The following is a 144,179-nucleotide window of genomic DNA, read 5'->3' as shown; positions in this document are numbered from 1 at the left end:
CCAAGCTGTATTGACTCCGTCTTTCCCTTGGACCCTTCAGCTGCGAAGAGAGGGGGGGTCTGCTGCATGGGCAACAGCAGACCGTCCATATCACCCTGCCCAGGCTCTGTAGCTTCAGCTTCACTGGAGAGGACACTCCAGCGTCATCGCAAGATGTCGATTCAACATGGGAGGAGACAGATACCGTGTCACTCCCGAGTCGGACTGCACAGCCATTCTCGGCGGTGCAGATAGACTCTTAAGAAGCTACACCATCGTCTCTCGAGACGGACGGCTGCCGACGACGGCTACCACTTACTTGCTATGCAAATTTGGGACAATTACTTAAACTGTGTAAGCCTCCCTTTCCTAAAGCCGTTAGAGTTGCTGGAGGGATCAAATAAAATAACTACATGCAAAGCACTGAGTGTAGTGCCCGGCTCTTAATAAGCAAACCCTGAATGGCTGTTGTTATTATTTGTACTTTTCCTCTGGATTAACATTTTGCTCAACTGGTCCATCTTATTTATCTTATAAGAAGCTGGGAAGGAGTACAAGGGTTTCTGAACCTGGTAGTCTTTGTTTTGTTTTGTTTTTGAATTTCATTTGTGATGGTATCATTCCTCCTTTTCTTCCTTCTCTGTCATTTGAATCATCTTCATCTCTCTGCTTGAAGTGCTAACAACTTTTGGTATTGAGCATAAAGAAAAAAAATATGCATGAGTGTATTATCCATGTCTTTTATTTTCTGTATTCCGATGCTTTGGCATCAAGGTCCTTACTGACTCTGGAGATACTGCCCCTCCCAGATTCCTAGAGATAATCAACAACTCGTCCAAGAGCCCGCTTTTCCAATGCACACCAACCATCCAGAGCCCACACTCTTCAGGAAGCTCTCACATTCTCTGGGCCACTATGCACTTGCCTTTGTCACCTCAGGACCAGGTACCGGACAGCCAGGGACAGCCCCTCTGCCCGAGAGCCCACGAAAATCATTCACACTATCCAATATTAAACACACTCCCTCTGCCTCTCCCATTCCTTCCCTTGAAAACCACTAGTAAGGGTCTTGTTCGAATTTCTCCCTTCTCCCTCTGCCTCCTGACCTACCCCACATAGTGCTTCCCTATGTGGCCCCCTGTGGTGTGACATTTTCACTCTCATGGGACCTTTGAATATAGCAAAATACATGCTCTCAACAGCCATGATCTGACCGTACCTAACTAACACTAAACCCTGTGTTTTAAAACAATGAATAACTCCAGTCAAGCAATCACTGTAGCTGGCTCTTCCATTTGACTGTTGGGACCATGCGCATGGGGATCATGCTCAGTAACTATTTTTTGGGTGAATGAATTTATTGCATATCTAAAATGCACTGACATGTATCTTTCTTTGGAGGCAATCTCTGCATTTTTTAAGTTGAATAAATATATACTTTCATGTTGTATGTCTCCTAGCTTGTTCCTTAACAGGCATTTATTTGGCTATCTAAATGTATATAAACATGGTAATTAGATATACCAATGGGGACAACGTGTCCCAGAATACAAGGACAATCCTGGAACTCTGGAAAAATGCTAACGTAGGCTGAAGAAAGAGTTCAAGGTTAGGTGACCTTAACTGTTATTTTTTTTTTCCATGACCTTAACTTTTTGATGGAGGACAGAAAGTACATCATATTCTATCAGCCACCTAATGCTGTTGTCATGCTTCCTGAGGCTTCTTTTGACTAAGGTATAATTGTTTTCTTTCTCTAACAATTTGCATGCTATTAGACAGCCTCTTTGGCAAGAGGCAAGTATTCCAGATGAATCCTCTGCTCAAGCAGTACCGAGGATTTGAAGAAAGGGTAGAGCTTGTGCTTTTGAAGTAGCAAACAATATGGAAATAGCCTTTGTACTGGTTTTTGAGAATCATCACAAGGGACCCTTTGAAATAGTAGAGACTAAATCCAATATGTCTTCCTCTTTATCTGCATCTGCACTTACAGGCTGAGAGATAATACTAAACAAACGTACTTTGCCCAGGCTAATTCTGTTTCTTCTTTGAAGAAACTTGTACTCAATAAATATATATGTTAACACATGAATCTATCTTTGGATGTGAGAAAGAACAGTTTGCCACCCAAAAATGTGCCTTCTTTTAGATACTATTTTAAGCTGGTTATTTCTAAGAAACAAAAGACTCAGGGAGAACCTTTGACCTTCCCCCAGCTGCCTGAAAGAATTCAGGTAGAAATCTGCTCTAGGAAGGGTTATCATTATAGATAAATATGCTTTCAAATGAACAGGTGTGATAGGAAAGAACCTAACAGGGATAGGATTGAAGTCCTCTCTTTGTCCTACTGTTAAAGCTGGCCCAACAAACATTTGTTTGCCAAACATTTACTTTTTTAAAAAAACTTCCATGTGTATTACCCCCTCCCCCATTGGAGTCCCAAACCACTAGCCCCAACCCTTTCTCTTTAGCCCAAGGTGGCATATAAGCCTCAACTACTCAATTTGCCCTCAGACCCCATATTTTATGGAACCCCGGTATGTACATATACAATAAAATTTGGTTATTTTCTCCTGTTAATCTGTTTCACGTCAATTTGATTAGTAGACCAGCCAGAAGAACTAAAAGAGAAAAGAGAAGAAATTTTTCCCTTCCTTATAGATGCAATTCTTCTAGTAAAGTCAACTACAATAATACTTGGTGCATTCATCTTTTTTGCTAAGGAATTGAAATGTTTCTGAAGAAGCAAAACTTACATTAAATACATTTCTAAAAACAGGTACATTAGGACACTTCCATAAAATGATCATCTTCATTTAAAATTAGATACTATTAGAGAAGGACAGAGTAGTTTTAGGTAAGTGATTTGATATAGATTGGGGAAAAACACAAAGTAAGAATTCAGGCAAACTGAAACTGGACAGGCCGCTGTCTGTTCTGCCTGTCACCTATCAGACCCAATAAGCAGAGACAGGGATTGAATCTTTATGGGCGCTTTATTCAGATGGTCAGAGATCTGAGAAGACAGCAGGTTTTACCCTAATAGACTGTTTTAATTCCAGTATAAATGGGCCCTTTTTATAAGAAGAGTAGGTAAGGGGTTGGGAATTCAGGGAAAAGGTTGATGGGATAATTGGATAAAGGCTGCTGCATTCTTGCATCTGTGTGCTGGGCGGTGGTCCTTGTGGCCTGGGTGGTGGTCTTTGTGTCCTGGACAGTGGTCACCCTGACGTACAATGACTCAGATACCATCTTGATTGCTTGCAGTCCTCCTGAGGCACAAGGTGGAACTGATTATGGTTTCCTGGAGTCAAGGTGGGTCATACCTCCAGTTCCTGAAACAATAGCTTTTTATATACATTGATTACTAAGCTTATTAGCTGTTACCTGAAACTAAAATTTTGCAGCATTTGAGTCCCCCATCAAAACTTGTGTTAAGAACCACCACTGTGTCATTTACTGTTTTGTGTTGGTCAAATCAACTTCTCTGGCCTCCCCTTCCCCACCTGAAAAATGGTGATGATGAAAACAATATCTGATAAGTTTGGATTAAATAGAATAATGCAGGTATTTAAAAAATTAGGTGCTAATATAGGGAAAATTATGAAAGACTTTGAATGAACCAGAAAGATTCCTGTGTGTCCTATCTAGTATTCCTCTCCAGGTTATATCTAGCTTTTCATTGTTTTTGTACTATTATACAGGTTCTGTCAGTTGTAGGAAGCTAATAATCATGCAAAGACTCAAACTGTGTATAACAACATAAATTTTTCCAGTGGAGATTCAGTTGATTGAATCCCTGTGGGAATTGACCAGTTTTGCCAATTCTGTGTTTATTTAAGCACATTAATTTCAGCATTCCTGATGGCCCACTACAGTCACCTTCCTTTTAGATTTTCCTTTGGGAATGTAAAGTAATATAGTCCTGGCTCTCTCCTTAATTAAAGAGTTAAATGCAAGCTTTGACATGTGTTTATTTTAAATCTGCATGATTTCTGTAAATGTGTCTTTGCAAATGTATCTTTTAAAACACTAGTAGTATAAAAAAGAAAAAGAAAAGAAAACCCCTGGGGAGGAGATTAGATAAATAACAAAGGCAGGTCCCCTAGGCCTCACACCTGTCTAAGTGACTAATGTGATAGAGTCATGGACTCTCCGAAGGCTTAACTCTGTACCCTGTTTCCCCGTAAATAAGACAGTGTCTTATATTAATTTTTGCTCCTAAAGACGTGCTAGGTCTTATTTTCAAGGGATGTCTTATTTTTCCACAAACAAGAATTCACATTTATTGTTGAACAAACAAATCAACATTTATTAATATACTGTAGTCATTCATCACTAACATCAGCATAACCAGCCAAACTCTGAATTCCATCAAGAATTTAGGGGGGAGCTGTAACAATGACTGCCGCTAGGTCTTTTTTTCAGGGGAGGCCTTATATTTCTAAGCTTGAAAAAAATCGCACTAGGTTTTATTTTCGGGGGATGTCTTATTTTTGGGGAAATGGTAGTGTGTCCTAGTCCGACACAGTAAAGCTTTTTCATTCTTCCAAGGGATGTTAATTATTTCCTCAACAGTTTCTTTCTAAAGGACTCCCTGGAGCTAAGCCCCTATAGCTTCTTCCAAGGCTGCAGAAGTTTCTCCGGTGTCCCTCGAACCACTTCCTTCCAACCATGTGAACAATTCCTACGATTACCTTGCCTTCAGAGGATCCCATCTAAAAGCATAACACACTGCATTGCATTGCTCTGTGCACAACAGCACCCTTCACACCTTCAGCAGGTTAGGCAACAATTACCAAATCAATTCCTCCAGCAGATTAGTTTTAGAGATGGGACACAGCGGCTTTGTTTCTACTTTTTATAGAGTCTTTTAAATTGCCTTTGTATTCCACTCAATTTTGCTCGGGAGTGCCTGTGACGATCTTTACTGCTTTATGAAGTGGTGCATTATGTGTTCAGTGAAATTCTAAATCTGTTCTAAACAACTTCGAATCAGAGGTGCCCGACTGCCTGAAGCAGGGACAAATATCCCTGTCCTTAGCTGGTAAAGTGGGTAATGAACTAGGCACCCACCTCTGGGCAGGAGAGCCTGTATTTCCCTAAAATACAATGTGCTTTTACCTTAAATGGACTCAAATAATTGAAAACAAATTAAAACTTACCAGACTAAGAAGGAGAAATGACAATGACCGCTGAAATGATATCCCAAATAATGCAATATGTTTATTATATTCTGGTTGGGACTTAGTACGTTTTGACCTTGGATAATCTTATATTTCTCTGCTTACTCGCTGCAAGATAAAGATAAGTTCCTGACTACTTTAAGCATCAGATTCTTCATCTGTATAATGAAGATGACAATATTAAATTCATCAAGTTTTAGGAGGGTGAATTTAAATAAGGCATGAAAATGCTTAATATACTGTTGACATACACTAAACATACAATAAACACTAGCTATTTTTATTTGATGTGTTAATTAAAAATTCAGATCTTAAAGTCTCTGATTAGGTACCTCCATTGGTTTCCAATGCCCAGTGCAATGCCTGTCCATAGTAGACAATCAATAGTATTTCTTGGCTGAATGAATGATTCACTCCATTCCTGAATATAAGAATACATTTCATTCCTGAGTACAAGCGTTCAGGCAATGATGGTGAATGACATTGAAAGATGAGAGAAAAAGAGACAAAGTACTGTAAGTCCTAAATGTTCTGCCACTTCAAGCAAATTATGTATAATGAAACCAATTTTACCATAGGCTAATTGATACAAATAAGAGTTAATTTCCTGTGGCATCTCATTAACTTTATGACAAAATAACTTGAATGAAACTTTATCCAAGGTCTTACTGTACAAGTGTGCACAGCAATCCAATAGGTTCCTATTGGCACTAGGGGTTGAATTTCCCAAATTATCACCTAAGCATAATTGCATGTGTCAGAAAGAGTCTGTTCAGAGAAAAGATAAATGTAAGAAGTGGGTGAAAGAGAGAGAAAGGAATGAAAATACAAAGCATTTGTACTTTTGGGGGTGAAACACTAAAATAGACAGAAAATGACTAATTAGATAGATTTTTAGTAGACTATAATTGGAGCAAACTTCATGATTTATAAATAAGTTCATTGGGTAAATGAGTTCTACACATTAGAGCTGACAGAGGTAACAGCTCTCTGAAAATCTTCCTCCTGCTTTTTGAATTTACTCAGTGATGGTCTCATTTTCCATCCTCATCAGAACACACAGGTAGGACTTTAAATAGAATGTTAACAAAGTAAAAGAGTGGGGGAAGCAAAGGACTTAGATGCAGAGGAATGAGAACTTTGTGTCGTGAAAAAATGGCGATAAAAGATATTTAGTTTGAAAAACAAAAGACCCAGTATGAAATAAGTATATCTAAATACTTGAAGTTCTTGATGAGTGAAAATTGGTTATACTTGTTCAATGAGAGTCTTGGGAGGTAATTGAGAACCATGGATGCAGTTTATGAACAGATGAATTTCTATGAATGAATGCTATGCAGCACTGTAATAGACCTACTCAGGTCTTAATGGATTTCTCCCAGCAAAGAGATTCAAACAGAAGCTGCACCATCATATCTTAGGGATATTAAGGGTTGGAATGGACAACTTTTGAAGGTCCTTTCAACTCCAAGGTTCTGTGTTCTGTGATTGCTTAGTTCCAGCCAAGGTTGCCAGACTTTCAGACTCCAGGCTGGTTCTGCATACATCAGTCCAGATTTTCTCCTATTTATTCAGTAAAACAACAGAATATGTGGCCCCAACATATATTCTTCTCTTTTATTTCATGTTTCATGACTCAAATCAAGTTGAGAGACTGTATTTACCTGTTACACTGTCTGAATCCTTTCTGAGAAATTCACCTCCCACTGGGATCCTTTCTTAATAGGGAAAATCTTACTCTCTCTTGGAAAACTGAACTGTCCTTTCTCTGTCCACCCAGATCGCAATGATTTTGTTCCTATAATTATTATCGAGAGATCCGCTCAGCAAATTCTCATGTGGGATATTACTCAATTTTTATATTTAAGCACGTTCCACACTACATTGTAGAAGTTTCTGAGCTCTATTAACAAGAGAAGTTACCAGGCATTAACTGATGATGAGGAATAAGAGTCAAATTGAGGGCAAGTGATAAAATACAGAGTGACAGACGCAAGAGAGAGCCCTGAGCTTAGCTGTTTGAAAACAACTTAATGTCAGACACTTCAATTTTCTAAACTTTAGCTTCTTGCTCTGTAACATGGGATTATTAATTGTCTTTACTCTGTTTTTCTTAATGAGTAGTTTTGATGCTTAAATAAGACAGTGTGTTGGAAAACTTCATTTAAAATATAAATTATTGCTGAAACATGAAGGATGACAAAGATGGTGATAGTTCAGAATATCAAATCAGTTCATGAATGCCTTCTGTATAGTATATATACAATATACCTCAAAGTTATGTATATTTAATATTCTTGTTGCTTCTTTTGAGTTGGACTTGTTAAGGGGTTTGCATTAGAACTGCACTCAAATTTTAGGTCTGATTCTCTATGACGCTGGGAAAATGTCTTACCTTTATCTGTGCCTCAGTTTTATTAACTGTAGTAAGAAGAGAGTTGGTGTTATCTTGTACAATTTTTGTAACCATTAAGAAAGTCAGTTATGTGAAAGCATTTAGCACAGTGCCTGGCTTATAATAAGTACTCAGAAAATAATTGTTAAACTTGAACCTGGAATTTTAACAGCAGTAGATATAATTTGTAGTAGTAGTCGGCCTAAGTCCTTTAAAAACACGTTTGTTTTTTTTTTGTTTTTTTTTTAACTCTGTTAGAAGTGAGATAAAACTATTCTTCCCTGAGGTCGCTAAGATCCTAATGTTTTCTGCTGCTGGTATTTTGTTTAGCTGATAAATGATAAGATGACTTCCCTAGAAGCCCAATTAGCTCATGGGGTAGCTTGTGTTAGCAGTTTCCGGAAGACAGGGAAGCTTTCTCTTTCACTTGGCCCCTTGAAGACATAATACTATAATTTGTAATGTAGATGAGTCTCCTCTAACCCCTCCTCATTTGTACCTCTTTTTGAAAAAAAGATTATTTATTTATTTTTAGAGAGAGGTCAAGGGAGGGAGGAGAGGGAGAGAAACATCAACGTGAGAAAGAAGCATTGATCGGCTGCCTCTTCTACACTCCCTGAATGGTGTCAGAACCCGCAGCCCAGGCATGTGCCCTCACCGGGCATCGAACTGCCAATGTTTCCCTTTGTCTGGCGACACCCAGCCAACAGAGTCATACCAGACGGGGCCCCCCGTTGTACCTTTTAATATGCTTTGATTTCAGGGAAGACCCTGGCACAAGACTCGGGCTCTAGAAAGCAATAATAAAGGGCTAGCATAGCAATAAAAATATTAGTAGGAAGTAAAGCTACATGCCAACCTGTGGATAGAGAGGGTGGCGGACCCCTTCTTTCCTCCACTTCGCATTTTTAAAGACTATCACGGCCAGTATGGCAGAAGGAGAACGTTCGATGCTAATAATAATGACATTATTACATCTTTGAGATGTGTTGGTACTTTGCATTTCCTCTCTCTCTCTCTCTCTCTCAATGGGGCATATAGCCAGACAAAACTGCCTGCTTGGTTCTCTATTATATTTCTTGTGTTCATGCCTGGGCCCTAGTAGGAATGCAATTTTTATTGAATGAATGAATTGACTGAATAAAATGGCAGTGCTTTGTCTCAAAGCAGGTGCTGCAACAAGCAGAAAACCTGCTCCTGATGGGCTTCAATAGCTACTGTTTGTTCACAATAAATGCGACATTACTGAGTGGAATTTCCTGTCAGATTCTTACTACAGAAGAAAAGCTTGGGGCCTATGGGAAATATTTAGGACAACCCACAAAAAGAGAAAAATCCTGAAGAAGCAGAGGAAAACTTTTATCTGAAAGTTTTTTGTTAAAAAATAAAAAGGGATATAAATGATGTCTAAACTTTGAAATTAAAGCAAGCAGATGTGAAGTGGGGATGAATCTAAAATCAGTAATATTCACTTGATGAGCAACATAATTACTAAATTACAAATGAAGATAAAGTCAAGCAAGAATAGAAGACAAAGTGAGATATTTACTGAGATCCACAAGACAAAATAAAATAGTATAAAAGTAGAAAGACGTTAAATATAGGAGTTTCAGTTTCTATGTATGAGGATTACAGTAGTCCCTCTCTACATCGCAGTTCACTTATCACGGCCTCACTGTATCGCGGGATTTTAAAAAATATTCTATTCAATTATTTATCGCGGATTTTTCACTACATCGCGGGATTTTGCGGTACTGTACAGTAAATACTAAAATAAATGTAAGGTTCCTACTGCGCGGATTTTCACCTATTGCGGGGGGGGGGGTGTCTAGAACGTAATACCTGCAATAAGCGAAGGATCACTGTACTTTATTTGGGGTGGGGGGCAGGGTTGGAAAGAATGCACAGAGAAGGAGAAAAACTTAGTTCAATAATAATAATAATAATAAAATTTATTCTGAAAGGAAGATTTAAATACAGACCAAAGAAGTCCACAACATTAAAAAAATTTAGACCTAAATATTAAATTCAAGAATGAAAAAAAGTAACCTTTATGTATCAACCAAGGGGGAAAATATATATATATATATATATATATATATATATATATATATATATATATGGAAAACAGCTCTTTTAGACTTTTCCTCTATAGTGAAACACCAGAAGGCAAGGCAATGATGTTGACAGCTTTGAGGAAAAAACAATTGTAACTCAAGAAGTCTATGCTGACTTAAGTTGTCATATATATGTATATATGCATATATGTATAATATGTAAAGCATGTGTAGGTGTTTTTTGGCAGAAATCTTTAAAATAAACAACAAAAAACCCTTTATCTGTTATAAAGGCTTTATAATGGAATACACACACATGCATATGTACCTGTCTAGAAAATGAATTTAAAAAATTCAAGGTTAGGTAAGTGACGGTATAAAAAAATTGATAATTGTGATTAAAGCCAGTTATTCAAAGTGTAACATTGTAAATCTGAGTCTTCTCTGGATACAACTGTTTTAAGTTCGAGAGGGGAATGGAGGAGGAAGCCTCATTTCAACTTCAAGCTTAAATGCTTCCCCAGCATTCAGAACCCCTTTGTTTAGTGACTTAGAAAGCACTGTCCTAAATTAATAAAGTAAGATTCCAAATCTCATATGAATAGTCATTCTTGATTACATTCTCTCCTAATATAACAGGTCCAGAGAGCGGAAGGACTGAGTGTCAACCCTCTTAACCACAGCATACAATTGATTTGCGGATGTGCAACTATTCTTTTGGAAATGTAAGTACACTGTCACTGTTGAATCAAATCCCCCTCCATTTCACTTTCAATATTAAGAATAAATCAACTTGTTTAAAAATAGAGCTTTAAGTTATGCGTTTTTGAAATGTAGCCTTCTCAGCTTCCCTGGAACTCTAGGGGTCTTGCCTGGCCAAACGATCCTTGTGGTGGGTAAGAGATATTGAAAACGTAGCAGTGACTTCGCTCTGGGAGCTCTGTGAGAAGGAAAATAGCCACCAGTACTGTACAAAAAAGATTTTAAGCATTTATTTAAAGTAAGAGATTGCTATGGAAAAGAGCTTGTTCACTCTGTAGAGCTTAACAGGGACATTTGTTGTAAAACTTAACCCAGTAACTTTTCTAAATGTTTTGCTTTCATGGTGACACCACAGTAGGGTACAGAGTGTGAGATTTCGGTCTTCCTTGGTTGAACAATGGATATCTGGTTATTACCAAAGAGCTAAATAAATAAGGAGAGGTACATTAAGTTCAGAATCCCGAGAATGCACGTACTGCAAGGCTTTTGGTTTTTAAGAGAATTGCTTTTTGAAAAAGATGCTGAGAGATGGAGATGAAGGAGAAGGAGGAGAAAGGTGTTGAGAAAATAATTATAAGTCCTATTGGTAAAAGCATATGTATCTTTAATTTATTACCAGACTATGCTTGGTCAAAATCCAAAGGAAATATTTTAAAGCTAGGTTTTATTTAACATTATGAAAACCAAAATTTACTATAACAGAATACACTAAAAATGCGAATGGAGGATAATTACACTTCATTTCATGTAATTAATCTTGTTAGTTTTAAAGGCCATTCTGAGAACCTTACTCATAAGTCTTCTCATAAACAAGAGGGTGATAGCTTTCCAATGTTTCTTAGCATCTGCTAGATTTAATTATAGTTGGGCAATGCTAAATTCATTGGCAAATAATGTTGGTACATCATGTGGTGTATCAAATGATGATGTTGACCTTCAGCCCCTCCCACACCCCCTAACTCTGGGGAGGGAAGAAGATCTGGAGATTGAGTTCAATTGCCAATGGCCAATGATTTAAACAGTTGTGCCTATGTAATGAAACTCCATAAAAACCCAAGAGGACAGGGTTTGGAGAGCTTCTGGGTTGGTGATCATGAGGGGATTTGGGGACAGCAGTGCACCTGGAGAGGTAACAGAAGTCCTCACCCTTTCACCATACCTCCCCCTACGCATCTCTTCTGTCCACCTATTCCTGAGTTTTATCATTTTATAATAAATTAGAAATCTTGTAAGTAATAAGTTTCTCGGAGCTTTGTGAGCCACTCAAGCAAATTAATCAAATCTGAAAAGAGAGTAGTGGGGACCTCTGATTTAAAGCTGCTTGGTCAGAAGCACAAGTAGCAGCTGGGCTTGCAAATGGTATCTGAACTGGGAGCAGGAGAGGGGTATGCAGTCTTGTAGGACTGAACACTTAACCTGTGGAATCTGATGCTATCTCTGGGTAGATAGTGTCCAAGGATTGCCACCCTGGAATTTAGTGATAAGGAAACTGAGACTCCCCGACAAAATAAGGAGAACACCTTTGCCCTAGGTTAAGCATTACTTACTTTATCATGGTGGAAAGAAGTCAAGATATGGTCAAGATATAAGAATAGAAGATGAACAGGATATGTGTAAGGAGGGACAAATTTAAAACCTGCTATATAATAACAATGAATAATGTTTATTTTGTATTTATTATGTGGCAGGGCAATACACTGAACTCAGTTTATGGTCTAGACAGGAAATAATTTCCCAGTCTGGACAATGGAAAATGTTGGCCACCTTCGATGACAATAACCGGAATATTTCTTCAAAGTCAGTTCCTATGGTTAGCATTTCCTAAAACCCAAAGGAAAGCACCTGGCCTGTTTGTTGAAATCTATCAATGGCTCTTTAATGTGGGACTGGCACTATGTACCTTGAAATTGAACAGAAAATCAATAGGTGAAGATCAAATTTAGAACCTCAGAGTTATCCAATAGATAATTGTTGCTGGCTCTGGTACTAGTATTTTTCTTAGCATTTATTATTCTTAAACCTTGGAATGTCTCCATTTAAAACTGCCTGGCTTTAATCCATAGATTGTGAATATATAGTACTTAGTAATAACACTAGCTGTTCTAGATCAGTTTCATAGGGCTATAAAACATTTCCTAATGGTTACCTATTATTTGGTGAGGTCTACAGCATTTCGGTAAAACATGATAATCCTACAGAAGAGGTTAAAATCAACTCAGCTCATCCAATGATGTCCCTAGTGGTGATAAATAAATCAGCTAAGAGGCATGTAATATGGACTCAGAAGAATTAGAAAGGCATAGTTGAGCCCCTCACCTCACCTCATCTCATGCATGTGCACACACACACACACACACACACACAGAATTCTTTAGTAATTGCAATTCCTTCGTAACACTTTTTTTTTGTGAGGAATTTCATAAGCAGTGCGGTCTGAAAGGTTGAAAGATAATTAAAGTGGATGCATGTGATTTGGTCCCCTTTCTGACTCATGGATTACACTGTGCTGGATGGCTTTCTTATGCCCTCCAGGTCATCTGTCCCTATTGCCCTGGCCTCTGCCTCCCAAGGCTGACCTTTAAGAATACCTTGTTCTTTTCCATTGGGTGGACAACTGAAAAGAGAGAGAGGTCGCTCCAGGTATTTATTCTCCCAGCTCTATGATTTCTCCTTGGCCGGGCTTCATCTTTTAACTACGGGTCAAATCTCCTCTCCAGGTGCCGATAACCACATGACTCTCTTTATGCATATCTATAAATGCTCTGCCTACTCACCTCTTCAGGGGTGCAAACGGCCCTGGTGTCGACCTGACCACATCTTTGTCAATAGTTCCTTTAGTAAACTCCCTTGAGTTATCCTCATTTGAATGTGCCATCTCTTTCTTGCTGGCACTCTGACTAAAATACACAACCTCAGACACAAACTACAGTATGGTGATTTCCAGAAGGAAATGGGGTTGCAGGGAGGTAGAAGAGAAAAGGAGCGATAAATGGTGATGGGAGGAGACTTGACTTTGGGTGACACACAAAGCAACATAGAGATGATGCATTATAGAATTGTATACCTGAAACCTGTGTTATTTTATTAACCAATATCATCCCAATAAACTTAATAAAAATGTTTATAAAGAAAATTCCATAATAAAAAGATAGAAAATAAAGCTGTATTTAATGAAGTTATGGGTTAAGGGATAAAAAAATAAAGTCTAAGTTAATATGCATTTTTTCTGGATGAGGAAATTACTTTGTAAATCGATATATGTATTCAGCTCAAGAAAAAAAGGACTGAATAGCTTTGTTTGAATAATTCATAAACTAACTGCAAAATGTTCCTTCTATTTCATAAGTCAGAGCTAGTACAGCAAGTATCTGCTGGAACTACTGGATTGCTTTTCTAGTTACATATTAACATCATAGTCCCTTTTACAAGGTTGTAAAAGCACTCCTTTTGAAATGAAGAAGAATTGAATAGACTACTTCATGCCTTCTCGTACCATCCAAAGGCCGCAAATACCAATCTTCACAATTTAACTTCTTTATCTTCTTATTTAAAATTGGTTTCAATGTCTCCACCTTTGAAAAACCATGGCAGATAGCACAATATTTGGTCCTGTGCAACTTTGCTGTGTTCCTTTAATACCTTATATTTACTTTTATACAGAATGCATTCGAAAATATCGAAATTACCAATTTAATTGCTACTTATATCCATATATTTATATAATATGAGGTCCTTGAGGACAAGAGCCCTGTCTTATTTATTCGTGCATCCTTTGTATTTACCCTAGTGCCTGCACTAGTACACTCAATGCTCAGGGATGGAACCATGAACATAATAAATTTGGGTTGGGTTCACCTAGCATTATACATAGAACCCAAACTAGTTCCCTTGATTTGCGAAGACAAATAGAGATTATAGAACACCGCAACTCTTATTAAGTACTCTCTCAGATTCCTCAGGCCTTATATAACCATGAAATATTAAATAGTGTGAGACCTACTTCTGTGTTCCAAGATTCAAGGCAGATATCATCAATAGAGTTCACTGAGGTATTGTTGAAGTAACAGGAAAAGTATTGTATAAAGATTGAGTGACTTTTTATAAGATGGTAATTTTGCTACTTTTCCAAAATGTGTACCAGACTCCTATATTTTTCCTACACCATTATTTCATGGGGGATATGTTTTATTTTCAATCTCTACATAAATATTAGAATACAGGGATAAGCAAAAGTAGGTTTATAGTTGTTTCTATGGAAAATAATACAATAATTAATAAATGATAATATAAGAATAGACTGTTTCTGCATACTTACAACTGTTAACCTACTTGTGCTGTATATTTAATCCTTAATGGAACTTCTTCCTTCAATATCTCAATAGTTTATTTTGGCACACTTTCATAAAATCTCTTTCTTTTATTTAATTCACTTCAGGAGAGAGCAAAAGAGCATGTGTTCTAAGATCAATAACATTTTGCATTAGTTAATCTATTTTAAGAAATAGCTTATAATTTTGACCTTGAATTTATCTCATGACATAAGTCTGTATGTACCTAAGGATAGCTTTTTAAATGCATAAATATATGAGCGAAATGGAAGAAAACATATAAATGTAATGAACTAATGAGTGAATGTATAAATTTAGAGATGAAAAGTTTGAAGCAGCAGAATCACAGCAAGTTGGCATCATGTAATTTGCCAGATCATATAGGAATAGTGAGACAATGAAATACTCTCATTCATGAATGTTTAGGTAACTCTTGAATTGGCTACACTATAAATTATGATAATTCCATACCTTCTTAATACTTCCAGCTAAAAAAAACTATAAAAAGCTTGCAATTTATGGATTTTTCTAAGACAATAGGAATTATAATAGTGCTATATTCACTTTCACAAACACTTAGTAAAACAAAACAGTGTAGCATATATTGTGTGATACAAAGATAAAAAGACACTCCTACTCTTGAAGTGTAATAATCATACCTGACAAATAACAGAATTTTAATAAATAAATTTTAATAAATACTTTTTGAATGAATGAATAAAAATGCAAAAAGTTATCATTTATAACTAAAATGTATTAATCACACCTTTGGGTCTAGCATTATACATATTTGTCTCATTGTTATTCTTAGAACTTTAAGTGAGTATCATTACTTTAGTTTCACCAATTAGGAAGCTAGATTTAAAGCATTTAATAATTCTGTTCAAGGCCTAATTCTATTCAAAGCATCTGAGCTCAAATCTTGTGCATTTTCCATGATCTAAACTGCTTCTAAAATGCTAGAAAGAGACGATGTACTACTGAGAGGTCCTAATACCTAACCAAACAATAGACAAACATAATTGTTAACTAAAGGATAGATGTCCTGCTGTTTAACAGTTTAGTGTAGTGAGAGGTCAGGACTTAGAGGTTTAAAGACAAGAATAATGATGAGAACCAGCTAATAGGCTCTCACTGTCTTACTCTCTCCAGGATATTAGGTTCGCTGATGAGAATTCAGATTGATCACAGTTATAAAAATAGAACTAATGACAAAGATCAATGCTAACCATAGTCTTCCGGCTCAGTAGAGCATAGGAGATTGATTTTAAAGGAATAAAGTTAACATTAATTTTAGTGTGCTTTCACTTGCCTTAGCAGAAACATATCTTCCTTTCACAATAGAGAGTAGTGCATGAAGCCACTTAGGTGGGTAATGCTCCAGTGCAATTAGGGTGCAATAGGGTGGGATTCCATGGATGTATTTGATGGTTACTAGATCACGGTCAGGGAGGGTAGGAAGAGAGCGTATGGCAAGAATCAACTTTATCACACTGGTGCATCTGATCACCTGGGGAGAGTACCTGTGGCTGCTGCTGGGGATGTTGAAGCAGCAGGAAAGAAAATAATAATTTTTAAAATTTTATAATATAAAATTTATAATTCTATCCCTTTGTATTACTAGCCCCCTCATATTTTTCCCAATTCTTGCCACAAATTCTGAGAAGAAGCAAGAAGCCATATAAAATTACATCTGTACTCTAAAATGGCAGATAGGACATCCAAACAGAAGATCAATAAGGAAATAGAGGACTTAAACAACACAATGGACAAAATGAACCTAACAGACATAATTAGAACACTCTTCCCAATAAGAGTAGAATAAATACTTTTCTGTAGTGAATATGGTACATTCTCCGGGATAGACCACATGTTAGGCCATAAAACAAATCTTAACAAACTTTAAAAGGTTGAAATTAAGTATCTTTCTGATATTAATAGAATGAAAATTAAAATAAATTGCAAAGAAAAAAACTGGAATATACACAACTATGTGAAAATTAAATAATGTATTCTTAGACAACCATTAGGTCAAAGAATAAATTACAAGGTAAATTAAAAATATCCTGAGACAAATGAAAATGAGAACAGTATATACTGAAATTTATAGGATGCAGCAAAAACAGTGGCGAGAGGGAAATTTATAGCTCTGAATGCTTGCATTAAAAAAAGATCTCATATCAACAGCCCAACTTTACACCTTAAAAGGAACTAGAAAAGAATAATAAACTGAACCCAAAGCTAACAGAAAGAAGAAAATAAAGATTGGAGCAGTGATCAACAAAATAGAGAAGAGAAAAAGAATATAGAAAATCAACAAACCCAGAGTTAGATTTTTGAAAATATCAACAAAATTGTCAAATCTGTAGCTAAAGTCACTAAGGGGGGGAAATGAAGGGATGAAATTAACATAACTAAAATCAGAAATAAAAAGTGATTACTATTGGTTTTACAGATATAAAAAAACAACTATAAGAGCATGCCATCATGTGAACACACCCTCCCAGGAGGGCAGGCTTTAATTATACTTCAAGCAAAAGCATGTATCATTGTTTACCAAGCAGACAGTTAGTATGTAAACTCTATGAAGTCTAGTTACTTAGTTATAGAATTGTAGTAGTAACTTTGGCAGTTGTCAGAGATCAAATAGTACTATGATACATAACATTTTTGAGCCACTGTCATAGAAAATTAATTGAAAAAAATAGGAGTTGTGGTTGTTTTAATGGTGGTAATGGTGGTAGTAATAAGCATAACTCATACTCATTACATGTGTCTTGTATATGGATTCTGGGAAGCAACTCTAAGGCAGAGATCAGTGTGCCAACTGTCAATTGGTATCAATACCTATGGGAGGGAAGACAGCAGTTGTGGGTAGGTGAAGAAGTTGAGAAATGACGTAGTCTCAGCATATGCCTCAGCCAACTCTGGATGCCTCCCTAGAGCTGCGATGGCTCTTTGGAGTGGTATCGGGACAAGGGATTCAGCCTACATACCCTGTGTTGATCAGTCACTGGTGCAGCCTGCCCTAGAGTAAGACACGATCTTGGGTGAGGCAGTTGGCTTGCACTTCGGCAATCTCTGAAGAGGCCCGAAAGCACTGTTAGCTGTCTTCAGTCAGCAGGTAGGGGAATCAATGCATTCTTTCTTCTCTACGATGCTCCTCAGAGAACCTACTGCAACATACCAGGATCTGGGCTTATCACCTAACAAGCATTTTCTTATTTAAATTTTCATAGTATAGCAAGAGGTAGGGGTAATTTTCCCAGCTTTACAGATGATGTAATTAGGGCCTAGAGCAGTGGTTCTCAACCTTCCTAATGCCGCGACCCTTTAATACAGTTCCTCCTGTTGTGGTGACCCCCAACCATAACTAAAGCATAGTGATTAATCACAAAAACAATATGTAATTATATATGTGTTTTCTGATGCTCTTAGGCGACCTCTGCAAAATGGTCATCCGACCTCCAAAGGGGTCACGACCCACAGGTTGATAACCACTGGCCTGGAGGGTTTCATAAATTGCCCAGGAAAAACTTAACATGATTCATTTTTATACACAATACATATATTAAAAATAAATATATACATATGTTAAATATATATAGCAGTAAGATTAGGGCTTGGAAAATATACCACTGCTTTGGCTCGATTCTCTACGTAATTCTCTGCTTGTTTACCCAATGTAGTTATCACTAGGGCCAACTTCACTCTGAAAAGTGTCCCAGTTCACATGATAAAATAAAAGGTTACCCTGGGGAGGGCCAGCGTTGAAGGCTTCAGAAGGCAATGCACAGAGACTGGGTAGGTTCTCAAGTCAGATCCCAGACCAGCCACCTCAGCATCCCCTGAGAACACGTTAGAAGGGCAAATCACGGGGCTCCACCCCACACCTCTTGAATCATACAGCCTGGTACAGGGGTACCCCCCTCCACTATTTTGTGTTTTAAAAAACCCTTCATGTAGATTCTGATGCTTTCTGTTTCAAGTTTGAGAATTACTGGGATACATTTATAGACTGCTTGGGCCCAAGTGTTTCTAATGAATTTTTGTTTTGTCATGCTTTTGACGGTAGTCAAGAAGGACTAGTTTCCCAGAACACAGAGATGTTTCAGGAAGAAATGCAAGTTCTAAGGCTCCAAATTTTCCACAGTGCTGTGACTCGCTGTGACTCACCAAGCCTAAAAAAACCTGTTTCTTCCTCTTGTTTCAAGTAGGAGCTTTGCAATTCACTTGGAGAGTCAGCTGTGGGACTTCATTAGCTCATCTGGTACCTGCTGTGACATGATGGATAGTTGCTTTTCATCTCTCTCTCTCTCTCTCTCTCTCTCTCTCTCTCTCTCTCTCTCTCTCTCTCTCTCTCTCTCTCTCTCTCTCTCTCTCTCTCTCTCTCTCCCTCTCTCTTCCTTCCTCCCTTCCTTCCTCTCTTCTTCCCACTTCTGTATCTCTCTTTCAACATTAACCTATTCTAAAATATCTTTCAGTTGTCAGTTCAATGACTTGAGTTCTCATGAAATAACCGCTTGTCCCCACGTATGTATACAACAGAAGGATCGATACTATTTTACCTCTCCCATGGTCTTTCATGAAGCTGAAATAAAATCACATATACAAAGTTATTTACAAACTGAAGTGCTCTGCAATGGTAAGATGGGGAGAACTGTAGTATGATTCTTAACTAGACTTGAGCTCCTGAAAAGCACAATTTTGCTGGACCAATCTATGTATCACATTTGTAAGGAGACCTCATTGAAATAATACTTTCTACTTTGAATGTTTTCACGTATTAAGAGAGAATATGATATTGCAAAAAAAGGAGGAGGCATTCTTTTCTTGTTTAATAAGTTTAGTTTCCCCTCTGACTTTGCAAATGGAAGCTAAAGCTATAACAGGTATTTAATTGGGGAAAAAATGTCTATGATTTCTGTTTCTTTCTGGGCACAATCTCATTTTCCTCTGGGGCCTTCAAAAAAACACCAGTTGGGAAAGGCCAGAATGAACAAATAAAGAACTGGAAAACAATCTAATCATATCTTTATATTGCATGATTGTTGGTGAAACCATCCAAGAAAATGAAAACTGTTCTCTGTGGACTCTTAAATCCATCTCAATACTCACAGGCCCTTCAAAGAGGCTTCCTTTCCTGCTGGGCGTTGGGACATATATTTCAACAACAGTAACTGAGTCAGAATATAACTTACCCTGGCCTTGGCAAGCGGAGGAGTAAGGGGCAGTTAGTTACTGTCAGAATGTAGAGGTAGCCAGGATGCAAACCTAGTCAGAACAACAGGACATGTTAGTTAACCTGGTCAAAATGATAACAAGATGCACTCTACTGAATATGCTAATAAGACAAACTCACCCTCATTAAAATGCTCAGTTGGCCCGTTTAAAAAGCACCCCTGCAGAAGTCCGGGTGGGACTCCTACGGGCTCCCATGGAGGACCATGAGTCCCCATTCCCTTGCCCCCCCATTCCCTTGCTCCTACAGGCCCTCGAGTCAGTCTGGGAGCTGCCTCTCTCCTCCATCCTCTTCCCCTTTTTCCCTCAATAAACCCATTGCCTGATCCCACAGTGGTCTCCGGGCAATTTCTTAGAGTAAGGCTACTCTGAAAGCTACTGCAAAAGGCAGAACTATGACTCTGACCCCCACCCCCAGCCCGCCCCCAGCATCCCGCCCATCTGTGATAGTTCATGTTATCTAAGTCATCTAGCTGGCCCATGTAATTTTAGAAACCACAGTGTCACTTTACCCACACCTGACCGAAGACCAGGTGCAGCTGAACGTGACTGAGGGAGAAAGACCACACCGTTGGGACCAGTGACAAGTGTGGCTTCTGGGAAGACACGCTTCTCACTTCCCAAGTGTTGTCTGCAGAGTATAGAACAGAAACATTTCGACTTTTTAATGTTTCCTTGACAAATAAGCTATTTCAGAGATCATCTCAATACTGTTTCCTCAATCATTCACACCAGGCAGGAATTCTGTCAGAACATGTTACTTTTCTTTAAGCAAGACCCTGACACAGAGCAAGTTTATTCTAATCATGTTCACATTCAATTTGACAGTTTCAGAATATCTTGTATGTCCGTTGTACACGCTCATATAGATAATTTATCACCAAACATTTCTCTTTTGGCAACTCCAAGAGATTCTCACCTTCTTTTAGCTCAGTTTCTGGGAAGCAAAAAAAAGCCTATATTAAAAATATCACTGTTTTTCATGTCTCTGTGGGTAGTGTGAGAAGACGTATTATACAGACAAGCACAATTTATTTCTTAGAAGTGGGAAAAGCCAATGGGATGTAGCATAAAAAGATGAACTGCTCACAGGGAATTGAGTCCTGAACTTTTTGATTTTCATTTTGAATCTGATTTATTCAAAGGAATAGATTACATTCACCCAGCTGGTTATTTGGAGTATACAAAACATATTAAAATGCAATTTTAAATGTTATATCAATATTGAATAATTATGTGTAACATGAATTTTCTAACCATATCTAGCATACTAAAGAATACTAAAGACTAGAGGTCAGAGAAGGACGTTGCTGAATAATTTGCTTAATTGGTGTTTCCATTATCTTGATAATGTTATTAGCACTTCTCATTTCTTGAATGTGTATTATGGCTCAAGGATTCAGTTTGTTTTAGATCCATTATTTCTCATATACCTTACAACCATCCTAGGAGGGGTAATCTCTCTTTGCAGAAGAGGAGCATGAGCCTCAGAGAAATCAAACAACTCAAATGGGATAGTGACTAGGTCTTGAGGATGGAGCCTTCATGAATGGGATTAATGCCTTTATAATGGGGTCCCAGAGAGAGCTCCCTTGCCCATTCTGCCATATGAGCAGACAGTGAAAAGATGGCCAGTTATGATTCAGGAAGAGGCTCTCACCAGACAACAAACCTGATGATACCATTTCCCAGCCTCGAACACTGTGAGAAATAAATTTCTGTTGTTTACAAATGACCTTGTCTGTGGTACTTTGTTATAACAGCCCAAACAGACTAAGACACTGACAATAATTTTAACAGTCTTGATATGGATTTGGGTTGATAAATCTGTTGATTAAAAACTCTTGAAAATATTAACAAAAAAGTAAGACCTCAAAAAAAGATAAAGTAAAACCTCATTCCAGGTATCTAATTTACATATATATATATATATATATATATATATATATACACACACTATATATATACCCTGGCTGGTTTGGCTCAGTGGATTGAGCGTCGGTCTGCGAGCTAAGTGTCGCTGGTTCGATCTTCCAGTCAGGGCACATCAGAGAAGGAAAACTCTGACTCCAAAAAACCTCCGCTGCCTTGCGGCATACCTCTTCAGGGGAAAGGCTAAGGGAGTAAACCCCGACAGAAAATCCGGAGCCGGAGTCCCTAAGGCGGTTTGACGTTGTAGTCAACACCGGCAACTCCTGCGGCGCACTTGAAGCCAAGCTGTATTGACTCCGTCTTTCCCTTGGACCCTTCAGCTGCGAAGAGGGGGGGGGTCTGCTGCATGGGCAACAGCAGACCCTCCATATCACCCTGCCCAGGCTCTGTAGCTTCAGCTTCACTGGAGAGGACACTCCAGCGTCATTGCAAGATGTTGATTCAACACGGGAGGAGACAGATACCGTGTCACTCCCGAGTTGGACTGCACAGCCATTCTCGGCGGTGCAGATAGACTCTTAAGAAGCTACACCATCGTCTCTCGAGACGGACGGCTGCCGACGACACTATATATATATTTATATATATAGTGAAAGGTATTTGCAACATTAAGCATATGAGATATCATCACCCCCATCCCCAATCACCTTTTTCATGGACATGAGTTTTTATTCAACAATGTTTCAAGGAATCATTGTCAACTTGCTGGAAATGGTACATGAGGTGTGTAGGGGATTGAATGGATGGACTCCCATTCAATGAACCTCCAATATAAGTCCCTATTCTGGCATCTGTGAATGTGATCATTTTTAAAATAATGATTGATGCAAAAAATAATAATAATTAAAGATCTCAAGATGAGATTATTTTAAAATATCTAGGAGGGACCGGAATCTGATGCGAAGTGTCCTTATAAGAGACACGTACCAGAGAGACACATGGGCAAAGAGAAAACTGTGTGAAAGCAGAATCAGAGATAAGAGTTCTGCAGCCCAAAGTCAAGGAGTCCTGGGAGCCACCACAAGCTGTGAGAGAATTCTTCCCTGGGAACTGTGGAGGGAACATGGACTTGTCAGCAGCTTGACTTTAGACATTTGTCCTTCTGAACTGTGAGATAATTAATTACTATTGTTTTAAACCATCAACTTGGTGGCAATTTGTTGTGACGGCCCTAGGAAATACGAATACAAGGTGGAAACCACTTCCTAGCGCCAGGATCTCCTGTGTGCTTAGTGTAAGTGTCTGGATGGGAAGTCTGTGCTTAGATGCTGGTTTACTTTGCTTCATTCCACAGTAACCAGTCCCATGCATCTGCAAGCAACCAACCCTAACAAACTTGACTACAGAGTAAGTTATCATTTACAGCCAGAGAGAATTCTAGAAACTCTGTAAGTCAGTGAGGTATTTTGGCAAGCACATTTAAAACTTGTATTTTAAGCATAATTTATCAATGACTAACTTTACCACTTAAAACAGGTTACTTAACCCCGTGGGTCTCCATTTCTTCATGTGTAATATATAGTGGTGATATAAGGATGGAGAAATTACTGCGGAAAGCAAATGAATTAGAACTGTTACGTAGAAAAACCTCTGTTTCTGTGGTGCTATTTATTCTCCTTTACCAACAAATTTGCTTGACGAAGTCAGAACTACATTAAATCTAAAACCATTCTAGTCCTTACTAAACTATAAAAACAGAACAAAATAAAATAAAAACACTCATTTAAGAAGCATGAGTTTCAGTTATGTCACTACTTACCTCTACTCATTGGTGACACTTACAGATCTTCTTATTGCTCCTCAACACTTACTCGTGAATTAAACATCTGACTTACGTCTTGGTCCTCACCCTAACTCCTAAAAAATAGTTTCTTCAGCATCTCTATGGATCACACCCAGTCTCAGTCCTTTGTACATATTAATTCTAATGACCTTTGACCTTCAGTCAATGCCCGTAATCTGCACCTAGTGATTATCTGGATCTATTTCTTCTAATTTTTCAAGTCTATGATTTCATTTCCTTCTCAAACTTATTCTTTAATGCCAACTAGGTGATTGTCTTTCACATGCTTCCTCATGAACTGGATCTAGTACTTTTATTTCATAAAAATTACTTGGAAGTTTGTTAAAAGCACAATCTTGTGTCCTATATTCAGAGAATCTGATTCTGTGGATCTGGATTGATGTCTGGGAATCTGTATAACTTAGATTTATTCTGTGACTTTTCACTGTAACCATCTCCATCAGTACTTACTGCCTTCGCTCTCTGTACTAAATCCATCATTAGTGTTACTGTCTTCTTAACAAACTACCTTCACCTCTCATCACATCTGCCCCAATTTTTTCACTCCTTCCTGAGTTATGGTATTAAAGGTGATTTCCTTCACCTTACACAGCAGCCCATTGCAGTCAGTCTTCTTAAGAGTCTGGATCGTTAGTGATACAATTTACTTTCTTTATCAACCTTTTTTTTCTCTGACTTCTTCCCAACAACACTCAAACATTGGAAATTCTCTCCCATCTTTAAAGGATAGGTATTTTCCTTCACTTCTTTTACAACCCCTTGGGCTATTTTCTTATCTCTCTTCTTTCCCTTCAATACCGAGAGTCTTAAAGGAGTTGTCTACAATTGTTGTGGCCACTTTTTCACCTTCCATCTGTGCTTCAGACAACACAGCCTGACTTCTGCCACCTCCACTCAGCTGCAATTGTCGCAGATAAAATCACCATTGACTTCTTTGCTACTAGATTCAATGGAAACTTCTCAGTCCTAGTTTTAGTTAATCTCTGTGCAGAATTTGATCTGTTCATTAGCTTGTCCTCGGATGGTGCTCTGTTTTAGAGAGGGTGGGGCTGCTGTGATATACCCTCTGCTTTGTCTTGCTGAACCTCCTTGCTGAATTTCCTCATAGTTACAGTCTCTCCCTCTCTGTCACCCTAAACACTTTCTGATCTTCCTACACTATTTTATATCCTAATAATTGTGGATGAAAAATAGGTTCTACAGAAAATAACCTCATGGGATCATCTGATCATCACCTTCTAACTGGGCAGGTCCTGGTAGGTGGTCTGGCTTCAGGATTGTAACTTCTTTAGTAAAAAGTTTATCTTTGCCTTAAGCAAGTCCTGTCCATTGTTTCTGTGCATCTAGGTTAACACACCTTTGAAATATGCTATCCATCCCCAAGAGAGCTCATGATTTTGCTAACTGTACTGGAATCTAATCCCTACTTAGCTTTCTCCCACGTTCCTGTCATCTGCCTTATGTCCCCTCCTCAATTCCAAACACAGAAAAGGAACTGCAAAACCATTATTCCCAGGAGCATTTGAGATGTAGCATCCTGGCAATTATTGTCAGTTTAGCTCAAATAAAGTCTTATAAAGTTCTTTACAGGTTTGGATGTTTTTTAAATCAGCATAATTTAGATGATATTTTTAGTCTATATTTCTCTCTGGCACCAATCGAAGTAGCCAACTACAGTATCTACTGCATGTCACAACCTGGATATTAATACTGTTGTTCTTGTAAGGATCATGATAATTGAGAAATAACTGTGGACCAGCCTCTCTGCTAAACACATTTCATGAATTATCTCAATCTTAAAAAAGTAGGTTCAAATATTGTCCCCATTTTGAGATGAGTAACCTGAGGCTTAAAGATATTTAATAAATTATTTGACATATAACTAGAATCTAGATGTACTTAATTCTGAACCCCATGCTGTTAACCACTTTTTGTAATGACACCTCTGCAAGGGGTTCTCCATGAAAACTCAAACCCAACACGACTTAAACTGAAATATTTCATTTGACTCACTATTGCAATGATTCTCAAATTCTAAATCAATTTACACACTAAAAAACTGGACATTTTGTCTTATAGATCATATGTTAACAAATCACAAAGTTGTGTAATCTATTACAAAATAACTTCTACTTCCTTAATAACTTAAAAACTACAATACTTTCTATCTATCCCCACTGTTCAAAATACCATGAACCTTCCCCGAATCAATGCAGCATCTTTCTTTAGGGCATGGCCCCTCCAGTCCACTGTCCACAATGCAGTCTGAGTGATTTTCAAAGTCAAATCTGATCATGTCATTTCCTTGCTGACTTAAAGCCTGTCAATGCCATTCTGCTGCCTTCAGGATAAAGTCCCAGGGCAGGCAATGTCATCTGTGACTGAGCCTCTCCAGACCTAAGGCTTCTTTTTTTCTGAACTACTCACATCATTCCAAGCTGTAGTCATTGGACAGACATTATTTGTATATCTCTAAGCAGGCGGCTTTTATTTTAGTTCTAAGATTCTTAAAAAAAATTTTTTTTGTTCTACTGAAAAATTGTGTCTTCTTTCCCCATTCGATGAGTTCTGCTTAGATGGAACTGCCCCTTGTGAGCCTTCTCACTACCACCGAAATCCCCCTGGGTTCTCCCAGGGCTCATAGACTCAGTCACGTCCTGATCATGAAATTCAGCCCATTGCATCATCTTTGCCCGTTTGCTGGCCTGACTCTGTCACTACCCTTCTGTGTCCCTGCAGAAGTAAGCATCAGGACTTTGTCTTAGCTTCATTTTCTCCACAAGTGGAGCCTGAGGGAAGGATTCAAGCACAAATAATTTTGGAGGTAATCTCATCTTCGTAAACTGTAGAGGCAGAGTAAAGATGTAAGGCAGGGAAGGGGAGGTAGTTAATGGAGATGTCAAGTGCATTGCTACTCTCGGTCAGCATTGCTTAATACGCTGAGACACTCTGGGTCTCAGTGTTAATAAAATCTGTGCCTTGGAGTTACCGCACATAGTAGAGAGCATAGTCACTACTCTGGTTCCCCTGAAAGTTACAGTGTTAGCCCTGGGGAACCCCACAGTCCCAGACAAACCAGAGTTAATCACCCTACCACCAGCTCTTATCAGTTAGTTACTGGCTGAAGGAAGCTAAGGGGAGAGCAGGCGAGTGGAAGAGAGGGTATTGATTCTCTGACACTTCTAGCGTACTGCGGAGACAGCACAACTGACTTCAATGGCACAAAAGCCCCCAAGTAAAGAAATGTTAGAGCTGGCAGCTGAAGGTGGGGCTAGTGTACGCTGGAGAGGAAGTAAAGATGGATCTCCATAGCGTTGGCTACAGCCTTGTTTACTGTTCTAGACTTAATGCCTCAGTGTCTGGTATATAGTAGGTATTCAAACATATTTATTCAATAAGTAACTTTCTTCTAATAAAGGAAGCAAGTTTCTGTAACTTGTTTATGGTTTAACCCCCTCAGTGTATAGCATGATTCGTAGTACTTAGTAAGCCTAATAAATATTTTGAATGAATGAATAATTGACTAAAGTTCTCACTTGAAGTAGATGATCTTTAAGGTTCTTGTAGGCTGTGAGATTTTATAATATTTTAAAAAATCAATATTCCCCCTGCATAGTGACTTATTGCAACATGTCACTTTATAATCTTGGGGTGCGCACTGTGCAGAGCAAAGCACACTGTTTAACCACCTTTAACCAGTCCAGCTTCGGGAAGAGAAGTGCTGCAAAGTTCTTTCATGAGCCTCACGGCAGAGTGGCTGTGACTAATTGGAGGAGGGCCACTATGACTCAGTATAGGGGCCGGGTCACTTAAGAAACATTTAAAGCCTCAGTGTGGGATGGGAAAACATAGATTGACACTAATGACAGAAAGGTAAAGAGAACTTTAGTCTCCAGATCTATTATTCTGACACTACCCATGAACATCTGCTGTACTAAAATAATGGAACGGAAGTGGAGGTTGGGTGTGGGAGAGGCTGAGTCTTCAGATGGCTTCCTGAGATGCCATCTGAAACAGGAAGGGCTCAGAGCAAGGACAAAGGAACCACCCCTACACAGCAGCAGAAAGTGAATATACTCTGTTTACGGTTTTTAGAACATTTAACAATAAAAAAACTTTTTTGGGGGGGTTTGAATTGTGTTATGTGTCTATGTACTACTGGTGTCTGCTTTGCTGGTGGCAGTATTTTAGGTAGAGTCTCGTGTTCTCTAAGCGCTTTCGTATACTGAGCACATACAATGTATTTAAAAATCCAAATTTTTACCATAGCAATGTTCTAATTTAATACCACATCCCTTTTCTGACTACTAACTTCCTCCATGTGCACAACTAAGGATTTTAGAAAATAGTAGAAAATTTTTGAAAGAAAAGCTCCAGTAATCTCTACTACACCAAACACTATAAATATTATTAGCATTTTTCTCTTATCTATCTGTCTATTATCTATTTATCTTTTCATCCATCTAATCTATCTATGTACCCACTTCAGAAGTTATCATTATGATTTTCTGATCTAAAATATACTAGGTGGTATCATTAAAATTTACTTTGGGGAGCCCAGTGTTAGAAACCCAGAGAATGCAGGCCAGTGATTTGTTTCAAACATGAGTGACTTTGGTAGTTCATTTTCAGACGGGTGGCAAAAGACTTCATGGTTCTCACAGGAGATTTCCTTTGGGAGCTGGCTTTCTAAGTGGCCGAGATCCAGGCGCAGCTAGAGGGCCAAGAGACGCTGCTCAGGGGACACAAGCCCAGAGGCACTGAGGCTACAAATAGAGGAAACTGATTTCAGGTTACACGGTCACAAGGGCAGTTAATTCTGATGTGCCACATTCTCACTTGGCAAACGTGTATAGCACACGTCAGGCTAACTAGCCGTAGGGATTTCCTCTCATTTGGTGAGGGTTCATGATTCTCTCACACTAAGAAATGGAGGCCACTGTATGGGTGTGAATGCATGACTGAACGAGTGTGTACACATATATATGTCTGTTTTTCACAATGGGATCATTTATACATCTTTCAGAATATTTTCCAACTACTAAAATGTTATTTTACTTTTTTTCTACTTGCCCTTGCATAGTGAAAACTTGTGATCGACCTACAAAAGGCATTTTGTAAAGTGAACTGGTTTAAACCTAAATAAACATAACATGGGTCTACTCATACTCAATAAACTATGTACATCGTCTTCATTTTTTTCAAAAGCTTGGGATGTTTATGTGAAAATTTATGCAGAGCTTATATAAGATATATTTTTTAAAAAAGATAAATCTGGAGTTAATGTGGCCCAAATCCCTCATGCAAACATTCTGAACCTGCTCTTTTTGCCCCTGAGGTTACAATGCTGGTAAATTGCAAAACCAGAGCTAGACTAAAATTGATTCAATTTTCTATCAACATCCTTTCTATTGTGCCCATGGTTTCCCAGCCAACGGGTACATTTTATTTTTTATGGCAGATTGATCGTATTTGTAGATAGACGTAAATGAATATAGAAAATATGTATGTGTAAATATATCCCTTAAAGCTTATACTGATATATATATATACACTGAAAAGTGCACTGATAAAATAACTTTTTACAAAATGACCTATCCATGTACCCATCATCCAGAACATGAAACAGTATTATTAGTGTCCCAGAAGCCACTCTTGTGCCCAGGAATCCTCTCCTCACATGCCCCAACCCCATACACACACTCAGAAGAGTACTCCCTGCTTCTGTACCATAGGTTAGTTTTGATTCTTTCTGAATTTTATATAAATTGAATCTACTGATGTTCTCTTTTCACTTTGTCGTTTTGCTCTATAGCACAGATTGTTGCTTGTAGTTTAGATAAAACATAGATTGACTCTTGCCACCTGAGCAGCTATTGCTGTGAATTCTGCAGTGTAGAACCTGCAACTGTGAGAATATACTCCAGCTTTGTTATCCATTTGAGTGGTTTCAGGATATAAATGATTAAAAACTGGTGCTCTGACGAATATCTTTGTAACCATTTTGTTTGGGTGAATATGTTAATGCTTTTAGGAGCAGAATTGCTGGATCATTTGGTTGTGTATAGTTATCTTTAGTAGATTCTTTAAACTGTTTTACAAATTATTTTGCAATTTACACAACAAAGAGCGTGGGAGTTTGTGTTGCTCCATACTGGCCAATATTTGAAATGTTCTTTTTTTAAAAACCAGTTTCAGCAGATGTTACATGGCATCGTAGTTTTAATTTACACTCCAGTAAGGACTTTATAAAATTATTTGGGTATCTTTATTTGTGAAGAGCCTGTTCACTTTTTGTCCATTTTTCTATTGGGTTGCATTTTCTTACTGATTTATATGACCTCACTTAAATGAGTCCTTTGTCATACATATATATTGCAAATAATTTCTAACTTCTCCATAGATTGCTTCCTTAAATGTTTCTTTTGGAAAAAAAGTTTTTGATGTAATCTAATTTATTACTTGTTCACATTATAGTTAGCACCTTTTTTTGTCTTCACTAGGACATCTTTCTTTGAGAATCTCTTAAGTTTTTTTATAAGTTGCATAACACAAAACTACAAGGGATACTTCATTAGGGGAAAAATTAAATAATATGGGCATATGCAAAGATCTAAAATATCAATGTCTATGAAGTGAACTGTATGACAACAGTGTGTATCAAAACATAGGGACTCAGCTTTCTTGATATGTAAACTTTTGTCATTATTATTGTCACTAAAATGGGCATTTGTTGAGTACCATCTATGAGCAGCATACCGTGATTAAGCTTTATGTCATAAACAGCAGAACATTTTGAAAAATTGTGGCGTATTTTCTATAAAAATACAAATATATGTGTAAGTGCTTAAATTATTACAAGAAGGCTCATGTAAATTTTAATAACAAAAAAAAATCAAATCTCAATATGACAGAATTATTACCTTTAAAATTCTAGTTATATTATTCCTGGCATTAATGGATTTATAGTCAGAAAAGTATAAATATCTACATCCTTTTCCTCATGTGCTATCTACTCTATTTTGTTATTTGTCTTGTTCTTACTGTCACTCAGAAGACATAAGGATGACCTATTTCTGATATTTTATATAAAGTGTATGATATAGTCAATTCTTTGAATGATGTCGAAGTCACACAAAATAACCATAACATAGTCTTTTCTGTATTTTCCTACTTCTAATTAGATATTAGAACACTGTATATGAAAAACAAGAGGCACACAAAATTGGTTACATGATCACTTTAAGAAGTTATTTGAGAAAATTATTAAGAATAGCTAACTTATCAGAAAGGAAAGCATTGCTAGTCTTGCCCTTTGTTGGAACAGATTCTTCCTAGAAAATCTTAATTTAAGGAAATGTATTTTCCCCCCAAAACTAATTTAGTCTATTGGTTGTCATCGATGCACAATTAGTTAATAACAAACCTAATTTCATTTCCTGAAATTTTATTGTGTCTGTTAGTATGTGTTGGCTTTGATGTTGGTCTTAGATTAAAATCTAAAGGTTACTTTTGATTTTGTTCAAGTCAGTGTACTCTTCTGAGGTAAGGGTTATGGGAAGTGTGCCTTGGAAGACTGTGGAGATATATAAACATAAATAAATATATAAATATTTCATGTGTGTGTATCAGTTCGTGACATAAACTGATTTCTTACCACATGTCAGTACAAACCTGAAAGCTCCAGCTGTCATGGGACCAGAGGATTTTTTTTTTTTTTTACTTTAGTAATTGTTATCAATTCTCCAGTACCCAACTAAGGAGGTCAACAACTTAATATAAAACACTTCCAGAGCACTTCAAGATTCTTTATTGCTTATTTCCTAAGTGAAAGTCACCGTGCCTGAAAACCAAAAGAATGCACACTGGCCATATAACTTCCTATGTCCTCCAGAAAAGACAGTTTTGAAAGAAAAAAGAATTCAACGCTGTTAGATGCTGACAAAGATTCTCTCCTTGACCAAACTTTCATTAGACCCCTGGAGCCTTTTACTCAACGATGGCCAACCTTTGGATGTCTGTACCCATCTCTGCGTGGCCCAGTTTCAGAAGCAATCCTGTTGAATCGGTGTAGCAAAGGTCCCACTAGCCCTGGTGTTTCCCCTTGTATTGTACTTTTTATCCACGGACCCTTACCATGCTCTTTGCTGTCAATCCTCATCTGTCCTCTATTTGTAATTGAGTCCAATCTCGCTCTCCTACTCAAAGCCCCATTGCAGTAATCCCTCTTGAGTAAAGTATTTCTCAATGTCTTGAACAAGTGTCACGAATAATTATATTATAGGAATTTTTGAAATAAAAAATATTATTCTAGGGAAACACAATGGTCCACTACTTTCTAAGCTTCTTTTTTATTCCTAAGATACAAATATATTAAAATTAATGAAAGAATACCAGTTTAAGACAACTTCCCCAAATATATAGGATTGCGGGGTTAACTATTCTGTGATCATATCTTTACTTATGAAGGGATAATTCTCACCAGCTACTGAATTTCAAATCTAGTACTTTTTGGCATTTTATTGTAAACACTGTAAGGACAAGGCCTGTACCAATAGGTTTTACCATAATATTTCTAAAGGTTAGTGCAGTGCTTGACATATGATAGGTACTCAATCTATTTAATTGAATGGAATCACATCTTCATGACCTTACAAAGGCATCAAGTTTGGGGTGAGGCAGGAAGAAAGTGAACAGGGAGGGACAGAGTCACTAGAGTGTTAGAAGAGGAAAGGAACTAAATTTAAGTACCAAGTACAATTGCCCTACTCTTCTGTTCAACAGTTCAAGTCTGGTCCTAATGAGGACTAGTTTCTCCTCTGACTTTTAAGGCAGCAGGGGCTATTCCATGAGGAAGTCACAGTCCTGTATTCTGTTGGACACTGGAATCAGAGTGTCTGCTGAACTGATCTGTTCTCCAAATAGTCCAGCCATAGTCATTTTAGGTTAAGTTGTACCACTTAAGTTTTAATTGTCCCTATATTCATTTTGTTTACAAAAACAGGACTCTGATATTGCTAGTTTTAGCCTTAAACCCAGTGCAGAATTGTACCCTTGGGCTCCCACTGACTCAGAAACCCTGTCTCTTTTTAAACTCAACAGATGAAAATATTGGCTCAGAAAGTCCACTCTGTTAAACCTGCTCCAGGCTGCTTTTGACTGCAAATCACTGACTGACTTGGCACCCTTGTATGGGGCTCTTTAGAAGGCCAGGCTATTAACCCACATTAACTCCCAGAAAAATGTTTTCAGGAGGCATTGGCTTGACCATTATAGAGCCAACTGGAAAGTTATTAATGTTGAACAGAATACATGGTATAAAATATATAGATCTCTAGTATTCCAAACAGATTTCTATCTATACCTATACTTCTATCTATCTATCTATCATCTATCTATTGTAAATATATAGAGAAAGAAAACAAGAAAAAAGGAGAAAAAGATAAATGATGTTGCTAGTGGATGAAGGATGATAGTTTTTGTGTGCGTGTGCTTTTTATATTTTTAAATTTTTCTGCAAAGTTTTCATTAACAGTCAGAAAGAAAAATTTAAAGCAAGAATGGGAATTCTTCTCATCTGGTGGAATGACTTGTATGCCAGAAAAAGAAAAATACTTTCTGGTTGAAGCCACGGTGGGAATAATGATTTCTTCTACCTACAACTATTCTTATGCAGCTCCATTATAGTTACTTGTATTCTTGGCTGACTCCTCTCTCATATTCTAGGCATTTTGGAGCAGAAAATGCCCTAAAATGTATTTTGTCCTGCACTCATAGTGCCCTATGTGAAGGTTGCAATATGTGTTTACAGAAAGTTTCATACTGAATTGAACTTATAGATGCTTAATCGAAACTTCTTTGATTAGGGACTTATTTCCAGACCCATAAAAAATACATGTAACAAAAAGAATTATGAGGCAAATTTTTAAAGCCAGGAGATACACAGAAGATTCTTAAGATGAAAAGAGATAGTGAATTATTTATATCATATTCTTGTCACAGAATTGTTCACTTAAAATATGTTTACTAAGAGGATTGGGTGAATGGAAGATTTAGCTGAGGTTAACACTAGGATTAGGTGATTCAAAAATCACACCAAGGACTGGAAAAGGTAAAAGAATATAGTCTATTGAACTTTGATGGAATTGGAAAGTCTTCATGGACCAGGTAGAATCTTGAATGAGTGAGGACTATTCAGCATGAGAGCAGAGAAAAACATTCTAGGAATATGGCACTCTTTGGAGAGGATTCAAGGAAAAACTAGGACAAATGAGTGAAAATTGGACAAATGTATGAAGAGAGCTGTGTGGAGATATGAAAGAGTTTAGGAGGGTCTGGATGTTAGAAAATAATCAATAACAAAACATAATAGCATAAAAAGACAGCGGGGGAGTGATAGAACTAAGATACGTCAGAAGGAGAAGTGACCTCCTTTTACATAAGAGAAATGGAGTCTGCCAGAGTAGGGATTTTTAGGAAAATCCCCAGGAGTGACTTGAATTACCTCTCTTAGTTAGTGGCATTCTTTCTTTCTTTCTTTTTTTTTATGGGAAGAGTCCTCAATAATGATTAAGCATCCTCATGTTCATTTCACTAACAATTTTGTAAACTTAGCTACAATATAATTTATTGGTTTAGTTATATTTCAAAAAATACTATACTAGAATAGAACTACCCATTTATTTATAATGTTATTTGCATTTATTTATTTAGTAGGTCAATTAGGCATTTCTATATTTTTAAGGAAAATCATAATTTTTACTTTTTAAAAATATCTGCTTTTGTATCTTTATATGCATCACAACTAGTGATGTAAATGATACACTATTCCACTTGGAAATAGTCACTTAGCTCTATAATCTTCTTTATGTACATGAATTTCCCAAGTAGAACATGATGTCAGTAAAGATGTTTATTGAAATGCATTCATACAAAGTGGAAAAATGTAGCAATAAATAAATAATAATAATAAATGATAATTATTCTTAAGCAAGGTAGACTATGATTCTTGTGCCCTTTCCTTTCTGACACTTCATATCTGTGTGAAGAAAATTACTAACATTCAGTTATCCTAGTATTAACACGGTATTCCTTACAATAAAACTATGAGTTATGAACCTTTGTTATCACCATTTTTCAGATGAAGAAATGGAGGCAGAATAATGTTGGGTACTAAGTCTTAAGAGTGTTAGATTTGAACATAAGTTATCCAGGGCAAGAGCCTCTGCTTTTTCATTTTGTTATACAAATGATAATAGGGGAAAACTTTTATTCATTGTTCCAAATGTGGAAAAAGGAAGTTACAACTGGATTTTGTAATTAGCCTATAAGTTCTAATGTCAGAATGCATGGTATAGATCACTCCCACAACTTTCCAGATATAGTAGAAAGAGTGAGCCTGTAGACTAGCCAAAGGAAACTGCGTGAGTTCCAAAGCCCCAATCCCTGAGGGACAATGGGCAACTCTGGTTCCGCAATTTTTCAAAATATTGGAGATCCCTTCTTTCAAACAGAATGTTGAAAGCAGTGGGTGACACTAAATATTGATTGGTTATCATAGTAGAGAATAAACAAAATGCAAAATCTATCAACTTATCCATGTTACTAGGTATTCTTCCTCATTTAAATTAAAATAATTTAAGTGAGGTCAAGATCAAAGAGAAAAGCCATCTCCAACTTTGGCAACTCCTAAAGCATGAACAGAAAGATAAAATGTTTCAGAATTTTACTTCCAAATCCTGAAATACTTTGAGGTTCAGTAGAATAGAGCAGTGTTCAGGTGGCTTTTCCAGGTTTGCCATTAACTGACTGTGTGACCTTTGGAAAGTCAGTGAGCGTTAAAATAATATAGCAGGGCTGTTGGTCTACACATTTGACAAAAATCCATAGTGACAGAGCACAGAGATAGCAATTTTTGACATAATCCCCAAAGACCGCTTCATTTGGTTAATTTAATTTGACCTTCAACAAAGATAAAAATTGTTGCTACTTGTCAGAATAATACTGTGACTCAGTATTAGGGGGGCGGGGGTGAAGGCCAGACGATGAATATCCAGCCAGCTAAATATAAGGGCATTAGTTAGAGAACAGACAAAACCTGGGTGAAAACAGTTTTTATACATGTCTGGAAGGTGAGCAATTGATGTTTAAATTGGATGCAGGAAGCCATGAGGGGCCACGAGAATGACAGGCACAGGGGGGTTAGGGCAGCTGTGTTCATAAAAGACTAAGCTACATATTTCTTTTGAAAATTTCAAAGGACTTCAAGAAAACATGACATGGTTTCTGGAGCATAGGTCCCTATGTTTTTAAGTTTCAGGGGTACAGAGAAGGGTTCTTTGGCCTTAGAAGTAACTAATCTAATGTGTGAGAATTTTTTCAACAGTAGACTTGGATTGTCAACCTAGATTTTAAAGATGGTTTGTGATGCAAATACTCTTTAAAAATGAAACATCGTGACAGAGGGTCACGTTAAGGCTGAATTTCTTTAGAAGAGCCGATTGATCGGGGTACATGGTTAGCAGATCACTATAGGCCCTAGAAATGAGAGAGGGGCTTTTGTCCCTTCGTTGAGTGTCACTACATGAGGTAGCGAAATGATGTCTAATTTATAGCTGGTAAAATGGATACTTATTAAGGCCAAACTGACTATTGTCAAACCACTGGTAAATGTAACATTCAGATCCCAATTATGTCCATACTCTTAACCACACCACAAGTTTTGAGGTACAGAAGTCTTGAGCTTTATTACATCATGACATTTCTATCTTTCATCTCCACTCTACATTCCAAATGCCTCTCTCAATTCTTTTGAAGTGAGGAGCATCATGATGCAAAACATGGTCACAAATGCTCACACATAACACTCACACACGGGGAAGACGCGGTTGGGGAATGAGCCGGGAAAGAGAGGTCACAATCTTTAAGACAAACAAGTCCAACCAGACCAACCAGACCACTGGGATGTCACCTTGGATTAGGATGCAGCATTTTTATTGTAAAAGTCCACATATTAGGCAACTCCCTTTGTGAAAAGGTTTTCAAATACATAGACAGGGAGTAGCTGATAATTGAGAATTAGATCATTATATAATAGGTATTCATATTGCCAATACTATGCACACATTAGAAAGCTAGCTTTTTCGAGTATCCCCATTATGGAATACATTTCAAGTTGACAATAATAACATGTTTCTCACCATTGAAAATTTGCCAACAACTCTCCCAAAGAGTCAATATTTAATATTTAATAAAACAAGAAAATAATTGATTCTATTTACATGTGTTTGAGGTTATACACTAGAGCACTGATATATTAAAAGTTTGTAAAATTGGCAGCTAGATGTGTTTCAAGATTCATCCAGATGACTTGATGAGGACTTTACATGGATTCATATTAATAAAGTCACCATCATTTCTTTTCTACTCCTAAGTTATCCATAAAGTTTTGCTAGCTGTGATGGAATTCTGACTCAGAGCAATGATTTTCGTAAAGAAGAACTGACAAAGGGTGCTAATTTGGAAAAATAAGGGTTCAGGATGAGCACACAAAGATGAAGCCCCACTCATGATATTTTGAAGTCTGGGACAAGCGCTTCATGTGATTACAACCTAATTAAACGAGGCTACAGGCGCAGACTCAGCCTCCTTGTAAATCATTCATTTGTTATTTCATTTTTTAAATTCAATCTTCGGTACATTAAAAAAATTTTTTTTACAGAGTATAGAATACTATATTCTGAACAATAGTCAGGTATGAATCTTACTTATGTCTGTAGTGGGAGGTCCTCAAGCACATGGGTCAAGGCTGATGCTCCCCTAAACATGGAGAAATAATACACAAACTTTATTTATTCCCTAGTAGACTCATTTTTGTATACAAATAAATGACATAAATATTGTTCTAAAGGAGTATGGACATAGACTAAAGTAAATTTTTGAGAATGAATATGAATAGTCAAAGTTCTTTGGATCCTTCCATTTATCTCTACAAGTTCAAATGTCACTTGACAATGCTGATGTGGAAAGGTGAGGCGCTGGTTGCAGGCCAGCACAGAGCTATTAACGGGAAGTATGGGGCCAGTTCACTGCAAGCCATACTTGCTGAGCACTAGCTGTGTGCCAGGCACTAGGCAAGGTGCCGAGGACCCAAAGAGGGAATGACAAGGATACGGCCCACGAGGCACTCGCAATCACTAGAAGCAGATCTTGAGATGGAGAATGAGTTCTGTTAATCTCTCTAGTCCTAAAAGGAAGGAAAAAAATAGCGGCAAGCATGTACAATCACTGTATACTCTATGAAATTGGGCATATTTAGAAGCAGCAAATGTTGAACATTCAGTCTATATTTTACTTAGAGTGTTTCAGTATGTGTCATACAAGGAAAAACTAAGCTGTTTCAATCTTCATGCATGAGGGAAAACATAGTGAAAAATTTCCCCTCCAATTCCAATCCCAAATCCTTTTAAGTACATTCATGGTTCGTTTATAGCCCAAAGACACAAAAAAATAAAAGACGGTAGTTGATGATGATAAGTTTAATTTCATTTATTTTGGCTCTAAAGAGATGCATGCATTAAACTTGAAGCATTCTATGTTATTGAAATATTTACATCATTGTACATGTGATGTAGAGGAAATTTTCTATCTTGGGATAGAGGTAAATTGATTTCTGGTCTAAGTTCTTATATTTAAAATGAGTTGTGACTTGTCTCAAATGAGGGAGATGTTGTATTAGGATCAAATTTACCAGAACTTGACCCCAAATGAACCTAAGATATAGTTTGGGATGTTTTGTATCTTAATTGTATTTTCAGTTGAATAAGGGCACCACCACTGTAAATCAACATTACTTTTACTATTTCAGTTCTGTAGTGGGAAATATGTCATTTGGTTTCAATGTTCTTGCTCTAATTTCACTTTGCCCTGCAGGTTTGCAACACAGAACATTATAGTTTAAATTACACTTACTGTACTGAAAGAGAGCTGGGCGCAAACAATATGACGTGAATGCAATTTACCAGGTTAGAACGTAGAAACAAATTCAACTCGTTATAAACCACACAAAGGATTATTTCAGTGGACTTAGAAAGGACACCTTCTCTCCATGAGATTTTGTGAATAAGACCCATATCAATAAAACCAATACTTCTTCACAGGTAAAGGTAGGAGACCCAATACACCAGATTGAACAAGCAGAAGGCAGTGGGGAAGAAGATCCGCGCGTAGGAGTCCATTTTGGCAATCCGGATGTGTATCCTCCCGTGCCTCCAAGCTCCTGTTCGGCAGTCTTCGAAACAGCAGAAAAAGCCGGCGCAGTCCTTGCCATCCAGACACTCATACCCATACTCTTCATCTCTCTCTTGAAGGTGCGTGGCATTGTTCATTTGAATGGTTGCTGATCTTGGGCGAATATCAATAGTAGGGGCCTGAGACAAGGGTAGGGACAAAGAGGGATCGGAGTTAATTATACTTGATAAATCCTAGGTAGTTTCTCCATAATGTTACCAACGTGAATGATGAATCTGAAAATGAGTACTCAGGAGATTGCTATGACAGTGTGATCTACAATGGTGAAATTGAATTTAAAAGGATAGCACATTTGCAGATTTCAAATTTTGAGCTTAAGCAGTGCGGCTGAAAATAATACCACCAAGCTAATAGCTAGAGCAAGAAGATTAAACACCAAAAGAACGCAAAGTTTAAAGGTGTAAATCAAACAACTACATGGAATCTTATTCTAGTAAATATTAGATGTGAGGTTGGTTACATGAAGGCATTTAAATGGTTTTGCATGTGAGTAGAACAGAGAAATAAAAATGCATTAATTGTGAAATCAAATTTTGGGTCATGCTTACCTATAGGTGAATAATAAACCCCATTATATGGAGCAAATGTCTTAAATGCTTTTATTATAAAATGTTATATATATATATATATACACACACACACACACATATATATATACATATATATATATATTTTTTTAATATATAAATATAGAAGTTCCCTGAGTTTATACCACACTAGTATGGCGTATGTTTTAAGGGAATATGGTACTTTTGGGAACATTCACCATATAGAAGCTGCAGAATGGTGGCAACGTTTACCTGCCTGTAAGTGAAAATTCAGAAAAAAAATGGGACCGCCTGTCAAACATGTCTTAGCATTGAAGAAGAAAGTAGTACCGATTACCTGAATGCTAATCAAATTTTTCCTTCAGGACAAATTATAAAATTGCTATAAGACTCAGTGGTCTTTTTCATGTTAATTTGGATGAGCTAGTTTTAGGATAATATATAGGCCAAGCCCAGTGTCTCTGACTCAGCCGTGAGAAATCAACTAGGGATGGAAATCTTGTGATAGTGCCCAACAGAGCCTAACGGCTCCCGGCTCACCCTGGAAGGTGGGTATTGGTGTTTTAACTAAAACATTTTAAAGGGCATTATTTTTAGAGAACTGACAGGTAAAGCTTAGACCAATAGAGATGATTAGATTTGTTTATCAAAAAGCAATCCTGTTTTGCATTAGGATTTACCGCGTGAGACGTTAAGGGCCTGTAGGTGTTATGTGGTGTACGTTAGGTGCAGGTAGGGAAACTGGATTTAATTTTCATCTGAGAAGAGAGGGTAAGATTTGGCTTTGATGTGTAAGGGGGCGCTCTTGACTCATGGCATCTCATAGTGTTTATAGCTTTTTAGCTCCATGAAAGGTCAAAACCTCTGTGAATTAGTGTAGGGTTGCTGAATCAACTCTAGAAATCTATAGAACCTTCCCATCTTAAATGTGTCATCTTTAGTAGAATGCTTAAATGTCTACTCATAAGAAAATAAATAAAATAAAACACCATGTAAGCATTAATACTTAAACTCAGCAGTTGCATGCAGTGAATTTCCATTCCAAAAACAGTATACCTTGAAGGAAAACATCCGAAGAAGCTTTGGGTTTGTAGACAGAAAAGAGAATCGCATTTTTTTTTATTATTATTAAAAGGAGGAAAACAAGGAAAAAAGAGACAAAATAAGATAAATTAAAAATGCATTTTGAAAACATAGTAAGTAAAATGAACTGAAATTATAAACACAGAATGACAGTTCTGAACATGGAACAAAGTATATGCCTAAAGCTGGAAAAGGAAATTTGGTGATTGCCAAATTCAGTAAATTAACCTACAGTTATCTAACTGCAAACGCCAGCATGGTTCATTTGTGAGGGATCTTCCCATGACTTTTTTTTTTTTTCTGATTATCACTAAGAAGGTCTTAATAAGTGAATCCTGACTTAATAACCCAAAAGGACATATTAAATGGGAAAATGAAAATTTAGTCTCTCATTCACACCTTAGGTTCATGCGTGTTCTGATAAATCACCTAATTGACTTAAAAAGGAGAAATGCATGAAATTCTCCGCTAACTTTAGTTTCTCGGTTTCTTTCATCCCCTTTCTCTTCTGCTTTCTTTTCTTCTTCTGTCATCTTCATGACCCTGGAATAAGGAATCCAGGCGTTTCTATTCCTGCAACAAAATGCACTCTGCAAGGACCTTGATGTTAGAGAGGGCCAAAGGGCTTTTTCCAAAGGACTCTTCAAGAAGAAAAACAAAACAGAACTCTTCAGACTTGTTTGTAAGCCAGCAGTCCCCTCGTGTCCTTGTTACTGTTGACAGGTAATAATGCTGAGTAGCAATAGAACCACCTTTTGGGGGGACATGAAATGGAAACTGAAGGAAAGGAAGAAAACAAAAACACCAACATGTCAAAGAAACTAAGAGAAAGAACCTGTGAGGGCCGGGAGAGGCAGAGCAGATGGGGAACGAAAGGACCGCGTGAAGCATAGTGAGTATTTGGGAAATTAAAGAGGAGCATGTATTTTTTCGTCATCAAGAATAATGATGCTTCTTTCTTTACCTGTTCTGAATTCTTGTATTCAAATAAACATACACCATTTAGGGAGTTTCACTGGTGTTCCTGGAGATGCATCAAGATGCAACCTAGAATCAGCTAGATTTCCTTGTTATAATTCAGCCCTCTGAGGTCCACAGGTCAGACAGCTAGTCACTATCATTGCCCTCAGGGCCCTTAGAACAGAAGACCAGGAAAGGCTATAAATTTTGTGAATTCCTTTGCCTCTGTCTTGGAAGGGAATGGACCTTGCCTCTTTGTTTAGGTGGGTAAATGGGTAGCTACCTGCTCTCTTCAAAATTAATAATAAAAGACAGTGCCTTTAGGCATTCAAATTTGTGCTTCATCATCTCTATTTTAAGTTTGGAGCCCTGGTTAGAGCATTGTCCCAATACGCCAAGGTTGTGGGTTCAATCCCCAGTCCAGGGCACATACAAGAATCAACCAATGAATGCATGAATAAGTGGAACAACAAATCAATGTTTCTCTTTCTCACTCTTTCTCTCTTTAAAAAATCAATAAATAAAAACTAAAAAATAAAATAAAATAAAGTGGGAACAAGCAGAAGTCATTCTTTCTGTTTCCAAATCACTGAAATCAGTCCAGATTGATACCTGTATAAATCATCAACATCAAACATCATTGTCAGCTAGTGATGATAAGAACTTTCACATGTAAGGTTCTATGTAATGCTTTTTATCTCTATTAACACATTTATTTCTCACAGCAACCCCGTAAGATATGTGTTTTTTATAATATTCATTTTATATATGAGAAAACAAATACATAGGCTAAATAATGTGCCTAACAATAGATGAGACATTTCTTTTGAAATAAAAAAGATAAACTGAGTATGAAACCAACAGAAATCCTCTGTATGAATTACCGACACCCCCCCAAAAAAAAACAAAAAAAACACATGTATACACATTTGCAAAAGTGTGGTGACCAAAATTTCAAGAATCTTGTGGCTTCTTAGTAGAAAGCTTTGGATAAAAATTTTAATTTATCCCTGGTGTGCTTCAGTGGATTGAGTGCCGACCTGTGAACCCAAAGGCCGCAGGTTCAATTCCCAGTCAGGGCACATGCCTGGGTTGTGGGCCAGATCCCCACTTGGGGGCGTGGAAGAGGCAACCAATCAATGTACCTCTTGCACATCAGTGTTTCTTTTCTCTCCCTTCCCCTTCTCTTTAAAATAAATAAATAAAATCTTTAAAAATTTTTAAATTTAAAACATCAATAATTTAAAAATATTATAGTAAGGGGGCAGAGAGGTGAAAATCAATGAAACCTAGAATAATAGCAGCTAGATGCATTTCCCAGCAATGGTTACGCTCCCTGTGAAATGAAGAGAACAAGATCTGCCTCCGTGAATTAGGTCTCTCTCAATGAATCCTTATGTTCTGGTCAAACTCACACATTCCCTTTTCATGTGGGAGCCCAAAGTGTTGAGGCTTAACCTGCAGATAGGCTGGGCAAGACAAAAATGAAAACAAAGCCGGGTGGTCTTTCCGCATAAAACTTTCAGTGGTCCCAGTGGGAAGTGATACGTACAGGGTTTTTCTTCTTTTTGTCTTTGTCCTTGCTTGGTTTCCGGTTGCTGACAAAATAATGCAAGGTACCATACTCGACCAAAGCAGAGAAGACAAATATGAAGCAGACAGATACAAAGAGATCCATTGCTGTGACATAGGAGACCTTGGGGAGGGACTTCCGGGCAATGGTGCTGAGGGTCGTCATTGTTAGGACCGTCGTGATACCTGAAGGGGGGACACAGTAAAACAAAGCATGTGACCACATCAGCAGGTTGAGTAACTCAGTCATGACTGAGGCTAAACTTGTGAGTTTTGATAAGCAATTGCAGTAATGGGAAAGGAAGTACAACTGAAATCATTCACTATGCTCACAAATATTTATTGCCTTTTAAATGTCATTTAATCTCAGAGCACCTCTTCCTCCTTAACTCTAAAAAATGTGATAAAATGTTAAGTCATCACAACAACTTCTGCTTGCTGTCGTTGCGGAGAGGAGAAAAAGGCATGGGGACCATATTAAAACATGCCTGCCTTGAAGTCAACTTCTAGTCAATGATCCACAAATAGGAGAGCAGACCTGCTGTTTGCTCCGGGGTCTCTCCAACATTCCTCACTTCTCAGCTCACTCCCCTTGATCCCTCCTCCCGCCATTGTCTTTGCCAGTGAGCGCTCACTAATGAGTGGTTAAGATGAGTTATGAGAGTGATTCCGACTGGCAGGAATCTGGACTTCAAGAGAAGAAATTGATACAAAATATTTTCCTTGAAATATTTGTGAGATGGATACATTGGAATGTACCAACCCCTTTGTTCCATTTATTCATAAGTGCACATACATTACTTGAATAATCATTGAGCTACCAGTTCTGTGCCAGGCACTCTACTGGGAGTAAAAATGATATTTACATGCTAACGTGAGAGACAGACGTAGCATGGCATACAACACATACTACTCCCAGTGACAATTAATTGTCCCAAAGTAATAAGCTCAACGTATTTTGGGCTCGTTTCCGCACGTAACATCAGACACTATAATTGTTGCATAGGATTTGTGACATAAAGTACCACATATAACAGAAAAAATAGAAATAACTTTATTTTGAAACAGATGGGAGACCAAATTAGGTTTGGAAGAGGATCAATATGCAAATGATATCTTTAAAAAAAATTTCCCCAGTAATTGCTCTTGCCCTCATTTTTAGTAGCTTGGTACAGATCATTTTGTCAGAAAATGACTAGAGTTGCTAAGATTTCTGAGGTCTCACTATGGTTTGGGCATTTTGTACAGAATACCTTATTTAACCGAAGAAAACCAGAGAGTAATAAGTTTGTGCTTAACACTAGTAAATAATCGGGTTACTCACTTTGTAATGAAATTTCTATGCTGAGACATTTTTTCCCCTCAAGGTTTCATTGAATCATATGGTTTTCCTACATAGCAGTTACTTCTGTTTGAAATGATACATGTTTTACATGTGCGGAAACTGTGACTTAGAGGTTAAAGGGCATTTCCAAGGCCATGCTGTAATTGTGGACTGAAATTCAGGTTTGTTGGACTTCAAAACCCCAGCTTTTAGCTATTGCATGATACTGCCTCTCTAGAAAGGACTGAGCAAGAGATGTGGCTATAATTTTCACATAGCTGTTGAAAGAGATTATGGTTGAATAATTAATTTTCAGTAGTTTTATTCTTAGTTACGTCTTTAGGGAATTTTATGTAGTGTGAAAAGTTTATTCATGGACCTCAACTCCAATGTCCCTGTGAGTCTGTGGCTTTGTTTTAATCTCTGGGTGCCTTCTTCCCCATGTGAGAAAAAGATGTGACAATCTGAGACAAATATCACCCATTATACAATAGACTGAGAAACCTGGATCATCTTAAAAATGGGGAGACAGGTTCTCAAAATTTCACAAGTAATTGTGTTTTTCCCAAAATAATCTTTTTAGTGGCTCTTGGATAAGTAGCCAATTAATATGTATGTATATCTTCAAATGTTGTCATGATTATATATGTTAGAACTAACCAGTGGTGTGCTGGTAAAGGTATAACCAATGACTCTGGGAAATACGAAGGCTGTGATTTTTAGTGTTTACCTTTTTCTATGGTGTTAATACTTTCACCTTGGCTGATGCCAAGCTGCCAATGTGACATCACTGGACACAGCATGGGAAAAGGACAAATGGCCAGCTCTCACGAGCTGGTGTGAGCAGAGCTCCAGCATATAAAACTGCCCAGAGACCAATATCAAAACCTACTGCAATTAGATAGGTTTTTTTCCCCTAGTTAACTTAAATTTATTAACTATTTATTAACAAATTCTATAAAGGTAATTAGGAAAACAGAATCAGGAAACTTTAAATATTGTCTTTCATTTCTAATATACTAGTTTTCTTTAAAATGAAAAAAATAGCATTTTATGTAATTGCTGACTGAATTAAAAGCAAATAGATTTAGAAAAAGAAATAAAGATGTATCTCACCTAGAGAGGTTCTGGCCGGCACAGCATCCTTATTGATCCAGAAAGACACCCAGGACAGAACGACAATGAGTGTGCAGGGAATATAGGTCTGGATGGTGAAGTACCCCATCCTTCTGCTCAGCTCAAAGTAGACACACATGACCACGTAATCTCCTGGAACAGAACAAAGATGGCCCCATGCGACCCCTTATCAAACACGGGAAAGCATTTGAAAATAAGCAGAGAGCAAAATCCAAATGAAACTGAAGTCTGATCCTTTTAGACGCAAAGGGACTACTAGATAGAAGAAAAGATTTGAGTGTATTGATCAGAGTTCTTCTTTCAGGTGGGTTTTGATGGTGCCTTTTCTGCCTGCTTATTACAACACCCAATATACATTTGTTTTGTTGTTTTCTGGGGAGGAAAGGAACGGCGAACGGCGTTGTTACACTGTGCCCCTCTTGCCCAAAATGAATCGGAAGATTGGTAACAATTTCCTCTTGTTCTCAAGACCTGTCTCCATACAAGCCAGAGAGTAATATGCTTGTGCTTAATTAACACTAGTAAATAACTAGGTTACTCACTTTATAATGAAATTCCTGTGCTGAGATTGTTTTTTCTCAAGGTTTCACTGAATCATAATGGTATTCTTTTGTAGCAGTTACTTCAATTTGTAGTTCCTCATATATATGCGTGCTTACCTATGTGATGTCTGTATCCCTCATTTAGACTTTCCCTGCGTGAGTCCACAAACTGCCTAGTTTAGCTCATCATTGCACTACTAGTAATCAGCATCCTACTTGGTTCTAAATAGACATTTCATAACATTTGTTGAATAAATGATCAAATGAATGAATACAGTTATAAATTTAAACATAAAGGAAAAAAAAGACCAGAAATCAAGAGGCTATAGTTTAGAACATTTGGGTTAAAGAAAGGAGTTTCTATACTAAAGGCATCAAGACATAACCATGAGAATAATTTAACATGACACAATTTCAGGTCTCTGGTTTTTTATAATCAGGATTCAGGCATTGCTTTTAAAATTTCATGTCCTTCATTATGTATGGTTCCAAGTGCAATGTTAGGGAGTTATACTTTCTGAATTTAGAAGATGTCCTATGGAGACTTATCCCAGTTCTTATATATTTATGTTTTCTTTCACTCTTAGATAACATCAGCTTCAAAGACCATACCTGTTCTTGTAGTGGGAGGTAAACCAATGAGAGAATCCAGTTTTCAAATATCGCCTCTTTTCCTTTACTAAATTATAATTGGTCCTAAAATGCATGGAGAGTGATATCCAAATCATTTAATTATTTGGCTTCAAGCCTATGTTTCTCTACTTACTTGGCTGATTTAGATCTGATTTGAAAATAAGGTGCTTTAGAAGCCTCATGCAGAGAAGACTGACTTACTACCCAGTCCTGTTCCTCCTTCCGCTCTCAAGCTTTCCTCCATACCCGTCCGTCAGAGCTGCTGAGACAGAAAACCCTCACTGGCTCCTCCTCAGGAAGTGAAGACTCTCCCCTGCGGTGTTTCCTAAGTAGGGTTCTGAGTAGCCCCTAACACTCCCTTTTGGGGGATCAATGGGCTCCGTATTACTTCTCTGAGTCAGGCCTGGTGAGGGCAGTGACAATGACGGGGGCATGGGGGAATCCGACTCCCACTGGAACATCTATTCCTTCTCAGAGATCAATCAGTAGCAAGTATTTAGTGGTCCTGTCTCAGAACTTGAAGGTATGCATTTCTTATTAATGTTAACTAGATTTTGGTTCATTCCCTGAGGTTATACTTCTCTGGACTTAAACTTTTTAATGTCCAAGTGTCTTATAAATTAGTTTGGTCCTTACTTTTGTTTTAATTCAGAATATAACAGACACAGGCTATGGCTGAGGATTACAGTCATTTCATTTGAGATGATCCCTACTAAGGGCTATTTTTTTTCCTTCTCCTGTTTCTCTGATATGAATACCAAAGGCAAATGTAGGCTAGGGAAAACAAAGAGGTTTTCTTTTAAAATAATAATATTCAGGGGGTACTTTTTCTCCCTCTTTTCCAAATCCTTGAGAGTTTTCTGTATATTTTAAATGTGTTAAATGACATTGGACAAATTGTAATATTTTCAATAAATCTGGACAATTTTAGTAACTTCTTTTTATTCCTTATCATATGAATGAATGAGAATCCACACTTTGGCATTAATGATTTGATCCTCTTAAAGGTGAACTTTAATTTTGCCTCAAGTTAACAAGATAATTATCTCCATTCAGTTCTCCTCTTCCCTTTAGGTCAGATTCTAAACTTCCATAGCCTTTTATTCCATCAATTTCTATTTTAAGATAATAGTTTCTGAGCATCTTTCATCTTTACCAGCAAATCTAAAGCCTTTCTACTGCTGTTATACAGATTCAAACTTGGGAGCAGGCCGCTTAAAAGCAAAGCATCTTCTCAGGGACAGCCTGATGCCTATGTTATCTCTGAGGCCATATTGCTTTTTGTATTTAAAAGGACTCTTGGGCTGAGGCACCTCTAAAACCAAATCCCCTGAGGGTGCCGCATCAGTGATTCCCCAAGGGCAAAGGGTTCAATGTCAACCCAGTCAAAGGTGGTTGTTTCAGCCACTTCAAATTTATTTTCTATCCACTTATTCCAAAATAAATATTTAAAGTCATAGAGTTTTATAAATTAGTTTGTTCCCTGCTTTTATTCCCTCCCAATTTAGACGTAATAGACACAGGCTATGATTGAGTAGAGAAGAACGTAAAACTTTAAGAACATTCCTTAATGTTTATCCTTTATATTTAGTATTCTTCTTATGCCTGTTTTCAGGAAGAGACTATCAATATCAGTGAACAATGAACTATTGTTATTTATTTAGTGTGATGTAAAACATATGAAAACCTTAAAATTCTGTTATTGGAGCATTTAGGATCTATTTCATACATGAAACTATTTCTTCTTAAAAACTCAAAGTCCTTCACAGAGAAGTCTGCCCCTCCATTGAACACCTAAAACCATAAAAATAATTATATTCTAGTTACCAGTAATGTGGACACTGGACTAAATGGTTTGCATATATTATCTCTAAACTTCCTAATCACTTTGTCAGGATGGAAAAAAAAATCCTATTTCTCTTTGTTCATTTCTCATGATTCTTCCTCCACTTAAGTATAGAGAACAGAGTATTTATTATTCCACCAGGTTAACTTTGAAGGTTCAGTTACATTCCTTTCTTGAGTCTCATCTTTATGTCAACAAATATTTTAAATCTCTGCTATGCACAAAGCACAGGCAATGTGGAGATTAAGATGTAAGGAATCTCACAACTAATTCTAAATTAAATGGAATATATGAGAACAAGATTCTATCCTCTCTGCCTACAACTCAGCCAGACAGAGAGGCATGCTGAGACAAGGCGCTGTATCTGCCTTCCATGTTCCTTATTCAGCTCTTGAATCTGAAGCAGAAGTCCTTGAGGTTCGTTTTGAACACAGACAAGCAGGATAGTTGATTGGCTGTACTTTTATTTGGGAAAATTGTTTTCTGAACTTAGATCTGTACCTCACCTAATGCATAAACATAAACTTAAAATGGACAAAGACCCAGATTTAAATGTGAATATAAATACTACACATGGAGAAAATATAGGATGATATCTGCATAATCTTAGCATGGAAAAGGCTTTGTCAGGCACACAAAATATAAAAGGCACAAAGGAAAAAAATTACAGGTTTACCATGTAAAGCTTAGAACTTATGTATTGTAAATAACTTGCTTTAAATAATTTTAAAAGGCAGAACAACACACTTGAATAAAGTATTTCCAAAACAAATAAGAAATGGAAGGCTCATATCATGGATACATAAAGAATTCTCACTAATTATTGAGAAAAGAAACCCACATTTTCAAGTAGGCTAAACTGTCTGGACAATTCATGGGTGCTAAATATATGAAAAGAACTTCAGTAGTCATCAGTAAAGTAAAATATTAGTATTTTATGTGCAGCCTGTCAGATTGGGAAAAAAATAAACTGGTAATTTCCAGTACCAAACAGATGTGCACCAAGAGCAGAACTATACTGTCTTGGTATGGGTATGCATTGTTGTAAACTTTTCAGATGGTAATCTGGAAATATATTTAAAAAAACATATTTTACTTGTAGATATTTGGAATAAACACTGAAGAAAAAAACATTCTCTAAAATGTTGCCTTTCAATTGACCCCAAGTTCTTTTCAAGGTTTGCTGTGTGCCCGAAAGAAGGACTAGAACATCGAGTCCTTGGGCAGAATCCTGTCCCTGAGCTTAAGGAGTCTAGACTGGCACTGTGGAGGAGAAAAGACTTTCATATTGAATCAGTTTCTAACTTCTGTGCATGCCACTTACAAGTGTTTCATTACCTGCCCACCATTCCTAGTGGAAGGTTAGGTTCTTATAAACTCTTTGGGAATTACATTCAACATTCTTCCAACAACTAGGCCCTGTAAGGTCAAGAAAGGGAAAAACATATTCCTGAACTGTAATCTTTGCCATCAGGGAATCCTCAGGCTAAGAAAGACATATAAATATAGCATCACTACCCAATGACACGAAGGCTCTAATAAAACAGATAAAGGCTAAGTAATCTCACATGCTATGATTAGATGAAGTTTCTGGCAAGCACGTTCTGATAGTGCTCATTAAATAATGGTGATCTTCACAAACCTTGGAGTCCCATGCTTCTCCACAGAGAAAGCCCAAACTCCTTAGCCTGGCATGCAAGGCTGTCTATAATCTGAATTTAACACAGACCTTTCTTTCTCATTACTCCATGTCCTTGAACCCCTAGACAGAGTAGATTAAATATTTTTATTTCACTCTTCTATAATGTTTGTCTTTATTCGTCCCAGCATCTTATCTCTCCCAGATCCCTACTTCATCTCCTCACCCCTCTTCCTCATTCCAAATGCCTCTCCCGGACCCGCAGGCATGCATGCTCTTTACTGTGACTAGACTTGTACTAAGACTAAATAAAATTAAATAAAATTTAAAAAGTATTTTCTCCGTTGATCAAGTTGCATTTTATGAGCTGGATAGCTCCATGTGTGTATTGACTACTGTATTGTGATAGTACTGATTACAGAACAGTTACTTCATTGTGGACGGCTCCTTTGGACAGTGCTGGTCTAGATGAAACTTTCTAGAATGCCTTTCTGCTCATTCCCTTCAAGTTCCTCAGTATAAAATCCATGCTGCATAAGATAGGACTCTAGTCCATTTTGCCCTGATCCATACAGAACCATCCCGACTGTGTCCCACATCATTTATAATCACCATTTTATGACCACCCAACTGGATTTACTTTCTGCTCTCCCAAGTAGTCTTGCTCATTCTTCTGTCCACAGTTGCCATGTTACCTTCAATTTCTGGACTACTCTCTGCTCCTCTGATCACTTCACACACATAGGCACACCTCTAAACCCTTCCGGAATTGCCCATTGATGTCAGGACACACTAAAATTCTTCAACTTGTCCTGTAACACTCTGCATGGTCTTTTCCCTGACTACATCTCCAGCTCCGTCTTAAATAGTATTTTTTCACACTCCATCCAGGGCTCTTGTAGTTCCTTCAATGCCCCCTGCTACCTCTTGCCTTAGGGTCTTTTCACCTGAAAATTCCCTTGGTTCAAACTCTAATGCCACCATCTTAACTCTATTCTGTCTCAGATGTCACTTAATTTAGCTGAACATTAGAAAAACCCTTATTAAATCAGATGTGCTCAGTTAGATCTTACAGCACCATATGACCTTCATAGAGCTGATCATGACCAAAAGTATATGACTGGCATGAATACTGAATTCACTCTAGTTTATAATTAGTCCATGAGCTCCATGATGAAGTAGATATACCTACTTTGCGCACTGATTTTATTCTCAGCATCTAGTATAGTGCCTGATACATAGAAGGAATTCAACAGTTATTTGTTAAATGAGTAAATTTAGCTAAGGAGGCCATGAAGGAAATTCTAGGTGAACTATACAGCAAAAGCATTTAAGACCAAAGAAGAGATCAACACAGGCTTTTAAAGTACAATAGTCCCTCTCTATATTGTGGTTCACTTATTGTGGCCTCACTGTATCACGGGATTTTTAAAAATATTTTATTATATTATATTTAATTATTCATCACAGATTTTTTGCTATATCTAGGGATTTTGTAGTACTGTATACATATATTGTTAAAGTTCCGTAGGTTTAAGAGTGTAGAATATGTTTAAGAACATAAGTAGTGTTTATAAAAGTATGGAAAAGGTTAATAAGGGACTGGGAACGGTTTATAAGTGTGTGGGAAGGGTTTATAAAGCCTTAAAATATATATAAATACTAAAATAAATGTAAGGTTCCTACTTCACAGATTTTCACCTATTGCGGGGCGTCTAGAATGTAATACCCGCAATAAGTGAGGGAATCCTGTATTAAACTTTTATTTTAAAAAGTATTGCTTCCAGAAATAATTTGACTGGAGACTTGCAGAACCCCGGAGATATGGCTATAAGGTCACGGAGAGCTGTTAGCAATCTGAACTGCTTGCCAAGAAGAAAGAAGGGAAGGAAATGCAGCTACATCAGAGTGGCTGCATTATGCTTATTAAAGAATCGATTGGTGAGTTCGGCTGCTCAGCCAGATCCAGTTAGTGAGAGCCGAGAACAAAGGACCGAGCCGCTGAAACAGCCCTCGCCGTCTGCCACATCGAGTCTAATAGGTGTGCTTTTCATCTCAGAATGGTACCATTTTCGTTTCATCTGTTGATTATTTAAGCTCCTATGTGGAAAAAAAAAAACCCCAAACCACAGTTGGGGGAAATATAATGAAAAATAAAAAGTAGAACTTATCATTTTTGTCTAGGCTAAACCTATCCCCAATGAGGAAAAAGAGCGTAGAATTATGGTGAAAACCAGGAGCTGCTTCAGGTTAGATTGCCTCGCAGCAGCGCTGGTGTCCAGAATTCTTGCAGGGGTCCCTTACAGCGCTGATCTCTCAGAAAAAGCGGGGGGGGGGGGGGAGCAGGAAAGGTGAGTGGGAGAAAGGTAAGGGTGGTTTTCTTCAGCCTAAGGAGGAGACTTTCCAGGAGCTTCGGAAGCAAACTGTGCCACTGAGTTAGTCCTGCCTGGAGGCATGAGAGACAGTGCTTTGTTCTCTGTCGGCTGAGGTGGGTGGTCTGAATCTCCGGTTCTGTGGTGGCCAAAGGCAATTCCCCAGAAAAGGGGTCTGTGGCGGGCTGTTAGCAGCCAGCCCTTGCAGCACCTGAGGAAAGGGAGTACCAGCGCAGAGAAGGCCATGGGAAGGAGGGGGCATTAATAATATTCATGGATAGGACTGTGGTGTCGAACTGGCTGGGTTCAGAAGTCCTAGTCCTTCACTAACTGGTTGCGTGACATTAGGCAAGGTGCATAACTCTCTGAGTCCCAACTCCCTTACTAGGACTCACCACACAGGGTTATTGTGGACATAGAAATAGTTACTATTCGATACATGTAATGTGCTGGTGTAATTCCTGACTCAGAGTATAGGTCCATTAATGTCAGTTATTACAATCTAGTGTAGTCTATGTAATAGAGTTAACACCAATTTTCGTGCATATAAGCATAGGAGAGATGCTGCCAAACATTTAAAAGAAAATTAAAGTTAAAAAAGGGTCCTAGAATTTACCAATATCAACCAATTCTGTCCTCTAAAGATTAAACCATTGAGGTTGATCAAAGAAGATGGGTGTTTTATCTTAGGAGGCAAAGCTTTCTAGTGGCACACCCAAGAATCCCCAAACCAGTACTCCTGGAATAAATAGCCCGTTCATTTTGATCCAGTGGTTAGGATCATGGGTATAAAATAAAAACAGTAAAAGAAGAATAATTACTGAATGTGGTTACTACAGAAAGCTGGTTTGGGCAACTGGGCACCCCAGCCACAAAGAGAAACATTCCTTTCATTTCTCCTTGAGCCTTATGCAATATAATAGACATAGTACTTTCTGGAGGATGAAAATGCATTTGTCTGGAATACCAGCCTGTCGGATACAACAAACCATACTAGAGTTTTTCTCGAGGAGAAGAGCTTTAGACTAAAAGGAAGCTCAGTATTTACAGCCTCCAGAGAATAGTGGTTTTCTCAAGCTTCACACAGTAAGCATACATATTTGCTAATATCTCAGTTCTCTGTACTTTTACTAGAAAAGTATATTTGTGTAATAGCTTCTCTTCCTTGCCCCCTGAAAAAGCCATCAGAGAGTCTCAGCTCAACATGGTCTTCTGTAATACAATTCATTATTTTGTGACCGTCATTAAATTCCAACAATGCAGTGAAAAGCTTGCCTTGGGATTTAAATAAATAAAACAACTTTGACTCAGAAATCTAAAGCTGAAGATACAAATGAATAAGTAAATGCACTTGCCACTTTGATCCATCCAAAGGGAATGCAGTTTTCCAGCATAATTAAATCTAAGTTCTGCAAATATCTGAGTAGATATTAAAACCTGTTTTAACGTAAAGTACAGAGTGGTTCATGGTTGCAGAAAATGTCCAGTATCCAGACCTAGAATTCCAGCACTAGTGACGTTAACAAAATGCAAAGACTTGTGTAAGTTATTAAATTCTTCCAGTAAATAGGGATATCATACCTATTGCTAAGGCTGTTGTGGAAACCACATTTGCTAATGATAGGGAAAGTGTTTTGTAATCTTTCAGAGACAATATATAGATGAGGAGCTATTTGCAGTTCCCAAGGACAGTTGTTTGCCAAAGAGCTTCCATGAAATTAGTAGGAAAGCTTCCTGTTAAGTGATTTTTTTTAAAGCCTTTGTTAAAAGGTTACCTACAACTGTAAGGAATATCTTCCAGACCAATACTAGTAGGAATGAAGACAGTATTTAAACTCTTATCTGTTGAATTTACGAATGTATTTCACAAACAGTTCCAAAATCAGAAGGCAAAGAGAGAAATGTTGATAATGATTATAATTCAAGACCCAGGAACCTCTTCTGGGAAAATAAGCATATTAGTAGAAACACTTTATTTTGTTCTTATTTTCGCTGTTTTGATGGTCTTGGCATAACTCTGTGCTTGACGGGAGACCTGGTTAATCTAACCCAGGCATTGACATTTTCTTAAAGACTCTACAGAGCTTGAGAAACCTAATGTTACCAGAATACCAAGATTTCTAAAATGGCTTTGAAAGCAGCTGGAAAAAGAGCGTTTAAATTCAGTCAACTGCAGGCAATGGCTGCAAAAGGTCAAATTACAAAATGTTCCCTGAGATGGGAAATCACTCCTGGGGACACTCTACAAAATTATGGGCTTAAAAACTTGACCCCACTTCTCTTTGCCTTGTGCCCAAGCACTCAATTTTAAAGCTTGTTGGTACTGTTCTTTCCCTGCTGGAATTCTCTTACCCAGGAAGTTTTGCATTGTGTGATATTTAAGGTAATTTGTGAGATGTTGTAAAACAACTATTTATAAATTACATCATACTACATAGAGTTGGTTCTCAAAAAGCTCACCTTTTCTCAATAAAGAAACTTTCTCTGTTGATGAGGAAAGTACTAGACTCAAGTCAACAGACCTGGGATCTGATTCCTGCCTGGCTATATGATCTTGAGTGATCTTGGGTAAATCTCGTCTCCCTTCTGATTCACTTTCTTTCTTTTTTAGTAAAATATAACTAATTCAATTAGATGACGGACCTGCAGGGAAGCAGGCAACCACATCCACTGTTCTGATTACATTTGGGATTCAAACCTTAAGGCTCTTGGTTTTTCATGTATATGTCAAAGAATGAATTCCAGCATCAGCCTGTTTGCCCCTTGGAGTCTTATGTTTCTATCACTTTATAAAGGACAGTCTAGATCAGGGGGTTGATGCCCAGCATTCTCTGTCCACAGAGAAGCTGGGGACAGTGTTTGTTTGTTTGTTTGTTTTTTTTTGACCAAAATGGGCCTCTGGGAGCAACTACTTTGAGAGAAGAGTCACGTGAATCAATGTATCTGGTATCTGCCTCATATGTATCTTCTGCTATTGCAGAATTGATATAAGTGATTAGCAGAGGCAATTCAAATCCTCTTCTTTTTTTGAGCTGACATTTGCTATATTTTTGCAGATGGAATTGCCTGTCTAATCAGCATCAAGAACAATGGTGTAACGCTCTGCTCACCAAAACTGAAACTGCCTTTGGACTCGTACTGTGGGGAGTTTTCAGTGCTTTTGTTGCTTAGTTAGAATTAGGATTCTGATCCTAGGTGTCAGAGCTGAAAGGGATTTAGAGACCAGGCCAGGTTCTTTGTGTGACAGGTGAGAAAGTAGAGCTCCCAGGAGAAGTGCAGGAACTTGTCAGAGGTCACAGTTCACACCATAGAACCTGAACCTTAATCTAGGTCTATCAGTTTACCATGGAGTGCTTTATTATTTTCATTAATACTGTCACTTAAATAACTAAAGTCTGAGTTGCAAAGTTGAACTGTGGTTTTATGCATTAAAGATTTAATTAGATTTTTCTCTCTCCTTTCCCATCCTTGAGTTCCTGAGTAAACTTCAAAGTTAACCAAGCCTTACTAGGAAATAAACTGCTCTTATGACTTACATAGAAAAAAAAGGAACAATAATGATAATTAATTATAATTAATTGTAAAGAGGTATGTTATTTGCTGAAGTACAAAGGTCTACTGTTCTCTCAGCACAGAGCCAACGAATTCTCGGCCAACTGATAAGGAAGATTTGACAAGGACACTAATGAAATTGTAGTCTACTTGGAATCTGTGGTGTTTAAACAGTGAAAAAAGTGAAGTCTTTCTCTTCCCCTCTATAGCCTTCCTTCAAAGGAAAAAGAAAATCTCACTCTCTTTTCAAGCCGTTTTTATAGGATGTGCACTTCATAGAACTTATTAACACTAATGTATAGCTCCTTCACTCCAACCAATTTCTTGACAACCTGTTATTCGGTGGCATGAAAGTACTGATGGGAAATATTTGTAAAAACTGGCTTGTAAGCTGTAGGACATTATATAATTGAATAAAGCTGCTTTAAGTTCAATATTAGTATCCTCTATTTTTTTCACTAATAGGGAAGATACTCTTGGTGATGTTTTCAGACTTGTGTTCTGAAAAAGGAGATCCTTCTTTCCTTGTTTGCCATGTGTCTGCTTTGGTGGACAATCTGTAATATACCCTGATGACAAATCACCAAGCTTACCCTGTAGCTCATCTTTTGTAGAGCAACAAAGAAAATTCTAGCAGTATAAATATTTCCCACAAATTCTCAATGCTCCCCTGTATTGTTTGGCCCTTTTTCCTCACTAAAAAATGTAATAAGAAATAAAGAATAGACTATAAACAGACTCTTTGTTTTTAGTCCTAAAATCATTCCTTTAACCACTATTGCTTTAGAGTAAATAAAATATATTAATAGGAAAAGAGAAACTATATCGTTTAAGCTATTTAGAATTAGAAAGGTCTCAAAAGTCATCTAATCTAGCTGTAACTGAAACTCAGAGAGTTAAACGTATATATCCAGGGCCATGCCATGATTTAATATTAGATATAAAATAGAAAATTCCAGTAGCTTGATTCTTTTAAAATTTGAAATTGAAATTTTTCTCCTAGCGACAAGCACAGACATATTTGTTTGGCTGGTGCCACTGAAATAATCATAGAGATATGCAATTTTAGTTACCAACTTGTTCAATTCATTCATCTTAGAAGTGAGGAAACTGAGTCCTAAGAGAAGCTTCTCCCTCCCTGACCTCCCTCTAGAGAACCGGAGGCGGCCAGTGTCCTTGTCATAGGTTACCATGTGTAACGAGGCGGAAGAAGGAGAGTGGAAAAGAGAGAGGAGCTCGGCCCTGGAGAAAATTGCTTGTCTGCCTGCTGAGAACTGAGCTGGGAGCAACAACATCTTCCCGGTGCTGATGTTCCCTTCCTACGTGGCAGGAGAGGGGGAGTCAGGGAAGTTCCCAGCATGGTCCCTTGAAGGCCTGTGGCATGCTGTTATGTAAAACAAACCAAGACAAGGAAAGGGACGGCAACTGTCTCCCCACGCTGGGTCAACTGCCCTCCAGGGAGAGACAGACAGTGTCTGGGACTCCAGCAGTGAAAGAATGCCACTTGCTGAATGTGGGTTGAATGACCCAGATGAAAACCTGAGCTGAAATCAATACACCTCCTCACTGTATCTCAGCCAAGAAAGAGAACTTGGGGTAGCTAAGTAGGAGAGCATCTTGGCTTGGCAGGTAGCCATGTTCTTTAATCACTAGGAAAGGAAGGGCATTCAGGAAACTGGACCGGCAGGTATAAGAAAGCAAGGTTTTCTTTGGTGAATTCTGAGCATGTAAGCAAAAGCATGATAAGGTTTGAATTTACATCTCATGTTTTCCACGCCTCTGCTCTTTTGCTTCTTGACGCTCTCAGTCCTATGGGACCAAGTATCTCCTTCCCACCCCTTGCCTGACTTCACGCGGGGCCTCTGCCCGACCTGCTGGCCCCCAAAATGCTCTGTGCTTGACTCCTGTTGATGCAACGGAAACCGTGGAGGCTTTGAGGCAAACTCTGCATGTGCTCCTCCACTCCAGCTCTTACTAGGTGTGTACCTCTAGGCAAGACACTTAGCGCCCGGGGACATCAGTTTTTTCAGATCTACCCTCAACTCTCCTCCATGTCATATTCCCTCCCTGGGCTTTGGCCTCCTTGGTTAATCCCAGACTTTCAGGCCAAGTGGACCTTCTTGCTGTTCCTGAGACAGCCCAGGCATCCTCTCGCCTTGGTAGCTTGGAGGCAATCAACAGGCAGAATCTAGAAATCTGGGAATCCTAACTTTCCAGAATGGTGTCTAGGTCCCCAATGAACCTTATATGTCAGGACTTAACGTGTAGCTGCTATGAGTATTCACACTGAGATGTCTTCAGTGCCTGTGTCATCACAGTCTTCGTGGGAAGTGGCTTGGTCACTAGAACCCAGGTGTCCGTTGATTATCTTATACCTTCATAAGGAAATCCAAAATGATTTGTAAGAACAGACACGGATGTCAGAATAGATACATGAGGAAACAGCCAGATAACACGGACTACCCCAGGATTACGCAGGGCTCCTGTACCACATAGAGCGGCCCAAGGACTCAGCTGGAAGCAAACAGATGTACATTCTAGGAATAAAAAGCAAAAAGTGCAGGCAATAGATTCCTCTAGTTGTTTCTCTGTCAAAAAAATGACAAGTCTGACATCTCAGGATAGAGCATATTTATCTCAAGACCTGATCTTTTCAGCTGTATTTATTCAAATCATTGAACACTGATAAGTTGATCCAAGTTGAGAAACTTCTCCTTGCATGGAGTTTTTTATATGCTCAGGTGGAAATACGTGCTCACATCCTTCCATTGCAAAAGAAAGTGTATCTTATTTATTTCAAGCCTGTTCTTTTGTTTAAGAAATGCCCCTTCTAGGTGGCTTATCAGCTCTCTTGAGCCATTTTGCAGAGGAATGTTTCAGTTCTATTTCAATGCTATTGGGAATATTTCAGAGGAGGTAGCACTGGTTCTCAAGTGGCAAGTGAAGATTAGGAGCAGAGTGAAAGCAGAGATACATGATAAACCAGAGAAGGAAGCACCGAGCTTATTTAGGCAATTACGAGTATTGAGTTTCAAGAGTCCAACAGAGTTTATAAACAACCATTGGATAAACAGTTTTATGTTTCTAAGTTCATACTCATTTCTGCTTTATCATTGACATTCTCACTGACACCCACAGAGATTATTCATAAACAGTTCAACAGTTTTGTTTTCTTGGGGCTAGTAATTTCCACTTGTGTTGGGTCTGGGCATGCTGACAAGTGCACTTTGATTTTCTTATCTGATACTTTCCTGGGGATATAATCCAATTCCAGAATGGGTTGAAGATAATCATCTGCTAAATACAAAATATGAAGCACTGTATTTTGCCCTCTCCTTATTTGATCTAAGTAAACTTCAAGATACATATTTTCTCAATTTTATATATGAAGAAATGTCCATTAAAAGCAGATAATGTGAATGACTCACGGAACTGGCCCATTGTGGGTTTGTGGTTAAGCCTCAGTTGTTCCAACTACTGAGCATTTTTTCCCGTGCTTGTTTGAAGAACCAGGGCCTGCTGGAAGTTAATGACCTTAAGGTAACAAATTAATGTTGACTTAGATGCTTCCCTTGAAATACTTGAAGCTTTATAGTATTATTAGACTCCAGATACCACTCCATTACCACATACCTCTTAATAACTTTGGCCAGATGTTGTAATAAGAAATAATGCACACATTTTGTTTCATCCCTGCCATTTCTAAAAAGAGAACAAGAGTTTTCTTAGTATCCCTCACTCTCTCTGGATCAATTTTCTGAAGAAGGTTAATGCCCTCTTCTTTTCTGAGGTTCTGTTTCAAGACCTCCACACCTCCACTTAGAAACTAAGGCCCAGTAGCAGCCATTGGCAATAAGAAAAGTTCAGTTAAGTATCCAGAGAACTAAAAAGCATATAAAATACAATAGACTTCAAGTGGATATAGGAATGCTGAATGCATTACACATATGGGCAGAAATCTGTTGTGGTGAGACTGAAGCCCTTATGCAAGAGGAAATAAAAAGGCCAGCTTGTCCTTAATATCTGAGGCAGCACTTTATTAGCCCAAAGAATCACCTTGGGATCCTGTTTCAAATCCTGATTCTAAGACCACACTTCTAATTCCACAGAAGGGGGTGGGGCCTGGAAACCTACGTTCCTTGAATAAGGACCCCGAATGATGCTGAAGTACTCATGACATCCTGTGAGAAGCCATGCTCTAAAAATATCAGAGGGGTAAAGGGCCAGTTAACAAAGGTTGGGAAAGTAGCAGCAGGTGAGGGATTCCAATGCCATCTCTTTTTTATTTTCAAAGCCCCATCATTGCTATAAAGGGGAAGGGAATCCATTGTCTCTATAAGTCATTTTAATGACTGGAACGAGTGGATAACACACTCATCGGGATCAATTGCAGAGGTTTAAATAAAGACATAAAATCCTTTATTCCACACCTCCTTGGGATGGATGGGTTTTTGAAGCCATTTAAAAAAAATGATTTTAAAATAGTAACACTATGACTATGACGCAGGTTAGAGAACAGTTCAGAAGAGTCTGGGACAGTAGCCATAATCAAACATGTTAATATTCCTTCAGGAAAATACATGAATATTCATACTCAATGGGATAAAGTCTGTAACAAGCTTCGTGTCTTTTCAGGTCAGTTCTTTCTGCCAAATGAGTAGAGATCAAGTAATGTTATTTTTATCACAATGAAATAAAAGCTTTACGTTTCAAGTTAATACTATGATTTGAGATTAAATACTGTGGATAAGACACTGTGGACTTTTAATAACTACAGTTTATTGAATACGTAATACTTGGATGGCATTGTATTGTGCTTCATAGATGATTTTGTTATTGTTTTCATAATATTCCTATGGGGGGGATATCTTATTGCTCTCATTTTAAAGATGAGGAAACTGACACCCAGAGGGTTAAAATTATTTGCTAGATGACCGACTGGTGAATGGCAGAGCCAGGACTCTGATGGTGATCTCCTGTACACCATGCTGTACTGCCTTAATCAAAAAACGCTCTTGTTCACAACTAAATTAAGAAAGAAAAGTGTGTGTCAATGGCAGTATCGATACAAAGTTAAAATCTCTTTTTTATTAATTTCCAATATGTTCGACTAAATTTTATGTACTCACTTAGTCCTCATGCAATTCACAAATATTCACATTCTTCTTACGTTCTGGACCATGGTGGGAAAGCACTCATCCATCCCTCTTGGAGGGACGCATGGCACGTGGTTGCTCCTGCAGCAGAGTTCTGATTGTTAGAGCACCCGCTAATCTGCTGTTCCCTGGTTTTACTGCTTTGCACCTATACTATTAGCTTCAGTTTCCATTTCTAATCGATAACATGACTAAAGTAAATATCAGTTAATAATGTGTGATAATTTTGCTGTTGATATTACCACCATTTCCTACCCTGGACCATTTCCACCAACAATATGCTGTTAAAGGAATTTAAGAAAATATATCCTGATATATTTTTGGTTTGACACCAAAGGTTCAGAGGGCTCTGAACCTCTAGGCTTAACGTTAAATGTTAAATGAAAGTAGGTTTGGTATTAACCTATTTTTAAACCGATTTTTCTTATTTACTTTTCCTCTTATTAGTGAAATTTCATTCTGATCTTCTCGATCTTCTCTAGGTTTAAGAAAAAGTACCATTGTAATATTTACTGGTCATTTACTCAATATCTTATCCCTTCCTTCTTCTTTGACCAAAATACCCTAATTTCCCTTTGAGAATTAACTTTTCTCCTTTCTAAGCCATTCAATTTGGGTAATCATCTCACTTCAGATCCTAGAGTCAGGATTAACATGCAAATCCTACCCTCATGGCTAGAGAGTCAGATTCACGGATTCACGGGTGTGAACCAGGCCAGATTTAGAGCCAGTAAAGAGACATACCAGGCACTCCAAGGGGAGGCTCTCTTGGGTAGTGGAGTGGGAAGATGTGAGGGCTGGCCTCACTGTGTCATTTTATTTCTACAAAGTGGGAAGCTGAATCTCCATGGTGGCAGTGTGTAGAGCCTGAGGATGAAGCCAAGAGCGTGGCTAGATGGTGAAAGACATAGACAGAAGCTGGATCTTCGGTAAACGTTTCTTGAGTTACTAGTCTGATCCTTGTGACTTCAAGTATTCTGTCTGACAAATATTTTCATGCTATAAGTAAATTTTACTTCGACTACATTGAGACAAAGGGAACGAAGTATCTTTACATAACTTGGAAAAAGTGGACCATTCTTTCTGAGTGATCAGCTAGGCTTTAGATCTTGGGTTTGAAAGGTTGTATGTGATTTGACCATGGAGAAAGGGGCTGACTATTTTAAGGAGGGGCAATTGTAGTGGGACAGTAGTGGAGAAACTGATGCTACCAATTCATTCATTTGTGATCAGTTGTAGGGGTAAGGCCCATTTCCTACAGTGTATTCCTTGGCATCTCATGATAATCCTGGGATGTGGACCATATTAACTCTATTTTATAGAAGAGTTGTCCAGTTGGTTTAGTTTTGATTTAGTTTTGATTTAGCTTTGATTAGTTCTTACAAGCACAACATTGCAGTAGAGATCTATCTAACTCTTAGAGTTATTAGGATGCAGGATCTATGAATTGCACTTAAATATTCAACTCCCTGTTTAATTGTAATCAATGCAACTCTCTTTTAACTCTGTATTGCTAAGAATTACTTTAAAACGTGTAAGTACATTTTTTTGGTCAGGCTTTAAAATAAATATTTGTGTTTGTGTGTGTACCTTTTAAAGTCAGCAAAATATTTTAAGCTCTAGGCTAGTGGAATAAAGAAATATATATGTATTAAACTTATCTTACTGAATTCCACAAATTCTATTATGCTTCTCTGTATACTTCAAAGTTAAGAACTTTTTAAAACCTGACTTTTCCCCTCAGTAACACTAAGACATTGCAGAGCTGGTGAAACCATTAATTTATTCATGCTTGCATGCCTGTGCATAGTTCTGTATGGCTCTTTGATTTCAGCTCTTCCATGTTTTACAGGAACAAACATTTAAATGCCAAACTAAGATCTTTCATCAAAAAACAGGAATTAATTTTCTTGATGTCATACTCTCAGCTTCTGTTGAAGGTCAATGATTGTGAGAAGTACAAGCCCAGAATTCTGAATCACTTTCGGAGATATGCCTACAAATCTTAAATTACATTAAACAACAATCCCTTGCTCTCAAGTGGGCACATGGGTGTTCTTTCTGCTCTGCCCATGTCTCTATCAAAACTAATTTCTCCCTATTTTCAAGATTCAGTTAAATGCTTCTGTATCCACGGCTCTTTCTTTTAGCTCTCTTCCATCAGTTCTACAACAGATGCTTAGGAACATCTACTGTGTGCCGGTCCTGTGGTAGCCAGTGGGGGGTAATGATAAAGTCAGATTCGCATAGCATTTACTCTGTATTCAGGCCTGTGAAAGAGAAGCCCTGTCATCAAATGCAAAGAGTCTGTGGTAGGTCAGTTAATTAGAAGTGACCTTTTTTCAGTTATTAATAAATATGACTTATACAATGTTTAAAATGCATTTTAACCTAAAAACCTACAGAATATACAATTTATCTACCATTAAAAAAAAAAAAAAAAAAACCAGACTCAAGGCTTTTTTTCCTTTGAATAAGAGTCTTCCAATTTGTTATCAGTGTCACTTTTTATACATAAATCACCACTAAAGGTGTCCACTTTGAAGATACCAAGTGTTAAGTTTGTTTTAACATTTGTGATTTTGTAATAATTTATAAATAGCCTACAACTAAATCTATGACTTTGGGTAGTATTTAATATATCATTAAAATAGTTCAACATTTATAAACAGATCTGGGCAGGAATTCAACAGACCCCGGTTAAACACTCAAGTTAACAGAGTTATAAGGAAGAAGTATAGTAACCCATGAGTCTCAAGAGTTCAAATTGCCTTGGACATGAGTCCGTTCTTTCCAGAGAAGTAACGGGAAGGGTAGCTGTGTAGAGATGAAGTGAATTAAATGAAGACAGTAAAGACTGCTTCTACAGTCTAATAATTATTTTAGTAACTAAAATAACTAGTCATTAGGCTTCTTGAAAGTGAGATGCATGCCTCCTATGACACTGAACCTTTAGCTGTTGGCACAGTGTTTTATCCATCATACGTGCGTATGAATGACAGTCGCTCATTTCATATTTGATGATGAACTAAGTGAAGACTACCTTGGTTAATGAAAGAAATGTTAGATTTCCTATCATGTTTAATAGGAATTCTTAATATAAACTGGCAAGTTTCCTTGTATAAATGATCCTATACACTTACAGGGATCCCTCACTTATCATGGGTATTACATTCTAGACCCCCCACCCCCACCCCCTGCGACAGGTGAAAATCCGCGAAGTAGGAACCTTACATTTATTTTAGTATTTACTGTACAGTACCGCAAAATCCTGCGTTATGGTGAAAAATCCATGATAATTATAATATTTTTAAAAATCCCACAATATGGTGAGGCTGTGATAAGTGAACCACGATATAGAGCGGGACTACTGTATATATATATATAGTGCAGTTACAAAGCCATTTTCACATACTTTAATCTCATTTAATCATTTTAAAGATTCTATATGGGTGATGAAATAGGATATTTTCATCTTTATTTATAAGCATGGTAACTAGCTCAGAAACTTGCCCTAGTCCGTGCAGACTGTAGGGGTGGCACCTGAGCTCTGGTTATCTAACTTGTCACCCAGAACTCTCCTCTTTGGCTAGAAAGTAAAAGCTGCAGTGCTGGAGTGCTGACTACAACTCCCTAAGCTCACCGTTGTACGGAGAACCTCAGCAGGTATAGCTCCGTGTCAGCCACGGAATTTCAGACCTAGAGTGCTGGGTGATGGAAGTCAAGGAGAGCTCAATACCCTCCTTCACTGTGGTCTTCTATATTTGCCCAGGTCACAGAGAGGACTCCAGAGGGACTGAGGGCAAAGTGAAAGGTTGACTGTAATGTCAAAAGACTATCCGACCTAGAGGCGCAGACAGATCAGATTTGTCTGCATGCAAAGCTCATGCCCGGTACTGCCACGGGCCCAAAACTGAATGTAAAAAGCAGGGGGAGGCCAGCAGAAACCATACAGCATCTCTCTCACTCAGCATGATGCTGGCCCAGCTACAGAACATCACCTTGGCTGAGTTTTCAGTGAAGGCTCCCCCAGGCAAACTCCAGTTCTACGCTGGCAGCTGGTCTCTGCAGACACCTCTCTCCTACCAGCTGCTGGCTGGGAGGCACTCGGCATTGCAGGCTTGGGGGGGAGGGCTCCTACTGCCAGAAAGAGGGGTGGGTGGAGGTAAGCAACCTGCAAAAATAAGCCCCTGAAGCAGTCACAATTAAGGACTACAATAGCTCTTAAACTGGATAATGACTGTCCTGATACTTTCAAATTATATTCCAAACATATACTGAAACTTTTTTTAAGTTGTAGGTACTTTTAGGATAATAATTTCTTCATTCAGGGAAAAAAAAAAAAAAAGAGGATGACATACTATCCAAGCATGTATGCGCTAATATGCTCTGCCGCGGTGAAAAGTATGGATTTTTGCGTGCCACGCTTCATTAGGCTTGTCACATAGAGACTCATGTGAAAATTATTTAAAATTCAGTTAGCTACAGCTCATTGTCATTCCATTCGACTGTGGGCTGCTCAAGGGCAAGAACCATGTCTAATTTATCATCTTGCATCCTGTTAATGGTGCTGGAAACATAGGAGGCCCTGAATGAATCACCAATGAAGTGAACTTAGCCAGCATCGAAGACAGGAGCTAAGCAGCGCTTTTGACCACTCTTGGAGGAACTGAGCCGTGTCACACAGAGAGAGCCAGGCAGGCTTTGCGGTCTGAACCGAGTCTGGTCCTGGCTGTGCCACTCTCTGGTCACGTGACCTTGGACCAGTTACTCATCCTTTCTGAGCCTCGATTTTTTTTCATTTGCAAAATGGCTGCATTAACACCCACGGCATGGGGTGATTGAGAGAATTCACTAACACTGGTACCATGATTTCAATAACAGAAAAAGTCTTCTTGGATTTTTTTTTTAACAAAGGGAGGTACATTTTATTTAAAACAATAAAAATACTGAGCCAGTTAAAAGAAAACAACAAAGAAACCATTTTTCTGTCCAATATGTTTTAAGTGGGTTTACACACTAGTCCATGGGTCCCCAACTCCTGGGCCACAGACCAGTACTGGTCCTTGGCGTGTTAGGGACAGGGCCGCAGAAGAGAGGGGAGTGGCTGGCAAGGGTCCCTGGGGCCGAAAAGGTTGGGGACCGCTGCATCAGCATGCATCCCTAATCTATATTGAGTTTCTGATTATTCTGAGAGTTAGTGGAATTCAACATTAAATAAGCCTCTAGGAGAAAAGGAAGCTGACGCGTTCAGGTGCCTGCGAAGTGACTTAAAATTTTTCCTTTTATTATCTGGAGAGGGGACGTGAAGGAGAAACTAAAGCAGCACCTTTGAACTTGCCTTTGGCAAAGTCTAGTAGCTTTTTGGCATGTGCTGCCTAGGTTTGCTGGTCTCAGGTTACAGTGGTTTCTAAAGTCAATTTTAACTGCAGAATAATTTTTTTCCCCTACCTTTTCATCCCCAGTCTCTCACCAAATGCATCTTCATAGGAAACCCTACAGAGCAGAATGTTTAAGAACCTGGTTCACGCTGATTTCAAATCCTGTATTTCTCTTATTCAGTGTCAGGACTTGGTCTACTTCCCTAATGCCCCAGAGTTACAGTTTTCTTTTCTCTAAAAGAAGGGTAGTACTCGTATCTACTTGGAGGTTTTTATGGGGATTAAAAGATATACTTTATAGAAATTGCCATAGTCAGTTGTTCCACAATATGATTTCAATAAATCAGTCAAGTTATTATTACAACATTGAATAACTGTAATATCTTAAAATAAGCTGCAATTATCCTAAGAGAGATGTTCATGGAGGCCCTCCGTTAAAAAAAAACAAAACAAAAATAAAAAACAGACAACTAAGCATTTGTTTCTCTCAGTTCCAACAGGAAAAGAGACAGGCACTACTGCAGAGTTTTGTAATTTTCCTGGCACCCCCCACTTAGAGGCAAGAGACTTCACTGAATGTGTTAAAGTGAAAGCATAATTCTCTTAAAATTTGTTTCTAAACTCTACACAAATTCTACTTTCAAAACGTTTTCCACCCTACATTCCTCATCTGAGCAAGAGTGTAGCCCTGCTCAGCTTTCTGGCAAACTCTTAGGGACTTCAAAACTGTCACATGCTGAAAGTCCCGTATTGGTTCTAAGTACAAACGCATCAATCCTAGGGACTAGCCAAATTCTACTCCTCTGTCTTCCTCTGAGTATAACTTTCTTCATTCTGTCATTTCTAAAGTTAGCCTTGATTTTTTAAATAGTAATCCCCCCTCCTAAGCGTTGCAAAGAAAAAACAGTCAGAATTTTGCCTTTTGTATTGGTTTAATAATACCCTTGATGGTGATCAGATTGTTATTCTCACTGCGTACTGATGACAAAAATCTGATCACAGGAACCCAAGAGTGGGAAGTAGTTATCAGAGTCACACTCCCAGGCTTGCTCCCTCTGGAGCTGGGATAAGTGATTCATTTTTTTCCTGTCTCTGTTTTCTTACTGGCACAACGACATATTTATCTTAGGTCTTAACTTCAAGTCATGACTTTAGACTTCAGTTCCCCAGGGGCCTTAGAGATAATCATTAGAGCAATGACAGTGATGCTTCGTTGTAGAGCATTTTCACATCCTCTTATCTCATTCAGCTCTCTCTGCACCTCTCTGAGAAAGAGCGCCTGCTAACGTCATGTATACCTTACTGAAGAGAAACTGCAGCACCAAGGGATCAAATAATTTGATAAAGGAAATGCCAACAACTTAGAGGGAGGCCTGGGTATAGGAACTGGGTCTTCAGATGTACTGAAGCTTTTCTTTCACCACTCCATGATAGTCTAACTAATAATGTACTTCATCTGTAAAATAGAGAAAAAAATTAATTTGAAGCATGTTTCATAAAGGGTTAAATTTTAGCTCATTGTTATGATTCAATAAAATATGTTTTACTTGCAACTACTCCATTTGTACTCTTCCCTCAAAAAAAAAAAACTGTTAGAGACGTTAAGGATTTTTTTCCATGCAACAAGTAACAGCAATCAAGAGAGCCTGACCTTTTCATTATTTTATGGCCATTCTTTATTAAATCATGTTCAATTACTTTCTCCTCCTGACAAGAGAATGACTCTGGATCATTGTTGCTTAGAAGTCCCACGGCCTAATTCCTGTAAAATTGAATTTAGTATGGGACCAGTATTTATGGACTTGTTTTTTGCTGTAATTAATAAAGCTGTCCCAGAAGTACAGCAGGGGAAACCCTGCCCATGTTTATGAAACTTGACAGTTCCCATCACCCTACAGTCATTTTTCATGTTGACATTCATGTCTTCTCACCTGCTTCTTCTGAAGCCAAGTTTACATAAACAGAAATTCGTGGCTTAGGTCATTGACAAAGTGAGGCAGGCTTAAACCCAACAGTTTTTTTTTTAAAGAGGGTAATTCTTAGTGAGAGACATTTTATACATGGGCTCTGTTTCCTTTGAGAATAGGTCATTCCTTTCCCTTGCTAGGGATGGCATCCTAATACATGACCTTGAGCGACACTTCTTTACATGGTCAGGTGGGCGGGCCATGTAGAGCATAAAGGATTACACTAATGGTAAATTCTGATTATGATTTTGTAGTTCAAAATATTCATTATCTCCTTCTACCAAGCCCTTACCTAGAGAGGCCTTCCCTGGTGCCCTTTGCTTGCCCACATAACTTGCTTTAGGAGATAAAATGTGAGCAAAGTCACCCATGCCTATCAAAGTAGCAACTTTAAGAATTATTGTATTTATGATTTTTACTATTTCCCCCCTTTGGCAATGAGAATGGCAAGCCACAGAATGAAAGGGAACAGGGGGAAGAGCAGGACATTACATACTAGTTTCAAACCACTGAGATTTCAGTGCTATTTGCTTGAACTGATCAATACAGTCTAATTCTGCTGGACTTGTATACAACCAGCTTTAGATAAACAGATGATAGATGATAAATAGATGATAGATAGATAGATAGTTGCCATAACAATAAAGAGAAAACAAATTACACACTAGATAAAGAAAACTGGTCAAGGGCAAGCCATTCTGCAAACCCAAGTTCAGAAACAGCCTTAGCTTTCCAGTCACCACTGGATTGGAAAATCAGCCTGTCAGTCAGAAAACATGGATGTCTGGTTAGTAACTTACTCTGGGGTTTTGGACAAGGTCCTTGCCATCTCTGGATACCTTTCTACAAGATCGGTTGTACGTGATAATCTCACCTGGAAAATGAGCACTGCATTATAGAATTACAGTGAAAAGTGATGAGAGGATGTACACATAAAGGGCTTACACATGCTAACATGTCATATTCTTATTGTAGAGGTGTTAGTATCCGTACTATTTTACTGGACTGCCAATTCATAGCACTATATACTACAGCCCAATTTCTATAATTAAGCTATTAGAAATAAAATAATACTTTAAGGTTGTACTGTGCACTCCTGATTGCAAATATTCTTTCTATTTAAGGCCACTGAGTGTCTGTTCTTCCTCCTCTTGAAAGCTGTGTCACACCCTTGCCCCATCCTCACCCTCTCCTCACAGTAAACTCAGCTGACATCCGCCCTCGTTCCTCACACCCACAGCGGCCCTAGTTTCCTGTTCCAAATTCTTTTTCAGACCTTATCTAACTTATCAGCCATCTCTATGGCAATGCCCTGGGCCTCTGGCCCCCACAGTTGCCACCAAAGTTCTCTCTACATGACAGATAGAAATAGATCTATTAATTTCTGAGTTCCACAGAATAAGAAAACCCAAGGGCATTTCCGTTAGGAACTCATGGGGACATAGAAAACGTAAATACCCACCTGAGCTGCTGAGCTGCTGAAATACAGCACAACATTTCTGAGATGAAAAGGACCCTCAGTTTCACTCTGGTCTGATTTTTTATTTTGAGATGAAGAAATTGAGAGATGAAAGAGAAAATCCCTGGCTCAAGGTCATTCTTCTAGCTCAAGGTCACTCACTATGTGGTAGTACAATTCCAAAGGCAACTCTTAAATAACAGCCATGTTTTTTTGCTATATATCCAGCTGTCTCATTTTATTAAAGAAAACGAACAGGGATTTATGACAGAACAATCACTGTATTCATCTTCAGAAAAGTACAACTGGAAAACCTGTTCACTGGCTATACAAGACTGCTAACCAATAACATGAAGGAAAATCGCAACAAAGCTTTTAGCTGCTTGGATGTGAGCAAGAAAAGAAAAATACACAAGAGCAGATTCACAGATGTTTGCAAAACTTCAAAACTTCTGTTTACTGGAGTGGATCATAGAGATAAAATGAATGAACTTAAAATCCATTAAAATTGTCTATACTAGATTGTTATGATAAACAAACCCAATTTCAGAATGTGAGAATCAGGTGAGACCTAGGTTGGCCAGGTTCTGCCACTGCTCTGTAACTTACTATATATTCTCAAACAAACCTTGGTTGAGTAATAGTTTTCACATTCATCTCTTAAGAGTATGGTTTTGTGATAGAAACCTCTTTTGCTTATTAAAGGCAAAAGAATTTACTTCCACAGACATATATGTGCTCTCATTTGGTCTCATTATCACTCATTTTCCCTATTTTTAGGTAGAGGAATAGAGGTACATAATTTTCCAAATTAAGGAAACCATTATTTAAGGAGAAAGATATATAGCCCTGAAAATAAACAGGGAGTGGTAGGGACTCCAGGAAACTGGAGATTGTACCTCACCTTTTGGGACAGGTGACAATTCAGATTTACCCAATCTTTTCAAATGAAAATGAAGATCCAGCTGTTGAAGATGCAAATATGTTTAAGATTTTCATATAAAATTTCTCAATTCTTCAATGTTGACTAAAATAAATGAAATTTAACTCCTTCCTTGTCTGATGATCCGTGATCTAGGCTAGAGTTAGACAGTTGGTTACAACTGACTTTACCTCTTTGGAGTAATTTCTCTTTCAGTAAAAATAAAATCGGCCTTGGTCTTCAAGATTTAGCCCTAAAACTTCCTTTTTCTTTTTAAAAAATTTTATTGTTATTCTATCACAGTTGTCCCAAAATTTCCCCCTTTACCCTCCTCTGCCCTGCCCACCCCTCGCTCCCATGGTCAATCCCCACACTGTGTCCACGTCCATGAATTTTTATTTTCCTATGAATTTTATTTTAGCATCTATCACTGATACTGGTAACAAGAAGTCACCAAGTAAAATAAATGTAATACTAGGTGGTTATAATTGGTGTTGATGCATTCATTATCTCTTATCTCTAACAAGCAGCTATGATACAGCTCATAGTTACACATTGTCTTTTATATTGCATAGCTCTGGACCACTTAGCAGTGAACAGTAGATGTAATGATGCAGATCAAGGTGCGTGGTGCTAAGTAATATGAGTGTAGGCAATGTATAATGAATATAATATATATAATGAGTATAAAAATCATGTTTAGAAATTATTCCAGTAAACTCAGTTTTCTAAATTGAAGCTTTAATATTATCAGCAATATTACTTATTGTACTTCAGTATTAATAAATAAATACATATTGCTGATAGAGAGGCACTTATGGGTAAAACAATTAGGTTTGTGATGGGGGTGGGGGAAAGGTAATTTTAAAAAACCACTATTTTTAATGTTTCTTTTTGCCATTCTGAAAGATGATTTATAGCAAAGAATAGTTAATTTGGGGGTGGATAAATTGGAAGACAAATGTGAAAAATTAGAATTCATGATGTGGTTTATATGTTAAATGTGAAGCTTTGTCAGTTTCTTGAAAAGCAGAGACATTCATATATAAAAGAAAGCAGAAAATAATACACTGAGTCATCTTTAACATACTTGTCAATTCTCTTGTCCTTGAGCTCTCTGCCATTATTGGATTTGCTAATTGATTTTCTACAGGAAATAGATTACAGGAGTGGCAGGTGAGATTGGTTAACAAATTCTGGTCGGTCTAATTTGTATGCCCAGAAAATTCTTTTCTGGTCTGTTCGGCACTGCTATGTGCTATGACCCACATATTATCCTTCTGAAGAAAGAAAGTTAAATTTTAAAAAGCATTATTTTTCTCATTGCTATTTGCTGCCCATTGCAGTCTCTGACAGTCTTAAATTTGCATGTTTGCAATGTTGAATAACATTATTTTCTGAAAATGCAAAAATAAAATGAAGACATTATTCACTTGCAACAAATAGAGGGCACAGCTTGCTGTAGACTCAGTCTCCATCATCTCGTTCACATTTCTGTCTTTCAAAAAATTATTTATTGTTTTACATTTATTTGGGGGCAGCAGCTGACAAGAGTGGTCTACTTGTTATATCAGTCACACTGATAAATGTGTCTTTTAAGGATTTTCAATTGAGTTAGGAAACACCAAAAACTTGGATAAAAATTAATGTCGTTTTGATCTGAGTAATGTCAGAGCAACCTCGGAGTTTAGAATTCCAGTGTCAGATTCTTAAATGTGATACATGAATATTCCAGTATTGCAACTAAAAAAGGAGAGAGAGAAATTGTTTCCCCCGAATCAAAAACCTAAAGGAGTTTTCAGCATTTTACTTGCTTTAAAAACATATTGAAAACTTAATGAAAGAAACCATTTTGAAGAACATTAATTTATGAAGGAAGCTGCTCCTGCATTAGGCAGGTATTATGTAACCTTGGTGGCATCAGAGGGTGTGGATGCCTCTAAGGACAAGGACTTTAAAGGAATTTCTAGTTAAATGCATTTATTTTAAAAATAAGAAACTTTCATCCCAAGTGTCTTCCCCATGGCTGTTGTTGGCCCAGCTCTTTTAATGTAATTTATACATTTCCCTCTCCTGAAACCAAAGTTAATTTTTCTAAATTAAAGGTTAAAGAAAATAAAAATCTATTACCATGCAGTCTCTCACTGCTTTAAGATATTATGTTGATTCAAGTAGTTTGAAAATTTACTGTTGACTAAACTGGGCTCCCAACCTACGGTGACTCAGATGTACTGAGAGACCGTGGGATTGGTGCTGTAGATATTTATTTCTCTCCTATCACCTAAGTTTCTAATTCTTTTCTTTCTTTCAACCTCATCAGTGAAAAAATTTACCATTAACTTGTGTCTTTTTTTCAAACTTCTCTTTCCTTTCTCCAAACTGGTTCTCCTCACTGATGAACAGAAGTCAAAAGCAATCTTAATTAAAACACAGCCAGGAAGGTGGGACCCCCCCCCCCCCCGCCCTCATTTGGAGAGGTATTTGAATTATATGACCAGTACATATTCACTCGTGGAAGCAGAGAAGTTTGAACTTGAGCTTGGTATTAAATAAGGAAAATTGGGCACAAAGACCTGAAATACAACCTACCCAGAAAACCACAGGGAAGATAAAGGGCAGGATAAGAGAATAGTGGGAAGGGTTTGAAGGTATAGGGTGGATTCTAGATATTTTAGAAATCAAGCAGTGAACAGGGTCTTAATCCATGGAGCTGATTTTTCTGAAATTGTGGTCTGTATGTCACTATTGAAAAGTAAGATGAATTTAGGGGTATGTGACATTTTATTTTAATATATGTGCATTTCTAGTAATGAAAATGAGAAAAATATAAGGACATGGAATCTAAGCCAAAAAAATATGTTAGAGACAAAAAGTAAATAGTCAACGCACATAGGTTTTAAAACAAGTTATGATGCTATTTCATGAAACACTGATATTTGCATTGCTAAAGACAATCTGGGAGTTTTAATGGTATTCTAATTTAGGAAGAATGGGACATATTACTTTTGAGTCAAAATGATGGCATTTGGATCCCAAGAATATGGATTTTCCTAAGAAACGAATTTTCTCACTTTTCTAGCCCACATTTCACATTGAAAATATGAAGGAACAAAGTTCTGCTTCATACTAAAAATTGGGTAGATAATTTGGTGAACAGGAAATGGGAATATGAATAGAAAGAACAAAGTCTTTTACTTCAGAATGAACACTGAGTACTGGAAAAATACATACTAGGATTCTGCATTGCTTATTAAATTAAGAAAAAAATGTAGTTTTATCAATATAATTGTCATAAACAATTCTACAGTTACCTACTACTTAACAACTCTAAGCAGGCCACCATGCTAATAGCATCATAGATACCATAACTATTGTTGAAAGGCTTCTGTTGTGAAGTTTGTGATTTATTGGAGTGAGGAGGCAGAAAAGGAGAAAAATGAATGACCAAGCAACCCAGGGCAGAAATTGTTTTTATAAGGTAGGTGAAAATGCTATGAGGGTAATTAATGGAATAATGATCATGATAACAATTAATAATGCCTTTCGTCTACTGAGTCCTTTCTATGTGCCAGGCAAAGTTTTAAGCATTTTAATAGAGTACCTTACTTAATCCTCAGAGGAGCCCAGCAATATTAGTGATATAGAACTTAGATATGCTCAATAATTTATAGCAGCCGGTAACCGAACGTGGGCTGCCTGACTCCAAGAGTGCACATTCTTAAAAACTGTTTGGATTTCTTTTGGTGATAAGGCCAGTGAAGGCTTCGTGGGGGAAGTGCTGCTTATTTTAACCTTAAAGTCATAAAGTAGGTGGGGATGAGCAGAGAAACCATTCAAAAGTGGAAGAGGACCAAGATTCCGTGAGAGCTCGGGATTGGCTAGTTATATTCAGGAAAACATAACCGATTATCACAGGCTGGAAAATTACAGAAAACACCACCAGAAAGCACCTGCGATCAGGCGCTCATATATCAGGAACAAATAGCTTGTGCGTAAAGGAGTGTCCTGGATTCTTGAGACAGGATGAAAGCCGTGCTTCAGAAAGATGGTCTGGGCCCCGGGGGCGGGGCCCCAGTAGGAGTAACATGGTGTAGTGACCAAGAGCCCGAGTCTGAGAGCAAGCCTCTTGAATTTATGTCCCAGCCCTCATACCATCCCTGCTAGTGAATGAATCCCTAGGAGTCTCAGTTTCCTCACCCACAGTGTTGATGATAGTAAAGAAATATGACTATGATTATGAGAATTGAGTAGGTCATCTATTTAAAATGCGTGCTCTGGTGGAGGTAGTTAGTATTCAGGAAGTGCTCCCTCTTACGGTTGACGTGTAACTAACACACTGTAAAGGCGGAGATGGACAGCAGGCACGTGACTCGATAGCCTACCAACACAGTCCAGATGAAAACAGACAAAATCATGAACTAGGACAGTGGCGATGGCAGCTGAAAAGAGGACAGTTATACAAGATATTTCAGAGGCACAAGTGTCTTCATGATTCATTAGATGTGGGAGGCAGAGAAGTGACTCTTTGCGTCTTCACACCTGGCTTACTATTACCAGATACAGAACAATTAGGAAGACATGCTGATTTGGAGAAGAAATTATGGATCCAAAATCTCATTGGCTATGAATTCAAGGTATTCTACAAGTTTTGTCAATCTGCCACCAAGGCACCGTTCTTGTCGAGTGTGATGCAGTTACAAATGCTAGTAAACAGATGATCTGGCTGGTGGATATAAGGATTATCAACAGCATTAATTTCCATGGGTGAGAAAGTTCTTTTCTGTGAAATATTCCCTTCGTACTTTTTACTCAATCATTTATTTTTTACTTTGGTGCTAGCCATACTCTCCCATTTTTCTAATACCTCTCTTTCTATCTTTTCCAACATATTAAGAGTCTGGGGAACACAGATAATATATGCACTTAAAATTTAAAAACATTAAAAAAACATTTAAAAACATTTGTTTTTATGAAATGTTTATATCAACTTCTATTTATGTCAAACATTTCTGGTTTATAATTACTGTCCTAATATGAACTTTCCTTTAAAAAAACTGTTTAAATAATAACAATGAATCAATTTAAAGAAAAGAATACTAAGGAAGCAGGAGTCGAGTCACTTGGATATAACAAAGTCATGAAAGGTAGCCTTGCAGGACTGAAGGTTAGAAATCCCCGATGGTCAGCCAGGTAACATTTTAAGCAAATATTCTCACCAAGTTTCCACAGAGACTTCTTAAAGGAATATATTTACTATTAAGTCTAGGAGAAAGCCACATGAATGTAATGGCTAAAATTAAAAGGACTGGAATTCTGATGTTCTTACAATTTCCCAAGGAAATTGTTACCATAACTTCTTTGTAGATATTAACTAATTATGGAGCTATGCTTGAAGACAGGAATGACATCAGAAATCAAACAAAAGATCGTGCCGAAACTTCCAGTCATTACAAAATCAACTCTCACAGGAATCGGGCTGTCTCTTGGCATTGGTGTTAAGTTTCAGTTCAGTCCTCTTCTTCACAGAGGCAACTGAAATAGTAAGTACTGCACGCAAAACAAAAACCGGCAGGAGAGCAGGGAGGTAACATGGCTAACTACCAGATTAAATTGATAAGGAGCTGATGTAATCAACTAGATGATGCTACTCAATATCAAATCTTACATCACTGCAGTTTTGCTGTGATTTCTCTAGGAAGATTAATAGCTTTGTGACACCTTGGTGATTTTTCTTGCCAAGCTTTAAGTGAGTGGGTCATTTTCTTCTGGAAGCATCTGTTAATAGTAACTACTCTAGAACATTCTCTATATGAGACAATGGGAAAGGGATGATGTAGGCCCTGAGATACGAAGCCAGCGCTTCCCTCATCACCTTTTGATTTTAATGCTACTCTGGGCTCAAATAACTGAACAAAAGGCTGATTAGTCATGAATTTGTGGGTTCTGTTTTAGGGTGCTGAAATAATTATAGAAATATAAATATATAACAGAACTTGATGCTCAATTTCTCATTCTGGAAGCATGCAGACTTGGAGATTATTTTTACACATGTCCTTTCTTTCACAGATGGAAGACTTTACTGCTAAGGCAATCCTGAATCTTTTTCTTTGGCACCGAATGAAACACTATTCTAGTACTTGATGTTCAGGATTTCCAGTGAATAAGGGAGCAGAAGGCAACTTTTCAAAAAAAAAAAAATATATACTCGAGCATTTCTTTGACCTTCTTTCAGGTTCTGTTTTCAAAATAAAAGTCTTTAGGAGAAAGCTGCAAATGCCAAAAACAATATTAGGGCCAGGTAGCTCTTTGAATTAGAGAATGGTTTTCATGAAGGTGGAATCTTAAATTTCCATCTTTGTATAAATCCTAAATTTGTTTCTCTCTGAAAGGAAACCAAGGCCTTGTTCCAAATTAGTCAATGCAAAACTGTGCCTTACAAATTCCAGGGGGAAAAAAGTCAGGTATGTGTGAGTAACTCAACAGAAAACAGCTCAGCTAATGGAAAAACATGTCTTAACAGATGGTAAGCGGAGAACACAAGACTCACATTTTAAACTGGGGCATATTTAAATTGTCATATTAATTTTAAAAGGAAGAGCTGAAGTAATCTGTGTGCAGTCTATGCTCAGCATTGCAGAAGGTTCATACTTGCCACCAGGAGACACATCTAGTCTGCAAATATGTTTAACTTGTCCCACGTGGATTTTTTACATCAATTCAACTAATACCATTAAAATCATGATTTATTAATACAGAAATATAGATTTTTAGCTTCTCTTAAAAAATCTGAAGTCCTGACCCCATTAAGTGTCATGCACACTTGATAATTATAATTAATAGTGGTAAGAGCTACTGTTTATTGAATGCTCACTAAGTGTCAGATAGCATTCTAAACATTTTACTTTTTTCTCCTACACACAGTATGTCTATGATGTGGATCATTTTGTCCATATTGGTTATCTGTAAAAGCTGATGCCCTGAGAAATTAAGTAATTTTGTCAATATCAACAGCTGGTAATTGATAAAGTTGGGATTTGAACCCAGGCCTGTTTGATATCAAAATCTAGTTGCTTATCCAGTGATGGAGTCAGTTAAATATATTAAATTACTGAATGGAGAATTTGCCCATATTAATTATGGTTATTTTTACATTTGTGGAAAGTTAATTTTTTTATTACTTTGAATGTTTCTAATTCAATATAATATAAAACATATTTCTTAAAGAAACATTACACTTATGCCTAATAAATATTTTCTCCTTTTTAAGTACTTGCTACATATTTTTGCTTAAATAAATCAAGCAAATAATTTAGTAATCCAATTTGAATGCAATTTGCTTTGAATTCATAGAATCCATTTATATTTATCTATTATACTAGAATACCCATTATAATTTTCTCTAGCAAATTAAAACACTTTAATTGTCCGAATATCACTTGAAGACAGGTATTGGAAAACCTTCTGAATTACATACACCACGATTTTAGCTCTTAAAGGGTCACTCAGCACTCTGCTTACGTGGATCTTACCGGAAGTCGTCTTCACTACTTCAGTGGTGTTTCTCAGGCCAACAAATGAAAATTGATAAAGCCTCCAAGATCTTGTGTCACCTACTTCAACAGAACTGCGCTTCCATTGATAGACAATTTCTTCCCGGGGATAGCCATCTGCCACGAGATGGGAAAGCCAACGTTTCAAATGATGATACATGAACATATGTAGCAACCACTTCCAGTCACAAGACTCTGAGAAAGGTACTGACAGAGTTGATGTTATGACTTAGTGAGGATCCTGGACTACAGAACCTCGCCCTGGAGAAAATAAGTACAATGACATCGTATCCTAACAGGAAGTTAGATTTTAAAATCCTGAGGTCAAAACCACCCTTGAAAGCCATTTAAATTTCATAGAAGGTGTACTATACATGGTTTAACATATACTATATGCACACTTTACATTGTCTAGGGTAAGATATAAAAAGTGGTCAGTATTCACAATAAATAGTACATATATAAGATAGGTATTTTCATGGGGATTTGGAGGGTCATGCCGACACAGAAAATACTGAGAGAGGAGCAGACTCAAATTCTTTTCCAGAGCATGCACTTGGAGTGGAAGGCGGTTGGGAAAATAACCTCAGCTATTTACATTATTTTCTGCCTCTCAGTCTGTTGGGACTTTATTCTGATATAAACCAAGTCTACAATGAAAGCAGTAAGTAGAAAGGTCAAGGGCAAGTACCAATGAGAACTATGTAGATTCCAAAGGGTCATTCTTGTTCAGCCATGAGAACAGAAAGCCTTCATGAGAAGGGGAGTATACTGATAATGCAGTGGCGATCAGTACCATTTCCTAGCCCAATCTATACTCTAGACAGGTTTTTTAATTTGTTTCCAAATTATTTGATTCCTTATGTGGATGATGATAATACTTATTTCGTGAAATTAATGGCCTAATGGTCAGTGTATATTTAATGGATAAACATTACTATTAAGTAAACTGTACAATAAATTCTTTAAAGTAAAAGATAAGTAGGGAAAGAGATTTTAAGAAACTAGAAATCAGCTCAACTTTTGTCTACTAATACTGTAATGAAAAAGTGTCTTGATTGTGGAGGCTGCTTCACTACTTAGAATAAAAAATCCCTTATGTTTCTTCCTTTTCCTCATTGTCTTTTTTTTTTTTTTTTTTTTTTTGGTCCTACTCTTTGGCTGTTAAGTATTTATAAATTAGGAAGAAGGGAAAAGAGGAAGCAGGATCCCCTGTTTTCTATGAAGCAGAGGTGGGGAAGGCAGGATGCATTGAAAACTGAGAAAAAGAATGATAATATTAGGAAACGTCCTATAGAGAATGTAACTGTGCTTCAATTTTTCGATAGCAATAAGTAATATTAAGTTGTGTTTGGACTCAGAAGACAGTTGTCAGCTGGTGACCTGACGGCACAAAAATCACCAGTTCTTAAGCTTTAGCTGACTCAGAAGAGGGGTAATTCCAGTTGGAAAATTAAAAGAAAGTAAGTCTAAATCTCCTAAAGCTTGGGGAAGCTTGCACTTAAATATCTTCCATTCTTGAATGAAGTAAAACATATGAAATAAGTTATATAATGGACTTTTCTAAATGCTGATGGGGTAGAAGTAGGTTTATGGTTGTGAGTACATGAAACAGAGATGATTCTTGTATTATTATTTATTAATTATTGTATTATTTTTCCATATTAACAACTGTAAACCTACTTTTGCCGCACCCTTTATATAACACATTTTTCTTCTAGTTTCCTCTGGAATTGACGTAATGATAAACAAATGATTGTTTCTCTCATTATTGATTTTTGAAAAATATGGTTATTATGATCTCATTGGCTCTTAGGAGTCTCCCTCACACCCTAGCTGGGAAATTATATTTATGAAAATGAAACCTTAAAATTCATAATCAGTTTTCATTGCTGGATATGTATGGTTGGCAGACCAAAAATAAAAAGGAGGAGAGCAACCTAACGTGTGCCGAGCAAGTATTGAGGCAAACATTTGGGGGGAAACTGAGGCTTGTTTTTGATCCAGGCAGGAAATGTCTGTGAAGTTTACTAAAGCTTAATGTAATTTTTGTTAGAATCATTAAGGGTGTTCTTACTACAATCTATCTGATGATAATGATAATAATAAAAATAACAGAGCTTTTTATTGAATCGTGCATGTTGAGATAGCATACCAAGCATTTTACATACATTATATCAACAGAACACTGTTGGGATGGAGTGGATCTTATCATCTCTGGTGGGCACCTGGGTATGTGGACTTACCTAGAGATTTAGTAATTTGCTCAAGTCTGTAGAGATAGAGTCGGAATTTGAACTAGATCCAAACAACTCCAAAAATCAGTCTTTTACTCACTGGTATGTAACTAGTTCTGGGTATTATTAGAACTCTAGGAGGAAGAGGTAATTATCAATTTTGTAATCTTCAACAGGTATACAAAATTGGAGTATGCAAACAACACTGTTGGGTCTCTGTGAGTCCTGACAGGGAAGGGAGAAAATAAGGAGCAAATGTACTGTCACTCTCTTCTCCTGGGCCCATGGACGGGGGACTGAAGGGGTGGGTGGGGGGACTGAATAATTCACCATTACCCTTTTCTATTCAGTTCAGGCCTGGCTTTATAATTCTTCTCAACAAAGGGCTCCTGGCAACAACTGCCAACTTATTAAAAGTTTATACCACAATGAAACTTATTGGTAATTCCCAATAAATTAGATCCCTTTTTGCAAGAATTACTCTAATAGGAACAAGTTGGTGGTATGATGAAAGGAACTGTCAAAATCTCCAATGTCAACAACACTGCTTAATGCAATTTTGCATTCCCTGCGAATCTCCCAGTTAATTGACACTGCAGTTAGACTCTGGTGAGAGGGAATACAGAATACAGAATGAGTATTACTTACAACTGGAGAACTCCAAGGGGCAGGAGTGTTCATCCATTGGAAAATTGTGCAACTGTAATTGGCACTCAGCGTCAATTGTCAATCTCAATGGAAACATAAAACATAAGTAGAAAGATTTGAGACATAGTTTCAAAAATGTACATTAGCACAATTTCTAATGACTATTTTTCATCTTTATTCCCGGAGAGTATATTTCATATTCTTACTTATAACACAAGGTGATTCTCACTGAAGAAATCCACCACATCCTGGAGAAAAGTATTTAAGACTTAATGTGGTCCATTCGTCTTCACAGACCAAGCAATAGGTTCTCATTGACCTCAACTACATTTTTTCAAAACTTAGGATCACGCAATTTTTTTCTTTTTTGGCAAGTTAATTGCACACATGAGATTGCTCAGTGACTATATTTAACTTAACAGAACAAACTGTTATAAGAACTTAAGCTCATTTACTGTTTGCATCTAAATGAATGCTGATGATTCTAAGATCTTATCTGCTAATTAAAGCAGAACCTTCTGTTTGTAAGTGCTTATTAGCTGTTAAGTTTAAATTACTATATGTGAATTTAAAAATACCTATGTTTCACAATGGAGTATTATGCATTCTTACAATGGAACACTGTGAAGCCTTTAACTAGGATGTTATAGAGTAGGAAAATATCTAGTGGCAAGCAGAAAATGTTAAATAAACTTAGGCATACTAGAAATATGTTTTCCAATGAGTCTCAAATAGTTTAAATCTGGGGTCTTTATTAAACATACAGATTTTCTGGATCTCAGTGGCCTCGGGTACCAGAAGGGAGGAAATTTAAAGGTATTCAGATGTTTTGATCACGTTTGGAGAAGTATGAGCATATTCTAAAATTGTACTGTTGATGGACTGATGATATCTTAAATTGTATGTTTATTAGCTTTATTTTTACAGTGATATAAATCATGAAATGATGAGGTGTTATTTTATGAACATTGGTTTATTTTAAAAGATTTTTCAATTTAGCATACTTTTTAATTGGTGAAATTATGTTTTTCTATAGTATAATACAGCAATTACTGACCTTAAAACATAACTAATAAACTTTGAGATGTTAATTGTTTATGTGGCAACTGGGTAAAGGTGAATTGTTCTCTCATTTAGTAAGTGTTATTATGGCTTTATCGTACTTGAACCTGCCCAAAGTCACAAAGCTAGTAACACAGTTGAGATATGAACCCCAGATTATGTGTCTCCAAAGCAGGAGATCTTAATCATTGTCACTCAATAATTATATGTTCTTCCAAAGAAAAGATTAGTTTTATTCAACAGTAAAGTTATAATTAAATTAGAGATTTTCATATTATTTTTCTAAATTAAACTGGAATTATCAAAATTGAAATAATATACTTTGCAGAAACAGAGATAAATACATATATATCTATGTATACACACATTCATAACTCATAGATAAGAACAAGAATAAAATCATCTCTCAGCATAGATTAGCAACTCATTCAAACTTTGATTGAATTTTGTGAGTGACATTTTTAAGCTGGTTTCCATAATTAAATTTTGTATAGTTATTTTGTAAATCAATGGAAATGAAAAAATGACTAATGTTATGAGACTGTGAACGGACTTGAGATAGTGGGACTGACAATACTTCAAACGCTAGACTGAGCTCTGCTTTATCAGACAAACTTATTTTTACTAGATTCTAATTCCAGTCATCACTTTATCTCAAGTTTAATAAAACCACGATGAGTTCACAATATATGCAAGGACTTTCTTCTAAAATTATAGCCATTTTTCCTAGTAACTGATATAACTGTTTAACTGATATAAAGGTTTGAAACCATTTTAAAGTATTTTATTTTGTATGTTGAATATTATATAAGGTATAAAGTATATGTCACAGGGCATTTAACATGAATCATTTTAAAGATAAAAGTTCCAGGATACTAAGACCTAGAAAAATCGTATTTATACCTTTTACTAAAAATACATGTGAATACATTTAGTATCTGCTATGCTTGCTATATATCAGGGTCTAAGCACTTTATATATCACTCTGTTTAGCCCTTGTAACTCTGTAAGACAAGAGTTGTCTCTATTTTATAGATATTAAAGAAATGAAAAGGAAGAGTTAGCTCAGTTGGGTGAGTAGTATGTTGTGGGGTGGTTGTGTCTTCTTTCCCAATAATCCCCATCAATTCCCATCCAATTTCTCTAAATAAAAATATAACCAAGTAAAAACATAACACTTATTATACAAATAAAGTTTGAAGATATATCTTTTAGCACTAAGACCTGTGCTATCAAATAGCTGCTCCTGAGCCCTGTACATAGATATTCTGGAGAGTTGCCCAATACATATAGATAGTTTGATATAGAGCTAAGGACTAAAGCCAGGTTTGTCTGAATCTCAAGTATATGTACTTGTCTATTATGTCGTTCAATACTATATGCTCACCAATGAAAAACTTCAGCATAAAAATATCTTAAATGCATCTAAACATAAAGTACTAAGATAATAGCATAAAATAAGTAGAAAACCTCCCAAATGTTATTTTATATGTAAGTTCAGAAAATAAAAAAATAGCTCCAAGTTTTCCCAAAAGATGTTTTTCCAAAAGAGCCAATAAATTAATTCAAACAGCCTATCAGTGTATTGGGGAGTGGGCGCTGGGAGAAAGACATACCATAGACTTCCACATCAAAAAAAGTCTCCTTTGGCAACAGTTTCCTTGGAAACGGAGACATTTCCAAGCATAGCAACTGGTGGTCCCAAAGATGACCAACTATGTTTTAGTTTCCATGTTTTAAAGTAGTAGGGCACACACACAAAGCCAAGATTGATGCAAGATCAGGTGATCTTACAGAGGAAAGGGAAATTTCACGCACTTGTGAGAAAAGAATTCTCACATCATAGAAAATAAGTTGCATTTATTCCTGGTCCTTTGAAAAAGCTCACCGACAGCAGAAAGAAAAACTAGTTTTGTAGTTTCACATACTATTTTGAACAAACGTGCTAACCCTGATGTCGGCTTGAAATTTTCTTTCTTTTTTTTTGGTCTTAAGGGAGTGTGGTTGATCTTTGTTTAATTCCCAGCAATTACTCATTTCTCCTTTCAAAAGAATACCTTAAGGTGTAGAGCACTCGACCATCATTCCAAATTCGCAGCATCCTATTGGGAGTGGTTATCCAATGCGCATCAGCCTTTTTTGAATTCCTGAAGAAAGTGTCTGGAATCCAGATTTTCCCCACCATGTTGCTATTCAAGCGGAGGACTTTAATGGTGCTGTTAAATTTCAAACGTCTGTCATACCATGTTTGGGCAAAAAATATATCAATTGTGTATTCCTGTTACAAAGAAAAAGATGAAACACAACATTTGTAATACAGTAGGGTTATATTGTAGAGCAATTTTTTTTTTTTTTTTTTTTGGTATTTGTCATTTTTGTCCTCATTGCCATTAGGAGTGACTGTGGCTTTAAATAGTCCAAACGAAAGCAAAAAGACTTCGCTAAGGAGACTCGCTCATCTCTTACAGATGAGTTGATATTTTTATGAAAAAACAAAACAAAACAAAACAAAAAACAAAAAAAGACTGGTCTAAATGAGTTCTGAAAAAGATCAGAGCCCTGATATAATTGTTTGCATTTGGACTAGCAAATTTTTTGTTGGAGGGGGTCTCTTGTGTATTGTAAGATGCTTTTAGCATTCCTAATGTCTACTCACGAGCTGTCAGTGGCACCAACACCAACCTCATCCCCAAGTGGTGACAACTCCAAAATTCCTCTAGACTTTGCTAAATGTCTCAAGGAGAGCAGTCACCTGGGCTGAGGACCGCTGCTGTAGACTGAAAGTCCAGAATAATTAAACAGCCCTAAACTGGAGCTGTGGTGCCTCAGTCACCTCATAATAAGATGGGAACACTGAAGAACCCGTCTTGTTAGGTCGTGTGAGGATAGTAAAAGGAGGATACACACCAAGTGCGTTGCATTGTATTGGGCAGAGAGCAAACACCAGTACAATGCGCAAGATAACCTTTTCTTTTTAAAAACTATTGTAGTTGTCTTTTCCTCCAAACAAGAGGAAGTGAACCAATTAAAAATAAATTTTAATACTGTACTAATTTCTATCCCAAAGCATATTCTCAAATTGCCAAAGTGCTGTGATGATAAATTACTCTGTAATGAATACCCTCAAGGATCTACCACTAAAGTGGCAAAGGATTGATTTGAATCAAAGAGAAGTATGGTGTGAATTCAGACCATTAGGCCTGGCATCAGAACGCTTGATTTCCAGTTTGACTGTCATGCTTAAGTATTATTTAGTGTTGTTTATAATTTGACTTTAATCATGGCTATCAATGAGAAAATTTAAAAAATAAAACTTCGATGTTCTTAGAAGATGAGAGCTGAGGGATGGGACCCAAACCCCTTAACCGCCCCCAGCCCCCACCAGTTTGTGATGAAGAACACAGACAGACAGGAAGACTGTTTATTTGCCCAAGAGTATGCAGTCTGTCAGGATTAGACTAGAATCTCATTCAGACTGTTCTGTGTTATAACCTTGCACTTCCTGCTGCCATATCTCATTGCAATTGACTAGGTTTCCCATTAATTCCACATCTGCAGTCCCAACTAACGAGAAGAGAGCCTATCTTGTGAAATTCTTTGTCAACTAACTAGGGATGTGCCAGTAAATAGAATAATACTTTCTGATGTACATTTCGGCAAAACACAAATAAATAAGGAGAAATAACAATAAAAGCTTTCAGATGATCTAAACCAGTGATTCATAGACTATGATCCTGGGACAGTAGTTCTGGGAACTAGTATTCCGGAAATTAGAAGTTCTCTGCTTAAATACGTATATAGTTTCTCCTCCTCCTCCTCTTCTTCTTCCTCCTTCCCCTTCTTCTCCTTCATCTTCTTCTTCTCTTTCTCCTTCTCCACCTCCTCTTTCTTCTTCTTCGTCTTTTCCTTCTTCTTCTTCTTCTTCTTCTTCTTTTCCTTCTTCTTAGATATTTACAATTTGTATCTGAATGCTAAATATTCTGAGAATTTTCATTGTAAAGAAACATGTTGGCATTTGTTTAATGGTTAAACAAGCAAAACTTATTTTCATGAACTCTGCAGGTTGTGGTATACTTTTTATTCACCCCAGCTGAGAGCAGTTGAAGTTCCTCATGTCTCTGATTCAACAGAGCGCTAGCTTGGTAAATACTATTTCAAATTTTAATTATGTTGAGACTAATGTTATGTTATGTTATGTTATGTTGTGTTATGTTATGTTATGATATGTTATGTTATGTTAATGTTCTACTCTATTCTATTATAGGCTCCAACCTAGTTTGTTATTTCAGATTTGGACAGAAAGTATTATATAATAAAAAGTTACATTTATTGTTACATCTAATCAATTATTTCCTCTGAGAAACAATTCTGATTTGAAGCAAACTATGCCTTCTCTAAACCATTAATATTCTAAAACATAGTGGAACGCTATATTTTGTTTTATAGGAAGCAATACTTACCAAGTAAGCAATTATTGTTGAATTTTGAGTATAGCATTTTTACACAAACTAATTTTATACATATGATTACATTTAATTCTCATGAAAATCATTTAAAATTATTTTCATATTGCAAGAGAAAAATAAAGGATCCAAAAGATTCTCCCTTCTGAAAATTTTTATTGGTGTACTTTTTGCTATTTTTATCATACCACATGTTAATAACAGACAGATTATTAGAATCTTACCATATTGATGGCGTTCACTGGACCAATGCTATTCACATACATGTCTGTGTGAATTAATGTTGGTTTCACTGTAAAGATAACACAGAGATATATATATAGAGAGAGAAGCATAATGTTTTAATCTGTGCTTTTCTAGAAATACATTTATTTTTCCATTTTAGAAATGATTTTTTTACAACTAATTTGGTGCCAGTGACTTATTTGCTTCTTTTAATTAGCTCTTTGTTTTCAAATAAGTATCTTCATTTGGCATGTAAATGCTGTAACTAAACATCTTTTCAAGACTCTAAAGATGAACAGATAAGAAAAACTCCTGAGATTTTTCTCAGATATCCTGAATTTTACCATTCTTCCTTTAGCTCTGAAATCTATTTGGCATTGCAACCTGACTTGCCCCATATAGAAAAAAAAATATTTGTGACCTAGAAAAATATGCATAAGAAACATGAAGTATTGTGAATTGTTTTGGAATAATTGCACCTGCTGATTCCTTTTATGACCAGTTTATCCACATATGGCTCTAGCCAACACTAAATCAATCTTCCTCAGTGACTTTATGGATTCTGTGAATCATCAGATAATATGAGGATACCGTATGGTAACCCAATACACACCTATTTGTCACAAAGGATTGATGTTAAGAATAATATAGTGTTACATCCATGACCAAATACATGTGCTCCATTTTCATTTCACATTTAATGAACAAAGATTCATAACATCATGCTGGGCTTCAGTTCAACATTTGTTTCATCTTTATCCACTTTCCTAGAAAGTGTCATGCCCTAATTCCCTGTGACAGATTGACTTCTTCACTAGTCCATGTATCTACGACCTTGCTGTCACCTCAGTGAGGCTACTTCTCTCTTCTGAACTTTGGGCTTGACTATTGGACTTGCCACTGAGAATTTGTGGTTGTTTGTTACATAGCAGTGGGTAATGAGTATAAATCCTTTATCATTATTTGCTTGTCTGTTTTTGATATCACCTCATAAAGAAAGTGTCACTTCTCTTCTACAGCCTTTGTCTGGGGTATCTTGGAAAAAAGGAGTTTCTAGCTCTCAAGTCCTACTTGTAAATCATCTTTCTTCACTTGAACTTACCAATAACCCTCCTACCCTCAAACTGGAATGCTATTGATATACTTTTTATCTATCTTTATAATATTTAGTGAAAGGATCATTTAAATGGCTCTGGTTATTGAAATATGCCGATTTTTCTAACGTGGGAGGCACATTTATGAATTTCTATCTACACCGCACTACAAAAGACTTCCACATACCTCCTATATCAGGCCGAAGTTTGTTGTCGTACCCTTCTAGGAGGTTGTTTAAGATGACAGTGACATCACCCTCAGGAACTTTTGGTGTCAAGACCCATGTTTTGTTAGAAGCATAATCTTCATAGTCATCATCAGATTTTTGGCTAGTGAGGCTAAGAACACAAAAAGATTGGTTAAGAAACCTAGACACTATATCCATGTTAGCTTTAATCCCCAGACCCCTGGTGGAAAAGGAGAAATGAAACCAGGTTACAGGAATAAAAATTAAAATGAATTGCAGTGAAAATTTCCACCTGAGGGTTAGTCTGGATAATTAAACTGCACAGATCTAGATTACAATTTTTAAAAGTGTACCCTCCAGTTTTTCAGAATGCTCTGCCCTCCTGTCTGTAAGTAGATCATTTCTTACCAGTTATTTTTGCCCTTTCCATAGTTCATGTTCCTTTTGCCCACCTGGACAGCCTCATGAAGAACTATTGATAAAACTATTTGTGAAAAAGATGCTTAAATGATCATAATGTAGTCTAAGAATTCAGGCGTGGCGTCTACTTCTTTTTCCTTTGAGAATTCAACTTGCTCCCACCTATTAATGAAAGTAAGAGACTGATAATTAGATTCACTCCCACAAACCGCCAGACGAGCCTCTCCCTCCTCGATTGAACTACTAAGGAGAGCTCAGTCTTGCTGTCTTTTCTTCCCCCAGGGTGTGCGTCTATGTACTTTTCCCCTCACTTGCACTGAAGGCAAGGGCGGTTCATTTCTCTTTGATTGTTAAGAAGCTGGTACTATGAAGAAAAATGTAGTTGCAGACTAAACCGCTCTTTACTATAGCGTATGTTCCTAAACTGGAAAATCATACTGTTACTTAATGTACTGCAATCATAGAAATGAAATTACATATTTTGAGTGATCAGAAAGTCACATAACATCCTGTGATTTGGTTTTCTATGCTCAAACATGTCAGAAAATCCCCATGATTGGGCCAGAAGCTAAGGCTGACTTTGGAAAGATATTAGAGTTTCATTAGCTTGTCTTTTCCCTGCCCCAAGTTCCATTCCCCCTTACGCACTGCCCCCAACAAGACAACTGTATTTTCCAAATCTAGAGGTAAGGCAAACCTTGCAACAGCTGCCATTTTCATTTTTATCGGTACTCAGTGAATATTGGTTACTTCTGTAGTTTGTGGTGAAAAACAAATATAAATGTAAAATTTCCCATCTCATCTTCACTTTATTTTCCTAAATATATGGTATAGACTGGATATTGTCAGAAATCAAATCACTGCCACATTACCCTAAATGAATATATATATTATACTCATTTTAAAATATATGTATTTCTCAAACCATATTTATCACCTTTCTTCAATTAAACTCGGTCATATGTATGGCTGTGCTTCATACATGCAGCTTGGAGACAGATGAATAGATAGATGATTAATTATGGCTTGGAATGAGTGAGGGAGATGAAGTGTTAAGAGAATCAACTTTGTAAGCAGATCATGTCTAATATATTCCTTTATAGAATGGACCCACGTAGACTGAGCCACACATCTGCATAACGCCTAACACAGGCAGTGTTTTACATCCTGCGCTTTAGTGGCATGGGAGCTTTAACCAAAATGTGAATTTCATAGCATGGCTACGGAGGGTATGCAGGGCTGGACAAGCTTCAATCAGCAGAGACCAGCTCTCTGCTAGGATAATCCCTCTTGACCCTCATTTCATCGTGTCTTTAGAGCACTGTGAACTCTGCCTAATGGAACTCTAATCCTATGACCCAAATCTTACTAGTTTAAGAAGAAAATCTAAGACTTTTTAAAATCCTTCCAATAAATTATTGAGGGGAAAAAAGTGTTTGGCCCATTAGATGCCATTGTAATGGAAATCTAGTACTGTTTAATTTGGTCATACAAAAGGTCATTTAAAAAAAAATGTATCTCTCTTTCTCCCCCTTGCGTCCTCTGTCTCCCTCTCGCTTCTCTCTGTCTCTCTCTAGCAGACAAATGCACCCTATTAAAGTTTCTTCAAGGGAAGGTGATATATATTAAGTTGTTTGGTTTGCTTGTTTAAAGCACTTCCTCATACTAAGAAATAAATGATCCAAGCCTCACGGAACTGTATTACTGACACTGCTATTATTATGTGGTGAACAAGGAGAAAAACCTACTTTAAATGAAATGAGAAATACTTGCTTAGGAGGAATGCTACTTGCCAGAATTGCACCAACCACTCTGTTAATATCATTACCTATTAGATGCCAGAACAATAATCAAATTGATTTCACTTAAAAGCATCCGTGATGACTTTTTTTCATACTTCAAGGTGCCTACTTAGCCAGAGGGAGATTAAACAGAGTAGAGAAATTAAGGGTATATTGGAAGTTAGAAATTACCAGCTGTTTGCTGGATTCTTGTCTTGCCTTTGTCATTATTTTTATGACCTTGGGTAAATTCTTTAACCTGGCTCAACATCAATATTCTCATTTTAAAATAAAGTTAATACTAGTATTCATATCACACTTTTGTGTAAGGTTAAGATAATACTAAATGCTAACATAGTGCTTGACACATAGTTTTGAAAATAGATTTGTTATAATTATTATTATAAACAGACCACTGCTAGGTGTGTAACAACAGCTCCAACCATGTAACTAAACCTGATTCCACAGATGCTACGCCCAGGCTTTTATCTAATATGGGCTAAGAAGGACTAAAAACAGATGTTTTCCAGGAAGAAAAATAATAAGCCCCTACATTATACATAAATGAAGTTTGTATTCTCTAGAGCTTTCCCAGCTGAGGTCTAAATTAATAGGGCTGATGCATAATCTGGGATTGTTCCCAGAATTGTCTTAAAAAAAGAAAAAGGAACCTCTCTCATTCAATGTTGGCTGTTCTTTTCTCTGTAATTCTTTGGAGTCAAGAATGTCTACATTTATAGGCGAACAGTCTAGGGGTAAATAAGTCTGATGGTTCTATAGAATTGTGAACTCCATGTGAATGCCAGGATAGAAGTAAATTGATACAGAATCAAGAAAATTGACTTAACAGTTGAACAGGCTAAGAGCAAGTGCAAATTTAAACTTCTAGCTAAAGGCACCTATTTAAGTAAAAAGCCTTTAGAAGTGATTACTCCTTCTTGGGTCCTTAAGTTTAAAAGATAATCTTATAAGAGGAAAGATCTAAAATTGATATTACTCTTAAATTAACTTATCATAATGGAACTTTTTTTTTACAGTTTGAGTTTTAATTTCTGGAAGACAGTGCCAGAAAATGTTCTGAAGCTTTCATTTTTGAAAGCTTTCAAAAAAATTGGTAGAAAGCCATGTGACCCAGAGCTTTGCACAGCAAAATGAGCATCTCTGGGAAATTGCTAAAAATGCAAAATGCAGTACCCTGGGTCCCGCACGGGCTCCTAAATCACAATCTTTATTTTAATAAAATTTCAAGGGATTCATATATATATTAATATTTGAGAATCTTAGCCATAGACTGTTTAGTGGTTTTGTTTTTTGTTTTTTTTTTAAAGGTATATTTAAATCAGTGGTTCCTACTCTGAGGTATGTTTATGTGTGTGTGTGCTGAGGTGAACTCTTTTAAAAATACAGATTCCTGGAAAGAAAAAACAGACTGACAGCGACTAGAGGGGAGGAGGAAGAGGGGTAAGCGGGGAAAGAAGGGGAAGTATCTAGTCAAGGAACATGAATAAATGACCTATGGACAGGGACAGCAGGGTGGGGATTGACTGTGTGTTGGGGGGGGGGGGATAGGGAGAGCAATAGGAAAAAATTGGGACAACTGTCTAAGAACAACAATGAAACAGGCCAAAATATAAACAAAAGTAAAATAAAAATACAAATTTCTAGATTCCTAGTTTAGATCTGACTCTGAGTCGCTATGTTGTAAGTTGGGTTATTAATTTTAATTTTCATCTTTACAGTTCTATTCATGATTTAAATTTATGGGTGAATACAAGCATGGAATGAACTCATGTTTACAATCAGAAACAAAAAATAATACTATTTATGAGAAATTCTCATAAGTTGCTTAGAAAAACAAAACGAATATGAGACAGACATAGTTTAATGAAAGATGGTCTCATTAATATAGAAGATTCCAAATATTTGAATTTTGGTATATATTCTGGATATTTGCCACTGTGAAGATTAATCATGCAGTTTATGGAACTTTAAATTTTAATCCAGGTATTTCAGATTCCCATAGAGGCAATAAAGCCCAGGTTGTACAACAGCAAACATTTGGAAGAGGTATAAAATCATTTTATTCAGATATTGTTAAATCCATTGCTTGGCTTCATAAAGGCAGAATATATATAGTCTCTGGCATAGGTAGGTAAATAGTTGAATAAACAAAAGTTCATTTATGTTTTAAATTTTACTCTATTTTTTATTACCCTTTAGTCCCTTTATATCAGCCTCACCCCCCCGCCCCCCCAGCAATCACCACACTGTGGTCCATGTCCATGAGTCCCTTTTCCTTTTTGCTCAATATGGATGGATCTGGAAAACTCACTTATTTTTATACTTGAAATATTTTTAAATAATTAATATTTGATTCCTTTGAGCCATTAATTTTATTAATACTTTTTTATTGGTACAAGTTTTGGCTTTTTTTAATCAGGTGCCATGAATCAAATGCGAATGTTTTAGATGTCAAAATAAATCTCCCAGGTCAGCAAAATAAAACCTTTTGAAACTTTCCTACTAAAAATTCCTGTGCATTGGACTTTCTGCGCTGCCAATTTTACTGTATTGTGTGTCTCCACTATATAACATAAAACCTATTCCTTCCTTTTATGCACTCACAGGGATCCCCTGCTACCCTAAATTCTCATTCAGGCTATAAAATCCGGTGGGGAAATCTCACAATCCTAACGCATGAGTAACAAAGGAATGTGCTGTTCCTTACATCAGGGCGTTACCTGAGAGTTGGTTGAGTGTCAGAAGCCCGGCCAATTCCGGTACCTTGGCATATATTGTTCTTTCTGCTGACAATCCTCCCTTCTCTCCAGCTTCCAAAACAACACCCGGCACGGCTTACTCCTTCTCGCCTTTCAGTGTTCAAGATAAACATCACCTTCTCATGGAAGTCACCCCTTACTGTTTATGTACCATTGTCCCGTACCATGTCTTTCCATGTTCTATTCAGTTCCTTATTTGCCCCTTAACATTTGTTAGTGCGTATTTATTGACTGGTTATTGTCTGTCTCCATTACCAGACTATAAATTCCATGAGTGCATGCTTGATTAGGATTTGTGGAAAGAATATTTTTTTTTTTTTTTTGCTAACTAGTTTTTCCAAGGTAAATAAATCAACGGTCGCTAACATTCAATATTCACTGTGTTCTAAGAATAACTTCAGGGACTTCACATACATTCTCCCACTTAATTCTTAAAACACTGATATTCCTATAAGTATCCCTTTTTTACTTACTTGTGCCAGAATAATATATGTAGTCTGTCTTTATGATTCCAAACACAAATGGATTTGAAGGAAAACAATGCTACTCACCAAAAGTCACTTTAGGTTGTCAAACCAAAATGTTAAACTATTATGCCACAAGCCTTTGAAACAGGAATTGGGGCCAGAGACTCTGCCACTGTACATTTATCAAAAAGTAGGATCAACGAAAATAAATGGTTCCTCAAACTAATTTTTCCCTTAGGACAATAAATTAGTTTATGCCTGAGCTCAATAAAAGTATGGCACCTTCAGCAGGAAGTTAATAACGTTCAAATTTCATAAGCCTGCCATTGCAGATAGCAATGATTTGATTTCCCCATGCTGAGGAATAAAGCAAAGCTCACAGTTTAACTTAATGGGTGTGATCAGCTACCTCACTTACACCATTCCGGGCTTTGAAAGCAATGCACACTGCAGGGGCAAAGCACGCATGTGAGCCAGGTCATTTCATAGGGTTCCTCTAGGGACTGCCAAGGGTGGGCGTGGGTAGAAAGGGTAGGAGCAGGCATGTGAGGTGAGTGCGTATCACCAGAGGTTATAGGGGACTCAATCTGATATGGAGAAGGAGGCACTGTCTGCGTTGTCTGGATGACTGGGCGCTCTTGAGAGACACTGTGGTGTTTGTTCAGTGACTGGGAGCACCAGAGCACAGAACCTGTTGGGAAGGGTGCTCTCTGCACAGGTGTGTATAGACGATTGTGTATACGCAAATACAGCAGAGTTAGGGCAGGGCAGTCAATTCCTCAGTATCACCTTTCATAGAGGATTGTCCTACTTATAATGACTTCCTTATCTCACACCTAGTTCATTTTATTTTATATTAGGATAACAGCTGTTGGCAAGTGTGTTTATTTAACTCGGTCCATCATTATCAGAACTCTATATTCCAATGTGTCAAATGCAAACTTCTTATTTTATTAGCAATTACCAATGACCCATATTAAATAAATGCGGGGGTTTTTATTAGCTAAGATGAATTTTACTGTGAGAATCAGAATATTTAAACTAAATTGGCAGGCACTGGCATATATAATTATAAAGCCCAAGTCTTGTTTTGTGTATCGTTAGCCCGAATACTTTGAAATAGATATCTATGGCCACAGAATGGGACTATATTTATTATTTTAGTCTAATTTTATGTCTCACCACTAGTATCAAAGATGGAATTGGCTTCTTGACTTCTCAAAAAAGCATGTGGGCTTCACAAATAACAAATTACAATTGGGATAATGAAGAAGGTAAGGAGGGAAAACGTGGAGGTGGAAACCTCAACATTCACTGGGGTCAAGGGGTGTAAACACGAAAAAAACATCCGTGTCAGGTCATCTTCTAGGACTGTCCCTGAAGTCTATTTTCTGTGGGTTAGCCCATTTATTGTAGTTTTGTCACTGTTGAAATAAAAACGGGAGAATGGGGAGCAGCTAGGACTCAAACATTGCTGGAAGGATGACATTTGGGCATTATCTGCTAATGATGGGCATGATTGCCATCAATATTTATGTCCTATTAAGTTCACCCCAGGGGAGGTGGGTGGAGCAGGGGAGTGCAAAGGGGTTAAAATGGGACAACTTTAATAGAAAAACAATGAAAAAAAATCACCCCGTGTTACTGTTCCCCAAATTTGAGGATACCTAGCCCTGGTTCTCAAGACAATTTTAAGCACCACATAGGAATATCATTAAGAGACATGAAAACACATAATTAGACGTTTTTTTTCCTTTTAAATTTTTTTAGCACATCCAATTATGTTAAGGACAAGGTTTCTTTTTATTTGTAATTTGTCTTTAAGCACACTTTCCAATTTGCTAATCTAATTTCTGAGGAAAACAACATCATGCTCAGAACTTCTCGTAGAAAACAATATGTAATTACAACATGATAGCATTATGCTGGTTTCATTGTATTTACTTTGTAGTTGTCTTCTGTTAGAAAATGTAAAACTGATTTTACAGATTTTATTATTTTTATTAAGTGTATTAAATCCAGCAATTATATTTTTAAAAATATTTGCTTTATGATAACAAGTAAAAAGAAAATAGCCAGGTGTCCCTTAGATGTGGCAAAAACTGTGAAGGCGGCCGAATTTGGGGAAAAATTTCTTATAGGATTTAGATTTCTTGCTCCTTCAGTTAGTCAGCATGTATTATAGACTCTTCTGCAGATGGAAAGAAGTGCAAACTGCAGTGTTGATATCAAAACACCGCTTATCTGTTTGAGGAGACAAATATCTGAACAGGTAGAAAAATGCAGCACCTAACAAAACAAGGCAGTACTAAACAAAACAGTGTCACATGTTAGAATATGACTAATCGCCATCTACCACCATGTACACCTTGATGTTAAGGTTATTTCGACCAGTGTGTTTCTGTATTCACTTCCAAACTTCAGTTTCTGAGGTAAGAATATTTCTCTCTAGAACACAAAACATTTTGAAGAACTGAAAGCTTTTGGCTCCCTCTTCTAGCAAATAGAAGGTAATATATATAAACATGCAAAATAGTTCACTTATTTATAAGGAGGCCACAGATGGATGTACGAATCTCTATGTACTTTCTCGTGACCCATGAACAAAAGGTGAAACTATCCCAGATTTAGGAAAGGTTGAAGGTCACTGAGAGCCAGGAAATGAAAATGAAGGCTGATTCTATGGCATGAAGTAGCTACATATCTCCAGATATATATTCGCATGTATCAAAATGAAACATATTCAGAAGTTATTGAAAATGAGTAATATGTTAGGTATAGGCTTAATCTTAAACAAAATTGCAAAATTGTTCTCCAATTTTTGTTCCCATTCACAATGTATGAAAGTTCCAGTTGCTCCGCATCCTTACCAACACTTGGTCTTGCCAGTATTATTTTCATTTTGCTCATTCTGATAGGTATATAGTGGTATCATATTATGGTTTTACTTTGCATTTACCTAATGGCAAATGATGTTGAACATCTTTTAATGTGCTTATTAACACCTCAGTAACTTAGATGAATCTAAAGGCACTGTGCTGTATCAACTATATGATTCTACTTATATGATATTCTGGAAAAAACTAGTGATAAGTCACATACCAGCTGTTGCCAGAATCAAGGGTAGGAGAGGGTGACTACAAATGGGTGGCAGGAGGGAACTATTTTGGGGGAGATAGACTTGTTCAGTATCTTGACTTGGGATAGTGAATTACAAGAATTCACATGTGTATTAAAATTCACACAACTGTACACCAATAAAGGTCAATCTTGCTCTATGCAAACTTAAAAATAAAACAAAAAAACAAAGCTATTATGCTGTAATCACCTAATTTGAAAATATTCTTTGACATGAGATTTTTGTGAAAATTTCTGATATTAAAGTATGAGGTAATCGAGTCTCAAGTTTTTGAAATCTTCTGGTAAGAAAGAAAATGGTACTGTGGTTTCTTTTCAATTTGGTACATAGATTTTGTATCTTTTTCAGGCTTTAGATGGGATATTACTGTCTCTGGCTCTGCTACACACAGTTTAAGTTTAACAGCTATTTAGGAATAAGAAATAAATGTACTTTTGTTAATTCTATGAGAATCTGTTAAAATTTTAAAAATAGTGTTCCAGGTAATTACTCCCAAATCATATTGAAATTTAGTAACCTTCTTTGTCATTTCTTAGATGCAAAGTATTACACTTTATAAAAAGATATCTATTAAAATATTAGCTAAATATATTGTGATAATTTTATAACACTGCCATAAAGTAATTAGTATGCTTTAAAGAATTGACATAGTAGCAGAATCAATAATGAATTCATGATCCTGATAAAATTTTGTAACAAGGTATATATATATAACTATATATAAAACTAAAAAATTGTGATACTGTAACAACATAATCAATAAAATATACTTAAAAAAGATATATAACTATATAAAACCATATATATGTAGCACTATACATAACTCTAAAGAAGCTAAAAGTCAGCCATTAAGTTAATTGCCAAGCAATTGAATATAGGTAGGTAAATTGCAACTCTCACCATTTCCCAAATGACAGAGGCGCACTTCTTCCTTAGAAAAAAAACAAAACTGATGGTATGTTATATGAAGTATTTCTCATGATCCAAAATTCTCACAGGAACACGATTCAAATTCTTCACTATGGCTGCAAAGTCTTGCAATAGGAAGCAGCTTTCTGCCTCCCAAACCCTATATGCTGATTTCTTCATTCTTAATCACTGTCTTACTGCCATCTGGGCCCTTTTTTCCTTCCTTCTTCAAACCAGGTTCCCACTCCGCTCAGGGTCCTTGCACTTGGGTTACCAATGATGCGAAAGCTCTTCCCTTCCATCTTCTCGCGGCTGAATGCTTTCATCCCCTTACAGTCTCAAATTGTTATTCGTTACTCAACAGTCTCTCCCGATCATCTATCTAAAGTAAATTATTTCTTGATTTTCTCCATGACTCCACACTTTTTAAGTTATTTCTTCAACATTTATCACATTCCCCAGTTTATTTGTTTTCTGTCTGCCTGCCTCCACACTTCCAGGTCTAAGGAGATTAAGAAGATGTCCGTTTTTCTCACTGTTTTATCTCTCGTACAGCACAAAACAAGAATTAGGAATTTAATAAATATTTATGGCAGGAAGGTCAGAAGCATGAAAAAATAAGTTTGTCCACTTTGCATTTATTTTTATTTACATTCAACATAGCAATTCAGAGCTCAATAAGAGTCTAATGATAACCCCTGTTAGCCCATTTCAAGGGGAAAAGATCAAAATCATAAATTTGTGGGTTATAAAAAAAATGGTGTAGTGTAAAATGTGTCTCTGGTTGTACAACCTACTTAAATCAGAGGTAATAAGTGAAACAAATCAATACAAAGGTAGAACACTGTTGGTAAGTAAAAGTAGGGTTACAATATATATTATATTACTATAATACAGTATTAAGTCTTTTAAAAGCATGTCTTTATTCTAGAATATAAATTCCACAAGAATAAAGAATATGTTTGCCTTGTTCAATGCTGCATCTTCAGTATCAGGTATAGGGCCAGGAACATAGTGGATAGGAATTAAACAAAATGTGACTCACAGAATAAATCGGAATAAAGCAGGCCACTATTCAGATCAACTAAATCAGAGTGTGTAACCCCTATCTCCAACCTTCTGCTTTATGTACATATGCATTTTAATGATTGATTTCATCAATACTTAAGCATCTATTAAGAATCTGCTTGGGAGATTACTTAGAGTCTGAAGTCAAAGAGAATGAAATTGAATGAGGAAATCTCTCCCTCACCATGTGATTCTCTGAAGAGTTTACTTTGACGCTTATTCATCAGAGAAATTGATCTGCAAAATGCAAATGGAAGCAGATCTACAAAAAGGAACCCCTGTCATGGACTTTGGAAACTGTTAATGGCCTGCTGACCACAAGAGTACCTGGAATATCATAGTCACTGTGAAGGCTGTTTCAAGCAATATTTGAATGCCAACATATCCTTGCTTTTATGGCATTGAGTTTATTTTATTTGCTGTTATTTTGTTATACGAAAGAGTTTAGGTGAAGAGACCTGTGGTAGCACTGGAAAAATTTAATATATTCAATCACTTATTGAATATTTTTTATTCTTTCAAAAATATTAGCTTAGTTAAACTTATTCACTGTGATCTCTCCTTTTAAACCACAAATAGAAAAGATTTATAATAAAAATACTTGCAGATCTTAAAACACCTCTCAGGTGAAAATTCTGTATTAAAGAATAAAATATCTAAAAGAAAATGAAAGAAGGGCAAAAAGCCCTGAAAAGGGTACGTAGAAAGGAGGCAGGAAATAAGACTGATGTTGATAGGGATCTAATGAAACACAGTGTGGTAGTCCACTTGGGTCTGGTGGAGGGCGGGAGCTGGGGCCCGAGATGCTGTCAGGGATCAGATCAGGAAGGACCATACTGAGTGATCATATGCCCAGTTTGCCTGGGAAAGTTCCAGTTGGCACCTGTGGTTCTGACATAATTATTCATAATTATGCCCTCTTTCCCTATAAAAAGGCCTCCATTTCGCACAATAAATATATGGCCATGTATGTTGTCTAGGTAAGACTATTGGACCTTATGGGAGAAAGGGGAGTTACGGCAAAGCTTTAAGCATATTTATATTTTAGGAATTCATTCTGAAGTAAAATTGTCTTTGCAGATGACAATATTATATATAAATACCATAGAGAATCTACAAAAACTATTAGAATTAATTACTAGAATATTACAGGATATGCATTAATATAGAAAATAAATGCTTTACTATATAATGATAAACATTTGAAAAAAAATATTAAAATAGAATAAAAGACATAAAATACTTAAGAATAAACTTAAGGGAAATGTGCAAGATGTCAACATTGAAATAAACTGTAAGTCAGTGAGAAGAATTAAAAGAAATCAAAACAAATGGAAAGATAAGCCGTGTTTATAAATTGAAAGACTTAAGATTGTCAAAAATGTCAGTACTTTCTAAATTGATCTATGCATTCAAAACCATTCCAATAAAGATACAATGGAACATTTTTGTTTTGTTTTGGTATAAATTGGGAAATTTTCTAAAACATATAAGGAAATGAAAGATTTAAAATAGACAAATTGGTTTTACAAAAGAAGAACACATATGATTGTGTTTTATATTTCTTAACCAATTTTAAGATTTACCATAAAACTGCAAAGATTAAAGTCACATAGCGCTGACATAAGCATAGACAAGTAGATCATTTGAACAGAATTAAAATGTCAGAAACAGACCTAGACATATATATGCCAATAACATTTTGACCAAGTTACCGAGGAATGTCAATGGGAAAAGAATAATCATTTCAAAAAATGGGGTTAAAACAATTGGATAAATGTAGGAGGGGGATGAGTATCAACTTCTAACATATATTAAATAATAATAATAATAATAATTTAAAATGGATCATAGAACTACATGAAAAAGCTGTAACTACAAAGCTTCTAAAAATATTTTTAACTCCCCTAAGCCTTGGCAGACTTAGGGGAGTTAGTGAATACAGAAAAAAATACTAATCATAATAAAAACAACAAGTTTTGCTTTATAATATGTAAATAATCAACCCAAAATGGAAAAAAAAATATTTTACTACATGTATCTGACATGGGTTTTTACTTAAAATTCATAAAGTACTTCAAGTCTATAATAAAATAAAATACAATAAAACAAAACCAAAAACCTCATAGATGCAGTTTTAGTCCCACTATAATGGCTAAAATGCCAAAGACTCTGGAGCTTTTAATTAAATATCTAAGAGTTACAGATTTGTGTTCATGTGCATGAGGGTAGGACACCTTGCTTTTAGAATGGTAATTATTTCATAGGAACTAAATACTCACTTGCTTATTCTAATAGAGTAAGATGAAGGAAATAGTTAAATAGATTTTAGAAAGCAGTTGGTAATTTATTAGCATATAATTACTATGATCTATACTCTTACCAAAGATTACAATAGATCAATATTGAAGAATCACTGAGGCACTAAAGTCTTGTTCTGTATGTATTTTTTTGGTCATACACAATGTGTTTTGCACTTAATTTTAAAGAGCTTCAAAATATTCACTGTGTTTTTGATGTAATTACATCCAAGTTTTCAAGCCCTCTTCTTGAAATTAATTGAAGCTCACAACTGGTATGTGTATTCAAGGAGGTTATGTTTGGCTTCCCCCGCCCCACCCCCACTATTTGACTGTACTTGACTACTTATATTGGGTTGACAATGGCTCAGAGAAGGTGAATCAATTGCAGGTAATGGTGAGAAAATATACCTTTATCATGAATGTAACCTGAAAAGCTACAGGATAGGGAGTAAGTAGAATAAAAACCCATCAACTGGCCATTGATTTGTAAATTTTGCCTATGTTAAAATAATTTCATATATGACCATTATTTATTTAATCGTGTTTATTGCTTTATTTAATTGTGTTTAGTATGATCTTTGTTTATTATATAGCTTTTTTAATATACTAAAAATTAGTTTTCAGGATATTTTGAAAAATTTACACTACTCTTAAAAAAAAAACAAACATTTACTTTTAAGTAAAAATCTCTCCAACTGAGGGCAACAAATTCAGGATAACTATTATGGCCAAGAAAATGTTGGAATATTAATATCAAACCAATTGGATGATTGTATATCAGTTTCAACTGAATTGTTGATCTTAATTTCTCTGTCCTTTGCTTTCACTGTGCTAGAGAGCTGTTGTGTTCTCTCATTGCACCATGTGACTTCTTTGTGTGGCATTTACCTGAGTTAAAGTTTAATAATTATTTGTACACTTCTTTGACTACTGCTATCCCATGAGATTTCAAGTCCACAATGACAGACATCAGGTCTTCTGCTGCCCTATAATTATATGCCCAGTTCCTAGCACAGGCCTAGCTGAGGCACGATACCTAAACATTCTTTGTGTCTGGCATAGTTTTGCTCAATTATGTATTTCAAAGGTGTTTTAAAAAGCAATGTAAAAAAAAAAAAAAAGGACTGATAGCCTTCAACAAATAACATAAATAAGAGTCAGGCCTTTCTTTCTTTCTACTATGATTACCCTGACAAGGTACATTCAGTTCATTGTGGCCATTTTATTTAAATATGTCCAAATAAAGTACAGAACTCTGTTTATATTTGTCTCAGTACATAAATTTCGGTGGTACAACTAAACAAGTTTGTGGCAAGGTTTCAATGATTACAAAAAATCTTTGCTTAAAAAGAATTGCTTATTTTTCCCCCTATCATGTTATTTGGTATTCTTTATGAATGGGTGGTGAGTGTACTATCAGTACTACTTATTTAGTATTTACATGGCACTTTCTCCATAGAGTTATACAATGAGTTTTATAATGACATAGAATTACTACCATATTTTGGACTCATATCATAATACTATAGAGATTAATATGATTTGAAGTTAAATTTTATTTTTACCCTAATGTGTAACTTAAGGAACTTTTTATTTCCTTTCAAAGGACATTTATTCTCTAGAATAAGAAAGAAATGAATAGCAAATAACACTCCCACTTAAGCAAACTGAAGAGGCCTTTTATATCTTGGAACAATCCAATTATTTTCTTACTTTTAGAAAGAAGAAGGGTGACTGTACTTGTGTTCTGTGGCATAGAGCCTAAAAGGAGGCCAGGGAAGGCTAAATCCTGCTTTGCAGATAATATTCAAGGAACTGTGGGTGAGTGCTTTAGACTCTTTGTATCTTGTTTTTTTATAGCTTTTCGAAGGATAGCATATCTTCATTTAACTCACAAGGGTATAGAGAGAATAAGAACATGCACTCAAACATTCTCAGAGAAACTTAAAGCCCCAGTTTCTAGAAATTATATCTTCTTATTCCTCTAGAAATTAAACTTGATATTAAGTTATCATTTGCCAAAGTTATCAAAGAAGTTGCACATATAATTGAGGTGATTAAAAATATCAGCCCTATATATCTACATATTAAAGTATAAATATCCAGCTATTAAACTAGTAATATTATTTCTATTTTAGTATTCATATAGTTGCCTTGAATTTGTCTTTCACTTTTCTAAGAATTTTTGTAGGAAAACTGCAGCAGATTGTTCTGCCTATTTTCTCAGTGGAAGGGCAAGATCTCTTCTTTGAACATGGAATGACATGCAGAAGCTAAATTCCTGGGTAATGACTGAATGGCAGATTAAGCTGTATTTATATACAGAGACATAACCATTAAGAAAATTATTTTCTAAGCATAATTTTGATCCAGAGTCTAAATAATGCCATTTAACATGCTTTTAAACTCATAAAACAACCATATAGTGGATTATTTTTAAGCATTTCTGCTTAGAGCTTTCACGAAAAGTAAGAAGATAAATTTAAGATTGGTGCGATTGATGGTGATTGAGGATCTCAAAACATGCTACTATATAGATTATTTTAATTTGTTCAGTGGGCTCATTGGAAGTAAGGTATCTGTCCTAGATTCTACTGTCTGAGGATAGAATCAAATAATTATAAAATTAACTTTGATAAATGTAGATAGCCTAGGCTAGTTAACTACTCTAGTGAGAAAACAGTATTGATGGGGTGAAACTGGTCAAAACTTACAGAAAATCATTAGTGACACATCTAAAATATAACTAGTCCTATGATCATTTGTGTATATATATTTGTTAAATATTTTTTGAAAGACAACTCCAAATCATCTTCTATTTATGCAAAAGAACAGGAAGAATATTTAGAAAAGGACAGACTGAAGTAAGAGTGGCCCAAGAGAGAAAACAAGGAGGTCACAGGCCCTCTGAGGCCCTGCTGGAGGAGAAGTACTGGGTATGGGAGTGGTGGGGGCCACTGTTGACAGGTCAGGGGTGGGACTTCCAGTGACCTTGCTGATCACTATTTTGGGGGATGCAGTTAGTGCTGCTGCCTTGCGTGAGAGCTGCCTCCTGGTTCCTGGAGGGCACCCACTAAGGGACACAGGACAGGGAGAGCAGGATGGGATACACACAGACACACAAACACACACATACACTATTATATATGTATATATGTTTATTTATTATTATACATCCATATCTATATACACACACACTACTTTATGACTTCATATTTTATGGAGTATATCTTCTATACTTCTAATTATCTATTGCTTTTAAGCAGGTCATTTAATCTCTCTATAATCTTGATTTCCCAATCTGTCAAATGTGTTTGACAATAACTACTTCACATATTTTAATTAAATTTATATATTATATAATAATTCATTAGTATATATTTATACATTGGAAATATATGCTTTATATATTAACTAAAATAAACTGTATATATTAATATTTATATTCAAATTTTGGTTCAGTGTACATGCATGCATGATACAGGTAGATCTGAAAGTCTGAAATTGATATTATGTTGTGACTATTTAGTTTCTGCTGTGGGGGTTCAGAACAAGTCACCCTAATAAGTGCTTCTGTAGTATATGGATTATTCTGAGCTAAAGGAAACTGAGCTCAACAGAAATTTCTGTACCTCCCTTTGTCTCCAACTACCTAGAATAAGTTGAATCAGAGGTCTTGCCCATAATCAGAAATTATCAAAGATAATCTTTTGTGATCTATCTATACAGCAGGGCAAACTCTCAGTCACTGAAGTTCTGCTCTTCTTGTCATCCTACAGTGACACTGTGAAGCCCCAGGGGCATTATCTCATCCTTGGTTCAGAATACCATATATAGCACATTCCCCCCCTTCGAGCTCTGAAGCTCTTGTGTATATGGGGCTGCCATGTGCATGTATGTAATTAAATTTGGTCATTTTCTCTTCTTAGTTTGTCTCATGCACACTTAATGATTAGGCTAGCCGAAAGAACCTAGGAGAGTAGGAGAAAACTTCACTGCCCACACTAACTTTGAAGATGCCACATAGACCTCCTATGCGGAGGGATGAATTTTTCTCTTTACATGTATCTGAATAGTTTATCATTATCTGGAATGCCTGTCCCAACTGAAATCCTGAATTTTTAAGCAGTTAAATTGTGCTGACACACCCACAGTGGTCAAACAGTTCCTGAACTGTGTTCATTATAACTTTTAATCAATCTTCTGTGGTCTGTGAATTTGGCAGACGTACTTTGGAGAACCATGTAGGGGAGAAAAAATATTTTCTCTCTAACTTTCTAGGTTCTTGGCTGCAATAAAAAGCAACTTAACAGGAGAGAAACAAACAGGAGTTTGATAATGTGTATAACCTCCTATTTACCTGGAAAATTACCAGGAAAACTGAGTACCTCCCTTGAATGCCCAATCCAACACCTTAAATACCATGTCCAGCTAAAAACAAAAGTGATATTGGGGAGAAGACAGGTATGGGAGGCTCTCAGGCAAAACACAGTGAACTGAAGATATGGTTATTATGAAGACTTAAGGCCCTGCCTTCTCCACTGATGAGAGTTTCTACCGATTTACTAGTCATTCTTCCCTACCGGTTCCTGGGAGGGAGACACCCTTACAAATGGAGATTCCCCTTGGAAATGTAAATTTCCCTTCCAACAGGGTAACTTCTATTGGCTTTGTCTGCTCTTTTTTTAAAAAATAATCAGCCTAAAATAGTCTTTATGCCAAAGACATATTTTGGGATGGCCAATTCTTCTCCCTTTCAACTACAATTATATGTAGTAATTCCAGTAAAGCCTAGTTGTACTTGAACTGTGGAAAGTCTGTCTTGGAATGGCTAGGAAACTGTAACAGTGAGAAATAACCACAACTTCAGTAATGTAATATTTATAACAAAGAAAAAGCCTCTAAATTTAGTCTTAACTTCATTTCGATTTGAGCAGAAATCCTTGCATGAAGCATGTTTTAAAAGAGAGACTTCAATCATTAAATATTCTGTAGTTCAATTATTTTGAGATTAGCTCTTAGCTCTTCTAAACTGTGTCAAACATATCAAGCAGACACGTAACTAATTATTTAAATTAAAAACCAATTTTTTAAATTCCTGCCTATGATTCAGATGTTTTGTCTAGAGGGTGGTAGGCATCTGACTTCTGGAAAAAGTTTAGTGATATTTTTAGGTAGATGTTTGCCTCAGTGTAGACTGTTCGCAATATTATATCTACAACTAAGCAATTGGATATGTGGAGGAAACAATTTTTTTTCTAAATAAAACCAGGTAGAGCATTAGGAAAAAATTAGCTTGTCTGTAGAGATTAATTCTTTAAACAAACAGGGTTATAACAAAGAGTCATAACTTTCCCTTACATGCATGGTCATAGCCTGTAAAAGTTAAAAACTTTGAAATAAAAGTAGTTATGGGGTAAAAAGTTCAGTATCTCATGAGAAAAGTTACCTGAAGTATCTCTGTTTAGGCTACAGATAAGAACAAGAAATATTTACACATTTTTAAATCAATGTATTTTTTTAAATTAAGTGTTAAGCACTTCAAAGTAAGGGTTAGATTATCACAAATTTCATTTAATTCACATCTGTTCAATTTATCCTTGAAAATTAATTCTTTATCACTCAAAGTATACTATAAAATCTTATTTTAGAAAAAATTAAAGCATCTTTACTTCTGGCACTTAGTCCTATTTAGTCTAACTAATTTTCTGATGTATATCTCTTTCTTCCTAAGCTATTTTTATCTGAGATGGAATGTAATTACATCAAAAGAGTTTATTAAATTAGGAAATTTGTTTTAAAACCTATATGTATGAATATTCCACATGGATTGTATATACTTTAAAAATACAATTACATACAGGTGCATACATACCTTTAATGAGAGAGATTTCTATTTTTCAATTAATGTTTTCTCATATATGAGGTGGGTTTATTAATATTCTTTATAGCTATTCCTCACCCTTTATGGTTTTTATGATACACTCAGTGCTTTATATACAAACACAAAATTATGAGGTAAAATTAACTAATTGTGCTCAGCTGGTTAGTAAAGTAGCAATAGTCAAAGCACCTGTAAACATTAAATAAGGTGATGAATAAACTTTGGACATTAGCAAGGCATATACCACTTTTCTTCAATGTGCAGTCTAGAGTATTGGTTGAAAATGAACATTCCTGGGATCCACCCCAGACATACTGATTCAGAATCTTCCAGTGTATGGTCCAGGAATCTCCATTTTAGCAACTTCTCCAGGTGATGCTATGACAGCACTGTATACAAGATAAGTGACAGTTTAGATAATTTTGAACTTTAGAAATTAACTCTTTCACACATAAGCGATATTAGCTATTAATATCTTCACTTCGGTGCTTCCTATTTCTCTTTGTTCTGCTTTCTTGTAAATACAACCTAATGAGTTTAATCAGTTTATGAGGGGGAAAACTTCTTTGGAGTTATATAAGTGAAAAAGTCAATTAAACTTTTTAAAATTTTTCTCTTCAACTTTCTACTGTCACTGTTTACCCCTAAGCCTCTTTTAGGTTGTCTCCTAGGATTCCACATTTTTTCCTATAACTTATGGTCCTTCTTTAGGATCAAGTTCAGATCGAAGCTTCTAGTTCCATCCAGCCTGATTCAGCCATTCAAATAGCTTTTCTAAATGGGATTGCAACAACTCTGATCACATTCTCTACACCAAACAACAATGAGTTGTTTCTGTCATTACTGAGAAGATGTGAAAGTCTTCTTACTGGAGAGTTTACATGACACATAACTCCCATCATTTAGAGCTATTTAAAATGCTCATCGAGGCTACTATGTGAAGAATTGAAAATTAAAATGTATTTCTAAGTTTTACTTTTTATTTGATATTGGAAAGAAAAAAGTGGGACTCCTGCAAAAAGTAAGACATCTACGATATGATACTATTATGAAAAATAGTAAAATTACACATTTTGGGGTCAAAATGACACCATTAGGATAAAATACATAAGAATGCCCTCATCTATTTAGTTATAAAATTGTTTACTAAGATGGATGTCAGGTGAGTAGGAAGGAAAGAATATTTCCCTATGTCTTACCTAAATTTTAATCCACAGGTTTCATAAATGGTAGGACTATAAGAATGATATTTTCTGTCCATAAGCAACTATCAACTCTCTAATATCTGAAACAAATTAAGAACTACACACAACATTAGACAGAAAAACATGTCTGCAAATTTTGAATAGAAAAACATTTTTCCAGGATTCCACTAAAATGTATTTGCACATAAACTATTTCTAGTTAAAGGACCTCTCCTCTTCTAAGAAAGCTATTTAATCTTATATTCTTAATGAAAATGCACTCTATGTTTATAGTGAAGCAGGAAAGTATGAAAAATGCTGGAAGAAGTAAGTAGACCCTCTCTCTGCTTAGAAAATCTAAGAGAGCCTTTCACTCTTTTTTTTTTTTTTTTTTTTTTTGCCTGGGTTTCTTTTTTATCAGAAATCTGCATCTACCATTACCTCCCTTGAAGAATGAAGGATCAGAGTAGTTAACTAGTTCTTTTTAATAAAATAAAATATCTATTTAACCCCCATCCCCTTTATCTCCCTTTGTTACAACTACTACATAAGAGTATTAACTCCCATAAAAATCTCAGGGCAATAGCTTGATATATCTTATAGTTAGTTTTTCTTTTCTGGTAGGAATGTTAGAATTACCCTAAATATAAAGCTTTATTTCAAAATGACAGTAGAGGAAAGTTAAAATAATGTAGATAGTAGATCTCTAACCTGCCTTTGGTTCTTGCTGGAAGTCCTGAGGTGCGTGTTGGGGGTGGGGATGTTTAGGTGGGTGGATAAATGGTGAACTATAGTTGGAGGAATATTTCTCTGATACTTTTGGTGCAAGCAAGTTCAAAGAACTTCAGGTCACACACCTGCTCAGGGGGTTGGGAATCCATCCCCCCCTTCCCATCTTTCCTACTCAGTGAAGCAAGGCTCTAAGGCATTAAAACATACTTCACAAATTTGGCATCACATCCCCCTGGTTCAGCATGTTTTTCAACCCTGAATCAAGGCCAACTCTTTTCAAGACATATATTCCTCCATGCATTCAGCAACTAGGTTCTCTAGCCCATGCCCAAGAGTCCCCCTCCTATCTCAAGGAGGGTGTAGGGGTAATCAGAATAGGGTCCCTGGATGTCATTAGTGCTCCTTGGCTCTGTTGACCTTCTGTCTGCACTCTATGGACGTCCTGTGTAAATTTAAGGGTGTCCTATGGGGTTAGACAAGCCTCTTTCCGTTTGGCCCTAAGCGGGACTGCTGTCCCTGGTGCTGAACAGTGTTTGCCCATCAGGAAGCCTGCTGCCAGGTCAACGGGCAGCATAGAAAACCTGGTTGACTGATCTTAAGAATGCCAACGTGCAGGCGCAAGCAATACTCTGATTGATGTATAAGAACAGAACCCCTCCCCCCAAAGAGACATGTCCCGGGGGTGCGCCGGGACCTCATTTGCAGTTTTCTCCTCCAGACCCCCACCTCGAACGCCTCCAACATGGCCTCAAACGCCCGCGTGTATCAGCAAAGCCCACCTAGACATCATTTTGCAGTAATACCAAAACGCTACTCCTCAAACACAAAGTCTTTATGATGTTAGTCTTTTCACTCCAAAACCAAACAAATCGATGGAATAAATTAACAAATAAAGGAAAGTGACCTTCTTTCCTTCCCTCTTTTCCCTTTCGGCACATTCACATTCCCCTAAATTACAAAGCCCCAAAGCCTAGAAGACTGTTTTACATCTGGGTGGTCTCCATAGAGCCACATCCCTCCCCCTTCCCCCACCTCTCTGGAACAAAACGAACCCCAAAACAGCACATCTTACCTTGGGTAGAGCGTTAGCAGGAGCAGGATCCACACTGTCATTTTCTGTGAAAATACAGGAGTCCTGTAGACGGAGCTTCCCGTGCTCCATGTATTTGGCAAACTCATCGCTTCCCCCCCCACCCCCCCCTGCTTCTTGCCTCTCGGTTGCAGAAGAATCCCTCCCCTTTGTATTATTATTATGCTTACAATCTGACGGTGGCTCCCCCCACCTACGTCTAGTAGGTCCCGTCACTGGGGGAGATGTATCGCTACCAGCTTCAGAAATTAATATTCAGGGAGCAGGAATAAGATCAGCACACAGGCTTGCAGATACCATCAAAGCGTCAGCTCAGGGAGCAGCTTCCAAGTCTGGGGGAATAATATAATTGAGGCCGGGGGAGGGTACAGGGAGAGACGCACAGAGACCAGGGGGAGAGAAAGGCAAAGGCAAGCACACTGGTGGTTTACACACTCATGCCCCTCACGCTTACACATTCACACATACTCCCCAGGTCCGTCATTGTAGGTTCGTTTGTTTACTTTGCTTTAATTTCTTTTCTTTTCTTTTAGAGGGGGGCAGGGCTGTGTGCCTGTGTGTGTTTAAAAGAAAGAGAAAAATCACGAGAATCTCTGCGTGATAACTGTGAGGTCAAAGTGGAAGTGATGCACGCTGCAGCAGCACGAATTAACACATGCGTGGTGCCTCTCCAGTGCTTTTTAACCCTTCACGGCACACACAAGCATGCAAGGACCGGCTTTCATCCTGAAAGCCAGGAGATGCTTTAGCAAGCGTATAAACTCTACACCAATGGCAGGAGGTTTATCTCTTCCGATCTGCCAAGAAGACGTATTTCAAATCATGCAGTCTTAGAAATCACGATTATGTGGTGGGGGGAGGGAGAGCGGAGAGCAGGGGAGGAATGACTATTTCTCTGTAAAACCGTCCTGTTTGAAAACAGACTTGATGGACTTTCAATTTGACTGAAGGGAGAAAACATTGATAGATTTAAAAGACAGGAAGAAATTCTCTGCTCCCTGGGGATGCACGCCTCCCTGTTCTGCTGTCCACATGTAAGGATACAAACTAGTTGAAGGTTGAAGAATGTAATTGCATGGAGATAGCTGCTGAGTAAAGACTATAAACCACAGAACCAAAGGGGGCTTTTAGAAGGGAAGTTGGACAAAGGAAGAGAGTCAAGAGGACATTTAACAATATAAAGGGATTTTTATTTACTGTGCAGGGTTGACATTTTTTTTTTTCTTTATTTCTGCTTCATGACAACCCTGAAAATTTCTGGGGTAAATGAGTGGTGGTAGCATGCTCCCTTCTTGCATGGAATGTTACCATGGATACATGGGAGACATCCCTCTCTTTCAACCTTGTTCATGCATCACAGAGGAAACTCCATTCACTGATCAAGGGGAAAAAAAGTGGGGGAGTGTTTCCAGGTTCCTATAGACTCAAGACCATAGCAAAGATGTTCATACAGAGACACAGGTGAAGAGAATGGATGGAACCCCTTCCTAGAACACAGCAGGCAGTTATATCAAAACCATCACCTTTTCTACATGGACTAAGTCTTCCAGGGAGGAGTCAGGAGGCATCGGAATAGAACCTCAGACGAATATGCCCATTCTCCATCTCTGACCCTAAAATGTACCCAAGGAAAGCAGAGAATTACTGGTGGCTTCCTCTCGTGACATATTCTGATTGGTAGCAAAAAAAAAAAAAAAAGGCCTAAAAGACATACCTGGACACCTGCATGACTTTGAATTCTACCTCAGACAGTTATTTTACGGGATCAGGGAAAAATCCATTTAAAGCAACAACAACATTCACTGCTGTAGTCAGTTGACTTCTTCCTGTTATGATTGAATTGGAGGTAAAGCAAATGGAAACCTCTTCCTTTGTAATTTTCTTGTTCCTTGCTGCACTGTGAGAAGCTTTAGTCCTCTGTATATTTACAATATTTTAAAACAAAAATACCTAGGTGGCTTATAGTTGTATATTTGTATTCAGAGAAGATATTTGATCATATTTTTGTAGGCCAAAGTTTATATACTCACATGCCCACAAAGACCACGGAAGTGAGATAAACTATAGAAACGGGGTGGTTGTGAATAAGTAAAGTGATTCGCTTATTTGCTGAGATTCCCTACTGTGCACCCACTGATCATATAAACATCAAGACAATTTTTCCTTTTAGTCCTTAAACTATTTAAAGTAGAATGTCTTAGCTGAGGCCGGGGTGGCTGAGTGAACTAAGTGCTCACCCAGGAACCCTAAAGTAGAATGTCTTTATTTGCTCACTGCATTATGGGTTTGATTGGTTTATATTGACTGCTGTTTTCTAATGTGTCTTATATGCTGTACTTTGTATATCTCTTTTTTTTTTACCATGTATCAAACATGTTATATATTATCGACATTCTGATTTTCAATACTCCTCTGAAGAATGTCAATATTTGTTCTAACAAGGGTTGAGTCATTGACAAATCACCTTAATCTTGTGAAGGATTAGTTTTATACTGCTCTCAGGTTAGTTTCAGTTTTGCCCTAGGCTTCCCGCAAATTTTCAGTTCTAAAACAGAGAAAGGTTATTATGGTCCTCCTAGGGTGTTAAAGGAAATTCTGAAGTATGTATCAAAACTGTCTGGTAGGACTCACACTCCAAACTCATTATCTATGCAAGGAGTGGCATCTGAAATGTTGGCTCAGCTTTTTGAGTATTTCAGTTTTGCTTCCTTCGGGAGCTTCTTCTTGTCCTTCCTTTTTCCACCCCAAAAGAAACATCTAAGGGAAGTTTGCACGTAATCTTGGCGTTTTACCTCTTTGTTATTACTTTGTTTCTATGATTCCCCACCCACCCCCACACCCCAATTTGAGCTTCTCTGGCAGGTCCATGCTCTCATAAAACCCAAACCAGTCAGATGGCCGCCTTCTGCTGATCCTAGGCATCCTGCACTGCTGGTATTGAGGGTGCTATGGGGCTGTGGGAGATTTCCAGGAAAGTTTCAGGCAGACAGGGAAAAAAATTGGTCCTTCTTTACATGTCCTCATGGGAAAGCTACAAAATCTTAGATCTCATCCAATTCAGTTTTCTTTTTCTATGGCCAGATCTTTATCACTTTTTGGCATGCTTTTGGTAACTTTCTAGTACTTTAGTTATTTAATATTCCATCCATTAGTTATATTTTTTATCTGCAGAATAGATTACTTCATAACTACCAAACCAGAACCTAAGTAATATATTTTAATTTCCCAAATGATAAAAGATTTGGTATCAACAACCAAACTCTTCAAATTTGTGACCCTCATAATTCACTTCCGGGCACAGTAATAATGCTGCTGCTGCTGCTGCTGATGCTGCTGCTGCTGCTGCAGTTCCAAATTAAAATAAATTTAAAAACTACTTTTTCCCCCTGAGAAAAATAACCTGCTAAAAAATTCTCCAATATATTGATAATGACTAGTTGAATAAGAGGATACAAGTGGTAGTTTTCTTCTTTCTAATTTTTCATATTTTAAAAATCTTAATGTAAATGAATATATACACATATATTATTTAGAATGAAAATATAAACATCATATCTATCAAATCATGGTAATTTAAATGTTTTATAAACATATCTTATTAAAATTGGGCAAGAATAAATATAGTTATAAGTATATGAAACACAGACTTTATTGCTATACTATTATTTTTAATTATTGTATTATTTTCCATACAGAAAACTGTAAATCTACTTTTGTCACACCTTGTATATATTAAAAATTTTTAGAAAATATATTAAAATACTTTTTTTTTTTCAGGGAGCAGCCACCAGATAGGAAAGATCTATAAGAAAAAGAATTCTGTGGACAATTTATTCAATATTGAAACAATCCAAATAACATCAATAAGAAAATAGATAATTAGGTCCCAGGGTATTTTTAGACAATGGAAAAAACATATTATTCAGCAATAATATTTATGACTAATTTACTTATGTGAATATATACACGCATATAAATATATAATATACATATACATACATAAATACACACATACGTATATACATTGAACAACATAGTCAAAATTTAAAAATATTATGTCAACCTAAAACTAATGCATACTGTATGATGGTGCCATTTATATTATCTTCAAGGGCAGCAAAAGAATTCTATGTGATTAAAATAAACACAGATTTTGCCTATAATTTTTGAGGCACAAGAGAAATTTCTAGGGTGAATTAAGTATTCTATATCTTAATTGGAAAGTTACTACATAGTCTTATACACTGGTGAAACTTATAGAATTATGCACTTAAGATATGAGCATTTCACTGTACATTAATTTCACCTTAATAAAAATTCTATTATTAAAATAAATATTATCCTTATCAGTAAGCGTAATCTGTGTCAGGCACAGTGCTGTATGACAGGCCTTATTGGATCTTCATTAAAAAACTACAAGGTGGATAATGTCAATATCAACATTTTACATCTGGGAAGATTCAAGTTTAGAAAGGCTACATTTCTTGCCCAATATAATCTATAGAGTTGATTATATAGTTCATGGCACGGCAGATTTTAAACCCAGGCAAACTCATATAAGAAACTGAACTCTTAAGCATGGTTGTAAACCATTTCTCAATAACACGATTATGGTAATAAATAATATAGTTATTAATTCACTTCTTTAATCAGCTATAATAAAACTTTTGAGTCAACATGATGTAATACAAAAAGCATACAGTTCAGAGTCAGAAATCTTGGCTTTGTCATTAACTCTGTGACTTTGGGAAAATTATTTCATTTCTCTCTGTCTTATTTTCTCATTAATAAAATGATGGATGATATAGATGATATACATGGAAACTTTCGTTTTTAACATTCAGTGCATTACGTGGGAAGAGATAACTATAGCTCTTCCAAATATGTCAGCTTCTTAAATTGTAGCATGGCATTACAGGGATCAATGTTCACGTGATTGCACATTAAGCTGAAAAAACAGTGGCTTAGTTATCTCAGTCTTAATCTTCTTCAGTCTCATGGGAGAGTAAAAGTACCTCATGGTGTAGGATACTAGATGAACCAGGTGGAAAGATGGGGTCTGTTTTCCCAAGGTTCCCTTGGGGCTGGCCTTATGATCTGCTTTGTCCAATAGAACATACATAGGGGTGTACCTTTGCAGTAACAGTATATGGATCGCAAGTTGGCCAATCTTTTGAAATCACTGGGTATAGTTTTGTTTTAGTTTTTTTAAATGTCAAATTATGGTCTGTAAATCCCAGGCATTTTTAACATTTACATATGATAGAAGAACTTGATCAAGGCTGTGAATTATCTTTTAATGATTCTCAGATGTTCTATGCAATTATGACTTAGTGAAGTACAATTTCCCCAGGCCCATTTCATCTCTCATTGCTAATAATATGCCTCCCAGGGACTTTCTTTTAGACTTTGAAGTAACAGGAGTGTCATTTAGTGTGACACTCTTATTGGGTGGGGCTGGTGGGACAGACAGGCCTGAAATTATAGTATAAATTCTCTGCTCCTCCCTCCCCACTGGCTTTAGAATCTTGTCAATACTCCATAAAAGAGGATTTTAAACTTCAGGGTAAAATAAAGGACACATGAAAATGATAGTAAATTATTATAGTGATAATAATATTCCTGGAATACATTTAAAATAATTTCTTTCTTTTCTTTCTTTCTTTCTTTCTTTTTTTTTTTTTAGTAGTTCAGTTGACAGGTGAATCAGTTCTTAAGTGACTGATTTCATTTAAAAATTTTTTTAATTGTGGTAAAAATCACAACTATATACAAAATCATTATTGCAAACATTATAATTTATTTGACACAGTTTGCATTAGCAAAAAACAAATGTGAAAATAGAAATACAATATGGATCTACCAAACTGTAGGAAGACTTTCAGTTTAAAATAATCAGACCATTTTATTGAGGAAAGTAATGTCTGCACCTCAAATTAACACTTTAAAGAAAATAGGACTTCTTTAAATTTACAGAAATGTGTTAAAAAATTCTACTGCCTTTGTCAAAAAGTGAGATGTTTCAGCAAGAGAACTGATTCACTTTTTGTCTTATCAAAAATTTTTCTTCCATGCTTAAGTCATAACTGATAAAGTTTTTAAAAAATATTTTCTCATCTGTATGTAGCCTAATAATAACACTGAGCTCATATAGCTCCTTAGATTAACTGAATTAATATATGTAAACAATTTTTAAAATTCCTGGCCCATATTAAATGTTCAAAAATATTACCTATCATTATTATTTATTGTTCCAATATTTAACAACATTCAGCAAAATATATTAGTACCTAATTGTTATCAGGCCTCAATCTAGGCATCATTTAAGGTTTTATTAAATGTATTTCTTGCTCTTGAAGGGATAATAATTTAGTGACTCAACTTTCTACCATTCTTATTTTTACTGGAAGACTAAGTCAGCCTTTTGCCAACACTCTTCTGTGTTTTACAAACAAATATCCAACTGCCCAGTAGATCCTTTTACTTAGAAGTCTCCCAGGACAACGAACTCAGTATATCTAAGACATAAATTCTTACAAGATCTTTCTCACAAAAATCCATTTCAAGCCTCTCTGTGTACTAGTTCTTCTTCCTCCCACATGAAATCCCAGGCATATCTCACAGATCTTTCCAACACTGTCAACTAATAAGTGAAAAGATTATTTACCAAGTATTGACATGCGCAATTCAACTTAGCATTAAACTCTGTTTAACATTTTGCAATTAAAAACATTCCTGTGGCACTGAAAAGATGTACTTTAGGGTAAGAAACCTGATAAGGGAAAGGGAAAATAACTGATATTTCTTCTTTTCCTGGGTATACTTTTCCTCATTCTGTAGCTGACCCAGAAACACCCCTCCACAGTGCCCTCCCCCCATCCCCACAAACACATACACATGCTGTAGCTGCTTTTTAACAAGGATAGGAAGAGAAAAGATACCACTTGACTGGTACATTATAATCTGGTGTCAGGGCCTTAGATACACAATTTGTCTCTCTCATGAGGCACTTTTGAGAGTTCCTATGAAACACCCAATAAAGGCCACCAAAATCAGTTTTCTGGTGCCAACAATAAATCTGAGTGGTGGTGACGATCTCCCCATTTCTGCAGCTCTAGGAAGATCTCAGTATCTTTGTACTACTCGGAAGTCCTTTACATGGAATCTATCAAGATGGCCCGTAGCCAACCTCCTTTCCTGGGAGCTACGTCTGACTCACGGTGAACACACAATTTTGTTGCCAAGCTCTAAAAGTGCAGAACGTTTCCAATGTACCCAGTCTCTTTCTCCGTTGCCAGAAAGCTCTAGTCATAACCTCTTGCTATGTTAGACTGCTACAGTTCTGAGTCATGAGTAGATCTCGCTGTCCTCCATATTAGCCAAGGAACACATCCTTCTCTTGGAGCAGTTCTCCTGAACTCCAACTTTGTGGCTTCAAACGAGGAAAAGAATTCACGACAGCTAGACAGTGCAAGCAACCCAAGTGTCCATTAAAGGATAAATGGATAAGCAGAATGAGGTATATACAATTAATAAAATACCAGCCTTAAAAAGAATAAAGTTCTGACATATTACAACAACATGGATGAAACCTTGCGAACATTATGCTAAGTGAAATTTAGCCAGTCACCAAAGGACCGACACTGCATGATTCCAATGACATGAGATACATACTTTGAGCAGCCAGAAATACAGAGACAGGAAGTGACATGGTGGCCAGGGAGAGTAGTGAGGAGGGGAGGAAGAATTATCGTTTAATGGGTATAGACTTTCAGTTTGACATGATGAAATGAATTCTGGAGATGGATGGTGGTGATGGTGGCACAACATTGTGACAATAAATAGGAGAGAGGGTTCTGTTGTTCACTCAGTTCATATTAGCAAGGCAGCTGCTTACTTCACTTTTACATAAAGTTTATTTCTACTTGCCTGAATACTATTTCTAATAGAAATTCATTTGAACTTAATCTCCAGAAATTTAGGGAAACCAGATCAAGTCAGCTTGTCAATTCATCATTCACTCATTTAACACACTGCTAATTGTCGATTAAGGTGTCAGGCTCTGGCCAGGTGCTGGGGATATAAAAGCGAGGCATGATTTTTGTCCTCAAGCTTCACACAGGACCGTAAGGAAGGCAGCTTGGCGTTCCCCTTCAGCGTGCTATTTGCACATTTTGAAAAAAACGAGTAAAACGGCGAAATATTTGTTGGCATTCTAAGAGATTATACATGGCTGGTTGTGGGATTTGATATTGACTAGAATATATCAACTAAAACTTTTTTGTAATTATTATAGTTTATTGTTGTTATACTTGTGACACTAGATACTTCCATACTTTTGTTACTCTCCCCACATTTCCATTAATCAATATCAAATTAAATACTCGGTGAAAAAACTTGAAGAGTTAGACATCATATTGACTTTAGAAAATATTCGAACAAAGGTTCTCTTTGTACAAAAAAGAGAGATTAGGCCCAGAGATGTTTAATGACTGATCTGAAAGTACTCAGCTGATTAATAATAGAACCAGGGTGGGAAATGCAGATTTTCTGTCTGCTAGATGCCACCCCCCCACACTATCCCCTCCCCCACACCCAACTCCACTCCCTCACCCCCATGAAACCAGCACCAACTTGTAGTCTGAGACAAAGGTAAAGATTATCATTGCAAAGTATTTATGTTTTCGTTATTTTTACTGAATACTCTGCAATATATGAGATAGGTTTTTATTTAATTCGGTCTTCAAAGGATGATTTACTTTTTTTAAATCCTGGCATTTAACTCTTCAATACAGCAGTGTGGTGGTTATCAATTAGGGTGTTGAGATGCAGAAGAAGGGAGTCCTTATTATTGTAAGGCACGGGGTGGGGGTGGGAGGGTGGGTTCAGTTAGGTGGTGTTGGTGGCTTACAGTTTAGTTTAATGATAGAACTTGCTTTGATGCATTGAGTTGATGACATTCTCAACCTCCTACTCCTGCCTTCAGGCAGTCTTCTTTTCTCTCTTTGTTGGAATCTTGATTCTTCCCAGGTAATTAGCAAACTGACAGCCAACGCTTTTATTTTGGATACTTTTTGAAAAGTACTTTGTATACCTTACATCAACGGAAATGTAAGCAGTGACTTTAAGTTTGATTTCTATGTGAGAAGAATTTGTTCATTTCAACTCTGGCATAAAGCTTTTAGGATCAGCGAAGAAAAATGAAAAACAAAATGTTCTTTTGTGAAATAAGAATTCACGCTTTCAAACATTTTTCATTTTCCTTTAGATCATATTAACCTTGTCATCTCCATCTGCCTGAGGAAGGCCTGTTTAGTCATTTATCATTTTATTTTTAGACTTGAAGCTTCAGGTTTTTTAAAAAAAATTTAAAGTCTTGTAATTTTATATTATTTTATTTTTAAATAAATATTTTATTGTTGTTCTATTACAGTTGTCCCAGTTTGCCCCCCTTTGCTCTCCTCTGCCCAGCCCTTCCCCCCACTCCCACAATCAGAATTCCTGGAAAATTTAGCTATTTAAAGTTACTATTTTTTTAAATGAATCATGTACTCATAAATTTAAATTCAGGGCCACATTTGATTGCTTTATAAATAATTCTTGAATAAAATTCCATGCTTTTCTGGGTGTTTTAAGAAGCTCAAATATTAATTTGTGTTGAGACAATTAAATAAAACACACAATCCACTTTTGATAAAAGAGGTAAGATAATCTTAAAAACAAGAAAATATATGTTTCACCAATACTATTTAATAATGTTAAGAGACATGGAAAATGTTGGTGATATTTTGCTAAATAAGTAAGCAATATCAGGGAGGCATGTATTATATAATTTTATATAGATATGTAACTAAATAAACTTGGTGCAATATAGAATACCATAGGGTTCTATGGACTACTATACAAAGTTTGAAATGAACAAGGTAGATCTATAATATTTAGGTTGGAAAGTCTTAATGTCAATACATGTATTTATTTACTTGTTGATAGTATGGTCTTGTTTTCCAAAAGAATCGTGCATTAGAAGAGTTTTTAAATCTTAGGTTTAAAGGGAAAATTGTGTGTCAATTTTGAACAGTGTTTAATCTGAAGAGGATCTTAAAGATCGCTTGCTCCAACCTTCCTATTATATGAATGGGAAAATTTAGTTCTGAAACAGGTTTGTGACTTGCCTCCGATCTCGCATCGACAGATGGCTAAATGTGTCCCTGATGGTGAGATAAATGTGGGAGTGATGCCAGCCTAGCTTTGCACATGGGGGAGATTACAGCAATATTACCTCAGAGTCCAGTAAACACCTCTTCTACATTAGGCGATGCTTCTAGTTTCTTTAGAGACAACATGCCTTAGGGTTTAAGATTTTGGGTGCTGACATCCAGGTTTTACATCTCTGTTCATTTCCTTAACCTGTCTAAGGTATTGGATCCTGATGTACACAATGGGAACAACTTTCAGAGTATCTATAAGAACTGCTTCAAAGGCTTAAGTAACATATAAACATATGAAAACATTACAGTTCACCATCCTCCAGTTTTGTAGTGCCAATGGCCACTTCATTTTTTATTTTAATTTTTATTTTCCATTCTCATTTATTTCCCTTATACCCTCTTCCACTTTGTCAGAACCAAAGATTTGCTCCAAGTTCTCAGTTGGCAGGGTAGTCTCACACAAGATAAGGAAAGGATGTATTTTCTTTCTGTATATTTTTCTACACTTTGGCTGGTACTTTAATCTCAACACCTAATTATACTTTGCTTATGTGTACTGACAATTTATGTGGAAGTTGCAAGAGTTATTATCAAATATACTTCCCAGTTGTTTATCCACTAGCTGACATTATCACCAAGATTCATTTTCTGGAGACTTCATAGCACAAACTTGGACTGATAGTGGATGAAATATAAAAGAACCATTGTGAATGATGGTTTTCTGGTTCTCCAAAACTAGAAATTGCATCCTATCAAGAGACCATGAATTATGAAATCATGTGTTCCATTATTTGCCTCGTTTTTATATTTCTTTAATACATTTAATCTACCCAGCATCTGAATGTCTTATTTTGGTTTTTGCACTTGAAGCTGGAAGGATTTCACCTATTGTAGACCAAGGGGTTATAATATCCATCTACTGTTCCCAGGCAAGCAGGCCACAAATAAACCCCAGGTCAGTCAGCACATGCTATCACAATTGACCCAAAGATTAATGGATGATTTAGAAATTAATCAAAGGGATAAATGGGAAGGGGAAAGGACTAGACAAAGAACATGTATGAATGAGCCAAGGACATGGACAACGGGGTGGGGATTGACTCTGGGAGAAGGGGCGGGCTGGGTGGAGGAGGGCCAAGGGGGAAAAATTGGAACAATTGTAATAGAATAATAATAAAATATATATAAAAAATTATCAAGACTATTCCTGAGATATAGCCTTGGTGGTATTAATCATTGCCATATCTCCTTGATGTTACTGGAATATAGCATGACCAGAAGAACCTTTTACAGAATAAAATCCAATAGTGTTATTAAATCTAAAATCAGCTCTTAAAGTTCATTTAATCCAACCCTCTCATTTTATGATTGTCTTACTATTCCCTGCGAGGATATACAGGTTATCTAAATTTGTTATCTTGCACATTTCTAGCCATTACATAAAAACCAGAATAGAAGTCCTACATATGCATGACCTTGATAAAGTTGTGGATGAGTTTAGTGGATGTGAAATAACTTTAAAATTCTGAAAACCCATATGCTAATAATAAAAGGATGACAAGTTATTTTATCCAAATTTCACACTTAAAGAAAGCCCAGTTCCATATGGAGTGTAAAATAATGTTCTATTCCATTCCATTGGGAACATTAACCTGACTTTTCTCACCTCTTAGTCTTATCCTTTTATAAAGAGTATGAATCTAAAAACAACTGAGTAAGATGTGGGTTGCATGATATTTGTACTAAAGTTTGAGTGAAACCCATTTCTATATTTAAAGTGAAAATTCTCTGGCCTGATTAAAGAGAAGATGAATCTATCCAAAGATTTCTGTTTTTTTTTTTTTTTTTTTTTTTTACTCGAAAGATCAAATTAAATTTAATTAATTAATTTAGGATCCAGATGAGAGGGTAGAATAGGATGAAAAGGTAATAAATAAAGGCAAAGGGAACCTTTAATAGCACTTTAAGTGATTAAAAGATACAAAGTATGCTTTTATAAAAGGTTTTTTCCTAATTGTTTTATTGAATATATATATAATCAATTTTACTTCAGTTTGCTTCCAGTAATAAGTTCGAATACAGTAGTCCCTCTCTATATCACGGTTCACTTATCACAGCCTCACTGTATTGCAGGATTTTAAAAAATATTATATTTAATTAGTTATCGCAGGTTTTTCGCTATATCGCGGGATTTTGTGGCACTGTATACGTATGTTGTTAAAGTTACGTAGGTTTAAGAGTGTAGAATAAATATAAGGTTCCTACTTCGAGGAGTGGGGGGGTGGGGGTCTGGAATGTAATACCCGCGATAAGTGAGGGAATCCTGTAGTCTGTTGACGTAGCCTAAGTCCTCTAATTAGCCCACCTTTTTAGGAAAAGTAGAGAACAGAATAGAATAAGTTTTAGCAGCATTTCTCAAATTTATGACACCAATCACTAATCCCATAATATGATCCTCCAAGGAGAAAAAATCATCGTAATCAAATGAATTGGAGGAACAATGAATGTGTTTGCCTCTCAGAGGAGAATAAAAACGCAGCTTCGTGTTTCACATCCCCCAATGTGTGCTGTAGTAAACTTATTATCTTTGTTTGGCAATGTATTTCCCAAACGTATTTGCCCGTGGAAACGCATTTTGCAGAACTTGTGGTAGATGGAGTTAACTTATGGTAGTTACAGATCTAACCTTGGCTGGTTGCGGGTGTTGAGGAAATAGTGAGGTGGACCTTGGGCGTTTGACATGTAATATAGGAAGGAAAACCTCTGTGAGTCGACTTTACTGCTTTCTACTTCCCACCACTTTTTGGAGGGGCCTGATAGCTTTGACTTGCCTTGTGAGGGCCAATTCACAATGTAATAATAGTGATATATGGGTTTTCATACAAGTCAGTGTTGAACTCGTTACAGTTTTTAGTGCTTTGCAGGCTTGGGGGATATGCATGGGTGCACACACACACGCCTACCTGAAGAAAACACAGACTTAACATGGCTAAAAATGAGAGTCAAAATGATAGCAACTCTAATTCTTAATGCTTCTTTTTTTTTTAATGTAGTATATGCCAGTATATTTGTGATCTAGAGAGAGGCAAAGTTTGTCTTTGCCCCACCCACATCACAGGTGACAAAGAGGTAATGGTGGTTGCTAGTGCTAGGAATGTCAAGAAATACTGTTTGTTTTGTTTTTCTCTTTTTTAGGTTTTGTTTGTGGTTTGAATTTTTATTTAATAAAAATAAATACCTATTTTAAACACCACTATTATACCATTTTCTATCATTCTTCATTAAATGATTTTTAAATTAAATATTAAGTCAAAGGAATACTTACAAAATATATGTAAAGGATAAAGAATAAAGGTATGGTAACTACCACGTGGGCACATCACTCAGTTTAATTAAACACTAATTATCATTAGTCTGAAGTTCTTTGTGTACCCAATCCCTTTCCCACCTCCCTGTCCACATCCTCGGAGTAGCCACTATGTTGAATTCCTTTGCTTTTCTTAATTGTATATGTTTATATCCCTCAACATTTTCTGTTTCATTTGAAATATATGTTAATGGGATTATACTGTGTATTTACGTCTTGTGATTCATCCACGTTGTTTTATGCAGCTGTAACACACTTGCTGTCTCTGCTGTAGAAGAGTCCATTGAATTAATATATCACAAATTATTGACCTCTTCTATTATTGGTCGTTATTTGGATAAATCGCTGTTTTTTTCAACTACAAATTATTATTTTGTAAACATTGTTGTAGACTTCTTCTGGTGCACATATACAATCACCGAGAATGTCTAGGGTGTATACTTAGGAATGGGAGCGCTATGCCTTGAGGTCTGTGCAAACTCAACTTTATCAGGTATTTACTGAATTATTTTTCAAAGATATTACATCAATTTACTCTCCCCCAAGCAATATATTCTAGTAGTTCAATGCTGTTGCTGACATTTGATATTATCTACTTATGATTTTGAAGAGGTATTAAGATTACCCACTTATATTCTCTAAGCCATGATTAAGTACATAATCTTAATAGTATCTAATCAGTGATTAAGTACATAATCCTTATCCCCTCATTTAGAAAACATTTACATTCATCAACACGCATTTCTCACAAAATATTCACGCAGAAATTGTTGTAAGTGCGTGACAGCTAACTTTCCATGATATATGTATAATCTTTGTTCATTTATAGTATCTATCATATATAGTGACTAAGATATATTTAGTCATTGATCACTAAATATGTCCTAAAAATCAAAAGACACAAAGTGAAAAATGAAAATGCAAGATTAACAAGCATGTATACTTAAAATGGGGGGAAAAATCACTATCTGTATTTCTTTGTATTTGCTTTAAATCCTCCGTATTCAAATATGTTTAAAGTGATGTTTAACTGAAGTCTTTTTAGTCATAAACATGTTCTTAAATGAACTGGTGATTCATTTGTGGCTGGTATAGCTTATAATCAATGTATGTTAGGAATCATTCCTTTTTTCCTTCTTTCCTTTCTTTCTTTTATATATTGAATAATTTACTAAATGATAGATATGCTAAGTCCTAATCTAAATAAAGTCTTACTTTATTCTAGATCTACATAATATTTCAAATCTCTATATATTTGATATATATGTTTAAATTTTTCTATATAGAATGGTAGTGATGGAGGGAAGGAGTCTCAGATATGCCGATCTTCATACTTTTTTAGTTGTATAACTGAAGTCTTATAGGCATTATTTTTCTTCTCAGAATCTCTATTTTTCTCATTTACAAAAGGAGACGATTTACTCTCTGATGTTTACAAAATATAGGATAATGCAACATAATATTTTCTGGTTGAAGGAATTAGAAGTTCTTCTGTTACTATAAAACATATAATGTTTTATATGCAGTGCACTCTGTCTAATGGAAATTGGTACAGCTGAAAAGACCATGGGAGGTGGGCAAATGGGTGTTTCTCCAACTGCCCTCATGATCCATTCATTCAAAAACAATTAAAAAAAACCCCGCAACTTAAAAGTAAAGTTATAATGAACATTTATACATATAAATGTACTGATATATTATTTATGTATACTTACATGTATGTATATGATTTTATACTTTATTCCCATATGATAGATTTCTGGTGTTAGTAGTTAGGTCAAAGGAGGTGTACATTTTAAAATATTTAAAGCTACTTTCTGACAAGTATACAAAAAATGACACAATGATTTACACTATCATTGATAGTGTTTGAGATATAGCAGCACCTTTCAACTTTTTTCATCTCATGGCACACATAAACTACTAAAATTCTGCAGCACACTCAAAAATATTACACTTTTTGCCAGTCTGACAAAAAAGGTATAATTTTGATTGATTTACAAAATAGTAATTATCTACCCTTTTTGCCTCCAAGTGACTTTTTAAAAAATCAGGCACCTATACTTGTATATAAGTATTTCTGGTACCAAGAATTAACCAATCAGATGCAACCTTATTATGCAATATGACTAATAAGAGGCAACTCTATTATATGACCTATATATTTATGGTTCAAGACAGGGTATTCACACCAGATGGCTATTGTTGTGTTGACTGTTGTCATTATTTTATTTGGCAATCTAAGGGAAAAGGGGTCAGTGCCCCTGACTAAATAGTCAGATATTTCATGTTTTAAAAACTCTTGCAGTACACTGGTTGAAAATCACTGAGATATAATATCAGGCTATTTTGGGCTGCAAGCTAATAGAGAATTGATTTTAGTGTATTTAATAATAATAAAATTTATAATTTCCCACAATGAAGCCACAGAAAAATAAAAAGTTGTTTTACAGAATAATAAAATTGTTTAAATTAATACATTAGTTTCTCATTATATTTACTGGATTGAAAATCGTAGGGTCTTTGCTTGAACATCATTTGTGAATGAGTGCATAATTTTTTTTATGAGGCTGATGGATACAAGTTCAGGACCATATATAGATAAATCTGAGTAAATAGTCAGGGTATGTACATCAAGCTATCTGGTTTGCTTATGCCTCTCTGGAAACACTCCAGAGTTTATGTGTATGTTGTGGAAGGAGAGAGACAGGAGATGTGACTTTTGATATAAATGCTGATGAGATGGTGAAGCATTTTGGAGCTCTCAGGTAGTTGAATAAATTAACTGAAGTTACTTAATAAGCAAACTAAATCACATCTGACTCTTAGATGATTCTTGGAGAAGAAAGTAACATGATCTAACACCGTTATTAAAAGACAGCAAGTAGGGGAAAATAGGAAATGTTTATTTTTTAAATAAACATCCCTAAGGGACTTTACAAAGAAGGTGCAAGAAAAACGGAGGACTGAACATCTGTGGAACAAAAACTCAGGAAGCTATATTGATTATTCAGACAAAATATAAAGGAGTTAACAGAAAAGTAGTTTGGGTTACCAGACCTTGCCTTCAGCAATCATGCATTGTATATGGTACCTGTGATATACTGTCTCTTTTATAGATTTGGAGTTTTATTTTGAAGATACAACTCTTTCAAAATGATATGCAGAACCTACAGAGGTTTGGCCACACTTGCATAATAAGGCCCAAGTGCCAGTGAAGTAAAATTCTTTGCAATAAATCTCCAGTAACACCTGTCTAAGCCAACACAAAATAATTAAAGGAAGCAAAGAGAGCAGATGGCTCTATCCTCACCTTTAGAGATTATATCACTTTAATTAAGAAAAAGAAAAAGAAAAAGTGGGCTTGGGCTGTACCCCTTGGCAATAAGAATATAAATATTCTTTTAATCATAGTTTGCCATAGTAAAACAATATGTAATTACAATTTACAATTTGCTACTTCCGCATTTTTTATAGGCATTGGATATCTTGTCATCCAAAGCCTTTCCCATGAGTGGTTCATTTTCCCCAGCTAGGTAAGTTTCTAAGTGCCCTCTACACACAGGATTTTTATTTCATGCTGTCAAGAAACATGGCAAATACAAATTAAATCAAAGATTACCTTAATAGAGTGAGCAAACAATAAATATAGCAGTGTATTATGCTGATAGGAATTTTGTGGTGTTTTTAATTTTTATAATTTTAGCCTGCATTATTTTTCATTATTCTATAGGTAGACATGAAGGAGTGTTGGGCTCATACAAGCAATGAACAGTCATTCAATTCAGGAAAACCCACTAAACAATAGTGCCCAAATGAGTATTGGGTAGTCGACTACATTTCTCCCATTCCCCTAGTTGACTAATGGTTTTCCTGACATATTAGGTAAGAAATTCACCACCATGTCATGAATTGACACACTGCTTCCACTAAGCAGATCACGCTGCTCCCACTATGAGAATCATGTTGAACAAGCTAACAAAGGAGAAGAGGCCCTTTGAAATGGTAGGGAACAAGCAGTGGAAAAACAATAGCATTTTCTTTGAAGTTACTCTATCACAGGAGCCAATTGTTCTTTAAAAAAATGTTCTTACTATAAAGCAATACCTGTGATTAAAAAGAATATTAGCAATAGAAGGATGTCTCTCTATCTGAGGAGTTCAATAACTTTCCCTCTGACGCAATCTTAAGAAATGGAGAGCAAATTTGAATTTGAATTAACCAAACTCGATTCTTTACAGATATGGAATTCAGGCTTCAAAACACTGAAGGTCAGTTTTGCATTTTATCAACTTCAATGTTAATTCTGCAAAAAGAGGGACTATCCCTTGACCACCCCAGTGAAATTTAACTCCATTTCTATTATATATAATTATTTCCACAGAATTTATCACTATCGGAACTTATCTTATTTGTCTATTTTTCTTTTTTATTGTACTTATTGTCTATTCTGGAAGTTGATTTCCATAAGGCAGGGACTTTAACCGCCTTGTTTTAAATTTCTAAAGTCCAAGGAATCTGCACTCAATAAATATTTGTTAAATGAGTTAACAAATGATTGAATAAAATAATGAAAATGAACACCATTTTGAGAAGTAGTCTCACTCTCTCTGAGCATATAATTTAATTGCTTAGTCAGAAAACTTATGAACTAAGTTTGCATAACTATTAGCTTGGAGGCAAAATGGTAGAGGCATTGAAATTCTTAGCCATCTTAGGTATCAGTTTAATTTACTACAAAATGGATATAATACTTTATAATGTATTGGGAAAGTTAAAATAGTAATCGATGTACTAAAGTGTTTGACACTGTGTTAGGTACTTCATAAGCAGTAACTCTAGGATTTGTCGTAGGAATCTGTGGGGCTTTCCCTGTACAAAGTGAATTCACCTGTCCATAGGTAATCAATGGCAGCCGGTGTCCAAGAGGATTTTCCTTAATGTCCTTTGATCTTTAATTCCACATGTCAGAGTTCATATTGAGAATGAAAACGTATGACAAGTAAGAAGTTGACACTATGCTTAGAGAAAGCCTAAATACTTTCTTTTCAGAGGCAATTTATCCACCTATATTCCAGAAGTGTTTCACTGCTTCTGCATGAATGTACCTCAGGCAGTTGCAGCGCGGACTGTCTCTGTGTGCCACGTTAGTATTCTTTATTTCACATTGGATCGAGCTCACTAGAAGTAAATGATAAATCAAGGACATTTACTTGCAAAACGTTTGCGATGCTACAGATGCAATGCTGGTAAATACAAATGACTTGGCTTTATTTTAACATCCACTAACATCACGTCAGAGCGGAGCAAAGGATCTGAGCTGAAGGAAGTCAGAAGCCAAAAGCCTGCACGACCTTGAGACATAATTATTGTCTCTGAGTTTGGGGGGTTATTTGCCCAATGCTTTCTAGCTGCTTAGGGAAAACTATCACTTATTTTCTTTTCTTGGGGTTTAGAAAATATCCTTTTGAAAGAAAATAAATCTATCCTAAGTTTTTTGAGCTTTAAATTAATTGCATTAAGTAACTTTTTCTCTCAAGTGTTATTATTCAAGTCATAGAACAGAACCTCTCAGAAGGCATTTCTTCAATGTATTCTTAAATACAGATACCCTTTTGCAGAAAAAAGATAAATAATATTGTAATAACTATGTGTGGTGCCAGGTAGGTGCTACCCTTATTAGAGGGGATCACCTCGTAAGTTATATAAATGTCTTACCACTATGTTGTATATCTGAAACTAATATAATATTGAATGTCAACTGTAATTGAGAAAAATGTTAAATTATTAAAAAAAACAATTATGAAGAATAGAGAACAGTTTCAAACATGGTAGGTATTACTCTAACTATAGCAATAATCATTTGGATGTGAAAGTTTTAAAAACAGAGAGTGTCAGAGTGAGTAAAAATAAGAACAAAAAAACAAGATCCAGTTATAGCTGGTCTAATAAGAACCATTTTTAACATGAAGATTTAGCTGGGTTAAAAGTAAAAAGATGAGGGAAGATATATCACGCTGACATAATCAAAAGGGATCTGAAGTAGGTATACTAATTTAAAGCAAAGAAGACTTTAGAATAAGCAATGCAGATGATAAAGAAGTAAATTCTCTAAGAACACGTAACAGTCTTAAATGTGTACATATCTAGCAACAGATGTCAAACTACATGATGTAAAACTGAAAGAAATAAAAAGAGAAACAGATAAATCCACTATTATAGTTCAAAACTTCAACCTCTACTCTGTCAGTAATTGATACGACAAACAAATTCATGGTCACAAATTTATTAAAGAAATTTAATTAATAATTAAAATATTTCAATAAAGCATCAGGCTCAGATGGTTTTACTGGTGAGTTCTAAAAAAATTTAAGGAATAAAAATAACATCAATTATCTACAATCCCTTTCAGAAAATAGAAGCAGGCGAAAGCTACACTTAACATATTTAGTAGTAAAAGACAGAATGGATGCATTTAGCTTAATCAGGAACAATGTAACGAAGTTCTTTACTCAAATCTCACATTGTTTTGGAACTCCTATCTAAGGCAATAAGGTATCTAAATATAAAAGGTATACAGATTGTAAAGGGAGAAATAAGACTTTCTTTATTCATAGGTGATGTGAATGTTTATGTAAATAATGTTAAAGAATCTAGAAAAAAGAAAACAAAAAGGAAACCTCCTGTAAGTAATAAACATGCATAATAAGACTACAGAATACAAGACTAATATACAAAAGCAGTTGCTTTTCTGTATGCCACAATGAACAATGGGATTTTAACATTAAAAAGTCAGCATCATTTACAGTATCAACAACAAAAAATGCAACTCTAAGGTATAAATAAAATAATATATGTAGTCTATATGTGGAAAAGTATAAAACACAGATAAAAGAAATCAAAGATCTAACTAAACAGAGTTATTTCAGTTCATGGATTGGAGTCAAAATTCAGATGTCAATTCATGTTAATAAATCTGTAGATTAAACACAATTCCAATCAAAATTCCAGTAAACTAACTATATATCTTATATTGATATTGATATCATATTGAAGAAATAAGAAAACATTGACTCACACTATATTATTTCAAGACTTAACTACCAAGGTATTGTAATAATCAAGACAGCTGGCATTAGTAAAACTAGACAACAGATAATGGAGCAGCATACAGAAATACCTACAACAGACCTACAAACACAGCCAACTGATTTTTGATAAAGGCAAAAGGCAATTCAATGGGGAAAGAATAGTCTTCTCAACAGATGGTGCCAGAACAATTGTATAACCATAGGTAAAAAAGAACCCAGACAAGACCTTATACCTTTTATAAAATTTAACTCAAAATGAATCATATAACTAAACTTAAAATATGAAACTATAAAACTTCAGATAGAAAACAGATGAGGAAATCTACATGAAATTGGGTGTGGTGATGAGTTTTTGGACATAAAACTAACAGAACAATTCTTGAAAAAAAACATAAGTTATATCTTATTAAAAATAAAAATTTCTGCTCTACTAAGAGATTATGAATAAAATGAAAACGCACTGTGACAAAATATTTGTAAAATATAGTGATAAAAAACTTGTATACTAAGAATTCTTAAAACTCAAAAATAAGAAATAACTGGATTTTTAAAATGGGAAGAAAAACATCTGAACAGACATTTTATCAAAGAGGATATAAAGATGACAAACGAATGTATGAAAGGATGATGAAAATAATTCATCATTAGGGAAATGCAAATTCAAATAGAATCACCACAATGCACATGACAATAGCTAAGAACCAGAAAACTGACAATATCAATTGTTGAAAAAGTGCAGAGTTCTAGAATCTCATTTATTGAGGTAGTAAGTGCAGAATGGTATAGCAAACTTGGATAACAGTTTGCTGGTGTCTTACAGTGCTAAACATAGTCATGCCATGTGTTCCAACGATCAAATTCATAGATACTTAAATGACCTGAGAACTTGGAAGTCCACACAAAACCTGCATGCAGATGTTTACACATCATATTTAATTTTCAGAAACTGGAAGCCAACAAGTTGTTTTTCAATAGGTGAATGGACAGTCAACTGGGGCATCCATTCAATGAAATATTATTCATCAGTAATAGTAACAGAGCATTAAAAATAATTTTAAAAATACTAAGCGAGTGAAATGGCAAACCACTCATGCCAAGAGAGACAAAAAAAATTTACTAAATAATTTTTAAAATTTTTTTAATTGGCCAAAGCCTAAAATAAGCACTTTTCAAGGTTGTCAACTGATGGACCAACAAAAAGTGAGTAATATCATTAATCATCAGAGAAATACAAATCATTAAACATCAACTAAATAAAAAGACAACCCACAGGATGAGTGGACATATTCACCAGTGCATCTGATAAGGAGTTAATATCTAAAATTTATAATGAACTTACAAAACTCAACACGAAAAAAACAACCCAATTAAAAAATGGGCAAATGACCTGAATAGATACTTCTCCAAAGAGGACATATAGATGGCCAATTGACATCACTAATCACAGAAATGCAAATTAAAACCACAGTGAGATGTCACCTCACACCTGTCAGAATGGCCATCCTTAACAAACCAGCAAACAAGAGCCGACAAGGATGTGGAGAAAAAGGAACCCTAGTGCACTGCTGTGGGAGTGCCGCCGGGTGCAGCCATGGTGGAAAGCTGTATGGAGATACCTCAAAAATAAAAATGGATCTGACTTTTGACCCAGTCATCCCACTTCTGGGAATATATCCAGAGGAACCCAAGGCACTAATTTGAAAGAACATAAGCACCCCTATATTCACTGCAGCATTATTTACAATCGCCAAGATATGGAAGCATCCCAGTGTCCGTCAGTGGATGACTGGATAAAGCAACTGTGGGACATTTACACAATAGAATACTCCTTGGCTGTAAAAGAGAAGAAAATTTTACCCTTTGTGACAGTATGGATTGACCTGGAGAACATCATGCTAAATGAAATAAAGCCAGTCAGAGAAAGACAAATACCATACGATTTCATTCATATGTGGAATCTAATAAAGAAGCTGAACTAACAAGCAAAATAGAAATAGACACATAGATGGAGAGCAGGATGACCGCTAAGGAGGGGGGAGGGCAGAGGGGGGAGGGATTGAGCAAAAAGGAAAAAGGACTTACAGAATTGGACAACAGTGCGATTGCAGGGAGTGGAGGTGGGGACAGGGGTGTAAAGCCACTAAACAGTAATGGAAAAAATACAATAAAATAAAGAAATAAATATCAATCATTAACACAATGTACTATAACTATGCATTTAATAAAATGACTAATGTTAAAAAGATGGACAATACTAGGTGTTGCCAATGTACTACTGCCTGTTACATTGCTGGTAAATTGGTATTGCTACTTGTAAAACAACTTGGCAGATTCAAAGAAGGTTAAACATGCAAATACTCTATGACCCAGCATATTCAAGCTGTTTTCTTTTTCTACACAGTCAAAATTAAAAATAACTCAAAGGTCTATCAGCAGTAGAATGGATACCTTGTGAAAATATCCTAAAAGGATTTTTACATATATTTTTCAAGCCCTGTGAACTTAGAAGCATGAATGCTGGGGTGTAGTAACCCTAAGTCAATTTAGACCCATACTGATAGATGACAACTAAAATTAGAATCTTTCCTTTAGAGATGACACAATGACAGCCTAAGTGAATTCTGCTCCCTCTTGAGAAAATGCTCGGAACAAGGTACCATCTGGCAGGTGTTTGCACATGTGTCAGTGCATAAGAACCCATCGTGTTCTTTTGAGAACAATAAAGTGGCCGGGAAAGCAAGTTCACATGTTGAACCGTGTATTTCGCAGGTCTGTTTACTTCACCTCAAATCTTCTTAATATTTTCTGGGATAAAGAACAATAATTTACAGAATATATTTCACAACACTAATTAATCATAATAGTAAATTTGAATAAAAATTATACACAACTTGAAGTATTAAATGCAGTCTCAATATAGGTGGCCACACATGTTCTCAAATACATTTAATTGACTTTTTTACAGTAAGGTAATTAAAGGTCATAAATGGCTTTTAAGTTTATTTTTTTATAGAAAAATAATAATAATGATTATTTTACACAGAAATAATTTATATAGCATTTGACTACCTATATTTTCTCTACATGTTTATTCATATACATTCCAAGCTTCTTTATGAATGTAGCAATATCCTGACAAAATAAAAGCAAACTAAGCCAAACAACTTAAAATAAATAAGGAATTTACAGCATAACAGAAGATAAAGGAGGCAGTTTAACTTTAGAAAATCAGTTGATATCATCTACCAAACTAAGATATTAAAATAGAAAGGGCCTGATGTTAATCATTTCAGAAAAACAATTTGGTAAAATTTAGTATATTTCATGTTTCTTTTTAAGTAACAAACTAGGAAAGTTCTGATAAGATTTGTTTACATAACTTCTACCGGATTTCTACAAGATCAAGCCAAGTGTATAACAAATACTTTTTTTGAAAGGAACCAGAGGACCAATGAACGTAATGCAATGAAAATGGTGATGTGTGAGGGCCAGTTGCATTTCAGAGAGCAGAGCATCTTTCTGAGGTGAGAGGGAAATCTTTGCTATTCTCACTGGGATCAGGACACCAAGAACATATGGAGGCCTGCCTCTAACTCCCAATATTTCTTCCTCTCAAGATATTTGCCAAATGTTGAAGCTGTGTAGCATAAGAGGTTAAAGAGCTAAACTCAATCCCCCTCCCGCAACAGCTAAATGGAATCTCTGGGTTATTTTCATGACAAAAAGAGGCAGATCCAACAAACTCCCAATAAGAAGCCAGTGGGGGTGATGGATACATGCTCAGGATAGGAATGATTGTCACAGAATTCAGCACAATTTGGTATACTGATGACCTCCAGGGATAGAAGAATGATCTGATCTAGGGTGGGAGCTGGGGACCTTCTTAGAAAATTTTAATATACATCTTCATAGTGGTTTGATGTGGGTTAGTTTTTAATTGAACATAAATTATGTAACTACACATGCATGTTTAATGCATTCTTATGTGGCCAAAATATGTCACAACAAAAAGCAGAAATAAAATAAATAACTTAGGTTTCAATAAAAATCAGAAATATAATCAATCTCAGGTCACTTACATAACAATTTTAGATCACTGATAGATGACATAAAATGATGTGAGAAATGCATGAGAAGTCTTTCAATTTTATAGATAAATTCTAAACTTTCACTTGGTTTGTTGTTTTGCAGGATTCTAGTTTGCATTTTTCCCCAAAAAAATCACTTTAGAAGAAAAAGAATAAGTGAGAATAATACTATAACATCACTTAATCATAACCTAACAAAATAAATGTACAATAGTCATTCAGAAGAATAGTTTTTTATCATTTTCAGCCTGACTGTGCCTTTTGTAAGTAGCCTAAGGTTACTTGGTGTTGGCGAGTGTCTGATTGGGCTGCCGTAACAAAATACAACATATTGGATGATTTAAATATCAGAATAACTGTTCCAGAGTCTGGAAGTCCCAGATAAGGGTCTGGCAGAATCAGCTTCAGGTGAGAATGCTTTGTCCTCTCATGGCCTATTCTCTTAGCAAGCTGGAAGAGAGGCCTATTCTCTTAGCAAGCTGGAAGAGAGAGAGAGAGAGAGAGAGAGAGAGAGAGAGAGAGAGAGAGAGAGAGAGAGAGAGAGAGAGAGCTGTCTAGTGTCACTTTTAAGGACTCTAATCCAAATAATCCACGGCCCAACCCTTAGGACCTCATTTTACCCTAACTTCTTCCATAAAGGCTCTACCTCCAAATATAGCCAAACTGTGTTAGGCCTTCAACATGTATTGGGGGCGGGGGGAGTGCACAAACGTTCAGTCCATAATAGCATTTTTTTTTTCATTTTTACAAAAAAATGAGTGTACTAAGAGATAAGGAATAAAATCCTTAAACCAAAGTATCAGTTTACATTTTATGAATGATTAGTTGCATGTCTCTCTTTAGGGAGGATGAGTGATATTCATGCTTCTCTTGGTTAAAATTCACTTTTGGTTACGGGTATTCCTCATTTCCTATTTGATGAATATATCTCTATAATTATATTAGGGAGAAACTTGGTTTCACAGTATTTAAAACACTCTACAGAAGTTGTAACTGATACTTGTTATGGACCCATAGTTTAAAGAACAGAACTACAGTGTAAGGAGAGCCTGCCAGAGTCTTGGATGCGAAAAATTTGGCAGTTATTATTCCCTTCCCTCAAGCAAATAACAGTGCCAGCTGTGAAGTCCTTAAATTTCCAGAAAATTAAAGGTGTCCACCTTTAAGTAAAGATTTAAAAGCTATAGAAGTCATTTGTGGAAAGAGAGCGGGCAATTGTAATGGATGAGTAAAAGGGGTCATATGAAAACTTTTGTCCACTCTATCCAAAGGAGCCCTGAAATTGGTCTCACCGCAGTTACAGTGACCCTCAGAACAGGGCGGTCTCTTCACTATCCAGACACCCCAATGGAAGGGTGGATTCTGAGTGATATTTTTTTCTGAAGTTTTCATGTTAATATTTTTCGTCTTTAAATTCCCATGCTTTTGTTGTTGTTCAGATGAATGGCAAGGAAGATTACAAATTTCATGTTCTAGCAATGTGCTTTTATTTCATATCTGTTGTTTTGCCTAAAGTGAAGAAAAGAAAGAGGGCAAGGAGATTGTGACTTCGTGAGATGAATGAAACATCAATCCAGTTAAAAAATTTTTTTTTTCCGTGAAGTTTTCAACCATTTCGGAATTTCCAATTATTTCTTTAAACTATGAAAAAATGCTTTCAGTAATTTGGTTAGCCAAAACTCCGACATGTTCAAATGACGTTGAGAAGGCTCTATAACTTGAAACTTAAAAATGAACTGTCAATGTTAGTCACACTGTTGTTTTAGGATTGCAATTAAACATGCCATATGGCAGCTAATCTGCAAATAATAAGTCTGTGATCACTTGTGGAATTTCCCTCCTCCAGACTGCTATTCCTAGCTCCGTTTACATGAAGAAGCATCTTGTGAGTTACAGTTACCACACTTCCTTTCTATGGGCTGAAGATTTTGAAGGTTTCCATATAGCCATGCCTAAGTATAATCTGAATTTAGCATAAAAGAATAAGGTTCACGGGGGGGGGGGGGGAGAGAAATAGAGGGATGATAGAATTTTTATCAACAGTAAAAGAAACTAGCCTTTGCTAAGTATCTATAACTCAATAAGTATCTCTGTTAGGAATAATAAGTAAGTGTAATACATAGTTTTACCTTCAACGAATATATCATATGATTGAAGAGACAATGTATGGCTATCAAACACAATCACAAATTGTATGAAGTAACAGATACCTGGGAGAAAAGTATGCATTAGAGTAGTTAAGAGAAGGGAAAAATCACACCTTTGAAGCTCATCTTTTCTTCTAGTAAACTGTTCATTTTTCAAGACCCCACTTAATGTCACTCTTCCAACATATACTTTCCTGGCCCACTTTTGACCTTCTCCCAATGCACAGAGAGATGAGAATCTTCCTTCTCATGTTCCCTCACCACTTAGCACTCATTACAAGGATTTTTGTATTCTGAGCCTTTCCCTTCAGCCCATAGCTAAAGAAGATTACAACCTCACAAAAGCTCTGTTTTTCTCTTTCACAGCATGAAATAAAGTGTTGCCCCCCTTTTTTTGGTTTTGGTCTTGGAGAATCTAGAGAAAAGTTGGATGGGAGAAAGGCAAAGGTTTTTGGACCAAGTTCAGGAGGGAATGTGCATCACCATGCTGAGATTAAAAAAGACACAAGAGGGGATCCAAAAAAACTGAAATTATCTTCTGCAGGGTGGGCCCCTTGTAGTACAGGCTTCCCCTGTGAGCTGAGTGTTCTAGGAACCCATCTGTATCAGTGTACTGACAGGCATTGTTGTGAGAAGCTGCACCCGGCTCCAGTGAATTTTTTTTTGAAGACTCTTTCAACATGTTTGCCCATTTCATGATGGGTAATTTACGAGTGCACCTGCCCACACTGTGCTGCGCATTCAGCAGTTTTTGACCAAAAACTGCATGAACTCTGTGCCCCACCCTCCCTAGTCACCTGATCTCACCCCAAGCAGCTTTTTGTTTGTTTCCCCGATGAAAAAGTTCTCAAAGGAAAACATTTTACCTATGTGGAAGAGGTGAAACAAAAAATGGTAGAAGCACTAAAAGGCATCAAAGTCAAGTTCAAAAACTGTTTTGAGCAGTGGAAAAAAATGTCGCGATAGGTGTCTTGCATCAGATGTAGAGTACTTTGAAGAAGACTGAAGTTTAAACATTTAAGAATAAATACACAATTTTTAATAAATTCTGGTTTTGTTTGGGTTCCCCCTCTATTGAATAATTTTCTAGGCATTTATGAATCAGACCATCTGTAATGGCCTTCAGTGCATGTGGAGAGAAAAGAGAACCCCCCCCCCCCGTTAATTACTATTTAGTGGTAAATCATGATTCATAATAGCAACAGTCCTTAGTTACTAAACCATATGGCTCATGGTTTCATAACCACACAGCTGTGGCTTCACAGATACATAACACTTATTACACTTTTCACAATGCATTGAAATAATCTATCTAACTTTTTTGTGGGGGCAATATTTTGATATAATAACTGCTGGAGATACCTTTCCTTATCAACTGTCCTCAATATGTCTGAAAAAGAATTAGTGTCTTGATGAAGAGCACATCTTGGGCACTGAGATGCTTGGTGTCACATGCTGGCAGGAACACTGGTGAGAACACTGAGTTAGCAAGTATATTATTTTATTTATGTGGAATTTTGGCTTCATCTTTTGAAATATTCTTCAAGCCCCTAGCATTTCCCAAGATTTAAGTGCATGATTTTTTTCCCCTTGCCAAATGCCAGATGGTTGTTGTTTTATTTGTGGAATTAAAAATAATTGAGCAAATCACACTCTAATTACTTTGCCCCATCTTCCAACCTGCAAGTCTTTCTGTGTCTTTCTTCCAGACAATGAACAGGTAAACAAATGCTGAAGTTGTGCATGTCCTTGTTTAAACTCCAGACCTCAATTCATCTTGCAGTCAGAAGTTGAAGCTAAGTTTACTCAAAGTTATTAAGCAAGGTTATCATAGATCTGGCCTTCTCCACTACTGTTGGGGAAGTGATGGACTGAAAATACAATTATTTCACTGTTAGAAATATCTTACTTTAATCTGTATATTCTAGAAAACAAAAAACAAACAAACAAACAAAAAAACCGAGCTTCAATCCAAGTTATGCAAAATAAAAAATTATGTTGGTATCTATTTCATAGAGATTTGGAAGCATTAAATGAAAAACATATAGAAAGTGGGTAGCATAAATCACCAGACTGGCATTGTCTAGTTGATTTAGGTTGTCTAGGCCTGACCAATAACACCTGTTAGCTATTATGGGCCAAATTAGCCCTCTTATATTTATTATATGTGAATCACATTTTTCACAGTCCTGAAAAATAGCCTGTGCAATCTCCACTCTATAAATCAGAAACAAATGTTTAGCACGATAAAATAAGATTTCCATGGTAACATAGCTAATAGAGGTGAGACTTGAGATTTAAATTCAGATCTGTTCAACTTCAAAGTAATATCGAATTGCTCATTTCAATATGAAACTTTATCTCCTGTTAGGGCTGACTTCTAAACTTTTCTACTATTACCATTAACTCCTAATTTAGCTATAATTGTAAGTTCTTAAATTTAAGTAATTGTTTAATATAAAAATAAAAGTATTCTAATTATATAATATTTTATTATTTTCATATCAGTTATAAGTAAAACAGATTTTTCTAAATACATATTAGGCACCTAATATGTGTTAGGCTCTGCACTAGTTTAGAAATAAAATAAAAATTAACATAGAATTTACATATTTCCTAAATTTCTCAAAATAAAACATAGGATGAATTGAAATATTGATAAAGTTATAGCAAAAAGGGAGTATACATTGGCAAAATAATGTTGATAATTAGGTATTATCTACTATAGAGGAAAATATTAAATATCAGATTCTACTTGAAGTCCATAATCCAGATATTCATTTTCACATGTGGAAGGAAACATATGGAAGGATATTTACTGCAGTATTATTTGCAGCAGCCAAAAAAAGGAAACGCCCAAAGTTCAATAAAAAGGTGAATGATAATTATGGTATATCTATGCTCTGGAAAATGTTAGGAAGTAGTTATAGAGATGAGGAAGATCTACATCTACTTTTCCGTAAAGAGTGCTAAGACATTGTACAGAACGTTTCAGAAAAAATGTGCTAATATTTAAAAACAAAGGTAAATTTATTTTTGTTTGCCCAATTTTGAAAAAGGGTAAACTATCATCCCAGGGAGATTAAATAACTTTTCAAGGCTCATACAAATCCCTGAATACACATTGAGGTAACTTGGTCCCTATAGACCGCACTCCTAGACTGGAAAGAATCTGAGATACAGGCTGTGGAGAGGACCTGAGAGATGGTCTAGTTCAGTGGCTTTCTTCCTACACTTAAGGACCTGAGAGGGTCTGTGGGGTTATAGGAGGGCACACCCTGGCTTTGCTCTTCCCTGCCCCCACCGCAACTGTATTTCAACCAGAGAATCTGGAAATTTGGGCAGGGGTGGGCGCGTTCTTTCAGAGTTGGACGGAAACATTTTTTAAAAGTGTTCTATGCCAACACCCATGTGAATCTAAATACCTAAAATTAAAAATTAGGAGATTGAAGCCCAGAGAGGGAAACTAAGTTGCGCAGAGTCACAACGCAAAGAGCCAGAACTCAGCGTTTGTCCCCCGAGTCCAGGGTGTCTTCTGGGAATGTACCTACCGTGCTGCCTCTATGCATTCTCAGATCTTAACCTTGGTGCCTCTGAACTGTGACAAAGAGTCACTCCTGGGAAAGGTGACATGCAGGAGGCACCGAAGACCAAAGAGGGAATCTACAGATGGGCAAGGAACGGTGACCATACTTTCTCCAGTGCGCTTTCAACGTACATTTTCAGAGGTTCTGTTTTTCTTCTGGAGCTGGAATAAACTTTCAAAGGGTACTAATTGCATGCTTTGAGGGGAAAAAATGTAATTGCTTCACAATTTAATTGAATGTGGATAGATTAGTTTCCGGCGATGGTTGGTTTGTCTCCTTTTAGTAATGGAGACTCTGAAAGAGCTGCGATGAGCAGAGGAAACCAGCTCTTCAGGCCCAAGTGGATGGGGTCCGGAATGTAAACACTGGTCTCATTTTCTGTGTTGAAATCTGGGGACATATTTATCTTCTTTTGTTCACCCTTCATCATTAGTTCCTGTGACCTTCACAAATCACCCAGAGGCTTCCAAGTTGGAAATGCTTTTTTACAATGTTGTAGGAAAACACTGCACTACACAAGCAGAACGCCTGCTTTAAATAAACTTGTGGAAATCTCTTTTAACCCCACGTCATTGACTTTTTGCCATCTGTAATTAGAGCTAAAGGAAATGGATTCATTCCAAGAGTATTTATTGATTGATATTTAGAGAGAAATGCTTCCCTCTCACTCCAGCTGTTTCCTTCCACGTGAAGGGGAATTACTTAGTGTACCTGTTGGTTTGTCTCTCTCTCTCTTTACGCACTGATTCCTTGGGGCTGCAGTGACCTTTTCCGATTAGAATAATTGAGAAGAATAAACTGGGCAGGCCCAGTTTAGCTCCTTGTTTTTTTCCCCTGTAAACCAGGAATCGCATCTGATCCTCCAGGGGAATATTCTTTCGCAACAGGCCAGACCCAGTCTGGTATTTGTGAGTCAGGGAAGGAGGGTAAGCTAATTCCCATTTGGTTCTCATACTGCCCTGCAGCCAGTCATGTGGATAGTACTGATCTTTATCTGCACTGCTTTTTTCTCTGTCTGTCTGTCTCTGTCTGTCTCTGTCTCCGTCTCTCTCTCTCTGCTTGGAACACATGTGGAAAAGAGACCTTGGCACCTTGACTGTGTCAACCACTCTTCTAGATCTGAGATGCAGCGGGTACATTGACAGAGAAGGGATCTTCAAGTAGAACTTGCATTCTGGGGAAAGAGACAAATAATAAAAAGCAACAAACAAATATCTAAGATAATTTTTCTTATGATAATATTACGAGACCAAGTCATTAACTGAGGGAGCTACTTCAGTTTGAGTAGTGATAGACGATTGAACTGGGTCTGAATCTAGAGAAATTGATAGGCATGTGAAAATTTTGGGGAAGAACATTTCAGGCAGTAGGAAGAGCAAGCGTGAACATCTTGGCATGTTTAAGGAACAGGAAAAGATGCTAATGTGACTGAAGCAAGTGATAGATGGGAGAAAAATAGGGAAATTAGAATAAAATGATGGGCAGAAATTTATCTGTACAAATGAGAGATATATTATTTAATAACATATCACAAACATGCTATTTTTTTAGGCGATCATAGGAAGATAGATATTCAGATCTTTCTTTAAAGTGAATTTTGAAAGATTAGAACAAAAAGATTAAGTACTAAAAGAAGATTTAAAGGGATATTGTGTTTGTTTCGTTATTTTACTGTTTTTTCCCATGCCCAACACCCTTCACCCATACTTCATTTTCATTTTCAGATATTCCTGTGATCGTGCACAAAAATGAGTTTGTAACATTTTGTCACCTCACTGTGTCACACGCACACAAGCATACACACACAGCCTGAGAGAGTCAGAGGGAAAGAACCTGTAGGATGTTTAAAAAGATAAGCAACTGACAACTGGGAATCAAAATATCTGGGTTGTTTTAGGTCTGTCTCTGCCATCAAGGGGGACTTAAGTAACCTCCTTGACCTCAATGTCTTCATTTAGTAAAAATCAGGACAATCCCATTTTTTCCTTTCCCTTAGCTCCCCAGTGGAATCGAACTCTTCCAGTTCTACCTCTGAAACACGTCTTAAATTATTGCTCTCATTTCATTTCCACATTAGCTGGACAGAATCTTTCTCATTATCCTACTTTAAAGAATACTATTTACCTCTTCCTCTACTTCCACAACTTATAGAGGTTTAATAATCGCGCAGTGAAGAAAGAGAGGCAAGAGAAATGGAGAGCAAGATTTTGGTATGCAGCTCGTTTATCTCATAAAAAGCACAACGCTCCTGTTAAAATATTCATTCTAGTAACAGCAGGTTAAGAAAGGTGGAGTAAACACACTTAATTCTGCAGTGTAGACATTGAGTGCAGGCCTCTGAGCTATTTAAAATAGACTGTACATGAATAGCATAAGAAATATTTGGTGTTGGTGCACAATTTTTCATTTTAATAAATTGAATGCCAAATTTCAATGAGGATTTTTCACCGAACATTTCACTATTGAGCCTCTCTTTAACATTTGGAAGATCTGGCATTTATGGCCTACGTTTTTGCGCAGCAACCATGACCTGACGTTGAGGAGAAGCTGCGCCCTCTGCAGAAGACACGCGTATTTGGGACTCTGCATCCTCACCCTGCTTTCTCTGTGTATTTGTATTACCTGACTCCCATAGGCAGTGAAATTTATGCCTCATGACTTAAGCAAAGAGAATGCAGGCCGATGTCCCTGAAATAAGAAGGTAATTCAATTAGACAGACATGGCTTTGTGGCTTTGTGTATTAGCTCATTATCTTCCTTGCCCTCTGGCCATGCACCTAAGGTTTGCTTAGCTTCCTCATTGGCAGCGGAGATGGTAACATTTACCTCACCAGGCTGATATGTAAATAAAGGGTTTTAAAGTATTTGAAAGCACACTGAAACCCATTGTAGAGCTCACTCATTAAGTAGTTGTTGCTAAAGAAGGAGGTGGGGGGGGGGATTGCATGGCAGTGCTGGGGTTCCAACAGGATGAACTGGTGATCTGGAGTCAAACCTGCTGTCAGCTGTGGAATGGACATCTGTTTTGGAATGTTCCAGTTATCCACACACTCATCTTTTGCTAACATTTTGATTTCTTTCTTTCTTTTTTTTTGCACTGGAAGAACAACTTTTCCATAATAACAAGCCATCTGATTTGGTTCTGGTAGTACTGAATTCCCCTTGACTTTCAGAATATTTGTGTGACTCACACTTGACCAGTTTAGGGATTTGCAACCCTTTCTCTCTGCCCTCTCTCATAGAGTGACAACTTCAGGGATGGGCATGTAACCAAGTCAGAACTGGTGATGAAGATGATATAGTCATAAGGTTTTGATGAGATGATTGAAAGAATTTTTCTGTCTTTGTCCTTGAGGTGGTGAGGATGGATGTAACTTTGGA

The 144,179-nt window shown here is 36.6% G+C and overlaps 1 protein-coding gene across 2 annotated transcripts; it reads right to left on the bottom strand.

The window, feature by feature from the left end:
* Positions 1-36,403: 36,403 nt before the first annotated feature.
* GABRG2 (gamma-aminobutyric acid type A receptor subunit gamma2) lies at positions 36,404-110,399 on the bottom strand. Of its 2 annotated transcripts, XM_090288541.1 has the most exons (10): positions 110,293-110,399; positions 88,553-88,704; positions 87,271-87,338; positions 84,641-84,861; positions 81,522-81,604; positions 78,616-78,753; positions 45,597-45,749; positions 43,137-43,342; positions 40,598-40,621; positions 36,404-39,112 (listed from the first exon to the last, which is right to left on the bottom strand). In XM_090288541.1, exons 1-10 carry the CDS (start codon positions 110,397-110,399, stop codon positions 38,837-38,839), a joined length of 1,428 nt encoding a protein of 475 aa, XP_090144667.1. In that variant the 3' UTR covers positions 36,404-38,836. The 2 variants fall into 2 exon arrangements, with proteins under 2 accessions (XP_090144667.1, XP_090144668.1); XM_090288542.1 differs by lacking the exon at positions 40,598-40,621.
* Between the last annotated feature and the right edge of the window lie 33,780 nt (positions 110,400-144,179).

The sequence above is a fragment of the Furipterus horrens genome, unplaced genomic scaffold (assembly GCF_987537825.1).
Source record: "Furipterus horrens unplaced genomic scaffold, mFurHor1.1.pri manual_scaffold_10, whole genome shotgun sequence".
In the NCBI taxonomy this organism is placed as follows: domain Eukaryota; kingdom Metazoa; phylum Chordata; class Mammalia; order Chiroptera; family Furipteridae; genus Furipterus; species Furipterus horrens.
Note: the sequence above shows the minus strand (reverse complement) of the source record. Positions and strands in the feature narration are given on the sequence as shown.

What these genes read in the sequence shown, in the direction of transcription:
- GABRG2 (XM_090288541.1), bottom strand. Translation starts at nt 110,399, where the DNA reads ATGAGTTTGCCAAATACATGGAGCACGGGAAGCTCCGTCTACAGGACT. An exon ending in CAGTGAACGCCATCAATATG is followed by an intron (nt 84,862 to 87,270) that starts GTAAGATTCTAA and finishes TCTTTGTAACAG; the next exon opens with GAATACACAATTGATATATT. An exon ending in TTCGGATGTTTTCCTTCAAG is followed by an intron (nt 39,113 to 40,597) that starts GTATACTGTTTT and finishes CCCTTGTCTCAG; the next exon opens with GCCCCTACTATTGATATTCG.